This window comes from Onychostruthus taczanowskii, unplaced genomic scaffold, assembly GCF_017590055.1.
Source record: "Onychostruthus taczanowskii isolate IOZ18803 unplaced genomic scaffold, ASM1759005v1 scaffold40, whole genome shotgun sequence".
NCBI lineage: Eukaryota > Metazoa > Chordata > Aves > Passeriformes > Passeridae > Onychostruthus > Onychostruthus taczanowskii.
Window position 1 is genome coordinate 7,350,144 of NW_024501460.1, and position 115,713 is coordinate 7,465,856.

Here is a 115,713-nt window from a genome sequence, read left to right on the forward strand (position 1 = left end):
TTCAGTAATTTCTAATTTCCTCCTTAGTAACCTGGTCTTAAGGACTTCCAGCAAGACTGCAGTCAAGAGCACCTCAAGTCCCATTTGCATGCAGAGAGAGCCAAGGTTTTCTTACAAGGAGTACAAACTGTGAGCCTGAGTCAACCTTTGACGTGGATACATTTGTTTCAATGGAAATTGCTTTTCTCTTCATGTACCTAGAGACAGCAGTAGGGAAAAAGGCCACAATTCTTTCTGTCACTAATATAAATGACAGGCACATTAAATACAGCAAACAAAAACCCTGGAGTAAACAAAATCAGCATTTATTCCTCATTCATCTTTTTACAAGATTTCTTCATGATTTTCACAAAAGAACACATACCAGAGATACATGAGTTAATCTACAAAACCAGATATGCAAACCAAAGTGATAAAGGTACATGAAAATCCACATGCTTCATGATTTAGTTGCCACATGCCTGTTCTCTAAATTCAAGGGAAGTTGTCTTGGGGTACACAAACATTAGTTCTGCCACACCAAAATGAGATCACCAACTCTACAGATGCAGCTAAACAGCATATTTACAAAGCACCATCTCTACCAGTCTTCATCTAAGTTTGAAACAGGTAGTTAGCTGTTCAGCTACCAAGCCTTCATGGAAGGTGAAACAGTCTAGCATTCCTAAACAGATTCATGCAGTGTTTAGTTTTATACACAGGAGACACAAGAACAAGTATGTATAGGTGATAAAAGTAGCACGTGAAGATGCATCATCCTCCTGGAAGGAGTTTGGAGCATCGGTGTTCACTCATCCATTCATCACTACTCTGGGTGCAAAACTGCATCTGTTACCACATATCAAAAGTCCAAAAGATAAGAATTGCCCTGCTCACTGGATCCAGAGGAATGGAATCCAGTGATTCCAGGTTTCCATCAGTGGAGAAGAGCTGACAAACACCTCCGTTTCTCACAGCTCCTGGTGGGGGCCATTTTGCTGAAAGAGGCTGTCAGTGATTTATAGTGTCAGCATTAAACTGAAAATGCTAAAATAACTTGACTTTTACTGCAGCAATTTAACCACTGCAGAAAAACTGTTTCTTGATTGAAATTCCTTCACTGTTAAAAAGATTACAGTTCCTTTCATTTTTACTGATCAGGACTGTTGCAAAGTAGATATTTTTGGCAGGAAGGCGGGGTGGTTAAACTGGGCTCTTCTACTACTCACATCACAAAAAGTGGCTCTAGCATTTCCCTTATTTATTTCTGTGAGCTACCCTGTTATTCCTGGTTGGAATCAAGAATTTATGTTGGCTTTTACTTTATTCAGCTTCTGACATTAGAGGTAATAAAAAACCAAAATTAAAAAGCAACTACTCTTGTAATCTCCAGAGTGGATTGTCCAGGTTGCCAACTGCTTATGCTGTGAGGGTACCCAGAGGAGTGACTGGCTGCAGGTGTTCACAAACATGGACATGATAGCATGGAGATCTTTCTGCCGAAGAGGTTTTTACCCATTTCATAATCTTCAGGATGTACAACATATAAAAGCTGTTGAAAAACCACTTGTGTCCCATCTTGTGCCAAGTATATTTGCTTCTAGTCTTGAAGTAGTCTTGGACTACTCCAGTATATCTGGCATCCAGTATACCTGCTGCATCTATAGGAGTGGGAATGACAGTGTCCCGATTCTTTTGAGTGCCAGGTGATACTTGTCATAGTCTCAGGATTTTATTTTTTAATTTTTACATGTCAGGAAGAATGCGCAAGACAAGCACAGCATCTGGACACTTCATCCCTCCGCAACTGATATTTCTATACCACTCTTGAGGTACCTGCAGTCATCCCTGTCTGTCTGTGAGTACCCAGCTAGATGGAATAAAAGCAGCTGGAACAGTGCCTTTCACACCCAAACCTGCTCACAAGCACAGAAATTCACAGTTTCCAAATGCAATCACATAAGCCAATATGTAGCTAAAATTATAAGCAAACTCACAAAGAAGTAGGTGACTTAGTAGAACCTAGTAGCCATAGTATTATTATGACCTAGTAGAAAATAAATGATGATGTGTCAAAACAATGATTTAACACAGCAGGACTTAGGTATTAGTCATTACAGAACATACTTAAATCATAAAATCATAGAATCATAGAATAGTTTGAGTTGGACGGGACCTTTAAAGGTCATCTAGTCCAGCCTTCCTGCAATGAGAAATGAGTTCTCCCACTTGATCAGGTTGCTTACAGGCCTGTCCAACTCACCCTAGAATGTTTCCAGAGGTAGGGCAAAGTAAAACAGAATGCAAATCAAACTTGCATATGTGAGCACACACACAAAACAGCATGCTGCTCAACGTGCAATGAGACACAGTTAGGAAGCCACTAAAAAGAATCTGTCTCAAGCTATTATTTACTAAAATTACAACAGCCAGGAAAGATCCCAGAATCACAGAATTACATAATTTTTAGGGTTGAAAGGGACCTCTGGAGATCATCCAGTCCAACCTCCTTGTCAACACAGGGTCACCTAAAGCAGATGACAGAGGAACACATCAAGGGGGGTTTGGAACATCTCCAGAGAGGGAGACTCCATGATCTCCCTGGGTAGCCTGTTCCAGTGCTCTGCCACCCTCAATGTAAAGAAGCACTTTCTCATGTTGGGGTGGATGCAAGACACAAATGAACATCTCTGGAGACATTTTTCTCAGGCACATTGCTATACACAGCAGTGATGATTACACAGCAGTATAATTTTTTACCCTTGGTGACAGTAAGGCCCTAGGTAAGGTACCTCCCTTTTGACTCAGTGCTGCAGATCCAGCATCCCTGGAGCAAAAAGCAGAAGTGCACTTGGGATTCTTTCCTCCTTCACTGCACACCTGTAAGCCCACTTAGCGTTAACCCTGGGCACCAAATGACACCTTCAGACACTGCAGAAACTTGCTCAATCCAACCTCCTCTGACTGGCCCTCCCTCAAATTCAGCCCCTACTAGAGGAGCTGTTCCACGAATGAAACAGTGAGACAATTTACAGACAAGACTCTAGAGAGGAACGCCCATTATCCATGTTATGAAGAATGGAAGTTAAATGCCCTAATTGTATTAGCACACTGTCCAGTAGCACAAGCCAGAGGCTGCTGAGGGGTCCCCTCCTCAACTCATGCCTAAATTTTCAAGGTGGGGGAAATATGTCCAGCTCTTCTATCCTCCCATGCATTCCTATTTCTGACAGAGAACTGTACAGATGAACTTGGGGGATGTGCTCAACAGAGACCACATTTTTCTACAGCTCCTGGAGGATTTGTGGTTAATTCAATGCAGCACATTCTAACACTGGGCTGATCGTCATGGCACTAAGCTCTTAATTACTACTCAGATGTATATATCAACAAATAATAAATCCTCTTAATTCCACTGAGCAACAAAGCAGAAAAGACTGTAGTCACACTATTATTTTAGTATTGCTAGTAAGGTTCAAAATTACATGCAATTTATCAATGTAAAATCTACCAAAGGAAAAACAAAACCCTGATCCAATTCTACAACAATGGCACTAAAGTGCATAATGAGATCCTGTAATTCCAAAATGGTTTGCTGCATTTTAGTCTGATCATTGAGTTGTTTACTGTACAAGAACCTACAATATCTTGCAGACAGTCAGAACAGGAGTGGGAACTCCAGTCCTAACTGAAAGGCAACTTTTATATACATTTCGACCAGACAAATATAAATGGTGAGTAAAAACAAGCAGCCCAGCTTCTACCTAGAAGTCATATGCTCATTTTCTTGCTTTGATACAGCTCAGTCTTTTCCCCAAGAAACTTCCATTGCTGCTTGGCAACGTTTACTTTAGTAAAGGCTACAGATGAGGATTTGAAGATGGCAGCATTGTACACTGTATAAAAGCAACATAGTGTGTCAGTGTGTGATAGCATTATTGGCAATCTCTGGTGCAACACATCAGTATTACTATGTCACAGTTGTAAGAAGCCCAGTTCATTTACAGGAGCAGTCTTAAGGGATGTACTACAATGATTTTAAAACATTGGATCAAACTGGCTGTAGAGTGTGCGATGGCCATGATGTCCCATTAATGGGCCCCTTTTCATTTGAAAATTAATGCTATCCAGAAAGGACAAAGGTGTGAGAAGCAACTCATTGCATGGTGATGAATAATACTGTTTTGTCTTTATGTTGATCCCTTTTTTAAAAAGACAGAACTTAAATACATAAACATATGAAATGAATAGATAAATAGAGATAGCTATGTTAATATGTGGTTTGATCAGAACTGCATTAAGCAAAGACAATGTAAAGACACCACAACAGCATGATTAAATAAAATACTCAGTACAATTTGCATTTATGTGGTTCTGAAACCAAGCAGTAAGAAAGCCATATACAGCAGGAAGTCTCATTATTTTAACTTCAGATCTTTGGCAACTTAGATTCACTTAAAGATGAGCCATAATCAAAAAATTTCAGGTGAAGAATTCAACTGTTCTGACTCCTATTTTTTTTACCTAGTTAAGAATCAGAAAGGCTTGGGAGCAAGATAAGAAAACTTTAGAAATACATTGGGTTTTTACTTGAGCCTGTACTCAGAGGTTATAATGAGCAAAGCACTGACTCCCCTCTTTGCCAGTGGTCCTAATCAGTTAAATTAGCATTAAACAGATTAGCTGATATAAAATCACCCTCTGTTAAAATAACTCTGAATTATATTTCCATTTTGGAGAACAGGGTATGCACAGGTACAAGTGAATAGTGCCTTGTTCTCTTTCTTGTTTAATTAATCCAAGTGTATTTACAGCGAGCAGTAATTCATCAGGCTGAAAAATCCTGAAATGTACCATACCACAGTTGCAGCAAATTCACCTGTACACAAGGAAAGCCTCATTTCTCCCTTCCACGGGTGTTACATCAACATGGCTTTAACTCTGGTTGAGCTAATTCTTAACTCATTTTAGTGTGACAGGAAAAACAAACTTCAAATCATCCACTAAAGGCAGCTTTAAATTTGCTGCAATTTTGGGTTTTTTTTTTTTTTTTTTGTTTGTTTGGTTTTTTTGTTGTTGTTGTTGTTGTTGTTGTTGTGGGGTTTTTTTTCAATTATTTGATTCCAGTGTCAAATGAACCTTGGATACAGATATAACATAGTGACAGATTGCCTTCTGGGCTCAGATGAGAAACAGTTAATTTTACATGATAATTTAAACTTTAAGGAGCCTTTGATAAGTAAATGAGGACATAAGACTAAATAGAGAAAAGTTCATTATGAAACCAAGCTAATGTAGCACTTGCAGGCAAGGAGAACACACTGCTTCAGAAGAAACACGTTCCTGCAACCTGGAGAAATACTTTCCTTCTTTTAACAGCTGAATAGAGAAGAAGCAGCTCCACAATGCTGGGACTTGTCCTGCAACTAAAGTGCTGTTGGTCCATTTAGTAGAAGTCTCAGTCATGGCAGGGGGTTAAAGCACCGAGACTGCTGATATTTTCAAATCTCTTAGCAGCAGTAACCACACAGCAGCTTTTCTGCAAAATAAAAAAACAAGAATCCAGTTAATTCAGCAGTATATTTTTTTCATTTGGTTAAATGTTCTGGGATAACCACATGGTGGTTTCTTTGTGCAAAAAGAAAAGAAAGCAGCACTGAAGTTTCTTGCTTACAAAAGATTCTCACAGCCACCTTTTCTGTGAAATGTTTTATACAATATTAAAAGGACAAGGCTTCTTTATTAAGTGGAGAATTGATGCTGGAGGTATCTCTTTAAATGCAGCTACTCTGCTTTTTTTTACTTCTCTTGTCATACAGATCATGGCATGCAAAGGCATGCTGCAAACCTCTCCATTTATTTGTGTTACCACTGCAAGCATTTATAATGCCAGGTTTAAATCAACTGGCACTTGAGTGCATTATTTTGGGTTAAATGTGGTAACCATACTACTTGCCTGATAAAAATAGCTAAAGGGATTCTTTAAAAATAAAGCACAGCTATGACTTTAGATCCACTCATTAAGTAAACTCAAATAAACTCCAAAAAGAAAAACACACACAGAGGAAATAACACTGCAAAAGCCAAAACCAGATTTTCCTGCAAATTAGATCATGGGTAGGTTACTATGTTACAAAGCTATTAAAAGTTTATTTTAAAATAACTTTGACTGCTGTTGGACAGTCAATTTATCTTAAAGTTGACTTTGGTTGTAACATAAAATTGTGTAATACAGTGCTTCCTGCACTACAGAGGGAGAATTTTCACAATTTTGTTTTGTGTTTGCTGCCACAAGTTAGTGGCTTGAAATGGGAAACCCAGATACAAACACTAATCATGCAACAGGGCCCAAAAACCTGTTTAGATATCTACTGTGTAGAAGCACACAGGTGAGTGGACCAAAGCTTCATGGTATCTGTCTCAGCACCAGTGATGTGAGGGTGAATACTGAGGGTCACAAAGAGGTATAAATTCCCGCTGGATTTCTACTCTAGAAGCTGATGGTCAGATATTACCACATCAGGAAGTTGCATGGCTTCAGAGAGCAAGTGGGATGTAAAAACGGTACCTTAGTCCTTACTGGCTTCCATTGTATGCACTGAAAGGCATCTTCATGCCTCTGAAATAGCTCATGTAAAGATCATTACCTTCTGTGTTATCCCAGTACACTGCATAAAATCTGCTCTAATCTTACTTAGAACAAAAACTTCAACCTCTCACAATACTCTGTTTTCCACATGTTCCTGGAAAAAAACTTGTTGCAAAAAAAGCCAGTATATCACTTGTCCTACCAAGTAGATGATGGATGATGGCACCATTAAAAACTTGCCTTTTGGCAAGTGGTGAAAGGTGGACTACTTTTATTTTGGCATCCTGTTGTTACTCATGACGCACTACGAAAAGGAAGTGGTTTTACAGTGTACGTGTGTGTTCTCAGCCTAATTCACATCTTGACCCTCCACTGAGTTTTGCCCAGAGATGGCCTCCAGAACCTTTGAGCAGTTCCCCTGGTCCCTGAGCAGAGCCACCAATTTTTGTGGTAATTGGTGAAAGTGGCGGTGGGAATTGGAGTATTGGTTTATGGAGACACTGCACTGCCCGAGGCAGCGCGATTTCAAAGTGGCCCAGTGAGTGTGCATTGGTCAAAGACCAGGGACAGAAAAAGAGAGCAGACTTGAGTCTGCCTGATCCCCAGGGGAGGCAACCAAGCCAGTACGAGAACCACTAATGAACTGTTTGTTAATGAAAGGGCAAAGACAAGGAGCCAGGGAGAAAGGACAGAGAGATGCTCTGTCAGACTCCTTTGGGTTGCTAAAAGGGGAGGTAAGTGCCCTGTCAGAACTGCGTCCTCGGACGTGTGGAGCAGCTTCTTTTAGGGGTCACCTTGCTTTGATTTTGCTGCAGTTAGTCAAGCTACCCTGAGGGTCTGGCCCGTGCCTCTGCTAAAAAGTTATTATTTTTCATATTTCTACCCTTTTTAAACTGTACTTCTAACCACAGCATGAAAACCCAAAAGCTTTCAACACTGAAAAATTATTGGGTGAAATCCCTGCCCCATGAGAGCCAGGGGGAGCATTACCATTCCCTCTAAAATGGCCAGGGTTTGCAGCACATATGGCTCCATATCCATTAATTATTTTGCACGTTGCTGTTACTTGGTATAAGTAATAGAGCCAGTTTACATTTTGAATGCTTTCCAGACAGCAGCAGGGATGGTGGTGGTGAATACAGTTTGGACCATGCACTTTGGACTACCCAAGGTTTTCAGCTGTCCACTGATCCCTTGCACAGGGGCTACAGCTTTTACATCTGAAGGAACATTTGGGACCTGAAACAAACCTTCTGTTTGGCAGCTCTTTCAGAGAGGTTATTTAGCCAGGGGTGCTTGAGACACGCAGTCACCTTTAGCCTTTCTCTAAGGGGAAAAAAATAAAAAGACACCATTATTGGAGCCCTAATTGAAGATCAGTCACATCTTACTTCTACTTAAGGTAATGGCAGAAAAACACTGCAACATCAGCATGTTTAGTGAAGCTCTTTTGCAAAGCACAAGTATGAATAAAAAATACTGAGGGAGAAGATGCAAAGGACAACATGAGCTCTAAGGTTTGCATTAGGGTAGGGTTTCCTGAGAAAAAAAAATGGTGATAGGAAGGACAGCAGTTTGTGTTCTTGCAGCATTTGGAAAAGACTGTCTGTTCCCCAGATGGCAGAAATCAGAGCCTCACTGGAGCCCAACTAAAGGAGTCAAATTATATCCTAAAAAGACTCTGAAGATATATTAACCATGACAAACTCTCCTATTTTTACTGTGCACACTGACTTACAAATCTTCTAATAATCTCATGGGCATTGCTGTTCTGGGAGATTACAACAAAAACTAAATTCAAGTGAAAATTAGAGTAATTTATTTGATTTTTTTTATATCCTATTTTATAGTAATTCTGGTTATCCTTAGTCTATAACGGGAACATCTTACAAGGACAGAGCTGACAAGACGCTATTCAGTCCATCGCACTGCCTTATCAGTAGGGCTACCTCTGCTTGATTATCAGCATAATCTTTTCTTTTAACAACACTATTTTGTTAATTAATAATATCATCTATTAATTCTTAATGATGGCTGTATATGCACCTTGACATATACATCCTAGACAATGCAGCAGTCACTTACTTTAACTCAGAAATGCTTTGCCTGCAACGGAAGAAGTGAATATCGCACTTCAAATGCTGTGAAAATTTTGAAACCTGTTTAGAATTATCTCCTTGTGAACCACAGAACCACAGAGTGGACTCACTTAGAAACAGCCAACAGAGGTGGCTCCTCACCAACAGCATGAATCTCCAAAAATTACTGACACAGGAATAACCTACAATTTTAAAAAGTGATTTAAAATTGATTTAAAGTCTTGTTGCTCCTCCAACTCAGTCCAACTGAATTGTTTGCTTGAGCAAACAACTTGTTCTGTGTTGGCCACTAAGCTGGCTACCATTGAAGGGCAAAAAGGTGTTTAAGTACCAAGGTATGCACCAGGTGAAGTTCCAAGCTCTGTTGAGAAAGGTATCTCTTTGGAAGAGGTAGGATGAAATAGCACTTGGGGGATCTTCAGGAGAGCCTGAAAGGGTTTTCAAAGTAGGAACAAGAATCATCCCTAGCTGGAAAATCCTTTTAATACAGAAATTCAGTGCTCATTTTGTAAATACTTTCATTTTGATAAGAAGTTGATCCACTCAGCAGCACACAGCATTGCAGGATCTTTTCTTTCCTCCCAGACATGCAAGAATTGATGAGCAAATGTGAGCATGCAAATTCTAACAGCTAAAAAAAAGCAATGGGACACATGTGGCTCACAGTGGCAAGAAATGAATCAGCAACAAAGACTCAGATGAAGTTAAGAAAAATGTCAAAGCAAAGTGATGTGGCAGCACAAGAGGACAACAATAGATGCACAAGGATATTTAAATGTAGGGACCTGGAGTCTGCAGTGGAGCTTGTGGTCTGTTAACCATGGGTGTTTTAAGGCAGCACTTGCACTTAATCTCCAGCTAGAGGAAAACCAGAATGCTATTAAGAGTTTTTCCCAGAATCTTACAATTCAGCAATTATCTGCTACAGGTCATGTGTTCTGCTATCTTGCAATGCTGTCATTTCAGAACAGTATGGCAGACAGCAGATTAATTAAGTTTTGTTTCATAGCAAAAATGTATTTAGGTAATTTCAGAGCATTTGATGGATACAATGAACAACATCAATGAAGTATCATTATAATACTGTATGTGGGCATAAAAAACTTATAAGTCATATTAGTCCTGAGTGGAGCAGCACAAGTGACACAAATGTGTCATGATGGCATGAAATACACATTTCAAAGATACAGGATTATATACCATTTTTCCTTGATGAGAAGCTTTGATATGAAATCTTTGGCCTCATCAGAAACATCTCGAAATTCCTCATCTTCAAAATCCCAGTTACAGGCCAGGATATTGTTGAGGGTCTCATTGTCATCATCACCCAAAAAAGGAGACAACCCAGTGAGGCTGAAGTAAAAAGGAATATGTTCAGTAGGAATATGGAAGGAATATGTTCAGTCCTCCTCTCTTTCCCTCTTCCTGTACATGGTCTCCAAGGTGCCAGCTAAGATTGTTCTATCACTCTGACCCAACTTAAAAAATACTATTCTCTAAGAAGGTCTCCAGACCATTCCCATTTTCTCATCTATTTACAAGTTTAATCACCCTTCTTCTCTAACACACCAAGCATTACTGTCTTTCATGGTAGGTCATATTTTCTAGACCTCTGACCACTCTTGTACTAACCACTGGGAATTTACCAAACAGCTTACATTATTCTGGAAGTGTGATGCTCAAACACTCCTGAGAGATGTGCAAAAAAACAAAGATGAAAAGTTCATGGCAATTGGAAAAGATGAGAGATTTCTCAATATGGAACTTGGAAAGAAGTCTACGTTTCCTATTTTGGATACACAGTTTTTCACTCTTCCAGTATAACAGCAAACTTGGATGACTGACACAGCTCAACCCAGGAACAGCTTACAAAGCAGATACTGAATCCTACTTACAGCATATAAGCAATGACTCCTAAACTCCACATGTCTGTAGGAAAAGAGACAAACTCATAATTCACAACTTCAGGAGCAAGAAATTCTGGAGTCCCAAAGTTAACTCGAAGTTTTTCCCTGGGTTTATATCTAGGAAATGGGAACATTAACAAAGGGCATCAATGACGGTTCTTATTAAAGTTGCATCATCAACGGTCTAGCACTTAGAGGAATTCCAGAAGCATACAAAAAATTCAGTAGGAAAACAAGGACAGACAGAGGCACAAGCTAAAAAGAAATATACACACATATAGAATGAAAAGAATTTTCAAGCTTTGTATCGTACTAGGACAAAATGCAATTGCTATAAAAAGGAAGAAATTCGTAATTCAAGGACTTCTCAGAGCAGGTCTTACCATCCTTTTGGGACTTCTCCATATCATAGGCATGAAATTTTTAACCAGTAAATCCTTCACTGTGGTTATAGCACCTAGTTAAACTAGAAAGGGATATAGCATGGGATATATCCTAAGAGCCCTCAATGGTACCTTACACTCTCTTTTGAAGAATATCTTAATACTGGAGACAAGAGACTAGAAAAGATGTACCACTAGTTTTGTCCATTTTACCTGTTCCAAGATACTTATATGCATTCTTAGTGAAAATCAGCCCTCTTTCAACCATCTACCTGAAAAGAATGTTTCAGGACAAATCTTTTTCACTCAGCACCAAACATTCCATATTTTAACCATATCCCTGGTTAAAAGAAACAAATTTGTCCTAAGAACAGTAGAAGACCATTGTGTATCAAATACATCATTGCAGGATGCAATACTTTTTTCATTGTTTCCTAATTCATTTATGATCAGTGAGAACACACACATGTACCTTCTTGCCAATCCAAAATCAATAATTTTTATTTGATTTGCCTCTCGGTTCACACACAGGATATTCTCAGGCTGCCAAGAGAAACAAAAAAAGAAAAACACCTGAATGAGAAACAAGTATGAAAAACTTGGCTTTTAGTAAACTGTAGGGAGAAAAGTACTAATAACAGTGCAAATATCTCACAAGCACCTTTTGCTTTCCTCCTTGTTCAGATCTCTTTGCATGGATAACCCCCCTTGCTCTCACACAGCAATCAGAGCCATGCTTTTTGTGCCTTCCAACTGCTTTTTCTACTCCACAGCTTTTCAATTTGACATAAGGCAGCAGTTCAGATAAAGAACTCATTAGGGGGAGGGGGACAGGGAACACAGACTTCCAAGAAGGGGTTTCAGGATGCTTTCACTGTGACTTTACAGACCTTAATAAGCTCACACTGACTTTTAAAAAAAAAAAAAATTTTGGGCTTTGAAATTTATCTTACAGCTTTACATTTCTGAGTGCTCAAATGTTCTGTCAGACTGAACATTAATATATTAAGCCAGTCACATCAACTTCATGTTTTTTTCAGGTGTTTTAGCAAAAAATAGGATTCACAGGTTAAATCTCTCTGGATTTTCACAGGGCCAAATGTTACTCTTCACTTTCCTGGCAGGAATCCATTAGCTTCCAAGAATTACTTCAAATTCTTACAGAAGGAACTGAGAGAAGGATTTGGCCAATTGTCTTTGAAATGTAAATACCTAAAGCACAGAACCATAATCACTGCCAGGACTTTTATAGCTACTCTGTCTTGTTGCTCAGTGAGTCCTCTTTGAAACAAAACAGCCCTCAACACTTAAAACATTAGTTAACCTTTGTCACCATTACTAATTCATTTTACATGTAGAACTTTTAAACACCATATGTCCATAGTTTCTGAGGTCCTGGATGATTATGGTCAAGATGATTTTCTTTCAATTTCAAGCTTTCTTTCCCAAACTCATTTGTTACTGACAGCAATCTATGAACAAGCAAAACAGAAGGGAGAAGCCCTTCATAGCTGGCAAGCACATGAAAAGAGGTCTCTGGGATTAATTTCTTGGATTGTATATGTATATTTTTGTCAGCAGTTTGACCTCATATTAAAACTGTGCCATCTCAAGATCATAATTAATGTGTCCCAAAGAACTGTGTGAACTTCTGTTTGACAGGTTTCTAGGTAACTGGATGTTTATAGAGAAAGAGAAAAGTAAGTCTGGTCATCGATTGGCTACAGAAGCAGGTCCCAACAAGCATCTGCTCATTTCCCTAACCACTGCAATAATATGTATGCTAACAACATTAAAGATGTACTATATTAACTCAGTTATTACAAGCCAAAAACAGCAGCTGTTATAAAAATCTCACCAAAGAGAAAACCATCTTGTGCACTCCTTGTTTCTTTTTATTGTATTGTAAAGCCCAGGGATCACTAGGAAGCTTTTTAGCCAGTCATTAAGCTAAAGACATCATCCCATTTTATTCCTGCACTATATAGAGGTAAGAAACAAGTCCATTATTTAATAAAAAATTGGGCTGAGGGAAAAAGAGCCAGCTCAAGTGTACAGTTTAATGAAAAAGAATAACAAATGTTTTCAAAGGGGTGGCAGTTGACCATTTGCAGTTGACCAGAGTGATTGTGTTTTCAAGTTGAAAACTGAAACAAGTGTTTTCAGTTGACCATTTGCAGTTGACCAGAGTGAGAATCTGCAAGTACATGGTAGAGTACTTGTACATGTGCAAGTCCATGGTAGAGAATCTGCCACCTTGCTCTGGGCTTTCACCTACACTAGCCATATTCATTACATTAACCACTGACTGTTTTTATTCCTTTCATTTCAGGAAGTACTTTCTAATGTACTTTCCCTTAATCTGACTATCTATTGATGCCTTTTCATGACAACAGCAGTTGAGTGTAGTCCTCAGAAAATTGTGTGGGCTTACATTGATCCTGATTGACCCTTGAATTTAGTTCGACTCACTCATGCCTTTCTGCATAGTACAAAACAGAGACAATTGCCACCCCACAGCTGATGTGTAAAACATGCTTGTGCAGTTGAATTAAATAATATTTGCACAATATCTTGGGATCTAAGTATTGAAATTAAAAATAGCAATGTATTTGTAGTCAACTGCTGGCTTTCTATGAAATCACTCTGTGGAAAATTTAAGCACTACGAAGCTTGATGACATATGACCACAATTTTCATCTAATTTACTTAGTCCTGTAGTAATTTAACTGATCTCAATGTGGTTAAAGTAAATATGCATTGAAATAAGGAAAGCAGAACAAGGCTCTTTGTTGTTTCTGCCACAGGAATCTGCTAAGCTTTATGGCCTACAATTAAGAATGGAATTTCCACATCTGTCATTGCACAAAACATACATCTCAAAACTCTACCTTGAGATCCAAATGAAGAATGTACATTTGGTGCATGTACTGAATTCCCTTGCAGATCTGTTTTATGAACGAGATTGTATCCATCTCTGTCAAATTGTAGTTTTCATCAATAATTCGGTCAAATAACTCTCCTCCTTCCACACTGAGGAGAAAAGGACAATAAAGCAGTGACCAAGTTCAAATCCCATCCCATACAGTAAGATTTATGCAGAAAATATGCTATTGACTATCTTTATCATTCATAGTCAAGTTCAGTAAAATGGGCTTGTACTCTAATCTGAACTTTCTGAAATGTGAGTTCTGAGGCATACTGGCCTGAATCTCTTCAAGGCCCAAGAGTCCAGTCTCTCATCCACTGAAAACCATGAACATCTTGAAATTTAATATTATGCCGTCTTGAGTTCTCGTTTTGGACCAGTGAAATTAATGATGTTCCATGGAAAACCAAGACAACATGATGGAGAATCTACATTTAAATCTGCGGTCTCTTCCCTCTGAGTTTAAAAGGGACAGGATCCAAAATGTCAATCTCAAACTATCTAAAGTCTACCTAATTTCTCTTCACATTTCAGTATGCCTCCAGCTTATCTGTTCATAGGTACACAGATACTTTTCTTTTGTGATATGTTAATCATATAGGCCAAATTCAGAGGACTATCTGAGAATCGTCCAGAACAGTCAAATTCACCTAACTTTGAACCCTTCTGCCACACATTTCAATGGTTTAGGTTTGGTCTTTTTGGCTTCCTTAAGGCAGCATCTGCTTAACCTGAGCTTAAGGCAGGTATTTTCTGCCTGATAGTATTTGCCTGGTAAGCCAGCATAAAAAGCAGGTTTATCCTTTCAGGCACCCAGTATAAGGATTAGGCACAACACCCACAGATGGCTCCTCTTTGGTGTAAGATGTCTTCTTGTTTGCTTCACAGAATAGGAGATATTCTAAGAGGTTTATTTCTTGGCTGACACAAATTAAAGTATTAAATTAAAGATAAGATATGTAACACAGCTCTATCTTCAACTGGAGCAGTTGCTTTACCACACCAGGAATGTGGCAGACTACTGGAAAAAATTAAAAAATGGCTGCATGGGAAAACTTTTATCTTAAATTCCTGGTTTTTTCCTGTTGTTCATGAGAACATATATGCATTTTCCACCTGTAAAAAGCTCTAATTCTCATTTCACAAGAAAGCAAGAAGGAAATTGACAATTCTAGCAAAAGTAGTAAACACAGAAAGGAAAAGAAAAGAACACACTTACTATTCCATGACGAGTACAATATCATTTTTAGATTCAAAGGCATCATATAGCTGGATGAGGTTGACATGATTCAGCTGGTTCATGACATTAATTTCATTTTTTACTTCATCCTGTAAAGAGCCATGAGTATTGCTTCAGATACCTTTTTGTTCCTAAGAACACTACATTTGAAGCAAATCTGCATTATGTTCATGTTTTCTCTTGTGGCAACCAAACTCAGGGTTCCTGCAGTAGATGTCAAAGCTATAGGATCTAACAGACTGAATTCAGAGCTTGAGTGGGGTATTTCTTAAGGTATTTAGGTATCCTAAGGTATTTACTGGAAAAGGAAGAGGAGAGCCCACCTGTACAAGTAGCAGGCTCCCAGGGATGTAAATGAAAAAAAAAAGAAGCAGAAAAGGATTTTGTTCAAACAGCTGTAAGGGTACAAAATCAAGCTGACAAAAGTTCCAAGACAGTCCTCAAAACCTAACTTTGCAGTTAAAGGAGAGAGACTGGCACCTCCATTCAGCCCAACTATTTTAGACACGCTGAATGACAATGAAAGCCTCTCTCCATTCACCATAAAGGGGGTCTTGAAGATCAGCTTGGCCACAGCTACACCTTAGCAACCCCAGTTACCTAAGACAAATCGCACTCTTGTATGCCCTTAATGACACCCATGTCACAAAGGATGTCATGCTTTTCTTCCCAGTGAAAGCCAGTCCCAGATGGCAAAGAGGTTTGCAAAATAGCCCAGACTAATTGCTCTTATCTGTATTTGCGATGATGTCAGATGCCTAGATCATGCCTGTTATCAGCCCCCACTGATATCAAGTCACTGCAGCAAAGACTACAGTGTGCTTGGGAGGGAATACACTATGTCACAGGCCTGACAAATGTTTTTACCATTGAAGAAAACACTAATAGAATTAGCAACAGAAAGAAAAAAAAATTATATCATATTTAAAAGAGCAGAAAACACTCCCAAAATAGTACTTTGATGAGCTACTAGTAGTTTTGGAGGAGAAGGAAAACAGAACTGGAATTAATGATATTCCAGCAAGTCCTATGAGTGTGATGGCTTGTGAGACTCTTGGTCATGGCCTGTGGTGTAGCTAAGAGCAGTGTGTGATCCATTGGGGAACAAAAAACTAATACCATTCTCCACCAACCTTCTGTTTTGGACCTTGTGCTTTTATAATTTTGGCTGCCAGCTTGAGACCTGTTGCTTTCTCTTCACATTTGTGCACTTGCCCAAAACGCCCTCTAGAAAAAAGGAGAAACAAGCATCATCCAGTGGTACAGGTGTCAACTCTGAGTGTAAACTACACTATAAAGAACCATAAATTATCCTCTCCCTACTGGCTTTCATTTCAATTACTGTGTTGTTGCTATTTTGTTGTGTAGATTGTACTTGCTACTACTCATTTAGGCACATCAACTTCACACAGTGTTCTCTCTGGTCCTACCCCACTTGTATGATTCACTATACTCACCTCATAACCTGCAATGACTAATCCCAGGAAAGTCAAGGATGTACTGTAAGGATAATGGCTCACTTCTGTGCAGCATCTGCCCCTCTCCATCACATTGTTCTCCTCCATGGGAGGGTTGTGTTTTCTTGATGATACAAATCCTTATCCAAGAGTATGCTGCCATGAAAATTATAATATCCCACTCTCCTAAATAATGTCAACACGAGAGATAAGTAACTTCATGGCCTGTCAGATCAGCCTGCTAATCTATCTGAAAATAAGCATGTGTTTTCAGGGGTGAGACTCACTGAGAGGAAGAAGACTACAATATGTGTCTACATACTGCTGACTTACTAATTTGAGGTAAAGTATTTCAGCATCCTAGGAGCCCTGTCATAAAGCCTGAGGGCATCTGGCTGGCCTAGAACAATGCCAAACACAAGCCAAGTCTGCTGGTGCAAAATAGCAAGCCAGAATTCACTCTCACTATAAAACCACCCTCCTCTTTTTGTCCCTCTATAAAGCACTTTAAGAGCATAGACTTTCATTACTTCAGCTCTAGTGGGGCATGTTGCCACTATTCACCTTCCAGGGTGCTTGGCTGTAAATGTGTACCTTGCTTTCCAAGTTGATTTACTACATCTGACTTACCCTCCCAGAATTTCATCCTCGTTGACATTATAATAATTGCTGATCCCCACCCTTTTGGCTGAGACAATCCGGTGATCAAATGGTGCTGGTGGAGTAGGAATATCATCTAAAAAAGACAAAACAGACAGAGAGCATAAGTGGTCACATGCATTGCTTGTCTATCCCATATTTTAGTTCCTCTTTTCCCCAGATAAGTTCATTTAAGAACTGAATACACTTACTGTAAGCTTTATATACAGGTCTTTCTCTGTTATTGAACAAGGGTTTTATTCCAGAAGCTCTGGCTCAGAAGAAGAGGTTGTTGTTAGGGAGCTACATAACCAAGACAAGGACTCCTTTTTTAAGTTATCGTCTTTCATACAACAGTTGGGATAGGTAAAGTGAAGACCACTAGACTACACCAACGTAGCTTCATACTCACAAGGGGCCTCTGCAATTCAGCCTAATCTCTGATTTTTTAAAATATTTTTTCCTCCTCTGAGACTATTAATAGGGGAGTATGTACTTTAACTCTCCAGTGGGGTAGGAAGAGAAACAACTCTTCTGCAGATAAAGGCTATTTCCTAGCTTTTGATGTTGACAGTGAAGAATCCCCTTCTCAACTGACTGACAAAACTTGTCCTTCTCCACAGTGTGGTCGTCACCTTTAAATATGGCATTTAGAGCTTGTGCACATGAGGGAGTTTCACCCTGGTGGACAGCACTTGTGGTTTCCAGTATGGCTCAGGACACACAGTAACTCTCATATGCTGCTCTGAAGAATTTCTGCCCTTAAAAAAAGATGGCAGATAAAAGGTAAACAGGGGCACAGGGGAGGGATGGTTCCCAACATTGCACTGCAGCAGCTATGGAGTTTTGGCATGCCTCAGGTGTTACTTTCTGGATCTCCACATGCTGGACCTTTCTGCCATCCTGATGTCAAAATCCCTGCTGGAGACCAGCCCGCCATGCCTATTTTGGACTTTTTGCAGGCGGTTGTGACTTCAATTTCATACCCAAGTTGTTTTTCATTTGATTGATACTCCTGAGAGTGACCTTTGGCTGACCAAGGTGACAAATACTTCTTCAACCATTTGGGAGGGCTACAGCCCCAGTGTTTCAATATGAGCTCTCTGGTTTGGAATGCCAGCTCCTTTTTGTGTGAGGCTTGTTGAGCAATTTTAAAACCATTCATTACTCCAGTGAAAATGATCAAAAACACAAACAAGAAACCCCATGACAGCATGCAGCTGGCAGGAACACTTTGGTCATTAATGTGGCACTAGATTGTCCTTATTCACAGTGAATGTCCATTTTTCCAGGACACCAGCTGTGTACCTAGATTTTTTTCTTGACAGTGTTAATAACTTACATGGTCAGGAAGTTAGTTCATGGTCAAGGAATTGTGAAAAGCTGGGCCTTCTGGAAGTTTGCCACCTACTTGGGATTCTGCGGAGTTTGAATTGCACGACTGTAAGTGTGGGTCTTTGCACGTTACTGAGACCCAAAAAATGCCAAGAAAACCACTAACCTAAGGCAAAATTTGACTCTAACAACACAAACTCCACCAGCACCAGCATGTAAGTGACAGAAGAAAATGTAGTTCTGAAAGCTCAGCTAAAAACATTACCAAACTTTGGGCAAGGAAATATTCTTTTAAAGACGCCATACTGCCTTGAAAAACTCTGTTTACGTTTTTGCCTTCAAGATGTTCCTCATGATAGACCCTCTATTTTTCTTTTCCTGCAAACCAGAGGAGATGTTTCCCTGTTCAAGAACAATTTCCTATTGCAGACCAAAGATGTTCCAACAGAGACACTATAACCTTAACATCATCCATAAAAATCTCCCAGAGCTCACAACAGTTTATGGATTTTGAAGTTTTAGTCTGTTATCTCCTGTTTTCTGCTACAAAAACCTAGGGCAAATCTGTAATAAATGTTCCCCTCCCACACTCTCCCCCCTTTCCCAAAGCAGATAAATTCATCTTGAGTCTTGTGCATGCACATGCAGACTCATATATTTCCAAGTCTTTCAGGCCACCTCCTCACACACCATAATTTCATTTATAGAATAGCTACTGAAATTCTCAAGATGGAGGTCTAATATTAGAAATCTCTGCCACACCATGGTAAGAACTGCTTCAAAGTTTGGTGTCTGAGCACCATTTATCTGACTGTTCAACAGCATAATTCAGGCTCACACAAAAAAGTCTGTATTTCTTTACTTTGTAGCCAGCAGTTGTTCTCACTTCAGACTACAATTGTGTGAATATGAGCAAGCTGGTTTTTCAGGCTGTGTCCACGGCATTGCAGATTCCCTATTAAGACACATTCTCAACACTTCCTCAGGCTCACCAAGTTTGCCACACCTGATATAATTTCTTCCTCCACTCTATACTTAGGCATTTTAGCTCTTTTGTTAAAAGAAGAGGGAGAGAGGATAGTGTTAGTGGAGTAGCTGTGGCAGAAGCAAATTAATTTTGAATAATTTCTGACAGAGCAGAAGCCTCTAATATGAAAGCAAGCAGAATCATGTTACTTCTCATCAGCTTAAGATGCAGCCTGTGAAAAACTGTTTCCCGTCAGAGTTACCATGCACACCTTTTCCCCCTACTAATTAGAATCACAAAATCATTATCTTCTACGGATCTCTGTCTCTGTTCATCACTGTAATACCAGGGGAATCAAACGCTTTGCCTTTAGGATACTTCCTTTAAGAGCTTTTTATAGTTTTACATATGCAATCAGCACTTTCTGCAACTACTCTGCTCTTTTTGTTGTCATCTTTGACTAGACCTTCATCGTGCACTTGATGCTCACTTCTACTACTATTCTCAAATAGTAGTAGGTCTGCCCAGGGATTGAACTAGAATTTCCTGTACCTTTTTCGCAGCTTTTACACCTGCAAGGACAAAACATGGTATTAGTGCAGAGTACACTTAAAGCAGAGCAACTTTAGAAACATAGGTGAAAAATGGCTACACAGATATTGCATTCAAATAATATTAAGCTATTTTGTTTCATGGTGTAAATTTAACTGGTTTAATATTCATGTTGAGAAATAAAAATGGCCCTTACATTTATTATGACAGCAAAATGTTTCTCAGTTACTGAAAACCTCACCTGAGGTCTTCTAAATTTGACATTAGGCTATCAATCTCACCTTTAAAGAAAAGGGAGAGCATTGAATTTCCCCTTTGTTCATACAGGTTCCTGAGGTCTTAAACCTGTTTATCCCTGAAAGGCTATATATTAAATCCAGCAAAGATAGAATTGCAGTACGCAAATTTATTGGGTCAATTGCCTGGGCAAATTTTAAGGTTTTTTTAATTAATTAATTTTTATTATTTTATTTTATTTAAACATTTTTATGTTGTCTTTTAAATTATTACATTTGCAGTAAATTAATTTCCAGTTGGCAGATGGCCTAATCTAATTTGATGATGTTACATGACATTGCAGTATATAAACATAACCATGGGAGAACTTTCCTCAGAGATAAAGAATAACGGAACATAATTCCCATGTTTCTAACACATTTCCCAAACAAACAACCACAGCACACTGCTAATACCATGTGTGGTGGATTGTTTGCCTGTCTTTTATAAGAGTATAATTTCACTTAGATCAGAGACATATATAGCTTCAATGTGTAGCTTCAATTTCAGACCTTACCTTCCCTCTGATACCTCTTCATCAACCATATTTTTTCACTTTTGTATTGGGCTAAATTTTCACCAGTATTTGTATTAATCAGCCACTTTGACTTGAAACTTGAACTACACATTTTTCTGAAGCAAGGGTCTCTTCAGAATGTGTAGCTTCAATTTCAGACCTTACCTTCCCTCTGATACCTCTTCATCATCACATTGTTCTGCCTCAGCTTCCTTTTGGGAAGGAGCTGGTGGTTCCTCAGCACCCTTTTCACTTTTATCAGCATTTTCCTTCCCTTCACTCTCTTTCTCCTTTTGTTGTTCCTCAAATGCATCTTCAGCCACCTGATGTTCCTTCTTCTCCTCAGCTGCTGGGGACTCACTCTCTATCTTCTCCTGCACAGTTAGTTTTTGACAAGCATCATCAACAACATCTTCCTGCTGCTTTTCTGGAGTGAAGGATTCCTGAAAAGAGTTTCTCCTATATTCATAATGGCTTGCTAAAGACAAAGTTTCTTGTTTCTCCTCTGACCCTTCGCTATGAAACTTGGGAGGATCCACTTCAAGCACAAGGGAACATTCCCTCTTGGTATTTTCCTTGTTGAGCTTATCAACTTCTTCTTCCTGAGAGCAGGATTGACTCTGCTGGATGTCCCCATCTATAAGAGATTACAAAGCAATCTGTCATTGGTTTTCTGATAGTCAGTAACACTATTAAAATATGACTGCACACTTAGCATAAATTCTGTTTAATTTTGGGCTAGGTATTTGTTTTCCTCTCCCACTTTCAAGGTCAGTACAAGTGTCTCCTAAACAAGAGAAGACTACTTTTTTAAAACTGGGATTTCATGGATCCCAAGTGCTTTCTTTGAGACACAGCACTAGAAAATGTTTTTCGCACTTGAAGTTATTGTCAGCCAAGTCAAGGTTAATAAACTCCTCATGCAAAGCCCCTTTTTGAGCAATTGGATACCCTGTGCTTGCTCATGCTGATGAACACACATGTAACGCAAGCAACTTCACTGGAGTTGCTCAGGAAAGGAATGGCTATTTCTGTGTTATTTCTTAGAAACTAGAAGTTGATCAGAGAAAAAAATAGTCTAACCTGTTGAATCTGGTGGCTTCTTTTCTTTTGTTTCTGTTTCATTGAAATGTGACTTTTCTTTGATGACCTGTGGAGTAGGCAATTGATATATTAGTCATTCGCAGCCTGATTTTTTTTTTATCAAATGCAAATACTCTGTGTTCCAACTCATACATTTCCTATAAATGATAGTCCTTATTTTAATCACTGCAAGCTGATTGAATTGATACCAGTGCAAAGTAAGAGAAATTATCTTGGTTGTAATCAGCATCAATGTTGCCATAAAAACAGCCTAGAAAAGATTAGGACTGAACCTCAGAGACTAAACCAAAGAAGCATCCAGGAATCAGCTGCTGCCCTGCCCCAGCTTTTGCTGTCAAAAAACTAGGTTAAACCAAATCTCAGAAAATTTAATATTCTAGGAAAATGTTTGGTAACAATCTTACTGACACTTATCAAGAAGTTCCTCTCTGTTTAATCAACACTTGCTAATGACTTCTTTAACGATGCCATGATTTATTAAGGGCTGTCGGAGACAGTAACCAGGACTTGGAGCTTTGTATCCTTCTTTTACTTGGATTTTACAATGCTGCAGTGACATCTAGAGGTGTTTCATACCAACCCAAGTCCTCATAAAACCTCTGCATTACTGTCACCTTTGTGGATATTAACTGCTCTTTCTATGCTATGTGCTCAGTGTGTTTTTTCCTGGCTACTCCTGGTCTTGTCAGTAGGTGACCACAGTACAACATGGTATCTGCCATTTCTCCATGCTGCTTTTTCACCTCTTCCTCTCGCAATGCTATGAAACTGGCACTGTCATTACTATTATTAGATCCACATGGTGTGAAAAATGCTTTCACCTCAAAATATTTTCCAGAGGGGCTACCAGCTAAAGCAGTATTGTACATATCCCAACAAAATATACAAGTTCAGGCACTTAATTTTGAGTGTCTTATCCATGTGATCAGTCCCACAGCCCTGGGCACCAACCAGTTCTATTACCAAACACTTGTTCTGGTAGGCCCTCCACTTTTTTTTTTATACTTTATTTTTTTAATTTTAATTTCATCAGGCTATATAGAAAATAGGCATGAAATCAAAGCAATGTGTATCTGCTATAAACAGAGTTCGAGGGAAAGGAAATTCCGCAAGAAGCCTAAAGAGTTGAGACAAACTGGATGTAACTGCATGGAGGGATTTCAACAGGACTTGTTCAGAAAATCTTGATCCACAAGGGACAAGGAAACTGGAGTATGAGCATAAGACCTGACACTGACAATTATTTTGGATGCAGTTTATCCCAGGAAGTTGCAGGCCATAAAATGAAAAAGGCCACAATACAACAAGGTAAATACCTTTGAAATATAAATTGGAGCCTTGTTCCTACAGAACTTAAATATATATAATGTTGCCAGATGGAACACAGGGAATCAACCAATGCTCTAAAAAGCACTAAAATAAAATAAAATAGGGAAAAGCCGCAGACTTATTTATTCTGCACTGTGTTGGCAATTAGTAATGCATTCGCCTTCCTGTAAGTATGTCAGCCTCTCCGTACCACTGAGAACATCAGCTCTGATCAAACACAGTCAGCTGAGCAAATAACCAGAGAAATGGCCTCCAAGCTCTTTGATGCATGAGGCCAGATTTCACTTCTGCATTCAGAATTAATTGCAGACACACAGCACTTCCAACTAAATATTGCTGTAGTTTGCAGGTGTGAAATACAGAAGCCAGCTTTTAAAAATCTGTCTAGTGGAAGAAACACTGGACAGTGCTGAATAGCTGAGACTGCCAGGGCATTACATAAATTACTACTGTGTTTATTCAAGCACCATTTCTGATCTTCAACATTTCAAAAGCAGATGAAGACTTCATACTAATTTAAATGAAAAAAAAATACTAATGAAATATTTACTGATATCCGTAAGAATAAATTTGCAATAAATATAGGGGCAAGAGTGCTCTAGAGTAAGAAATACAGATATAAGGACTAGATATTACTAAATAACTGTAAATACATGAGCAGTCCATACATGAACAACCCAGTTTTCTCCACATTTTGCTGTTTGTAGAAACATGTGACTTCAACTTGTCGAATCTTGACCTGGCAATAAAAACAAGACTTTTTGCCCATTACTTCTTCCCTCTAAAGGGTGGGGACTCACCAAGTTCTCTGGAGCTGCCAGAAGTCAATGTATCCTTCCTATCCCAGCCACAGGCGGTACAAAGACCTCCTTGTAGTTTGTCAGGGGCATGTGTGACGTCCAGCCCCAGGCAGCTGAGCAGCTGCTCTGAGAGCCCACAATTCCCAAAAGCCATCACACTCTTTGAAAATCTCATCTGAAAGGTGTGGTGGCTTGTTAAAGACATCTATCCCACCTAATTTCTCTTCATACCACCCCTTTTCCCTCAGTCTGTTAGAACTTTGTTAAGGGTCTTTATAACTTAATCTCTAATAATATTTTATTTATTTATGTATTATTCTTCACAAATTTATGTAACATGACTTTTTCCAGTCTGTAATTTCTAGATTACAGTAATCAATATTCCTTAGTAGCAAACATTTTTTCCCTTTCTTTATTGACTTGAATACGTAAAATCAGGTAAATGGCACTACAGTAATTTTTCTGAGTCATACAAGCCTAAAGCTTCAAGAAATTTTACATTTCTATTTCGCAAAAGCTTAAATATGAAAGTTTGTGTTGTGACACTGTAAAGTATACCACAGCAAAAATGTGTCTGTATCTACATATTTTTTTAATTGTGTCTTCAAAAATATGTTTTCTGGACTTAAACATATTCTTTAATAGAGTATTGCCAGACCCTAAGGAAGAGAGACAGAATAAAAGCCCAGGTGATTATACAGAATAATGTGAGATAGTCCAGAGGCTGAAATTTCAGTACAGACCAACAGAAAAAAAAAACAAAAAAAAACAAAAAAAAAAAAAAAAAAAAACACAAAAAAAAAAAAAAAAAAAAAAAAACAAAAAAAAAAAAAAAAAAAACCCAAAAAAAAACCAAAAAAACACAAAAACCAACGCATTTGGAAATTATTTACATTGACTTTAGAAACCTGCAGAAATAAGAAAAAAAATATATATATAAATATAATATACTCTAATTGAAATTTCAAATGCAGCAAAAATTTAATGTCTTTTATAGACATTTTACTCCTTTTTAATGAGCTCTATATGGTTAAATTCCTTCTTTATACTGCAGCAGTCCTACCTTTGGAATGTTTTTTTAGCTAACTTTCAGATTTTTTTATTCACCTAATAAAACTCTTTGATTCTTTTTTTCCTACTGCAAAAATTTTTGTAGTGAATGGCCTCATGAAGCAACCCCAGCCATTCAGTTAGAGGTCCTTTATCACCCCACCACATTTCATTTTATACCAAAACTATTATCCTCAGCTTCCATCTCCCAATACCAAGACACAAACTTTTGCATGTGCCTAAACCACATTTTAACTGTGTTACTTTCTCATATTCTTGATAGTTTGCAGAGCTGTATTATGGTAAGATAACCTGGTTTTGTGTAAGATCTGATCACCATTCGTTTATCAAAATTATTAAGTTACTTGCAGTTTCCAATCAATGAGTTCCCCTAACAGCCAGAACTCAGCCATGGGCTTTGCCTCTGAGGGTGCTCCCAGTATCTCCTCACCAGTTTCCAGCAGAGTGCAGAACAAAACACAGAGACCTTGGGACAACCACATGTGTGGTGATGCCTCCTGTGCCATCTATCAAAGCTGGAATCCATCCCCACCTGCCCATTTGTGTTCCTCTTCAATACATAGACCTTCCTCCCCCCTCAGCAGTGTAAAATATTCACTGAGAGTATTTTTATTACAAACTTGTAAATGCTAAAAACCACACTCATGGGAATTCTGCTTTTATTGGCAGGTGGTGCATCTGCTTCCATGTCATTATTTTTTTGGTACACTATAACTGCTGCTGGCACCTCCAGGCAAAGATTTTGACTCTTGCATGAGTCTTGAACTAGATAAAGAAATCATTCTTCTGTAAAATCCAAACCCACTCTACTAGCATCTTTAATCACACACAGAAAAGAAGCTCTGAAACATGAGAATCATGATTCCCACAATATGAAATACAAGAGAAGTTTTATGTGACCTGCTGCTTTGAAAATAGATAGGTAATGAGGTAACAACCTCCGCAGGAAAAAATCCCTCAGAACATCATCCTGGAGAGGGAAGAAGCTGGAAATCCGTCAAGACAAAGCATTGTCCATTCCCCACTAAAGTTTGCTGACTTCCCACCCACTGTGCTGAAGAAGCTGTGGCTATCCTGCTTCAAATGGATGTTTACTCCTGCCATGCCATTCTTCCCAAAACAGGGGATCTTACACTGAGGAGTAGAAAAGGCTTTCATGGAATCAGGCTCCTGACAGAGCCCATGGCCTCAGTGAAGATGCGACAGGTTGCACTAACACTGACAGGCTGATACCAAACGTCTTTACTTTTGTCTTGAGATCCAATCACTGCCACTTAACAGAGCCATTACCAGGCCTAAGAAGGCCTTTGGAGGTAGATTGTTTAACTTCAATTGACTGGTTTACTTTTAATGTCTCTGGAATACACTGAGACATTATACACAGTATAATCACTGACAATCTGAGGCTACCAAGACGCTCACTAGAACCAGAGCACTCAGCTTTACCTGGCTTTGACACATGCATGTCCTTTCATTGTATTTGGGAAATCAAACCAACCAGTCACTGCTGGTTTTGAGTTTTTCATCTGAACAAATAAGGGGCAACATCAGGCAAGCACAAGCACTGGAGAATTCAGCTGCTTTTCTTACCAACATGTTAGACAGCCTCACATCTACCCCTTCTCTATACTGCCCAATTTCCTCACCTGTGTGATGACTGACAGGATGCACTTGTGCCTCATATGCACCTGTGCCATAACCCTAAAAGTCTTCCACATGCTACTCCTCACATTTTTATTGTTACTATTAAATAAGACAAGTTCCTAAGTGGGTTCCTCTATTGTCACAGTGTGACACAGGACAAAAAAATTCCATCTTGAAAGCCAAATCACTGGCAGATCTTTTTAATTGTGGGGATAATACACCCTCTTGTCAAACTACTCAGGCAAATTTTTTTAAATTACAGTATCAGTTAAGTAGCCTCACTGTAAAGAGAGTATTTCTCAACTTTAACCCAGCTGAGCTAAGCAGGCAATGGTATGGATGGCAAACACCTCCATACTTCATGAACTATCCTTCCTAAGCTTCTCTCCAAAATCACACAGTTGGGAGATTTCCATCCAAAGGGTTATAAACTTAAGAAATTATCTGCTACAACTTTGATGACTCACTTTGAATTTGGACTCCAGATATGCAGGTTTCCAAAAAATACATTTAACAAGAGAGTTTGGGTTGTGGGGGAGGACCTCCTTGGGGCTTTTTTAATTTTCCCTTTATAGACAGACCATGGTTCTGTGGCACTCACCTACTGGAATGTGGTGAGGCTCATTCCAGGTTCTGTTGGGGCTGCTGCCCAGCCACCCATCTCTGCTCCTTCTCACTGCTGCATGGCTGTGCAAAAAGCAGGGTGCTGCCAGGATGGCACCATATTAGTTGTGTTTCAGAGCAGTCACACTTGTAATTAAAACTCAGTGTGGTGCAGACCCCACATTTAGTTGCAATGGCACTCTCCTACCAGAGGAAATAGTCAGGCATGGTACCGCTACACCTTCGGACAGGGGCTGAGAGGAGTCATTAGCAGAAAACTACTCAAACGTCTAGGACATCTGATGACAAAAGGGGAATTTTAGATGGCTGCAGTGGACAAAGAATTCCTCCCTGAGCAACCCCTCTGTCTCACCGCTTTGAGGAACCTTCTGCTTTTTCAGGACTCCTCTCTGATGAGATGCCTTGCTTTTCTTCCCTGCACTTGCCAGTTATCTATTTACCTTCATCTTGTGGTCTCTCTAGTTTTGCAAAGGATTTGTAATGGATTCCTACAATGGTCACTCTAACACGTAGGCATGCATGTCATGCCCCAAAAGCTATCCAATGTGGTTTGTAGTTATTTAGAAATTAGCTGTGTCTACTTTGATTTCACACACGTTCAGAGTTGTAGAGACAGCAAAATCCCAACCGTGCTCAGAGAGGAATCCTATGCAGGGAGCACTGTACAGCAGATAGCAAGTTCTGAGGGTAAATGGAAATAAAGTTAAACAGCATCATGAATTAAAAAGGCATGAAACAAGTCCTGTGGCTGTCAGCAAAGTAGAGAACTGGGCAAAACAAGATGAAAAAATTGTCCTAAGAAAACATACCAGTTTTATGACTGGTACACAGCCAAAGAGAGAATTTTAACTCGGATGTACTACAGCTCACTCAAAAGCTGAAATTCTTCTACCAAGAACATATTTAAGTAAAGGCATCAGTCCTGGGGGAAAGAAGAGCATTCCCAAGTATAATGGCACCTGTGGGTGCTGACCAGCTGCATTGCCCAAGCAACAGACAAGCCATCTGTTGAGATTCTGCAGAAATCTCTACCCTTGAAACCAGCAGAAACTTTAGCACAAAAATGTCAAAAAAAAAAAAAAAAGAAGAAAAAGAAAAAGAAAAGGAAAAGAAACATATCCCACCTATTTGGCTGAAAGATGAAAAGTACACAGAACATGGCCATTTTGGAGAGAATTTAAATAATACGTAAGGGACCTCTTAGCATTTGTAGGCAAAATGAAGGGATCAGAACAGTTATAGACTGAGGCTGAATGGATCTTAAAACACATGTGGCAAACAGCAATTTCATTGTGGGCTCCTACTAAAGCAACCAGTGACCTGCAGTTGCAGTGTGATACCTCCACAGGAGGTACAGAGGGCTCAAGCAGAAAACAAAGCTCCCACCACTGGCGTATCTTTGGTGTGGGAAACAGGTCCAAATTGCCAGAAGTTGTTATTCCTACAGCAAAGCCCGTAGAAATGTCTTGAAACCAAAGCTACAGTCATCTGCATGCAGCTGCGGGAAGTTCAACACTACTTTACGATGGCAACAAAATGGACTTTCTGACTCTCCAGATGAGTATTTGCAGGTTAACAGTATAGAATCTCTAAAGTCTTTAATTTGAAGGAAATAAGTGAAGTATTATTTTACCCTCTTCCATTATAAGTGGGAGAAGTAGGACTGAAAATGGAGTTATAGACAGGAACCTTTTGCAACAGGATTATCACAGACTACTTAAAAAGGTGAATTTGAGGAAAACCTCAAGGCTTTTAAAGATGCTTACTGTAGAACTGCTGATTTCCCTGAGCGGCAATAGTGGCAAAATAGCTTAAATGACAAGTAATACACACTACTCCTCTCAGCCATGTGGTGAAAAGGTCACGCTGCCCTCGGTGGAAAACGGCTGGGAGACATTTGGCAGCATAGACAAAGCATGAAGTGTCTCCAAGCTACACCATATTACAACTTCAACCCAAACCAGAAATAAAATAAACTCCTGTATGAGGCAGTGGAGGTATTTCAGGATGACAATAAAAGGCAGGAAAGCAGAAATTTTCTTCAGAAGAGAGCAATCCCTGCATTTTGCAAGAGCACAAAATGTGCCTGTGGAGCCTGTGATTAGCAAACTGTTACAGCTGCTGCTGAGGCTGGGAGAGAGATTACACACCCCAGATGCTTATACCTCTTCTTTACCTCTCTCTCATTCCCCCTCTTCCCTCTCTGTTGTGCCTCTTTCACAGCTCTCTACATAATATGGCTCTGTAAAAAGAGGCAGTTAGGAAAAAATTAAAAAACAGTACTACATCAGGGAAAGACCAGCACCTCTCTAGAGAAGGAAGGATGGAAAGGCAGGTGAGTAGCATGTCAACACTATTCACTGCCTTATCCAGTTGTACCCAGGGCCCCTACTGCACCACCTCCTAGTAATTCATTCATAAGTTATGGTTGGATTATTTTGCAGAACGAGGCTGGGGACAGACAAACATTTTGCAGACAGCCCAGCTATTATATATTTTATATATAATAATATATATATAATAGCTCAGCTATTATATATATAATATAATGCCACCAAGAGATGACATTGACTCACAGCTGCAGTAGGGTGGATGGCAAATAGGAACATCATCCAAAATATCTGATCATCTCCAGCAGTGCATAGAAATGGGGATTGCTTTGTTCATGGCTGAACAGAAACAGAATAGGACTGTGCATGTCTAATGGGATTGAAGGGTTGCTCAGTGTTGCCACAAAAATTCCACCTATGATACAAGAGATGCTGTTCTTGCTGCCTGGCAGCTTGCACTTCTACAGAGTCAGCACTGTTTAAAACTATCATTGTGTGGGACTGGAGATGGGAACAAGGATTCTGTTAAGAGAAGCATGGATTGGTATCTGCACATTTGGGTAAATGTGTTCATTGCTATGTCACCAGATATTAGTGGTGCATTTCAGGTGTAAAACTCTGTAAGGGTGAAATCCCCTATTTTTCTATTACTTTGCTTTTCTTTTAACTTCAATCACAACTATATAAACATATAGATAAATATGTAGATCTAGTTCAGGTATGGAGGCTTGAGCAACCAACTTCGCTGTGTCTCATGGACCAGTATTTTGATGAACTTGCTTAGAGGTCCTGTTCCTTCCCTCTCACCCAGAGGAGAGTCTGTTTGCACCAAATGCTGGTACACACTGTCTCCTACTAAGCTGACAGCCAAGCTCAGCAGTCTCTGCTGAAGGGTATCATTCCATGTTCGGTTACTCCTAATGCAGGGCTGACTTCAAGTCTGTTTTTACTTAAACCTAAGATGACTAAGTGTTTACCAAAGCAAACTGTTGTTCACAGGATAGCTTGGTAATTTTATGATGGCCCTTTTCTAATAAATCAAAAACAGAGAGAGGAGGTAATGACAAGGTAACATATGTATGCTATCTCATAAAACAAACAAAATATAAACAACATAATAATATCATCAGCGTGATTCCAGACATGCTCATGCTGCCTTTCCTAAGCCCACATGCTAGGCAAGTTCCTACCAAGTCCACTGAACATTGCCAAGAGTCTGCCTAAAAGGAAATGAATCAGTGAGGGAATTACAAATGCTGTTGTAAAAAAGACAGACTCCACTTGCTCCTCTCTTTATTGGGTCCTTGTCAGTAGGCTGATTCTGTTTCCATCATATTCAAGGCCCCTTACCTCTTCTTCCAGGTATTTTATAGCCCTGAACTCTCCATGGGGGGCACCTGCATCTCTGCCATCCTGTCTCCCCTCTGACCTGTCAGGAGCACAAGCTCCTCCTGTTCTGCTACACCCGTTGGTTCCACAAACTCACTTGCAAAGCCTGCAAGGTCCTCGCCTTTCTTCAGCCCTGTGTTTCTATTGCAGAGAGCCTTGCATCCTCTCCAGTCTCCAGGAGGTGCCAGTTCATTAACATGCCAGGGCTGATTCAGTTTTCATTTATAAATACTTTAGATGAGTACGTACTTTCACTGAGATAAGTAGGTCTGTACTGCAAACTGCAGTGACAGCAGCATTACAGAGATGACCTGTGGGTCTCACTCCAATGGGGCTTTTACAACAGATGTCTTCATTGATGTTTTGAAAAGTAAAAGAAGCCCTAAACTCAGATGCTCAAAATAAATAATCTTTTCTTATCAAAGTAATTGTGTCAAACAAGAAAACTTCTCTCCTGTTGAAACTCCTTTTTTAAACCAGTCCAGCCTGATGTTCAAGAAGGGCCTGTAATGATGATTTTTGAGATCAGTCTTCTCTGGCAAGAAAGCTATTTTTCTCTTCAGTTAATGATACTCTGGAAACAAGGTTGCACATTTTATATCCTTACATAGCAACAGATCAGTCAGTTCAGCTGACTGAGCTTTACAAGATGCTCCTCTGCTACTACTCAGCACTGACTGATATTTTTATAGTTTCCTTTAAAGGCTCAAATTCTTCTGTCTATCTGTGAAGTGGGGTTGCCTTAGGGTAACCAAACTGAAAAGCACACGGTTTGCTGACCAGGCCATTCTGAGTAATAGTGGCTGCAGTGCTTCTTTTCTTCAAGGAATGCTGTTTCCAGTAGCACCTTCACATGATGTTTTTCCTGCTCAAAAACTTTAGAAAAACAAACTCAAGAACTAGTCTTTAAATGAATCAAAGAGTAAAGCCTGCATGTGACTTTTTGGGAGAATAAAAAATGAAGAAAAATGGAACAAAATATGAAAAGCAACCTTTTTGGTTCACCGTGGGTTAATTACCAACATACTTTGTCAGAAGAAATTCCTTAATTTTCTTCACCAAAAAAGAATACTGAAACTACTGTACAAAAACTTATTACAATGAAGAGAGTCTTTCAAGAGATTTTTGGTGTCTTTTAATCTGAACTTTAAAGAACATGATGAAACTCTCATTATGGTAACAGAGGGATTTTTTACCCAGGGAAGTTTACACAAGCCACAGCTCCAGTTACAGTAACCCTACCTCAGATCCCAGTTTAGAAGTCCCCTAGTGCTCACCAATGGAGAGAAATACCAGATAGGAAGAGCACATTTAAGATGTTCCTTGAAATAAAGAACAAACATATGTATATGCCCTGACCCAAGGAGGCTTTTTACCAGTTCCACTAATCTCTAGATCCTGGTGCTCATAACACAACTGCTGCAACTTGACTCCCCCAGATAATTATAAATCCAGAAAAGATCATTGTAAAATTCATGGCCAGGACCCAAGACTCCTGAAGTCTGTCAATCTTTTTTATGTTCTTTGTTGTTATGTTTTACAGCTGCAAAGGAACAGTTAGGAAAAAAATGAAGGTCTGTATAACAAGTAGATTTTTCAATATTTTTTCCACTGAAATTTGCTCCGTTTGTTCTTATACTTTTCATTTTTAGAGCACATTGGTTGTTCTTTCTTAAATGTGAACAAAACAAAAAAGCTGAGCATGTAGCAGAACATATCTGTAGCTTGCAATGATTCCTGCCAAGATGAAACACAAACCTGGGCTCACCTTTTCATTTTTCTTCCTGAGCAGATCACCAGCTGTTGTCTCCGAGAAAATGTGCATCCTAAAGGGATGTCCAGCTCCTGCCTTGCAAACTTTTCGTTTTTTAACATGATGTTTTACACTTGAATTATGAATTACTAATGTTTTCACCTTTTCTACCAGAGGTCCTACAAGTTTCTGTAGTCCAGAAACACTTTGTTCAAGTCCATCTAGCCTTTTAACCTGCTGCTCAGCTTTCCTGTTTATATCAGAAAGAGATTTTTTCATTTTAAGGCAAAGTCTCTTCACTTCATTATTTCTCATTTTTTTGTTTCTTTCCATCCTTGATCCAGGTTCAGATGTTTCCGCCTTTACCATCTCCATGTCTTTTTCAATGCAACAGATTTCTTGGGAAACACTGTTAAGCTTCTTAAGGACATTGTCTTGCAGAGTCAACAGTTTATCAATTTTCTCTTCAAGGGAGGCAAACTTCACATCCATGATGTTGAAACTTTCAGATGTGCTGACATCACTTCTCTCAACATGAAGAATTTGAGGAGGTTCCATTCCATTACCTGGCCCTTGGTTTTGCAAAGAGTTTGGATCGAATATTTTGGCCAAGTTGTTGACCATAGACGTAGAAGAGCTCTGCCTGCTGGATGTGGTCATTTTGCTGGTTTGGGTATGGGAAGGAAATGCTCTGATGATCAGCTGCTTGAGGACAATATCAGTTGCAAAGGCTTTCCATCCAGGCTGCTCAGATATACAGCCAAGTTTGGCAACTCCAGCTCAACTAATTTATAAACTACTCTCATGTATTTGACTAAAACAGAGAAAAGAGACACCCAAATTATTTAGCAGAAAAAAGCCTTTCATCCATTCTTTTCTTTCCATATATATTTATCTATCTATTTCCAAATGAAGTGAATATAGAGATGCATATCCTAAATGCACTCGGTTCAGTGACATCAGCCCTAGCAAGGACCAAACTATTTGCACTCCAATGGCATTTGACAGCAAAAAGGCAACTTGATACATGAGAAGTCATTAAGGGTAGTGAGACTTTGGCAGTGGTGTTGTTGCTTTTCAAAAGCCTAGTATGTAATGTGATCCCTGCTCTGAAGAGAATAAGGGTCCTTACAGGGAACTTAAATGTGGCTGCTTGAAATTGCTGTTTTAAGGTAAACTTTTCAGATGAAAATTTCTATTCCTTGAAAAGCCTGTTATGCCAGGCAGGAAGTCGATAGAGTGGTTAAAAAACAAATACATTAAAGAAAATAAAACAAGAAGGAGATGCTGGAGTGTAAATATTTTGAAAAAAAAAATTAGAGTCTTTTAATCTATCCTATGTCTCAACTGCCACATAGCCAGCTCTATAAGCACAAGTAATTAGCTCCATAGCTAATGTCTTCATTTAGTTCTGCATTTATCAAGGCCACATTTGATAGAGACTCAACTCTTTTCTTTATTTGCCTGACAGTAAATGTCTCATTATCAGTGATTAATATTCCTAGCTCAAACAGTACATTTAAGTTTTGCTTTTGCAAAAAACTTTTGTTTCATTCAGAAACACAACATTGGACAAAAAAGAAATTTCATTTCTGGGAACAGGCTTCCCCTAAGGGTAGGCCTGAATTGTTGAACACCTTTCATGTTGGTTAGTAAAATAAAAACAGAATTTTTTAAAAAAGCATAAAACCAGAATTTCTCAAATCAGCTATACTCCACAGGAGCAAGAAGTAAATCAGTATGGATCAGCTTGATGGAGACAGGCTGCCTCTGAAACACAAAGAAATAGCTACCTTGGACAAATAACCATCATAGATTGACCACACATAGGTCAGTCTGCACTGTTGCCACATCTTTTATAGAAACAAATGCATAAAGTTGGCCAGCTGGTTGAAAAACAGCCAGATTGTTGCTCTGCTCAAAGGATCAAGAGCTTCTCTTGTAATCCCTGTGAACTACTTTTTTTGCCAACCTCAGTTTCTCTATCCTTTAAACAGGGAGCATGAGAGATAATTAGGTAAGGGATATAGTGAGTTCTGAATACCTAACACACTAAATAGTCTTTCAAAATTGTATGGTCTTCTCTTCAGTTTTAGGTGGCAAACATGTCTTTTAGAGCCAATCACAGCTGAAGTTTCCAAAAGCTTCCAAAGGCATTCTCCCACAAACAATCATTTGTGACTCAACATGTAGTCAGTGTTGATAAGGATAAGCTAATTCAGGAGCTTGTTCTCCAGTTACTGCAGGTTCATAAGTACATTTGTCACCTTCTGGGATCAGCATGTTACTGCAAGTGAAAGTGAACTGTGTTCATGCATGACCCTAAAACATGGACTGAAATCTCTTCTTTAAATAACAGACATTACCAAGAGGTGGCCATCATGTGTTACTCTGCAGAGCATATTCACTGAGAAGGTTAAATATTTTTAAAATAGGAAACAGGATTTAAAAAAATAATCAAAAGAGTTTAAATATCTCTATTTCATGAATAGAATAATAATACAGGCCAGCAGTTAAAAAAAGAGGAAGTAATAACAAAACAAAAAACATCACATAAGTTCCAGCAAAGTAGTTATGTTTGAGGCCCTTTTTCTTTCTCTGTTCATCTCTGCTAGAAACATGAGCTAAACTCTCCTGACAGTTTCATATCTCCAGAAGTCCCTGATGGACACATACTTCCAGAAGAGGCATTTGCATGTTGGTTAACTGGTCAGGGTTGAAAAGCCATTTATCTTGGATGAAACATCCCTGCATGAGTTCACAGTCAGCTTCCCCCTGTCCCCTGCCCTCTCTGCACACACACAAAAAAAAAAGAGGTTAAAGGTTTATTAGACCTTGCCACCCATTCAGCTAGGACTCCTGGTCTGGGGAATTTCATAGGCAAAGACTGTCAGGCACAAGGATCCTATTCAAAAAGAACACTTTGTTAAAGCAAGAAATTATTAAAAGAAAAAACAAAAGGACATAGAGATAACAATGGTAAAATCATGTGTTACAGTACTTTGCACAGCCACATGTGTTAAACATTAAAATCTCTCCTAACAGTTGCCCAGGGAAATACTATGTGAAATACCTCAAACCAGTACTATAAACACTAATAAAAATTTTAAGCTCTGTGAGGTAAGATCCTATTATCAAGTATCATCTGTAAAGTCCTAGTGATTTAATATTTTACCATGACATACACTGAAAGGGTAGAAAGCAAACTATAAAAATGCTTCATTAAAAGCTCATCGGTATGTTAGCACTTCTGTCTGAAGCTGAAGAGGACTGGAAGAGAGAACTGCTGTGTAGGGGCTTGAAAATAGGAATAAATGAAAGAAAAAGAATATCATCTTGCTTTCTAAGCTCAGAAAGCTCCTGCCCAGGAAGCTTCTTCACAGCTGGGAATCTGTGATCCCTACCTCTTGGTCTGTAAACTGGAAATAACCTTACATATCCACATGCTTTTCAGGAGTTCAGTGAGAATTAATTACTTTAGGGAAATTGTTCTGTAAAAATAGTGTGATTTAAAGTATTTGAATATTTCCTTCTTAGTGCTGTGAATTATTATTGCTACATTATGAAATTCAATAATACTATATGCAAATAATTTGAGCCATTTATAATAAATAGCTGAATGTAGTTTTCCTAGTAACTAAGATATGCTCTTAGCACCTGCACCTATCATTAATGCACAAAATAAGCCCATACAACAGCATTCTTATTTTTATCTCACAAATTTTAGTGATGACTGGTCACTGGATTTGCACAGTACCAAAGAAGCTTTAAAGTCTGTTCGAAATTAAGGGTATGAGCTTCAAGAATATTTACTTTTCTGTAATTTTCTGTGAATTGAAAATAAAGAAACAGAACTGATTGAAATACATTAGAAAGAAAGCAATTCCACTAGTTTTAAAGATGACACTATTCCCCATGTTCCCAATATTGCATAATACTACAATTCAGAATATTAAAACTAGGCTGCTGCACCATGGCAGTGACAATGTCAGCTCAAAGGCTGACATTGAACCCTGGGAATTTTTGCACACAGGTGTAACAAACACCTGCTAATCAGCTGAGAAAATGTATGGTTTGATTTTAACAAATCTGCCATACAGCTTAATTTCTTCTATACAGTTGCTGCCCTGTTGATGATGAATTCTTATGAGTGGCTTTTACATAAAAGAAAATTAACCTGAACATGTCCTTTACTTCAAGGTGAGTTGGAAAAGGCCGTAAAGCAGTATATACAATTTTCCAAGTGTCATGGCACTGAAAATTTGGAAGAAATATCAATGAAGTACCAATGGATACATTGATGCTACTGTGACTGTCACATTTTTAATATGTCTGCAAACATGATACAGTGAGCCTGTAAGAGATGCCATAAAACTCTGTACCTTATACAGACACAGTTAAACAGGCTATAGGTGAAGATTGGACAGACTGGAGAAGTAAATTTTTCCTTCTGATTTCTCTCTTGAGCACAAATTTCAGCCAGGGTTTTTTTTCTCTGCACATACAAATGTGAAAAGCTGGCTAGCATTAGGAAATTATCCCAGCATAGCTATTTGGTCCCAAGTTCTATTAGCTGTCTGCTTCTGAACAGTGATCCTCTAGTTCAGAGGTGCCCAGACCAAGCTTTTGGCACATTCTGCCCCAAAGCCTGTAAAAGGCAGGAGGACCCCAGTTCCACAGTGTTTGGATCTCAGACTCATAGGCATTACAGCATAAAACATTTGAAAAAAAGTCATAACCAAAAAAAATGTAATATTTGTGGTTATTTTAATTTCACATGAAAACTTATCACTCTAAAGAAGGTCTGCTTTCTGCCTAAAAAAGTTGTTCAATAAGTTTTCATCAATTCTTGGTCCTCTGGTCATACAGCTGAGCTGTTAACTACCCTGCCTTACTTTATCTTGTTCTACTGGACCCATGTTACCAGGAGTTACTCTCTCCGTCCATGCTATTTAGACTGAGTCCTCTTAATTTAGTTCAGTTCAGTTCTTCATTTTTCCTAACAATTAAAGGTCCAGACAGTGCACCTCATACATTTATGTCTGCTGGCATCAAACATTATAAACAAGAAGACAAGTGGAAATGTTTTACTTGTATACTCTTATTCCAACTTTTTTGGGCTGTAAGCCATGTATCAGGATATTTTGTGGAAGACTGCTATGACTGAACTTTATCTGAAGAACATGGTACACATTCATCAATCTTGAGTTGTTCTAAACAAGGTACCTCCAAAACACCCATGTCCACTTTAATATTTTACTGCAATGGAGAACTGGGGTGTTTTCCCCTCAGAAGTAACATAGGGCCATCTGCTGTGCATGAGTTTGCACCATGCGTGTGATGCATGCTCCACGTTCCAGCCATTCCTCACTCATATTCTCCTGACATTTTTGTACCTGTGTCCTGGCAAGGACTTGATTTACACAGGGAATACATTAAGAGGACTGTGCTGCAGATATGTGAACAATCAGCTCTGACTGACTTTCTGAGTTTTCCAAAAATACTATCTAAATTTCCCTTGGTGCAACTGAAGTTGATTTCTTCCTATGCCATCCATGGATGACTAGAATAATCTGTTCTCTTCTCTTTTGCAAATACATTTAATATATTTAAAGTTTATTATTACATCTCCTTCCCAGTGTTCTCTCATATATACAGTTACATTCCACACAAAAACATATTACCATTTCCTAGAAGTGATCTGTATTGAGAAAAAATGGGGGGATTTTTTCTTGCGTATTTTTCTGGAGTAGTTGCCTTCCTGATGAAAAGAAATCAAAGATATTCTGTGTTTGTGGATTTTTAATAAATTCATTTTTGAAAATTATACAAGCCAACATGTTATGCTGTATCTCCCAGAAAACAATGCAAGATTTTTCTTTCCTTAGAATATATGAATCTTCTTTTCTATTAAAAAGAAATTGCTTCAGTCTTTAAAATAAAATCTCTGGACAGAGAAAAAAAAACTTCATAAACATACAGCAGGATGCTCTTCAGGAACCCACATAAAAAAAAAATCCATTGTTTTATATTTCACTGAGTTAAAATAAGACCTTTGTAAGATTATCTACAATTATCTTACTTTTATACTGATTTCTCCTTTACTTTTATTCTTTTAAATGTCTAGTTCATGCCTTATATATCCCTGCCCTACATATTTGGAATTTCCATATTCTTCTTCCTTCCTTAAAATTAATTATCTTCTGCCATCCTGGCCACTGTTTTGTCTTCAGCATTTATCCTATGGTTGATCTGAATTCACTTGATGAAAACCCATTCATAAATTAAGAAAGGTCAGGGAATATTCATTATCCTACTTTTATGAAGTTCTAGTTCAAATTAACTATTCTAATGATCTATCTTCCAGAAATTTTAAAAACAAATACCAAAGAATTAACCACTTCTTTTTCCAAAACTCTGATCAAGAAAAATGCAGACTTTGTTCTCAGATTTTCCCCAGCAATGCATATTTTGTGGCTGGACTGGCTACAGCACATAGTAGAGGAGTTCCAATAGTGTTTTTTATATCTGAATCACCAATTGTGTTTTAGAGATAAATTACATCTTTGTATTTTTCTCTATTGTGATAGTGGTCATAAACTGTAGGCATCCCTCGCAAAAACGTCTGTCTCCTTTAATCATTTGCAAACAAGGTGTTTTGAAGAAGACTCTTATATCATGCACAGAATATTTGTGCAGAAGTCTCAATAAGATCCATATCTCAATAAGTCTCAAAGAAGGAACAACTTGAGACTCTGGGGAACAGGAAAGCCACTGTCCAAAATACTCAAGGATTTCTATGTGCTAGTCACAAAGCTGAGAATGCCTGTACACAGTAATGCACGTGAGAGCCAAAGCACGTCTGCTCTTTCTCTAGCATACAAAAACATCTCCCTGAGAAACTGTATAAGCTTACAGCTGCCCAGCTCTGAAACAGATTAGAAAGCAAGCATGAAAGCTATGAACCAGATTCAGAAAGTCAGGCTGTTTACTGAAAGTTCACAGATGTCCCTGATGGTAGAACAGAAAAACCATTCTCTTCCCTCTGCCCCCATTCCTCCCACCCTTCCCAATCAAAAAAGATGCATCAAGATAGATGAGGAAATTTATCCAAAAGGATGTAGTTCTACAATCAGCAGTCATGTTGGACTCCTTCACCATGGGGGCTGAAACAACTGCATGCCTAAGATTAAGTGACGTACTGTATCATAAGTGATACACCTTTATGGCTCCTCTGGGGCCTGCCCAAAACACTTGTCTGCAGCTCTGCTCAGGGTCAGAAAAGGAAACAGCTTCATACAGTGCAGGAGCATACAGCAAGAAAAGTCTGGCACTGAACTTCATGAGGTAGGACTAGGGAATTTACCGCTCCACAGGGCTCTCTGCATACAACTACTCTACAACCTGTTAATTAATTATGAATTCTGACTTCCTTTACTGTAATGACTCTGGTAACTAAGTACCCTGGAATATCCTGGGGATAAATGAGAGATCCCAACACAGTTCAGTGATTAATCTGCAGATGTCTGGTACTGGTCTTTCAGATATACTAGCACCTTCAAATTTTCAGCATCGCTGTAAGCATCTATGTGATCATCTTTTGCAGAAAAATAAATGTTAATTGACCTGTATATCCTTCTGTAGAAAATATCTTTGAAGATGAAAATGATAACAGAAGGCACAATGCATGTTCTTGGGGTAAAATCTCTTGTACTCTGGAACTCTGAAGATCTCCTTCATGTGGAAAAGCATTTTCACAGGAAACGTAGTGTAACGGCAAGTTGCATGATGGAGCATGCAACATTTATCCAGGTGAAGAACAACTAAATCACACATGGCATCCTAATGTTAATGGGTTTCTTTGGATGAATACAAACTGCACAGCACATAAAAAACACCACCAAATCAGCATCTAGCTGCTTAACAGCAAAAGTTCAAAGTACTTCACCATCAAAGTACACCATGCTCTTTCACTGAGGGTTGGTCTCCACTATCATCTCCTGCTGTCAAGATATCACATCAAGAGTCTCACCTTTGCTTAGCTGTCCCCAATTAACTACACTAAAAACAAAACAAACCTCAAAACCCAGAGTTTCTTAAGGCTGAAAAATACTGTGTGATAAATTACCCATTAATAGCCTAAAACTCTATTTCCAGGAAGCCTGTTTAAAGGAAAATTCCTGACTTTCTGAGGCTAAAGCAGAGGTGTCATAACTCTGAAACAGAGCAATGAAAGAAGTACTGTCTCCAGGTGCAGCAGGAGCTATACCTCATTTCATCTGCTGGGTAGACTGGTTAAAATCTTTGGTTTCAGTCCAAAACTTTCTGGCAGCTAGCATCCTGTATTAAAATTTATAAACTACAAAAGGTCTTTTCTTACAAAAAAGCTAATTCAGGATGGATAGGCTGAAAAGACTTGAAAGGGACAGTCATCAGAAGTGGTTATATGGAAAATTGGATGTAAGTAACACCTACTGCTTCATCAGAACATACTAAAAATACCGTAAATGCAATTTCAGTGAGAAAGGGAAACTGTACTGATTAAAAGATCTTTAAAAGAGCTGCGGAGAAGAGCCCCAGAGCTGCCTGTCCTGTTGGGAGGTAGAAGTTTTAAAAAGTATGTAGTGTCCTCTCCAGAAGAAACACATTGATAGCTCACTTTTCTCCAAGCTGCTAAACCTACCTCCTGTCCAGCACAGAACAGCAGAGCCCTGGTCAGAAACAGTGGCCATCCTCTGGGATGACTGGCCACTCAACAGGCAGAGCTGACAAGACCCATGTGTGCCTCGGGCTGTCACTCTGTGGTCAGCTGGCTTTACAAACTAACCCTTACAATGCAGAGGCAATCATCTTCTGATTCCCTCAGAGTTATATTCTCTGCTATAAGAACACTCCAAAAGATAACACCACCAGCCTAGTGAAGATCCCAGTGTGGCAAAGAGGGGAATGTAGTGCTCTTCTGATGAATGACTACTGATACATTTTCACTAGTGGTGGTTTGTTCCCTGCTGCCTTCTACTGTGACACCAGCTATGGCTATGCAGAAGTGGGAAGGAAATTTTATGGATTTTTGCTTGTTTGTTTCTTTAGAATAACAGTAAACACTACCCACAACTACTATCAGCCCAATTCTGTATCATACACTTACTGCACCAAAACCAGGAATTCACTCGCTCTGTAAGCAAGCCAGGGCACTGGTTATTTATCCAGGCAGACTCTGCTGAAGCAAACATTTTTTTACCAGTATGACTACAACCAGATTTGGGATTAAACAGACTTTACTAGGTAAATCAGCATAAAAAGCTGAATGTAGAATATGCCTTGAATCATCTCTTGAAAATCTAGCATCAGAAAAAGTGAAATAAATGGCACATTCATATTAGGCATGGATGACAGAATCCAGGACTGTGCAAAAGAAAAAAGAAAAAGCACCACAAGATGTATATAGTAACAACCAGTGTTTTCAGGAAAGAGGCAATTTGAGCTTATTTTATCTCTAGCGTTGGCCAATTCTGGTGAATGTTGATATTTTAACAGATTTTAACCTGACCCTGGCAAATTTCCATAGCATTACTTTATGTTTTGAGGATGAAGAATTCAAAGGAAGGTTGTTACCTAAAATTTACCTTCTGATCTATATTAAAAAGCCCTAAAACCCAGGAAGTTAAGTAGTAAAGTCTTTCTCCCCTTTACTCTATTTGTTTTATATCAATACAAACTGTCCATTCTGCTCAATTTCATGACAGACTGAATGGACATGAGGTAAATAAAGGTCACAGAACTCTTTTTCCTTGTCTTTCTGTCCTGCCCAGGGTGCACATGCTAATACCATTTTTCACTAGTGGATATTTTCAGCAACAGAAATGCCTTTTAGCTATGTCTTCTTTTTTAGCTAATTTCACTCCTAAAGTGTTCATTTCAAAATGAAACACGGCAAGTTCCCAGCCTTACAGCTGAACTTTGAAAGCCATCAAAATCATCACCTATTTTTGTCTCCTTTAAACCCCACATATTTCAACTAAATGATCATTCCAGATGCCTGGCCGCCTGGTTGCAAAGATTAGCCACATTCAGTGCCCAGACAAAGACATTCAGAAAATTAAGAATATCAACAGCTGTTACAGAGATCCTGCATGTCACTTCTTCAATTTTGCATTATGTGTTGAGTTCTAAAAGGCTCTCTGGTAGCTGGTAGGATACTGATATACAAAACAAGCTGAGATTCACCAAGTATCTTCTAAAATAAAGCTTTTTTATTTTAATTAGTCAGGTTTTGTTCAGCTTGAAAACTTTCGAAGAAGAATATCAGTCTTGCCCGTATTGTTCAAAGAAAGTTCAAATTAAATTATTTCCAAGAAAAAAAAAATTAAAATATATTTTGTGTGTACTAAATATACACATATGATCATTTACACAAAATCTTGGGAGAGCACTCTTGCTGCCAAGTATTTGCCTTTGCTAATGGAAGAGGACTTTCCTGGCAGATGCAGGGAGCTTGAGCAGGATTTACCTTGCAGAAGATTCTTTCACCTTCAAGAACCCACAGTGGCCCTGTCACTGATATCATTGCATCCCTGAACACTGATATTTTTTCTTCCCGTGCTTTCACTTTTGTCTGTGACACCCTTCAGGCATTCTAGGGTAAGTAAAGAACCTGTTTAAATGGAGAAGAGTGAGTATCACGAGGAAGGATGCACTAAATAAGAAGAAACAAAAGTTCTGAAAGTCAAGCTGTTGTAAATAGGCTTCTGTTTACCATCCAGCAAAGTCCCAAAAAAGGTAGTATGCTTCCAGATGCTAAGACAGTCCATAAGAATTGGGGGAGAAACTCTGAGGCTGCACATTTGCCATTTTTCAATTTCAAGTGCTTTTCTTGGGAAGCAGTGTTCCTTAAGGCAGGCCAGAAATAAAATAACAGCTGTGTCATTCAGGAAAGAAGAGCTAAGGTTTTATTTTATGGTGATGCTGCAGGAAAACTGCTTTCAAAGGTCAGTTTGGACATCTGATGAGCACAGTGACCCAAAGCACACAGAGCTGGATCACAGTGCCCACAACTGAAACACTATTTCCCCACCTTCTTGTACAGGTTAAGTAAAACCATGTAAGATTTAAAGTACTTGGCCTTTGGGCCAACTAGCTAAGCAAAACCAGTGCTTCCTTTGGCCAGCTGTAGCTTTTCCCAGACAGAAGTTTCTTTTCACAGAATTTTTATCAACATGTAACACTGGATAAGTCTGCAGTTTGAGTAAATAATAAAGTACACCAGTGTTACAGAAGCTGACTAATTAGAGGATGACATTACTCATTTATTAATGTTCCTGAATATTAATATGTTTCAGCCTGTAAATACTGAGGAAATACTGTTGTTTTCTTTTTAGGAAAAAAAAAATTTTATTAGTTCTATGCTGCCTGTTGAGCAGCCTCATCTTCCTACCACATTGTATCACTACCACATTTGCAGTCCTACCTCTTAAATCCCTGATTTCATGCAACTATCAGAGTTTAGTCTTTCTTTTTTTCTTCCAGAAAGTTCAATGCAGTCTTTCATTAGACTTTAAAGAGCTCAGTAGTCAGATTATTAAGCTAGAGTCCAAAACGAAAGCCTTGTGTTAACAGAATGGCTTAAGTTAGATCACAAGTGCCGAAGGCCAGATATTTTCTCTCAGTGAGTTCAGAAGAACCAAACCATGAACTCACTCTGTCTACCGAAGCTCAGCAGTTGTATCACTTCTTTGCCAAAATGCACACATTGTGCTTTCCTGTTGACACCTGCTCCAAATTAAAACTCTGTTACAGCGCACACCTGCAGGCCACCCAAGTGGAGTCTTTAAGCCTTTGCTTGGTCCTTGCTTTGGGATTTAGAATTAGTTTTATGAGGACAATTTTAAGCTACAGACACCAGAACTTAAGTATGAACCATTCAGGAGGGCCCATCTATGCAGGTGGTCAGAACAGGTGCAAGGTAACCTTGGCTGACAGTAGCCGTGTTTCAGTGTTTCACCATCTGATGTCATCAGGTGCATCCAGAAGCATTTCTGACTGCTTTTTGAAAAGCCTTTGGGGAGAAGCTGTGCTTGCTGTTCATACTCACTTGTATGAACTTCTGAACACTAAAGCCTTCTAGAGTGTTCAGGTGAAAACAACTGTGCTGCTGTGTGAGAGGAGTGGGAACGCTTCAGAAGCTGAAGAAAAGATCATTCTGAAAAATTCATGCAGGACGCCAGCCACGTGCACTGGTAAACAGGCCTGGCTTCTTAGTGAAGCTTGGTCAGAGCAGTGCTCTCCTAGAAACTTGCACAGCAAAAAGAAAGACAAGTGAGGAGTTTGTACCCTTATTTTTCCCCAATTGCTCCATGTAGTAGGCCCAATCACTATCTGGATTTCTTATGCTATCTGAGAACACAAAAGGGGGTGATCATGTTTAGATGGCATGGTTTTCTTGCACCTGTAACTTCCCAACTTCTGCATAAGAGAGGCTATAGGCTCTCTAAATTTGAATGGTTAAAATACAAAGAAACAGCAATCATAAAAGGTGGGGCTCTTGCTGCATTGCACAACTGACCACAGTGAACATCATATGTTATGCAGGAGTATAATAGTAAATAAACCTCACAAATAGGAAACTCTGGAGGAGTAAAAAACATTATACCTATGAAATACAAGAAAACTAACATTTCCTAGGAACCAGACCTATTACATTTTCTGAAGTGTTTTCAGGCTAATTTGTTACGTATTTTTTGTATTCAAAAAAGGAAACATAATATTGCTTAGAATAGGTTTGTTGTATTTATGTTAATGAAAGATCAGATCTGGATTCCTGAGTGTTTAGTGACTGCTTCTGGGACAGGGAAACACGAGAAGAGCAGTCACATTATGAAACAAACTCTCCTCTTACCTCAAAGTGACTTTCCTCTCTTCTCCTGACCTATCCTCATCTGCTCCCTGCTTCTATTTACAGAACTCCATTAATGTTACACACTCTAATTTGATCACAAGTTTTTGGGTTCCATACAGAAACCCCCTGGCCAATTTCCACGGCCTCTACACCATGGAAGGGCAGTCTGAGAGATAAAAATGGTCCTTTCTCATTTCACGCAACTGATGAAAGCCTATATTATAGGCCTTTTTACCTGTTTAACTCTGTAATATTTTTGGGATCACAGATACAAGTAACATCCTCTTTCTCTCTCCTATTTGAAGAAAAATCAGAGATAGATAAAGCCCTATTGATACCCTGTGTGGCTTTCCTCTTCTCCTTAGCAGGATAGCCAGCTATTACACCAGTTAAAGCTGAGTATAAACACAAGGAAAATGAAGTTATAGAACTTCTAAACCCCATAGTATAACTCCAGTCATCTAAAAAATGTTTAGCCTAAGGCTAAAGCCTAAATTCTGTACAGCCAAGCCAGAGAAAAAGAGAACCATGACTAAGGACAGTTCAACCACAGATTATGATGGAGGATTTCAATGGAAAGAAGTGTGCTAGGTAGTATTGCTCTCCTTCCTGACTAAAGGAGGAGACCTGCTACTGTTTCGAGGACTAGGGGCGGAGAAGACTAATGTCACATTTTGCCCTCACTACAACAAAGCTGAGGAAAAAGTCTGTCATCATAGAAACTTGAATCATGGCTTTCAGCATTGTTTAAGTTATGTCTGTCCCTATCCTAGGCAAGAGCCAGCCTTGTAACCTTCCTTCTACTGCATTGTTGTGTTAGGCTCTAATGAGAGAGTACAAAGAAACAGAACAATTTCATTTCATTCTGAGTTCTCATCTCAGAACATCAAATAGTGGGGGTTTGATTTTGTGAGAAGATGGAGCAGATGGTATTCTCATTGTGACTTCTATCATGTAACTCATGAATGCTGCTTGGAAAAATGGCATCAGCAGGAATCATGGATTAAATCTTGTCCTAAGGGTAGGAAATATATGAGAACTGATCAGAAACCAAACATTATTTCATCACTCTGCCTACACAATGCAGAGCACTACTGCGAAAGGAATTGCTCTTCTCAAAAGACCTAATTTTCACTCTTTGGAAAGGCAATTTTCATAGGCTGGAAAAGATCCGCAGTCTTTGGAAAGGTGAGGCAATTTCACAGAGCAATCTCACTTCACAATTTGGCTATGTTGTTCAGTTTTTTAACAGTCTGCTTAGCTGGTTTAATGGTTTCATAAAATAGTTAATTCCTCTCCCAGTTGCTCTTTCTTCCCCCGCTTTTTTTTAATAAATACATGGTTTCTAACTAATCCTTATGCCTTAATCTCAGTACTCACTGCAGAGTCATACATCCACCTGTAAGAAGTACCACAGCTCTAGAAAATCATTATTGTTGTGACAAGATGAATAGGGAAAGACTGACTGCCGTTTCTCCCAGTGCAAGAGGATACAGACACTCAAAACAAGTACTGCACATCAGTTTCAAATCAGAAATGACAGATTCTCACCCTAATTACTTGTGGAGGAGCTTACTGACACAGGATATTGATGGGGTGCTGAAATAAGGGCAGACAAAAAGGAATTGGACAAAATTATGAAGGACAGTTGCATTAGGGACAATAGCAAAGATTAACTTCTAGCCATGGTCTGATGTCTGACTGAAGGTCTCCCCAGGTAAGAGTTTCATCTTATGTTCCCCAATTTTAGACATTGCTACTAGTCACCTGCAGCTGGGATGCTAGCCAACCTCTAACTCAAAAATACTCACATGAAAACCCCTGCTTTATTGTTTGTAAGACTTTCTTTCTGCCACTAGAACATAGTGCTTGCACCTGGAAACATTTGGAAGCCTTGCCATGACCTCACTCACCTTTCTGCCTCTGGGATTCAATTTTGTGACTGCTGCATTTGTTTTTACCTAAATTCTTCATCTGACACTATGGAAAATGAACTGTGATTACCCAGAGCACAAGCCTCTATTCCCTGACCAATTCATATGATCCAACATGAGAATTAAAAATAGTTGTCACTGGAGCTAACCAAAGAATTTTGAAACAAAACACTGGAATGTGTTGGAAAACGATGGCTCATGAAAACTGAAGACTGATCAACACATGATGTGCTAAGTAAAATTAACTCGGGAAGAAGGCAGAGCAACACTTGTAACTCTGCTGGAATGAAGCATGCCTATTTTTCATTTCAGTGCAGTTTTTCTTTTGCAGCCCTCTCTTCAAGGCTCTGAAATTATTACAATGAAATTCAAAACCTTATGAAATGAGCCAAATTATAAATTTCTTTGCAAACTAATTTCAACCAGCTTGCTTAGTCAAAGGCTTTTTCTGTCTTCTAGAGACCCACTGACTGAACTGAAATGTACTCACTGTGAAATAGAATCAACCAAACTTGACATGAAAAGACAATTTTATATGAACCTGAAGGAAGCTAATTTTGGTTTTAGATGCTGCTAGTCTGTGTTTAACACAGCATACAAAGACAGAGCACGAAGATCTGACAACAGGTAGAAGTGATGGGATCATCACTGATTTTTTTAATATTTCCTCTTCATTTTCTCCTTTTAACCTGCCTCACTATTTTCTGCTATTTTCCTTAAAAGATGGCATTTCTTAACATCAAGTTTCATCCACAGTATCTGCAGAGCACAGCCAAATTCTTCAATTCTTTGGTTCTGCTGTACTTGCTGTTTCGAGTTTACTTTCAGTGGTAAACATGCCACAATGGGGAACATCACCATATATCAAGTAGCTGTAATCAGGCAGATCAGGTTCCAGTAATTTTCCTAATAGAGAGCCAGTGTCAGAGATCAAGCACGAAGGCTCAGATATCTGCATTGCCACCATCCAGAATCAAGTGTCAGGGATCAGGTCTGTAACTGCCAGGAATAAAGAGTCACTTGTGGCAGAGCAGGGAGCAGATCCCACCCTAGACCTCAGTGGGGAGGCTGTGTCTCCAGAGCTTCACCACTGGGAATGGAGGACTAATGCAGCAAAGGAAAGGGAGATTAGGTGTTTGTCCTCCGAGGGGAACCCGATGCTTCTTTGCCAAATATTGATTTGTTCATGCAGGTGTGTCTCTGGGAAGGCAGCACCTGCAATTCTGTGTGTGCAGTTAATCTTTGCAGACACTGCTAGTCATGCCTTTGGCTTGCTGCTCAATACTTGCATGTTTTCTTAAAGAATACACCCTGAATGCATGTAATGACAGGGGAACATCCCAAAGTAGCACAGCAGTGCTCCTGAAGGGAGCTGAAGAGGCACAATTTCTTGACAAGGTCCAATTTCAATCTCAAGGACCTGTCAGTGCCCTCTACTCCTCTTGAACATACTATCAGTATGCCCAGTGCTGTAAGACTTAGCCAAAACCGTAGTAGAATATGAAGTAAAAAAGAAAAATAGGAAGAAAAAAAAAACAACAAGATTTTTAAAAAATTAAAACATTTCATCTCTTTTGTATATTGTTTCAGGTTCAGATTTTTGAGATCAAGGGAAAATAACAGGGAACTAAAGTCAGTCAGTGCTTACTTGCTTGCATCTCCCTAAGAAAGTTGTGTAATACCTTTCTGATTCAGTTTCTCTGTTTTTTCAAACAGGGATAATAATACAGAAATGTCATTCAGAGGATTCATAACACATTGAGAGCTTTGAGATTGGAAGGAGGCATCCAGCCATGAAAATGCACAGAATGTTACTCTGAAAGCTCTCCACAGGAGCAACTTTAACTGTCATGGACATAATTAGAGCTGGAGTGGATAAGCATCACACCAGCAGAAAGGCAGAAAGCAGAAACAATAATTATGCCTCTTTTGAGTAATGATAGTTAAAGTAAGCAACCTCTTTTAACCTTTCCACTTCCTGAAGAAGTGCTCATATGATTGCCTACTACTGTGAACACAAAACAATAAGTAACAGAAGAAGAGATGTAATTCTTTGAAATTTCAAGACACGATTCTAACTTGAATATCAAGGACCAGTCAGCTATCTGCTCCTCTCAAACACATCATCACTGTGTTCATGTTGCTGTTTAGAAGCACTTTGTGCAAACCTGTTGAATCTTGTAACCTGGGTGTTTGGAGATGACAGAACTACCACTGGCAGCATGCTCCCTGCCTCTCACTACCTCCATTCACAGCAACCCTTAGGCTCTCAAAGTATGCAGAAACATTATAAGAATCATGGACTTAATCTATGTGTTAATACTAAATATGTGAAGGTTAAGTAGGGAGATCCTAGTAAGCTCTAAATCCACATAATTTCAGTGCACTAACACATGTTCTCCTGCTTGAACACACTAATCCAAATCAAGGAAAAAATTCACTGGGCAGGGGCACTGTGGGAGCATGCAAGAAACAATTTACATGAACCTTGAATACCCTACTCCACTGCAAGGTATGGTAGTTCACATGTCCCAGACAGAGACTTAGAGTTGTGCTTTAATATGAATAAACTATGCAGTTTGTTCCTTGGGGTTTCAGAACTCATTAGAAATTGCAGAGACAGAGTTAAATCTGGTAGCAAAGTAAAAGTTTCAGATATTTCGTTAGTTCTGCAGTCCCTCTCAGGGCATTGTAAGTTAGTCTGCCTAGGTTCAGGACAGACTATTTGAGTACAATTCTTTTAAAATTTAGTTTGGTTTTTTAATATACTTAGCAAAAGAATCTGAGGCAACAATGTACAAAGAAGAAAGACAGGTAGAATGAAAAATAAAATTAAAAAGAAAAATCAATCTATTCCCTCTTTCCTCTCTCCCCACCTCATCTCCCCAAACTAAGGGTAAATATAATTGTAATTTGAAACAGGAAACCCTGCAAATGTCTTTACATTGCAAAGAGCTTCAGTGGCTTGCATCCCAGCTTTCCTTCATCCAAGGTGGGATAGATACAAGTTTCTAAGGAAGGCATCAGAAATTCTGTTTAGAGTGATATGGTTCATTCCTTATCTGGAAGCACAAACCTTATTTCTGCCCTGCTTCATCTTGAGCTGGGAAGTAATGTTGGTGCATGCGAGCAGCTTTACCTTTTTTTCTTAAGCTAATACACAAAGCCACAGATCTGTAGATTTTAAGACAGGATGGGCAGCTTATAATGGTGTATTCTAATTAGTTTGCATTAATTCCTAAAGATTATCTTGTGATTCTCAAGAATCACTCAGAAAACAATTAATTGTCAAGATGCCTACTGCTGTTGAACCAAAAAAGGAAACACCATTGTCCTCAGGAAGCACTTCTGGAAAGTACTGGCACAAGTAGGTTCATGGAGAATATCCAAAACTATGGTTTGAAGATATGACACATTTTCATAGTGCTTGGTATTAAGTCCTTGGCATATGAGCCATCTGTAAATCCCATCTATTATTAGCAGGGATAAAGAAATATGACTGGAGCCATTTAAGGAACAGAAACAATTGAGGAGAGGTGGACTCGTTATAGTTAACATTCACAGCACTGAACACCACAATTAGAAAGTCTCATAAGCCCACAGGACTCATCACCATCTGCAGGTACTTCAGTTCCCACTTTGATGTAAATGACTCATAAGCCAGAAGAGCAGAGCCAGCTACAGCCATTGCACCACCACATTTCATGTCATAGGTCTGAACCTTTGTCACTACAACACCTGCTGTTCTGCTGACAACTAAGTCTTCTTACTTTTCAAGCTGCTGTGACACCATCAGCATCTCTTCAGCAGTCCATGGTCTCTCAGAAAGGCATGAAACCTGATGTCTGTGTTCCACTGCCCAGAGATTACCATTGAAACCTTACAGGGAGAGCAGCACATGCTGGCCACAGTAGAACTGACCATAATGATGTCTATCACCAATTCTTCACCTCAACTCCAGTCTGAGCCTTGCTTTTTTGCTGGCCTGGACAATGAGATGAATGGACTATTTTTATACATGTTTACTCCACAGCTATGAGAAATGTGCACTCCAATTCTAGGCATTTACAGGGTTCAGGAGGAGCAGCCTACAGGGAGATTCCCAGGAAGCTAGGAAGCACCTTGCCAGCATGACACCCAACCTCCCTCCCTACAGGATTTGAATATTCCCATGTACAAGCATAGCTGCCCTCTTGCAGCCCAGAGTAAGGAGTGCAGAAATGTGGTCAACACACCCTTTTCTTTTACAATGACAACAGGATCTTTCACTGTCAGTCAGTGGGGTTGTGGAAAAGGTACAGCAAACCTCTGCAGAGGAAATACAACAGCACCCGACTGATCTGTTTGGGAAGGATTTAGAAAAGATCCAGCTCAAGCACAGTTTGTTGTAGAATATTTTGTGTTCTTTCAGTGAGCTGCTCTGCTGTGTTGTTTAATTGTTCAGTTTGTTTTCCAAATTCTAGCCTATCCAAAGGAAGACAAGGAACTCCAACATCTCAAATACCATCTCAGAGGTCCTAAGAAAGTCCATGAGAATGAAAGACCCATAATAATCAGCAAAACTTAGTTCAGAAAATCAGTAAACAAGACTGTGCAAATTCTGAAATCTGACCTTCATGCCTGTTTGGGTTTTATTCTGTTTATCTAGTCATTCCCAGGAAAAAGCAACACCCAGTATAACCATATTGGCATCTCAGAATATGTCCACTCAAGTAATGCACATGTGGATTTACATTCACTGCAGCTGTCTTAGGCTTGCTGATTTCTGATCTCTTGCACGTCTAGCACAGAGCACATTTACTTGGTATATGAAGTGCAAAAGAACGGAAATCATCTGGGAAAGGCAAGTGATTCCATATTAACCCCCAAAAATTTCCTCCCCACCCCTGTAAAACTACAAATTACCTGACATCTTGATTGCTCTTTGTAGAATTCAGCTCCATTTTCATTCCTGAAGATAGCTGTCTATTTTCTACAGGGAAGGGTCAGTAATGCTGAGAAGTGGAAGTAAAGAATTCAGGTTATTCTGTGCTGCCCATAATACAGAAGCTAGTGTAGGCAAAGACAAATATTCCTCTATTAAAATTGCTATGAGGGACTCTAAAGTCCCTTGAAGAATATGGAAATATTTTCCCTTCACTCTCAATGGCACATTCCAGCATCATTAATTCCAAAAATCTACTCTTTCATATTATTTGTGGGGTCTAGGCTACCCAGATTGCTAAACCTTTGCAGAATCTATTCAGCACAGACCACTGAAAAACCACCTTACGCAAAATGGGAAAAGTCCTCAATGAAAAACATACATAAATATATGGAAAATACAGAAAGAAAGATGTAGAAGAAGTTTTAAAGAAATCATGTGCATTGAGAAGACTATGAAAGAATCATGAATTCTGAGGGAAAGAAGAACAGAACTGATCTCATGCCTTTATACCAGGAAACACCTAATCAAACAAAGCTTCATAGCTCATATACAGTATGGCTCCAGTAGGACTGTTGTCAATTACTGTCAACCCAAAAAGTAAAAATGATTCTGAAACAAGAAAGAGCAGAAAGAAGAAAAATCCAAGGTTAATTTTTTTTAATAGAAACACAGCACAAAACATGATAAATCAGAATATATTATGCTGTATAGAAGCTGCACCTCCTAAACCCTCTGAAGAACAATTTTCAGACAAAATTAGGCATTAGCTCTGTTTTTCCAGAAGAGGGTTTTCACCACTGGAGGTCACTGTGAACTGTAGTTGCTCTTTATCAGCCTCTCAAAAGAAAAGAAAAAAATATTGCAGGCAAGTTATCTAGAATGCAGGACCTGAGGTGAAAGAGAAATGAAATATCACTTGTAGAGTATTTGAAAAACACCCATAGCTAATTGGTGAAGACTTGTCTTTGCTGGAGACAAACTTAATCTTGTTTCAACTCATTCCAAGCAGAGCAACTGGCAGATTGCTGAGAGTTTAAACCTGTGCCTGCCTATACACAAGAACCTCATTTTGAATGTCAGCTTTCCTCTCCTACTGCTCTTGCAGACACCCCGTGAACACCGACAAGCTAACAACAGCTATGGGCACACAATAGGAAACCTATCACTGCAACTCATGAAAATCCCAGAGTTTTTTTTAGAAAACAAGGATCGATTACCTGCATTAGGATTAGGACCTGTTAAAAAAGACAAAGGTTTGGCAAGAGTTCCTAATAAAAGAAAAAAAAAAAAAGCCTCTCAGTTTGAAGGTTTACATCCTATGGAATCCATAAATCACAGCTCATCTGAATGTAATTTTCTTTTCTCATTTTATTGCATTCATTACTGGGAACAATCTTCCAAACATTTTCTAGCCCACCACATTCAATCAGATAGCAAAGCATACATACTATATTCATTGCTGATTTAAAAATGATGCTCAGACAGTGGAGGGATGTTTGTCTGAATTCCTGTCTCCCATACTGTAGGAGTCCTACTGATATGAATATCAGAATGAACAGCCAATGCTCACAAAACAGTGGTGGTGGGTCACTTTTGGGGGAAATAAGTATGAAAGCACTGGAAAAGAATAAAGATAAATGAGCTCAGCTAATTCCCAGTGTATTACAAAAAATTAGCAGCATCATAAAACAAAGAATTTACACTTCAAGTACACATCTGAAACTCCCACTTGACCACAATTTTGACAATGAATCAGTGACAGCTGGGCAAGTTTTATCTGAAATACACCATTTTATACACTGAAGTCAGGTTTTTTGATATGGAAGGGAAACCATGCCAGTGGAGATTTCTGTATTTTCTGGTCAGTGAAACACAGCAGACCAATTATTGGCCTGTGTCAACCAGAGTAATACCAAAGGAGTTTGGCCTTGTTTGACTCAAAATGAGAACTTCTGTAAAAGACAAGCAATATAAGTGTCTGAGAAATTGAAAATAAATTAAAAAAGGGACCAGCTTTTCTTCACTCCTGTGATTTATCTTTTACTTTTCTCTTTATTCTTATACACTTTAACCTATTTCAAGGAATCAGCAACTAAAGGCTTATCAACACAATCCATGGTACAGCAAAATCCTAACAAAGACCAAACCCTGCAGAATGAAGATTGAAAAAATCCTCTGATATGATCAGAGCACAGGCTAGCTACAAAAACAAGTTCACTAAACAATAATGGTACTGCTTTGTTGTGCTATTGTTCTTTCATTTACCTTTACATAGAATATGAGCTCCTTGAAAATGCAACTTTTCACTGGATGTATGCTCAGACAACTTCAATGTACAGGAATACATGATGCCCAACAACCCTGATTTAACAAAGCATTTCAGCACATGCTTAACTTCAAGTATGTGAAGAGACTCAATGCAAATAATGTGTAATCTGAGACCACCCACTTGGTGAAGCATCTCTGGCTATGTCCTTTAGCATGTCATTTTGGCTTACTGGAAGGTAGAAAATCCCATCTTTCCTCTGGAACAAACAGTGTTTGCTTATCTGCAATTATAATTGACAAACAGAGAGCAGGACGTTAAATGTCCGACATAGTTCAGAAAGCTATGCTTTAATTTCAGTTAGTTCTTTCTAATACTGGAGGAATCTTTTAAGCTACATGGAGTACCACAGAGACCAAACAAAGCATGCTTTTAAAAGTTGAGGGAAAAAAACCAAGGACAGATACTGAACAATGGATAAACAGATGCTCCAAAGCAATGATTTTTGCTGGGTTTTTTTTTTTTTTCAGAAAACATTTTTTTGGCATAAACTTCAGTGCTTCCTTTGACAAATTAATTCTCATTCCAAATTCATGCTGATAAAAGTTGTTTGTAACACTATAGAATCACATTTCTTTTTTCTTGACTTCCCTGGCATTGACGGGTCTGTATAAATTATTATGATTTCCAAGATAGAAGATAAAATGCCGTTTCTAAAGTCAAATGTTATTAAAAGGTAATGCCATGGGGTGGCTATTTTTACGAGTCTATTTTTTTCTTTGGTGTCTGCTGAACATCTCGGAAAATTCATAGCTCCAGACACTGCATACATTAAGAGCATGATTCCAGATGCAGGATGGTCCTGGGAACTATAGGAGGATTGGCAGACATGGAATATAGAGCTTAAATCATTATTACCAGCCCATATTCCTTCAATTATGCATTCCACTGATTTTGGAACTCAGAGACAGCTAAGAAACCAATACTCTACTGCAGTCATATGATGCTGAAATGGAGATGACTGAATAATTCCTGGGGGAAAAAAAGTATCTCCCACATACTTGGCAAATACTAGCTGATAACGTGAAAGCTTTCATACAATGTGTGTCAGAGAATACAGCTCCAGATATAAGAAACAAGTGTGATAAACAAGATATTTCTTTTATTGCCAGGAGGTCCCATTGCAGTAGCAGCATGACTTGGGCCCCAGTCTGGAAGTCAGAAAGTCTGACTTTCAGCCCTGCTTCTGTAACAGATCTCTTGGGTGACCTTGGATGCTTATTTCCATCCTTCTAAGCCCCTGCTTCTCCACTCAATTTCATAACAGCTTGTCTACTTAGACTGTCATGTCTCTGATGTGGCAACTGTCACTCAGAGTGTCCATAAATAATCTCTGATACATTTAAACTTTGTGTTGTCTGGAGATGTATGGAGAAATTCTCACCCTGAGCTGGCTTCTGAAATTTCTAACTATCCATGAAGTTACTGCTAACAAAGCAGGGGGACCTTGTAAAGCACAGTGTGAGCCAGGAACAGTGCATTGCACAAGCTTTCTTTACAAGTCCCATGCTGGCCCTCACACACTTTGAATCAATCTGTTGGCAGACAGTGGCAGCTAGAATTCCAAGCTGAAGATTTTCATGCCTATTCTCTGTAGTAACTGCCTGATGAAAAAAACATAGTGCAATTTTTATGCAGCATTAAGTGCACAAGATGTTCTCCTTAATTAAGAAAAGTGGTGCAAATACTGTGTTTAACAAGCTCAATAACGAACGATGGCAGGAAAGGCAGTAGTTGCATGTGGAATCAGTAAAAGGAAGAGAAAACACTTTCAAAAACCTGCCCAATTTAAGTTTTTGGATAAATTCATGCCTTTCCACGTTTCTCTATTTTAACAGACAGTGAATTATTCTACAACTAAAAATGAAGTGCACACACAAGGGACATTAAAGACACAGATCTTGGATGTAGTGCTGGAAAGATGCGTTTTAGGGGCTAGAATATTTTCTTTAAAAAAAGGACAGCTTAAAGGATTAGAAGTGACTAAACCAGAAAAAAAAAATTAATCATTTTAGTACATTTGTCCTATTCATTTGTCCTAATCTTCTGAATTTTGTTCATTCTTCCATTTTAGTAATGCCATATGAAGTTATGTTTAGACCCTCAAGCCCTTTAAAAGTTCTCACCATGGAGTTACATTTCTGTATTGTACATTTCTATTCTTATACAAGAGGTTTCTTATGAAACCATTATAAAACCCAGCTAAGATATGAGTAGGAAGAAATAGATAGTAGGTATAAATAGGAGAATGTAGAATTCCTCTATTATGATGTAAAACATGCAGGACCAAGAGGCTTTAGGCAATTGCTCCAGATTCAGAATTACCAAACATGGGTCTACTACAAGTTTCAGAAAGACAGCAGAACATGCTTGATTTGATAAAAGCAGTAATTCCTTTAGTGACCATGTCCTTTAAAATGTAATGATGATAATAAGGGCTAAGGCAGCATCAAAGGTCAAGAGAAAATCACCCCACACCTTGTTGTCTCCCTGCAAAATAGTCAAGTTTAAAGGCTGAGATTTTCTCTATCATCTTCAACTACAGTCCCTATTTAAGATATGAGGTAAACTAGACAGAGTCATATCTAGGTGGGATCATAACTGAAATTAAACCTATCTGCTCTATCACTGTTTAGTCCAGGCATAGTGTTAGGGAGATCTCACATACTAGTATGTCTGCTTAGTTAGCCTTGAAGACAGGAAACAATGGAAAAATACTCTTTTTTTATCGTCAATAACAAAATAATTTACGTGTATTATAACCACATCCTGTTCATTTTCTTCAGCATGAAGTCATATTATAAAGCCTCACTTTAATTTCTCTCAAGAATTCAATTTGTAAATGGCAAATAAGCACTTAAAAGTACCTGCACTACATTAGTACTTAAAAAAAAATCCTCCCTTACTTACTGTACAATGCATGTTTTCAATATAAGCAGTTCAGCAATTGCTTTAACTCAGGAGAGTTAGAAATAAAACATTTTCAGCAAACACAGAAGGACCAAACACCAGGAATTACATCAGGTTGTCCATATAAGTGGGAAAATAAATATACTAAACTCCTTAAAATGTTCCTTAAGTGTGAGGTTTCTGTTCGAGGTAACAGAAATGTGCCTCTCCCACGCAAGGGCCCTTGTTTGGAATTCTCATGCCACACTCAGTGCTGGAAAGTCACTTTTACTGCACCGTGACTTCTGCTAAATGTGCCCACAAGACATTGCACAAGGATGCCAGAAGAGAAAGGTCACAGAGACAGTCTGAATGTCTCTCCCCGGACCTCTGTGTATATTACAAATTGCTTGGGTAGGTAATCTGTAACAAGATACCTCTGAATGATTGTGGCCAAAAGAATTCTTTGCTAAGCTGTGCACCCAGGGTCAAAAAGAAGTTTTTAGGGGAAGATAGACAAGATGAAACATACACAGAAATAAATATATGTGCCTTCGCTGTACTGAAACTGATCTGATTTTCAGAAGTTTTAACAGTCATGTATTCCAAAGGTTACAATAAGACTTTAATCATGGTATTCATAGGATTTAAATAAAAATCAAGCAGAATTAACAGGGAGAGGGTGAAGTGAATTGTACGTAAATGAACACCAGAAAAATAAAGATATCTATAAGATGCCAGAGATTTTTGACATTTTAGATCCTGGACCAAATGGTGTGTAGGAGCTTTGCAAAGTAATCAGCACTCACGAAATGGCTGGGATCCAGCAGGCTGTGGGTTCAGAGGCATGCCTCCCCTCAGATCTCAGCATATAGCCACGTAAAGAGGACACTGGACACTAGACAGAGAGTCAGCAATTTCATTTCCACATTGCAGATGTCTCTGCACAGATGTCACTGACTGAGAGCATGACCTTAGCACAGTCTTCATCCATGTCTGTACCTGTTTCTCATTTCACTTCTCCCTTACCCAGCTGTTCAGACAATGAATTCTGTGGAGTGGATCTGACCTGTACTAAGCCTCACAGTCCCAGTTAGGGACTCTGCTTGCTCATAATAACACACTTTGGCAATTATTACCGAAGGCCCTTCACAACCTGCTGAACAAACACAGGGTCACCAACAGTCCCACTACCTCCCACTGGCAGTACTGTTCTGCTCTAGTATCACACACAGAAAAAAAAATTAATTTGCTGCTAGTTACTTGTTATAACTCCAAACCCTTTTTCTCAATTAGCACTTCTTTGGGGAAGGAGTGTCATGATCAAAGGGTAGAACTGCTCCCTTAAAGTCTCTTAGGAAGCCAAATTCATATTTTCACCAGAACCACAGAAACATGAGCAAGACCCATAAAGTTCTCTCAATCCAATTCCCATTTCTCCTCATTTTGGGAGTTCAAGGAAGAACCATTCTCAAATATGAATGCTGGTAACCAGCCTTTTTCATCACAGCAGCCCAAACCCCCACAGGTCTGAGGGCCATGGGACACATATCAGTGTGCACAGGGACAAGGGAGCTCGAGGAACTGCTTTCTTGCAGTTGACAACAATGCTTCTCTAGAAAGGAAGAGCGAAGGATAAGTCTGGAATGGACATGCCATGGGGTCCTGAGATGACAACACAACAATCTTGGTTTCAGGCAGCTGTTGCCTCATTTCCTCCCAAAGCTAAGGATTCCAATTACCCAGGAATCCCTGCACGAGCACAGCCCTACCGCCAGTTCCTGGAAAGGACACTTGCCCTGCCCTTGAAATACTTGTGAGTCCATGCACCTTTCTGTGTATGAGGATTTAGGAGACAGCCTGGGAAATTTGCACTTCGTGAAGGACCTTTTATCTCAAAAGAACAAATGTAACATATGCAGAGCAATTTTAAAAAAAAAGGGGGGGAAAGTCTGACAGATATTACCACTCTGAATTTCAAAAGTGGGTTAATAATGTGCAAGAAAACTGGCAAAGAGCTCTGACTTATGCCAAATTCATGAAAAAATACTTTAGTGCTAATAAGGACTAGAAAACACTCTCTGGTAGTCTTAATACAGGGTATTTTAAAACCTGTTTTCTTCACAGTATAATGCATACAATTCTCTTGCTACCAAATACCATGTATTATGTTGGCCTTAAGTCTTAAAAACTTAAAAATAGATTGACCATAGTAAAACAGTAGAAGTATAATACAAATGGAAAGAAATTAACAAGAATGACATTGGAATGAAATTAATTTCTTTTTAATTTCAAATTACAATTCACTCAAGAGAAAATGCAAAATTTTAATGAGCTAGGCATAAAGAAAAGAGTGGATCCTTTTCAAGCTCAGGTGCGAGTGCAGGAACAGTTTCAGACAAAATGCAAACTATGACCAACAGATTTGATTTTTTTATTTGCCAGGTGATTTCTTTGTGAATCTTATTAATCTTGTGTGCTGATATGTGTAGCAATATTTCAATTATTCTCCTTATCACTATCATGTGAGGTCCTTACACTATGTGTGAAAAATTCTGCTATAAATTCACACAATATGTCATGAGTCTTTTGGCTGATAACACTAGAAGAATATACAAGTGTAAGGTTGCAGACTTTTCAGACCTCAAACCTCTGTCATGAAAACACTTTTGAGATTCTGCAAGTGGCTCTCTTTAAAGAAAGAAAAATGTTATTTTTAGCAAACTAATTAAAATCCTGAGCATTTTGGCAATCTACATCCTTGGAAATACTTTAGAAAAAAGCATCTCTCTTTTTGCCTTTCTAAAGTCATCTATTCCTTTTGTTTAAGTAATGTTTCCTGTCAGGAATTCTAAAAACTCTCGAGCTACCACATGATGGGTAATCCCTGCATTACTTTCTGGGAACCACAGCAAACATGCATATTATCTTTGCAACGTGATGTAATAATAAGTGATGCTAATTCTTTGGGCAGATAATGCTACATTCACTTGGCAACAACAGGAAAATAAGGGGCTTACTAGGGATCTCTGAGTCCCGCAGCAAGAAGGGCTGGCAACCTTACTCCCACCATGGCCACGGCCAGTAACCTTGAGGCACTCCCTTGTACTGCACCCAGTAGAGGTCACTAGAGGATGTTTTAATGGCAAGACAAAGCCCTCCGAATGCAAAGGAAGAGATGCACCTTCCTGAAAAGCACATCATCTGCCTAGGATTTACTGCCGGCCAGATCTACATTCTGCCAGTATGAAAGAGAGAAATAAATGCCGCTCCAGGAAAAAACAGAGAGGTTTAACTGGTTACATCCAAACACAAGCAGCATTCATCCAGTTAAACAATACTGAGAGTGAGCAGTGAAATGTATCTAATTTATTAAAAGTATATCTACTACCTGTGCATTTCCAGGTGCAGGGATCCCTTTCTTTCTTCCACAGCTTAACACAGTCCACAAGGTGTGCCAGAGATATGAAGCCAAAAGGCAGAAATTACCTACAATCCAGGCAGCATTTCTTTGCAGGATTAGATCCATCCCTTTAATTTTAATCATCTGTTTAACTTGGTTCTCCTGCTCTAGCAGATGCAATTTGGTAGGCACCCTCAAAACCCTCCCCAGTTCTGTAAGTACCACCTAGCCAGACAAGGTTCGGACACGCCGCAGGATCCCATCTCACACTTCAACACATTCCCTGAACCTATAAGGAAAAGAAGTGATAGATCACTGACAAGCATGAAACAGGTGCAGGGATCTACACGGGATGTGTATTGCGCGCACTTGAAGGCAATTACTCTGACATTCCAGAACTTCTCCAATGAAAACAAACTCTTAGCACAATCCATTTGCAGTTAACATTTCAGGCAATTGAGAACCAGTTTTTTTCCATTTTAATAGGCCAGAAATGGAAAAAAAAATTCAAGGCAATATCCTCACATATCAGGGTACATGTGCATAGAAAGGTCAGTTTGAAATGCCACAGTTTTACTGTCTTCAGTGCCTTCTGTTCCTGCGCTTGCAGTGTATCTCCATTGCTCCCTATCCAAACCAATACAGTGCAGAAAGGGAGTCCTAGCTGTCTGCCCTTTCATATCCAGCATTTGCCCACCTGCAGACCATCAATTCCTTGATCCGAAGTATGAAAAGTGCCAAATTATTTCAACGACGTGGATGTGAAACACTCAATATTATCACAAAAAATATCTTCTTTCCCCTAAAATTCCCAGAAGCAGATATACTACTTTAGTTGAATTTTCCCAAGCAATTCAAAGTGATGAAAATTCTGCATGGAAAATATTTGCTTGAGCAGACTAAACCCAGGAAATTTCTAAACAACCAAAAACAAGGTATTAAAACTGGAAATGGTAAGTAGCTTTAAAAAAAAAAAAAAAAGTACTACCAGCCCCATTGTAAGCCCAGAGAGATTTATTTCTAGAGATTAAAAAATTAAAATCTGCCAAACAAAGCATGTTGTGGTTTATTGTCTAATAAATAAGGATATAAGGATACAAGTAAGGATTGTGGAGAACCATTGCATAAGGTCTCAGGTCTGTACTTATGGAAGGAATCCTTATGCATAAGGATTATACTTATTCCATGCAACTGCTATCCATAATTACAGTGCACTAAGAGACATTGAAGAAGTAAGAAGAAACGGTGTCATTTCTTCTCTGCTCGGGTATTTACCTATCAGAGGTGAATAACAAAAAATATGAACACCATAAATCTCAAGTGCTAAAAATTCACAAATCAACTCACAAATATAATTACATCATTTGGAAAAAAAGGTCATGAGATTAAAAAAAGTAAATGACTGTTGCCCTTTCCTTGGTCAGCTTCTGACTTCCGTGACTCCAGAGCGCTCTCAAGCCACTTTTGATTTTGGACATAGCTGTTATGTTGGGAAGGGTTAGTGTAGTGATAGGGGTTTTTTCAGTCAAGAAACATTGATATTCCCTTCTTTCTTTCTAAGAAAGGCATGAAAATACTCTCAAGAGCATGGGAGCCGGGAGCATTAGGTGAAACAAAGCTACCTGAAGTCACAGAATCACACACACATTGCCACATGACAAGAGAGCGCCATGAACTTGGGATGTGAAGAGGGCACCACAAAAAGGATATTCTGTAAAGCTGCGCCAGGCTGAGGTTGGCAGCGCCGTATCTCATGACAGCATTCCAAGCAAGCTGAAAAGGCACTTGGTAAAACAAAATGGACCCAAACTTGGCTGAAGTCCACTTTCAATTTCCTGACCATACCAAGGCAAGCTTTAGACATGGTGCTTCAATTTCAAGGCTAAAGAAAGCCTTGAGGGTTTAAGAAGTTTTACTCCAAACGTACTGAGTCGCTTACAGGGTTTTGTTAAAAAGCCATTCTTGACTAAAACTGTCAAACCAGAAATAGGTTTCTGTCAAAGTATATAGCTCAGTATCTTGAACAGTGTTAGGGACCAGAGGAGAGTTATTTGGAGTTCATTGTGTGACAGTGATCATTACATTCTCTGTACAAAATATTGCTGTGACTCCGGCCTCCCCTGGAAAAAGGAACTTGCAAAAGTATCGTTACCACCACAGTCATTTCCAGCCCAGAACCTGCAAGGAAAGTAACTGCTAGGTAAATCGTGATGGTGGCAGAGAAGGAGGTGACAGAAAGCTCAAAGGATACAAGGAATTAGAGGACAATTAGCTATCCCCAGGCCTAGTTTAACTGAACATCAAATACCAAGGGTATCTAACAGCTCTATCTGAACTAAATTTTTATGAATTAGTCCTTAAACGGTTTTCAGAATATCAGCAAAAGGATAGCTTTGCATAGAAAATGCTGCAAAATTATCTTCTTTGGGGTCAGTGATTTGTGTTTAAACCCCAGCTCCACAATTCACAAGTACAACTTGGTTGTTTCATATTGGTGCTGTTCAGAACTATAGGAGCTCCCAGGCTCCTCTTTACCCAGTTAACCCACCCACACTGGATAATAATTTCACGACCACTTTTTGCAGATAGCAGTTCAAGATCAAACAATTTGAATTGCATTCTGACACCAAATATTACCCAAGTAAGAGCCAGAGGGAAAAGACAGCAGGTTTGTGACCAACAGCACACAGCTTTGGCAAGGCCATCAAAAGCAGTCCAGGTGTAAAACATGGAGCTCATTGGGATCTAATGCAGCTGAGTCAATTCTGTGGCAGTTTCACAGTCAATTTATATTTGCATAAACTGGTGCTATTGTCAAAAGGAATTATTTCACCTTCTCAAACCTGCTTGCTCCTACCCTGGGCAACCCCCTGCCTTGGACCAGCACCTCCAGATATCTCAGTGTGTCTGTTCAGTGCAATGGGTCAAGGACAGGTCTGGATTTTCAATCTTCTTTTAATTTGATCCTCACACATGAAAACAAAATGTATCTTACTTGCTAACATCTAACCTGAAGCAAAATTTCACGTTCACTGAAGACAGAACCTAGCCATGATACAAAGACATCTGCTGCCAACAGCACAAATGGGGGACAAGAAGGCATTCTGAACAAAGCACACGTAAAACACACAAGGAGCAGTTTTGTCAAGTGCTGTTTTGCCATCCTGTCCAAGAGGGAAGTGGTCGATGGAGAGCTGGAGTGGCAAAGGGTGCCATCTAGGGGGCACCGAGAGCAGAACTGATCAACAGCACCAAGCACTCATCATTGATGGTCAACGACTGAGGGGTCTGCTTTCCATTGAAGTCTTCTAAGAGCTATGAACTAATAATAATAATAATAATAATAATAATAATAATAATAGTTATTATTATTGTTGTTGTTGTTGTTGTTGTTACTACTACTACTACTACTACTACATTGTGTTTGGGATTGAGCTTTTTTTACAAAAATATATTGTACCAAAAGACAAAAATTGTGTTTGCTCCTTTTATTAAAAAAAAATGAAAACTAGAGAAATAGTTGTTTTGAGGAAGTGGATCATTTTCTTCTTTAATTATAATTAGGTAGTTTCAGACAGAATTCTTTTCTCCAGCAAGTACAGGCTTGACCACTGTCCTCTATTCAGTCTCTTGAGCTCCAACACGCTCCCATTTAAGTGAATGGATGTTTTGTCATTGCTTTCACCTTCACCCACAGAAATTACACACACAAGGGCATACATCTGGGCAAAGTTTACCATATTTCCTGCCAACACACTCCTCTTTCCATCCTTTCCTGATCAATATAATAAAACTGCTCATTGGACCAGCAGACTACACTAAGACCTTTTAAGAGAAGGTCTTGATTTCCCTTTTATCAATATTAACAGACAGTTAGGGCCCAATCTTTTATCCCATGGAGAAATTCCTTTTAAAAAAAAACCAAAACAAAACACACACACACAAAAAAAATACCCCAAAACCCAAACCAAACAAACAAACAAGCTGTATGACAGTGAAGTTTTAAAAGCCTAGGAGAAATATAACAAATGTTTATGTATCTGGAAGGCTCACTCTGGTGAGGTATATTACCAGAGTTCAGTTAGATTGACTTTCACCTTTGAAGTCTTGCTCCCAGGAGACTGATGAGCTAAAATGGGAATACAGAGCTATTTCTCCAGCTTGCAACTAGCTACCAGCTCTTCATCTTCTAAATGCATTCCTTATTCCTCTACTACACCGCCAAAACCTCCCTACTCTTTCTCTATAGCAAGCTTAAGAAAGGGCCAGTTTCAACCATCAGACTAAAGAAGGAAACATCAAGTCAATGAATTAAGAGACTATGCAGCACAAACTGGCAAAAAATCCCACCACCTTCAGTTACTATCTGCAATTTAGCATCCAGCTAAGATACACTAACAGAGGCAAAGCAGCTCTCAGTCCTTTTGCTGATCTTTTGGATCACTGGAAGACCTATGTTGCAGAAACAGCCATTTTTGCTGTCTCCCTTGTGCAACTTGTTATTTTCATACTGGAAGTATACTCTCTGAAAAGAGCGAATAACATCTTCCAAACTTCAAACAGCCAATTCTGGGGGTTTTTTTTTTAGTTCGCATTTTCACTGTAACACTAAATGAAACTCTCTACAATAAACACATCCTACTTATAGGAGATATTATTTGTTTGTTTCAATATAAAGTTCTCTTTCTATGTCTACAAAGTAAAAATTGTAGCACCTTCATGAAGACCGGAATAATTTTGACCAAAAGTGATTCAACAGATTAAGGAGTTTCAAAAATCCAGCTTCTTTATTTGATAATACAAATGGAAACATAATTAAATTTACTTTACACCAATGCTACAAGGTATCATCTGAACACAAAAATATTCAGAATACTGAAAAACTGCTCTGACATATGAGCATACAAACAGCTACAGCACAAATTTTTTAAGTCTTTTCACAAACTGGTATGTAAAATTAATCTCTCATTCTCCTACTGCAAGTGGATTTTTTCAGTTCTTACCTAAATGATGTGTCAGTAAAAAATACTGCTTCCTTTAGATTCTTGCATGGAAAAATACCATAATACAAGGAAATGTGCTGTTATTTCTAAACATATTTTGGCTGATCACAGAGCTATTTTCCTACCAGACACCCCATACCATGATGCCTAACACCATTCTTACTGGAGACAGGGGGAGAACAGAGGCACACTGATAAGACTCAGCCCTGCAAGTGTGGCACGCAGCATACATGGCATGTAACCATGCTCTGCTTGCCCGGTAGTGGGGAGCAAAGCAAAAAGCTGCCCCAGTTCCTCTGGGGAATCTGCTGTTTCCATGGGATTCATTCAGTCTCCACTAACTCCAGAGCTGTTAAGACAGGACAGATGCTTTCAAAACATGAATCCAACAAAATCCATGTTCCCCTTCTGATTTTGAAGGGTGGTAGAACCACACAATCCTTTTACAATTTCTGAATATTAAGTCCAGTAGTAATTAAACCCCAAAATAACAACAGATGCTTCTATGAAGACAAAAGACTAAAAGATGCTAACTAGTCTGTGAGAACCTAAAGATCACAGTCACCTGTCCCAAATACTGTTAGGGCCACAGGAGGACTTTGCCACAAGTTAAGCACAGAACGGAGCAACAGTGTGGTGCTAACTCCAGACCTGGTGGAGGTGAGATCTGGTTAGCACACACTTGGTAATTCATCCAGACAAAAATTCCCATTGTGGCAGACTGTGTAAAGAAGCAACTACTTGTATGTAGATTACCAGTCAAAGATCACCCCAAGTTATGGGACAGATGTTATGTGACAGATGGCATCTGCCACCACCAAAGCCCTCTCCCAAATAGTTAAGCTACTGTGACAAAAACTTAAAATAAGATAACAGTGTTACTATTGTCCGGGTGTTATCTCAGACTGGGAATGAGGTTAACAAAGCCAGGGGAGAAGAATGTATCACTGAAAATGGACACACAGAATACAGAATTTATGGGCCACGAGGAAAGCTTACTCAACAACTGTGCTGAAATCAGATGTGACTGAGTAAAAATTAATTCCAGCAAGGGGAGATTGAAACCACCCACAACTCAAGAAACCCACCGACCCAAAAGAAAAGACTCAGCATGTGCACTACTTAGTATTAGGAGTGAAGCAATCATTTTACCAACAGAATAAGAGAACTATGTAGCCAATGAACTTTCTTTCTCTGCTTAGGTATATAAATAGTGAAAAGTTTTGAATGACCTCAGGACCTCCACACTGAGAAGCCATGTGTGAAAAGGACCAGTGGGATGTCATTTGATCCACAGGTGGTGACTAGCTTCTACTCAACCTCTCTCTCTCCCCCTCCTCTTTTCCATTTCTATCTCTCTACCTCAAATTCATTATTACCTAAAATCCATATTATTGACTTTGGCATGTGGTCTCATTTGCACCTTAATTTGTGCAGAGGCATCTCTCAATAAACAGATCTTAACACAGTCTCTCACAGTTGCAAAACATTTTCACAGATGATAAAGAAAAATTCAAGTCTACTGGGAAATACACAAAGTAAACTCCTTAACTAGCTCAAAATAGTAAGAGGCAGTGCTTTTGGGAAAACAAAATTAATTATGCAGTTCGTTAATTACCTTTTTCTCTTCCGTTTCAGGATCTGATTCACTGAATTTTTCTTCCTGAAAGCTTCTAGACATCTTCATTTTTTCCACACTCTGAAAAAAGGCTGTTTTTTCTAGTCTGCTTGTGCTGAATCTTGTACTTATTTCTTCCAGCCTGTTAATCTTAAGTAGCTTCATACTGTGTCCAGTTAATTTAGTGTCTGTTCTCTTCTCCACCTTAGATTCATAAACCAGTGAACACTCATAACTTCTGATTTCTCCTCTTTCTTGGCTGTACAAAAGAAAGACAAATAAGAGGTCTTAGTGTTATTTTAGCTTAGAAAATTACCATGTTGCAACATTTTATATTTCAACTCTCTCTCCTTATACTTGCTGAACCAAAACTCAGAGTATACAGCACTGCCTGTTCACAGAGACCATTCTACACTGAACACCAGACAATTCAAGAAGGTGACAAGACCAATATAATTGAATTTGTTCATAGTAACTATTTAGTTCAATGAAATCAACACCTGCTGCTGTTGCTGCACACCTTGCTTATGGAACACTCCTCACTTTTTAGCCATCTCAGTGGTTCTCTGCTGCTCAATATGTTCTCTTTTCTGTTGTAGTTCCAGCAAATTGATATGCAAGGACCTTGCTATAAAGTCCAGAACATTTTAGATACTCAACAAAGTAGTACAGGTATGAACACGGGCCTTTTCTCTCTCTTCCCACCATCCTGTACCACAAAAACAGGTAGTTGCCAAAATGGTGGCAACTTCTGGCCCTCTGTTGAAGGCTGCAGAAGAGCACAGTCCTCAGCTGGGTTCTTCTCCCCTACAGGCCCTTGTGATGTGCCTGGAAAGTACAGGATGTAGGATCACCAAGGCTTGTCTAACAGTAGGAGTGGCTGGAAGGCCACTGCAAATCAAACCTTCTCTGTAGAAGGCTTTTATTACACAGCAAGGTTGTGGGTTCTCACCTCAAGCAGTCACTTGGCTACACTTGGAATATATTTCCTTCTTTTAAAAAAACTAATTTTTTTTAAAGAGTACTCTAAAATTTCAATTAGCATCTCTTTATACACCCAGGAAATAGAAGACCAAAACATTTCTATTGCTGTTTTTGCAACCCTTCCTTCACTGTACTGGAAACTCAGGTACAAAAGAACAGTGCTAATGCCTTAGCTCTAGAAAGCTGAATCTGTTAAATCTCATTACACAGCTCATAGTTTCAATTTAACTTGCATAAACACCATAAATTATATGGTGTAATTAAGAACTTAATATACAACCTCACAGTCACTGGCAGCACAGAGAAACAGCTTTCAGAGTACAATCAAAGACCCAATTAAATCAGTTATTTTTACTAAACACCTTCCAAAAGAAAGTGTTCCTCAGTGTTTTGGCCCCACATCTGTGCATGTGCAACAGATCAAATGTGTACCACAGTTAGCCCTCCAAGCTTCCCAGATGCAAAAGATGCCACCTGCTATCCCATGTGACACAAGAGATGGTTGGATAGTGGTGACATTTAAAGATGATGGACAGCAAAGAACCATGTAAGCCTGTAGTTTTCAAATGAGCCTTCCAGAGAGATTCCTGCTACCATGTTGTTGTAGACTGTGCTGTTAATATAGGAGATGCAGGCACATCATCATGGACCTGTAAGGCATTTGTCATCTGAAGAATTAATTCATCCTGTATGTAAAAATGGCCAGTCTGGTGCATCTAGCATCTCTCACCAACTTTCACAGCTCTAACATCCCTCTCTTTCCATTGCCATTTGCTGAAAGAACACTTTCTGAGATTTTTTTTCCCCCATTTCTCAAAAGCAGGTTTGTGGATTTTCTTAAAGGCTCTGACAATTGCAGGTGAAATACCCAACAGCTAGGTATGACCTTTGAGCCATTATTCTATGGATTGTCTGATCTATTCCACGCCAAGGGATGATAAGATGTAATCGAAAGCTGTCAGAAAAAAAAGGGGGATATGTTTCCAGATGCCCTCCTGCTACCTCCATGTCTGCAGCTACTCAAATCCTACAGTGATTTAGAGTGACCTGGCTGTGAAGACCTTGTGGTCTGACAGGACTTCAACCAAGGAAAGCTGATTCAGGCTGTCTATAGCTCTTCAAAGAGCACATCATCCTCTATGCTTTGATCACCAAATGTGCCCATCTATCTAATGAGAATGACACCTCCTAATTAAAGGACATGCTTCTTCAATCTGACCAGTGAGTTATTATTTGGGAAAATATTAATGGGATGGCAAGTTCAAATGTCTTACTGGGTTCTGTTACCAAGAAAAGACTAGGATTGAGCGCAAACGTGATTGTGCTGTCCACCCTTATTATCTTAGTACATCCCTGAAACAAAAAGCTGAACAATAGAATGTGAAATTTGTTTGCAAGTGCCTCCTCCAAAGTCCCACAGAGGAAATCTAACCCTGGTCATGTGCCTCTGAGCAATGGGAACTATGACCTTCACATGGTGTGAAGTTCCATTTTCCCCCAAAGGAGGGTGAAAACCTTCCCCCAGTCATTTACATTTCCCAGCTCTGGTCTGGTAAATACTTTCTGGGTCATCTTCAGCAAGCCAATCACTCACTCCAAGCAAAATATCTTGCTTCATGACATCTTCACTTACACACTCAGAGACCGCACATGTCATAAATGCATTGCTTAGCTGTAAGCACAGGCAGTGCATACCTATGGTCCAGCTGCTTATATACCCTACAGCAGAAAATCAATACATTTGCATTATAAAAATATAAACAGTATAGCAATTGTTTCTAAATCTGATCAGGAATAGAAACGGGCAGGTATTAGCCAAAAAGTGGAACCCACAAACACCTCATTTCACTTTCAACATCTGGGTTTAGATTGTAATCCCTTCAGTATGAACTAGGTTTACACGATGGGCTGTAAAGAACTTCGCTTCAAACTCAGTCCTTTGGTCTCCATCATCAGTTCAAATAAAAATTTTATTTCTGACCTGTTGGCCACTTTCGAACCAGCCATTTTCAAAATTTAACCCTGGGGGTACTGTTAGCCAGTAGCCAGACTTGTTTACCTCCTAATACAGCTGACATTAGACTGACCTGAATTTTACAAGCTGGGAACTATTATGTCACGGTGTATAATTAAACCTAAACATATACTTTAAGAAAGAAAACAAGATGTAATGTGGAAAGAATTACCAATGGGTCAAGTTCGGGTCGTAAATTAGGATGCAAATGGTACCGCTTGCTGTCCCCATCTTTGAAATACAACCTGCCCTGCATTCTGCAGAATACAATAGTTCGGGTTTGAACCTAATTTTTTTAAAAATAGTAATTTATTGATGATTTTTTCACAGAAAATGACGTTTTCACATATTTCAATGAAAGACCAGGCGGATCCCGAGTCCTGGGCGATGTCGCTCAGCACAGAGGGGCTGTAAAGCCCGGCTGCTGGGGCGGGGAGCGGGCCCGGGCGGACTACAGCTCCCGACGGGCTGCGGGCGGCTCCGCTTCCTGCCTCAGCCGCGGGAGCCCATGGAGCCTACGGAGTGCGCCGAGGAGGAGCGGCTGGTGCAGTGCCCCGTGTGCCTGAGGGAGCTGCCGGGCGCCGACATCAACCCGCACCTGGACCGCTGCTTGCAGGCCGGCGGGGCCCAGCCCGAGCCCCCCAGCAAGCGGCCGCGCCTCGCCGCCGCCCCGCCTGGCAGCCAGGCCGAGGGGTCGCCGGAGGAGGCCCGCCCGGCCGCCGGGTCCCCCGTCTTCTCCCTCTTCCACAAGGGCCGCGGCGGCGGGCAGAGCCCGGCAGTCGCCGGCGGGCAGAGCGGCGCGGGGCGGGACGAGGCCGCCGTGCCGCCGGGCCATGGGTGCGCGGCCGCGCTGTGCGGGGAGAGCCTGGCGCAGAAGCTGGAGGGGAAGCCCCTGGCCGAGCGGCTGCGGCCGGACACGCTGGGGGACTACGTGGGGCAGGAGCGGGTGCTGGGGGAGCAGACCCTGCTTCGGTCCCTGCTGGAGTCTCAGGAAATCCCCTCCCTCATCCTCTGGGGGCCGCCGGGCTGCGGGAAGGTGAGTGCGGGCGGCCCCGCTCGCGGCCTGCGGGGTCGGGCCGGCGCTGCTTCACGCGGCTCTTGAGGCCGCTGTACGTAAAACTTGTTAAATTTCGCACTCGCTCTTTTCTTCGCCCTTCCGTCTTCTTGGTTTCTTTTGTAGGTTCATTATGTTGGCTGATGTCCGCTAGTTTTTCACTTAAGATTACAAAAAACACAACCTGCCTCGTGAATAAAATAGAATGCGTCCACCCCCATCAGCCCCGCTCCTTGCAATTTGCTGTTTGGATACACAAGGTCTTTCTTGCTTTCAGATAATTCAGATTTCGTAACTCCAAAGTCCGTACCTAAAACATAAGCCATGCTTTAGTTAATGGCTGAGAAGCTGAAAAAAAACAGCAGCACAGAATCTCTAAAAATGTCTAGGAAACCAGCAGGTTAATATAGCACAGTTTGCGAGTACTAGGTTTGTTTTTAGCCTACGAATTCTTGCCCCTTAGAGAAGACAGCACTGGTGTGGAAGGCAGGTAGCCTTCTGGCTAGGCACTCATCCACCTTCGACCACTTTTAGGCTGGTGGGTCTTGTGGGATCTGACCACTATATCTTTGTGTTCTGCCTCCTTAGCATACTAGAGGCCGTCATGAATCCCAAAAAAACACCTAGCACAGCAGTGAAGGGGTTCACAGTTGTTGTGAAGGAAGGACCAAAGGAATGCTCAGGTGTGGTTGAGCAGTGTTTTAAGATCTCACCATAATTTTGTCCTGTCGTTCCATGTATTTCAGATTTGTGGTATGGCAGGGCAAACAAAATACAGTTTTCTCTGTCAGTCTAGTGTGTTCACAACATTTAGTTTCATGTATTATATATTTATATAATTTGGTGTGTTGGCTGCGTGAGAGTATGAGAAATCTGGGATAGGGGAAGTCATTAATGCTTGACAGAGAAGTTAAGGACAGAACAGCAGCTTGCTCTTGTCAGCATACTTAATTGAAAATAAAAAAGACTTGCTATGTGATGTTTGAATAATAATGCTAGTCAATCTCAGTAAATAAGGAGCAATGATACAGCAGGTTTCTTAGGCTAGATAACATACACCTCAAAAGAACGAACTAATGAACTTCAATAATGTCCACTTCCTTTAAAGTAACAAAGTAATAGCAGAAAGTAAGAGCTCAGAATAGACGGGGTAAAGAAGAGCTGTTCCTGAAAATTGGTTAGAGGGGAGGTGGATTGACTGAAGTAAGATGGCCAAGAAAGAAGTGGAATTCATTTCTTTGATAAATAGGAATTCTCCTTTCTGAATGAGCAACACATTCAGGGGCTTGCTTCTATATTTTTGTGGTCTCCTGCCTTTTGTTTCTTGTTATCTCTGTCAACAGCATGTGCTTGCTCTTTCTTGAAGCCCTCTTTGCTCAGGGAAAAAAGCTATAAAAGAGCAGTGGTAGCAAAGCAAAGGCTGCAGATCAGTCTCTGCAAACTGGCACTGGCTTCAGTGGCCTTTGGGTTGTGATCCGATGAGTGCACCTGGCTTTGACCATGGAAGTGCTTTTTCATGAGCTTGTGACAGCTTAACCGTTGTGTTCAAGGTCTTCTTTAGGAGCCTTCTGTGGTACTGAAAGTGTCTTTGAGTAACAGACAATCTGTTTTATGCCTACAATGTCACAGCTTTCATTCTCCTTTCATATGACTCATCCTCCTCACCCATACGCTTTACGCATAATTGTATTTAGTAAGCTTGCTTTTCACAGAGTTTAAATTCTGTTGCTCCTCAGTTGTCTGACTTGCATAACTTCCGTGCCTTTTGACTCCTCAAAGAACAGTTCTACAACTCATTGGTTATATTTTTATTCACTGAGTACTTACACTGTTGGGAAACTTGTCTGCTTTTTAGGTTATTCCTTTTCAGAAGAGTTTTAAGTCTATGTGCTTTCAGCTGGCTCCTGATGAAACAGCCTTTATGGGCTGAACCAGAAATTCCTCTGCAAAAAGTTGAACTTTGCCCCTTCACCCACATGTATCAATATTTCTGTGATGGTGCTAGAGTACAGTTTTATCTCAGGCCTTCTTCCCCATAAATAATATTGTCTGAGTTAAATATCTGAAAGTTCTATTCTTTTCTTGCCTTGGATACGATCAAATTCCTCGCCTTACAGATTTAACATGGAAGCAAAGTAGTCCACCTGAAGATGTAAAGGAGATCTGTTCTTGCCTGCCTATCCTGCTCACTTACTATTTGAGTTGTATGTATAGAATGTGTCTAAGAAGACATTTCATGACAGAGCAACTTAGGGCTTGAAAACCTGAAAGACCCTGTGGGGGAGAAGTATTCTCACTGCCTCAGGACCTGGTTGAACTGATCAGCAAAAACTTCTTCCATTAAATACAGTGCTTTTCAGCAGGAAAAATACTAAGAAATCACTGTGTGTTATGTAGTCTTGTATGTAACAAGGCCATATGCTTAGCTCTGCCCATCAAAGAGCTAAAATAGCAGCATAATTAGATATGTTGGTCTAAATTCAGAAGTGCTGTGTAAGGTGGTCATACATTTCTTAAACCTCTTCAGGCTCTTGCTACCCATGGAATCTGGTTATTGCAGCCCATCTATGCCTTCTTCCATTTCTACAGCCAAATGCCATGGTAACTGATACTTTTGAAAAGGGTAGAGCAGGACTAAGTAAAAAAAATAACATGGACTAAACCATCAGGGCCAAATTTCAAAACAATTTATGTATTATTTTTCAGTCTGGATGTTTATGAAAAATTGTAGTTCAACAGACTTTTTCTAAGCAAGAAGAAAATAATCTTGCCTGTTATTTCATATTGTAGGTCAAGAGTATTTTTGGTGAATTTTTGGAGGATTTTTATCATGAGAACAATAAAGCTAGATGCTGGAGTAAAAACATGTGTGATATGTAACTGCTCTGCCCAACTCGATTTTGGCCTCAACTGCACTAGAATATTCAAGGAAATATCCTCAAAATTGAAAAGACAAAATTGGTATTTCCTTTGTAATCTTTTCTTTTGAGTTTCCATCTGTACTGAGTCCTCTTACTTTAAGGGAACGTGATCTTTGTACCTTGAATCTGTCATCCTAATTACGTAGGAAGCCAAGGTGCTCTGGATGAAAAGTCTTTGAGTTTTTGTTTGCACTTTTGTCACTCTGAAGTCTTGAACACAAGAACCAGTTTTCTTCTTTTAAGAAGCTGACCAGACTCAGGCCAGAAGAAACACTGCTTCAAAGAGATGCCGTGGTTATTAACTTAGGAACAGTTAGCTTGTTCATACTGACTATGCAAATTTTTAAAGGCCTGTATAAATCCCAGTGTAATGTGAGTAAGCTATGTTGTGATTTATGGCACCTTAATACGGGGATTTAGATTTTTGCATGTCTGCCATTGGGGCACCAATTTTAGTAAAGAGTTAGCTGGGGGACACAGCGTAACTTGAGCACCGAATAATTTTGCTGCCACAGATGAAGTTTAAGCCTTATAAACCTGAACATTCTGTATTTAAACACAGTAAACATTCCCTCTTAGGGCTGCTGTGTAACAAGAGAAAAATAGGTAGCAAGTGTCATGAACCTGCTCCTTATAGAAGATAACTCAAAGAGTGTTCATGCATGATTTTCTGAGGTTCACTCTAGTAATAAGATAAAATACGCAATGCTGGTATGAGTGCAAAACATTAAAAACCCCAGTAAGTGGTCTTGGAAGTTTCAAATCAAATCTTCAAAATCTTCTATCAAATCTTCTCTGACATTGTTTTACTTCTAGAACTCCCTGTGTTTCTTTCCTTTGTTTGCATTCAATAAATAACATATTGAAACACAGACAAAAAGTCCAACACCTGTTTTGGTGCCCGTGTATTTATCATTGCTTCCCAGTGCTTCCTGTTTTGCTGATTCAAGTGGTTACCTAACGGGCTGTTTGATTGCTTAAGTGTATTTCGTCTTCTCTTATTCATACAACTTGGGGCTTGATTTGAACCATTTGGACTAATGAGTTCTTTCGATTGATTAGCATGAAATTTTAAACTGAAAAGGCATCATGTCTTTTACAGTAGTGTAAACTGAAAGTCCAGGACAGCTCTGAAAAATGGGTTTGTCTTTGCAGTTGCCTGGGAGCAATGTTGTAATGCAGCGTGCTTGGTTTTGCTTATGCCAATCTGAATCAGGAATAACTTGGGGTGGCTCTCTAGGAAGAGAACTCTGGAAGAGAAAATACCATTGTATCCATAAAACAGTTGGAATTTAAGTACACAAATCAGAATTCAGCAAATGGAGATACAGCTCCATTTCAACAAACATTATGCAATGAACTTGCATCTGTTTATGCTTGGTTGGGCTTGGATTCTGGAAGTGCTGTAAAGCACATGCTGTGTCTCTTGTTCAGTGACACTTACTCCTCCAGTAGTATCTCAGTGGGCTATTTGGGGTTTGAGGAACCAAACAAGATGGGTAAGAATAGCATCTGCCCTTATATAAATGCCAACTGCTGCTACTTTTGATTGTGTTTATCTGTATAGACAGTGTCCCCAGGCCATGTTCACCTGCTGTGCTGCCAATTTCCTTTAGACATGGCCTGGCTTATCTGCTGTGACGCAGTGTGGTACAGAGAACATCCACAGAGCTACATCCCAGAGAGCTGCTGCCCTATGCGGCATCCAAGGATGCTGTTGGTGTCTCCCTCAAGACAGTGAAATAGAGCACGGCCTTTCCTGATTGCTTGGCAGCCACACTATGGCCTTGCTGCCAGCAAAGGGAGGGTTGAGGGGAAGGGGAGGCCATTGATGGCAACACCGTGTAAACAAAGATTTGGAAATCCAGCCAGAATAAAGGAAGAGCAAAAAATAGCTGCAAAGTCATGGTCAAACATCGGTGAAGGAAATCAGGGTGCTAGTTCAGCACTCTGATAACATAGTTTAGACCCAACAAGTCTGTAGGCGTAACTAGCCTGTTTTGTTTTGCACTAGGTTTACCAGTCTCTTGTCATCCCTACCACACACATAATTCACCCTGTGGTTTGCTGTGGAACAAACCAGCAAAGTCACCTGTTGGGGAAATCTAGATGCCAACTAGATTATCCCTGCTCAGGAATAATCCATGCTGCGCTGCACTTGTGCCAGTCTGTGCCAGATCTGCTTTGGTCACCTCAACGTGGCCTGGCAGAGCCTACAGCCTTCCAGACTTCCTGGAAGAGCCTGTAGCACCTTAGGTTTCACAGTATTCTTGATACAATTTAACCCTGTGTTCTAATCACTTCCCAGTTTTTTCCAACTCCACTTCCTGAAGTAAGCTAGGCAGCACCACTCTTCATTCTTGTAAGGAGCTTTGGTGAGCTAATGTGATGAGCACAGTTTAATGGCCTGGTACAGGGCTGCAAAAATCAAAATGACCACCTTCCTTCTGAGCAGGTAGTCCTTGAACATCAGCATCAGTAAGACTGGCTTAACTTCTGTGAGCTTTTTGCTGTTTTCTTCCGGCAGTGGATGTGAGGGAGCGCTGACTAATGGCAGTGCAGAGAGGAGAGAAGTGGTTCATACTTAAAAGAGTGTTGCCCAGTCAGGGAAATTTCTGACTATACAGAAAATTCTTGTCTCCTAGTACAAAGACCCAGCTTACCAAACAGCAAATCTGATTGACTTTTCTGCTCTGACAGTGGGAAGTGTGTGAAGCCAAGCATGCTTGGTGGGTTGCTTTTGTTTCATCCATTACTTGTATCAAAGCCTAGAAAAACAGATAGCATAGTTGCTGTGAGCGAGCCTGTTTGTTTGAGGTTTTTGTTTGTTTGATTGCTGGTTGTTTGTAAATCTGAGAGGGTTTCAAAGCCTCTGGGAAAGGATATTCTCATTTGGGCTGACACAAAGCAATAGATACGGATTGTGAAGGAGAATTTCGGTAGTTAAGTGTATGTTCTGTGTGTAATGGGTCTGGAAATAAATGACCACGGGCTGAAGTTAAGTGTCATTGGTTCAGAAGTTTCTTGGTGAATATGTTTCTGTTTCAGAACAGCTTTTTATGATGTCACTGCTTTAGCTTGTCTAAGCAGGTAGGTCAGTAAGGTCTCACAATATTCAGCATAAACGTTTGGTAATAATAATAGGTAAAAGTTTGAATAGTTTGGGGTCATAGTAGAAGAGAAGAATGGTTTCTGGAAGGGGCAAAGCATTGTGAGGTTTGTAAGGTGTTATTTTTAGTGAAGTTAGCAAAAGGTTAGTTGCAGGATCACTGGATCACTCCTATTTTTAATTTGTGTGAAACAGTATTCCTGCTCCTGCCCATAAAGGAAAAAACATGAACTAAATAAGAAACACCTGTGTAATAAAAGGAGCACATTATCAACTTGTTTGGATTTCCTTTTTGTGGTTGTTATGCAGGTTCTGATTCAGGGGTACTCACAGTAAATTGCAACATCAGTGTCACTATTTTAAAAGATTTGTTTTCCAGTGTAATAATCAAACTTCAAAATTTATTTTAGATTATGAAGGATACTCAGTGTGTTTTCTTCTGCCTTATTCCATATCAGATTTCTGATTTTCTTCTTGTCCCTTAAATACATTGCCCATGGGGGAAACTAGGAGTTTAGCATGAGTTACAGTTGTTCTGTGCTAGTGCTTTCATACTTAAGCTACTTTGCTCATGTGAATTCTCCACTAGGTTATGTGTTCCTTTAGGTTGTAATCTGAAGTAACAAAGAGAGAGAAAACTGTAGCTTGTTACTGACTTTTGCTGGAAATGATAGGACAAAAAGCAGTATAAAAAACCTGAACTCATGGGAAGTAAGTCTTTCAGAGGACCAGGGAAAGTTTTGCATCTGTGTGATAGGCAGTTTGACTTGCTGAATGATTGATTGTGCGGAACAGAAGGAAGAGGCTGTGAACATGCCTGTCCTTGTCAAGCATTGCATTTGAAAGGCAATGTATGTTATTCTTATTGCAACCTTTGGTGACCCACAAGTTGGCAGAGGGGGAGAGGTATCTGCTGGCTGAGATCCGTGCAGCAATTTCAAGTAGATTCTTGGTCTAATGGTAAGTTTCAAACAAATCTCTTTGATTTTTTTCCCTCCTAAATTAGAGTTAGAAATATGGACTACTGTGCATGTGTTTAAAACAGTCTTACTGCATTTTTGTAAATTACAAAACTCTGATTGACAGCCAGGGTATGATGTGAGCTACCAGTCCAAGTGGAGCTACAAGAAGAATAGCTGCTTTATTTTTTTTTGTCATCTCACCTCTGCCACTTTTAGAGAAGGAAGAGGTACATTTTCCTTTTTCATCCTCAGATATGATGTATTGGGTGTTTCTGTGCTTTCAGAGATTTTTAAGGCATGGATATATCCTCTGAAGTTGCATTCTGATTCAAGGCCTTTTTGTAAGGAAACATGAATTTTGGTTTTAATTTGGTAGCTCAGTTTCAAAGATATATTTCTTTTGGTTTTGGTGGGATGGGGGTGGAACTTGCTTATTTGTTTATTTACTCAGATCTGACTAGTATCTGTAGGCTTTGCTGCAAACACTTTGCAAGTGTATTTCCAGTCTTCCTCTGCAATGATACAGCTTGGAGATGGGCTGGTGGATTGAGCTCCAGGAAGCAAGGGAGGATCTGACATGGGATGCGAGTCTTGTATTAGGACCTGAAATGACACTGCTTCTGAAGGCAATCAGGAAACCCTTACTAAAACTAAAGCAAGAATAAACAACAATATATCCTTCTCCTTAGCCTCCCGTTTTCTAACTTGGGCTGGTTGCAGTTTCAGGGACAAGGAAATCCATTAAATGGACAGAGCAGGGTACTGCAGCACCATTGGTAGCCAAGTGGTAGGTGCTTGTTTCTGCAGCCTCCCTGCAAGAGGATCAGGTTGACACCACCTGCTGCTTTAACCTCAGCACTTAGAATATCTTCTGAGGTGGGTTTGTTGGCACCTGTCGCTGTCCTCATCTGCTGAGGCTCTCCTGTCTTCAGTCTCCTTTGGGTCTTTCTCTAATAGAATAAGGAGCTTGATGGAAGAATCACCTGCTTTCTCTAGCAGTACTTTCAAATAGAGATAGACTGTCTTCGGGGCAAACACCTGTGGTTACTAAGGGTTGTGAAGGAAAGTCTCAAAATCATGTCTATGATATGTTCAGGTATAGTAAATCTACCCAGGAGGTTGATGGAGGTTGCTTCTGTGCCTTGGTAGGCTAAGTGAAATTATAAATAAATTTGGATTTGAAGAGGTTGTTCATCAGGACAGAAAAATAACATAGCTGCTTACTACAAGTTTGTTCAGCTGCCTTTTGCTTCCCTAGGCCAGCACTTGATTATTGTTGACTATTTAGATTTAAGAGTTATATTTTCTTAAGTACACATGTAATTTTTTAATACTAACGGTTCTCATGGTTTTGTAGAAACTGCAGTCTGATTTATTTCATTTTTATGTATTTGAAATATAAAAGGGTTTAGTTAATAACACTGTAGCTTTTTATTTCTCACATACAGTTGCACTGTAAACTCTTAGGCAGGTGTCTTGGGATAGCCCAGCTCTTTATCCATTGACATGCTCCACAAAATAACTGCACAGGGAATTGCAGTCAGCCCGTCTTCTGTGACAGAAATGTATTTGGCAGAGAGTTCTTCTTCCGTGACAAAGGAGACAGCTGTCAGTGCTGTCCTTTTCTGTGCTGAGGCTCACTGGGTCTGTACGTAAAAGTGCAGGCATTGGAAATGCAGCAGAGGAATTGGCAGCTACCTCTAGCAGGAAGTTTTTAAGTCTTCTGTGCCCTAGAATAACATGAGCTAAAATGCCTTAACTCTGTAAACTGTCAACACTGTCCCTATGTCCAAAATATATAGCTTTGTTCTTTACTTATTTCCTTTAAATTGGTACTTTCTGTGTCTGAAATTATTTTTACAAAGCTTTCTGCTATTGCTGTTTCAGACGACACTGGCACACATCATAGCCAACAGCAGCAAAAAGAATGGCATGAGGTTTGTGACACTGTCAGCCACAAGTGCCAAGACAAATGATGTTCGAGATGTCATCAGCCAAGCCCAGAATGAAAAAAGACTCTTCAAGAGAAAAACTATCCTCTTTATTGATGAGATCCATCGTTTCAATAAATCTCAGCAGGTACTGTACTGTGCTGCTTTTTTAAAAGAGCCTTTGTCAGCACTTATGTAAAATCTCCCACTTTGCCTTAAGGTGATACCTTCCTCTGGGCTTTTGATTTCAATGTTAATACTTGTAGTAGATGAATTTGGGAGAAACATAAAAATTGACCTCCTTAGCTAACTTCCAACCAGCATTTAATTATTGTGATTCAAGGATTTAAATAAAAGGCTGCGTTACTTATGTGCCAGTCTGTATATGATATTTTTATGAAACTTTATTTTTGCAAAGTCATGTTAGTAGTGTTTGCTGCACACATCTTCATTTCAGCCTCCATGTAGGGGGTAGTATTCTATATTACCTTTACAAAGGTCTGGAATGTGTATGTGCCAAAGGTGTGTATTTAAATGTTGTCCTCTCTTCTGTGTAAGAAAAAATAAGTCATAGCTTGGTACTTCAGGATAACACTGCAGCCATGACTTGGGCTTTTTTTGTCTTTTTCCTTTCCTTAGTGTAAGGTTTTTTCAGTTGTGCCATAGAAAGCTTGAATTCTGTACTACAGGTTGCAGTTTTTAAATTGAACTATTCTGTAATCTTCCTGTAGTTTTCTCAGTACAGAATTAGGCAGGGAATTGTAGCCCTAAATGTTGATTCAAAGCATATTTAGGAGTAGCCTCACTATTTGTTATACTTGATAAGGCAATTTCATGATTTCTTATGTTGTCATGCAATAAACCAAAGTCACAACAACCCAAAATTTGCAGATTTCTTTACCCTATTTCTTTTCAGCTGGTAGGGTCATTCTCAGTGCAGTCATTTACTACTGAGGTATTGGGTGCATGAAATTAAATAATTTCCATATCTGTGCAGATGAACTGCCTGGTCAGTGCAGTTGTCATATCAACAGGGAACCCAAATTCTCACAAGTCACAAAAAAAAAAGTAGCCTACTCACATGGGATGTTTCAGGTTGTCATTGATTGAGATCAGTTTTTTCTGCTTCCCTCCCATGCTCAGGACACTTTCCTTCCTCACGTCGAGTGTGGGACGGTGACCCTGATAGGAGCGACCACAGAAAACCCTTCCTTCCAAGTGAACGCCGCTCTCCTGAGCCGGTGCCGGGTGATCGTCCTGGAGAAGCTTTCGGCTGAAGCGATGGAGGCAGTTCTGATGAGGGCCGTCAGGTTCTTAGGGCTCCAGGTTGTGGGCCAGGGCGACCAGCACGGCACCCCTGCGACTGGCAGCAGCAGCAAGAGCTCGGAGTGAGTACTTTATGGGCTGCAGGGTGTTAACGTGCACAGCCCGAGGAGCTGACTGCCTGCCAGGGAGAGAATGAAGCAGTTGGGGGGTGGGAAGAGAAACCCTAGCCACTTCTGATAGTAAAGAAAAGAAGTGGCAGCATATGGCAGGGGCGGGGGTGACAGGAGAGAGAGAATTCAAAGCATTGGCACTCTCCATCCAAAACATAATCTCACCATCTGGATTAGGAGAGAATTTTATACTTGGATCCATAACTCCTGACTCACCCTCTCAGGATATTTAAATCTGTTCTGCTGCTGAGGATTTACTGTGGAAGCCTGTATCTGGGTCTTTGTCATGTCCCTAATGTGTGTTACTTCTTGCTGCTGTTGTAAAAGCATCATGTTACCATTAAGTGCTGGATGGGCTATCCCCTCTTAATTTGGAAGTGCCTGCCAGAAGTTTGTTGTTTTCTGAGAATTTTTTTTTAATAAATCAGGGGGGATGATGTTCCCCCCTGAATCAGGGAGATGCTTCTGTTCTTTAGTTACAGGATAAATCCTGTGCTGTGTTTTAGGATATCCAGTGACGAGAGGAGACTGCTGCTGTGAGACGTTAATAGATTGCTTTAAGAGAGACTTTGTTTTTCTCTGCTCCTTGATGTCCAGACAAATAAATTCATATTAAACACTTGAGAAAGTTTTGGAAAAAAACCATCCACATTTGTCTACAGGAGATGTTATCTGCCTTCTGAAACAGGAGGCTGGCAAATAAGAGTAATGCGAGGTACTGTGGTACTCACATGCAAGCTATTACACTTCCTTCGTGTTGCTTCTTGGCTGCTCTCCTGGTAATTTACAGTGCATTGGCATGGTGGTGATTGACAGACTGCATGAAATAAATGAGAGGGAATCCACTTGAACTTTGTCACAGAATGTAAGCACAAAGAATTGCCAACCTGAATGCTGAGGTCAGGACAGGTAAGGAAAGGTATTCCTTTCTTATTTTTAGGTTACCCTGCCTCATGGTTTAGTAATTTGTAGCTTTTATGTGTTGTAGTAATGTGAATTCTAGAAGAGAAGGCAGTACTGCATGTCGGCATTAATGTAGCGGCACAGCTGTGGTTGTGGCTACACCCTGACTGGGGTTCAGAGACTTTCCTTTCTGTACAGGATTAAAGTACAAGGCATAGTTTCAGCTGCAGTTGTTTGGGTTTGGGTTTCGCTGGACGCTCCATGTCTGTAACCTTCCAATAGCTATGGATGATTTAAACAGCGCGGTGCTTCATCAAACTGAAAGAAGTCTGGCAGGCAGAGAGTCAGACTTACACAGTTTCAGAACTCTCTCCATGGGGAGAGAGGACCACACTCCAAAGGCAGTCATGGGAGCCAAGCCTTTAAAAATAAAAATGAAGTTTTGTTGCAGTTGTGTGTCAGGTCTTTCTTATCTTTCATTATGCGATCCGGTGCTGGGCCACAGTTCCTACACTCTGTTGCTGATAAGTTCAGATGCTGATAAGCCATCCACCCTCCTGTGGTTCTGGTTTGGATTCCTCACTGATTCTTGCTTCTTGCTTCAGTGTCCATACCATTTCTGCTTCTTCATTTCCTCTCCATTGCTCTGCAGGAGCAGCTGTCTCAGCTTTTTACTCCCTTGCCCCTATGGAACAAGACTGTCATTAGGTGCAGGCAGGTAACTGTTCATGCTGTCCTGAAGAATAAATGGAAATCACCAATTACAATTGGTTTGGTTGTTAACGGCGCTCACCTTTATACCAGAGTGAGAAAAGGAGCTGTAAGGCAGCATGTCCACAAACAGTGGGGTGTACCCACTTTGAAAATGCTGCAGAGATCTAGCAGGAAGGCACAAGAGATGTGCACATTGAATTTTGGGTTTCATTTCCCATGTGAGTCTCCCTTTCCAAGCCACAGAAGTGTAGTACGAAGTACTGCATGTGCTACTTTGCCTCAGTTAATCAGATGGTTTTAGTATCACATCATTTGACAGGATGGCTTACCTAAAAGAGATTTTGAAGGAGAGTATGATTCTTTGTGGTCTCCTGTTACCTTGAGGAACAAGGTGAGGGTGAATCTACCTCAGTCTTCACAGGCATCTTTTGTGCTTGGCAAGAATGTAACCATCCCCAAGTGATTCTATAGATTTCATCATCTGCACTCCACAAGGAAAGTGTGCTCTACCCAAAACTGTTTTCTTAGATTTTCTTTGTGGATTTTTTTTATCTTGCTTCCACCATTGGCACAAGTTTCTGATAAAGTTAGATCACCTGGATTCTCTTTCATTCCACCATGGCCTTTTCTTGCTCTAAAGGTGGAGCAACTAGCAGTGGGTTTTACTTCTTGGATATCTTTCTGTTTGTTGTGTCATCATGGCTCACAAAGGTTCTTTGACAGTTTTTATGTTAATTACTGAATTTCTTTAGGATAATATGTGCTTCTTGCTATATTTTCATCAGCATGACTGCCATCAAAGTGTGCCTCTAAAGTCTTGAGTACATCTGAAAACTTTACTGAAGTATAGTCTTCAGGTATACTGAAGATGGAGAAAGGAGAAAGGAAGAAACATACTCATGATGAAGAAAAGTAAGAAGTCAATGTTAAAGATGTTTTTTATTACTGCAAGTGCTTGTTCTTTCTGCAGTTTATGCTGTGTCAGTAATAGCACCAGCTGTTCCAGGTGTGCACTGATACATTACAACTTACTGTGTCAGCAGTGGAAGAAACCAAATTCTTCTCTTGGCTTTTTTATTTTTGTCATTCAAGTGCTGCCCTCGGAATGGTATCTAATTGAAGTCAGACAGTAAACTGGATGGTTGATTAATGTGTTCGAAGCTAGATAGCACAGAAGGCACACAGCTGAGGGAAATGGAAGGAACCCCAGGTTCCTGTTGGCAAGCCCAGACATCATGCATTTCAGCTTGTTGCTGGCTGTATTACAAGTTCTGGCATGTTTTGAATTCACTGGTTCGTAAATCACAACACTGAATGTGGAATTCCTTTGGATCTTCAGTGTTCAATACTTTCTTGAAAATTATTCCTTAACTGGAATATCCATTCAATTTCCTTGCAGGAAATGAGTTGCTGGGGTGAGAGGCAATACTGGGGGACAATGCTGTAAGGCAGTGAATAGTGCGTATCACACTGCAGTAGTTCAGTTGAAGAACTGTGTTTGCTTGTAAAAGTGTTGCAATCTGCCAAGGAGTGAACATAGTGAGAATAATTGCACTGAGAAAGTAAGAAAGTACTGATTTATATGGGAAAGAAGCAGTGGGTGCTTTATCTCATGTATTGGTCAGTAATTTTTTTAATCTTTGATCACTCAGGTTGTCATTGCTTTTGGGCTTCCTACTACTTATTCCCTGATACTACTTGTGCTCTCCTGTCATTGGCTCAAATGCTGTGGGTTTAATGGGTTGTGGGTTTAATGGGTTTAATGGTTTAATGGGTTGTTCATCATACATTTCATGTTGGTTCTTGGCACAAACTGTCTCGAGGGTATGGTGATAAAGAGGAACTGGAAGAAGGATTTATTATTCTGTAGTGGTAGTTTTCCATTCCTTGAGCTAGTATATCACCTTCAGCCCAGTGAGTGATGGATCCCAGCACGTCCCTTTTGGCTTGTTTATGTTTTGGTCTCCAAGTATCACTGGTTGCAAAGTACCAACATTGACCATTGGCATCCAGTGGGTGTTCGGTGTTAATTTTGGAAGTTGAATAAAATATGGGATTGCCCATCTGCAAGCGTATCAGGAGCTTGGAAGGAAGTCAGAAAGCATGGGAGTTACTGTGCCTTGTGGTTCTGATGGGTGCAGAAGTTGGGTAAACTGGAGGGAGTAGGGCACTTGAACTTCTGAAGACAGGATGGGCTTAAAAATGTAAAACACAAGTGGTTTTTGGCAGCCAAGGTACTGAAATAATTGCCATCCTGATTTTGAAATTAGACTCCTGCCTAGTGAAGTTAAATCATCCAAAAATGGAATTTAAGGTCTTAATTGCTCAGGGAAAAAAATCTCAATTCAGTTATTCTGAGTATAATATTTTATTATTTTGAAACACCAAGTGTGTATGGAACTGAGAGTATGCAACGGGGAAGCATTGTGTTATTTCCAATCAGTGATTCTCATCAATGTGCTGTGCAAACAGCTTGTATGTGGAAGATTTCTCCATTTATTCTTATTCTTTATCACATCCTGCATGTCTTGCTATTGTAGGCATGGACTAGATTAGCCAATACATAATGCATTATTTGGATTGGAATTGCCGTTACCCTTGGCTTACAACTGAAATTTCACCATGGAAATGGACAAGGCCATTGCTTGTAACCTGATTTTTCATACTTTCTTCTGAATATTTGTTTCACTTTCTGTAATATAAATTGCTTACATTGAGTCAACAGGGCAGTTTAGAGTCCTATAGTGAAACAAGAGACAGGAATACAACTCAGCTTTAAATTAGCAGATAAATTGCAAAAGTGCTCTGAGGCCTCAATTTTTTGGGGGGGGGGTAAAGACTGTACTTAGCTTCTTCCAAGGTAGTACCTGCCTTCTAGTGCTCTCAATGCTTCCCCTTTACTTGCAGTCACTGTCTGCAGTTGTGGTATCAGTGTGAGGAGTCCTCAAGCACAGCGTGTGCTTCTCTGCAAGCAGCAGGCAAAGAGCTTAGTCCTTGAAGGTGAAACCTTCTCTCAAGTATGCCCTGCTGGTGTGTGAAAAGTGTTTGCTCAACATGTTGTATATTTGGGGTCATTTCTGTTGAAGGAGGCCTTAGCAGCAGGATGTCTGTGTGTAGTGCCTGCTGTTTTTTTTTAAAAAAAGCTTTTGCTTTCCTTTCCTTTTCCTTTTCCTTTTCCTTTTCCGGCTTTTTTAATTTAATGCTTATGAAAGATCTGGTAGTCATCTGTAGTGCTGAGGGATGAATGTTGCTTCCTGATTGTCTAGGAATTTGATGCTTGAGATAATTGACTAAGTCTCTCTGCAGTTGCATTTTTCTGCTTCCTTGTTCAAAGACAGTGTTTGAAACACCCTGGCGAAAGTGCCACTGTATATGTGTTAATATTTTTTACTAGATTCATCAAATACATGAGAAATAATGAGATGGAAAAAAGTCATGATGAGATGTATTTGATGCATCTATTTTTGCCAGGGTCTGATTCCTACTGTCTACTCTCTGCAGAATGGGATTTTTCCCTAGAAGACATTAGTCAGCTTTCACTTGCAGTGGTTGATTAAGACTGCAGCTCTACTAGTTCTTCCTTTTTATGTGTGGCCATGAGAGTACTCAAATATTAACTACTAAAATTTTTTTCAGAACCTACAGTCTTTTTCTTTTGTGTGACAAGTGCAAAGTGGGTTTACAGGGAAGAAGAGAAGGCAAGTAATGAAAATCAGTGCATACCACTGTCTGGTAACCCTGATGCTCCCTTTTTCTACACCACTGGTAGTAGTAGTAACACATCTTTTGGTAAATGAAGCGCAGGGGTGTTGTGAATCCTTAATTATTTGACACACAAGAGCTTCATAAGAAATGGCCTCTCACACCAAGCTCTATGTGCTAATCCTTACTGATACCTGTCACTCTTGATTTACAGTGCAGCTACTCGAAGTGGCTCAGTTATTAATCTCATGTTTGAATTCCATTAGCTGCTGTCTCCTGATCAGATCAGTTTCACCCTCTGCCTGGCAACACCTTAGATGTTACCTTGTCTACATAAATGAGGTTTGAGGGTGCCTGTGGAACATGCAGAAGTGAACTGGTTTGGATGTGTCCCAGCAGTGAGGACTGCGGTCTAGCAGGTGAAAACCTAGAGACAAAATTTGAGGACTTTGTTGTTCTCACAGATTTTTCATGGACTCACTAGAAGATCTCAGCAGATCCTGCTGCAGCATTTTTCAGGTCTTCCCATCTTCATAGAATCACTGAATATTCTGAGCTGGAAGGGACCCACAAGGATCATCAAGTCCCACTCCTAAGTGAATGGCCCATACATGGATCAAACCCTTGATGTTATCAACACCATGCTCAGTCAACTGAGCCAATCTCATTGACTTGTTCATTTAGATTGTGATTTCGCTGGAATTTGGCCTTTTTCACGTTTGTATCGTTCTGGCACACTTAGAGCAGTAAGTAGATGGCAGGAAGAGTGATGGACATGTATTGGGATGTAGCTTCTTTCTAGTAAGATTTTTTTTTTTGTACCCCAGTGAGTAAGCTGTAATACCAAAAAAGTAGGATGCATGTGTTTTACATTGTAAACAATCTTTCCAGTTGTTGTTTTCTAAAGAACAACTGATAGCACCTCTTGCTGTTAGTAGTTCCAAACATTATGCTAATGACTTTATAACTCACTATATTCTCTCACCTGCATTTGGATAGCTTGCTGCCTTTTCACTGTCCTTCCACCAAGGAATTTGAAGTGCTAGCAGTAAAATGCTGATGGAGTAAAACCTTGTAAAGTTCAACTGGCTGTGTCAGAATTGGGCTGTGGTGAAAACCTAACCCTAGTTTTTGTTGAATTTAGTGAGGTGAGGAAAAATAAGGGGGTTAAATAGATGAGAGCTCCTGCCCTACATTTTTCATGTGCAATTGTATTTAGCAGGCATTGGAGTAGGAGGAAGAGAATGGACCCCTGGCTCTGCAGGATGAGTTAAGACAAATCTTAAACCCAGCTGTGTATCAAGAAACTTTATAAAGAAACATCATCTCCAGCACAGCAAGCAGGGAGAGGAGTGTGATGGGGGCTAAGGGTGTGTGGTTGTTCTGTTGCAGACTCCCGGTGTACATAGAGGAGAAAGCTCTGAACACACTTGCCTATCTTTGCGATGGGGATGCCAGGACTGGGCTGAACGGACTGCAGCTGGCAGTTCAGGCCAGAGTAGCAGCGGGAAGGAACACTCCTTTGAGTACCACTGCCAAAGGTGGTGATGCACACCGCATTCTGGTAACAGAAGAGCATGTAAAGGAGGGCCTCCAGCGATCTCACATCCTGTATGACCGAGCAGGTGAGTAACAGATGCAGCTTCTGAGATGCAGTGTTCTCAAAACCTGATAGCTTCTCTAATTCCTCTTTCTTCTCCCTTTTTTGTACCAGCTGCTCTATGAAACAGTGGTTTTACTGAAGTTTGTCCTAAAAGTTACTTTTCCTCTGCAATGTAGTTCAGTGAAAATTCCTTCTCAACCAGGAAGTGTAGATTAGCTGACAAACCTATTTGCTGTCCTGAGAACTGTTAGTTACAGGGTGAAATTATTTGTTATTTAAGGTCTGTGCGGGTTTCAGTGAAAGGGGAAGAGGAATTTGGTGAGGACATTTTTCTTGAAGGGTTGGATATCTTCCATTGCACTTCTACTCCTTTGAAAGTCTTGAAAGTGCTCACATCCACAGCAATATGTTATGTAAAAACCTGAGCAGTTTGATTTATTTTTAGAGTTGCTTTTTAAGGTAATGAATTCTGTAGCTTGCTTAGGGCAGGCCACATAAATCGCATTGCACTTAATGGTTCCTAGTGTGATAACCACTCTTGCTAAATTTGTGACTTGGCAATCTTAGGCATCACAGTAGTTAGCCACTAAACCATTTTATGTTAGAGGGTTAAAAATCAGTGAGTATCAGATTAGGTGAATCCTCTTGGATGCATATGCTGGTTCTTCAGCAACACTTGAATGACTGTGCAGAATAGTATGAAATGACTATGCCAAGCAGTATTTGGAGAACTGATTTGTTTTCTTTTTTTTTTTTTTTTTTTTGGGGTCACTGTTTCTGCATTAACTGCCACTGTTCAAAACCTGTGATAAGAGGTTTCTTGAGCTTGGCCCCGCTTGCAGCCTTCTTGCTACAAAGAAATAATGATGACTCACTGTCCTGAGACAGGCAGCTGGGCAGATACTGATCTAATGGCAGCTGAGAAGTCAAGGGCAGGCTGGGGGAGGGAGAAGAAACATTTTATGAGGTGTGTGGCAGGAAGAGGTCATGATTAGAAGGAAGTGGAAAATCTGACTGGTTCGCTGGTACAAGTCTCTTGCACCGTCTACATCCCTTGTGTGTTTGCTGTCGCCTTGTGGCCACTGTCACACAGAACTCTTGGCTGTGTCCGTGGCTCCCAGCACTCTGGCACCTTCTTGCTCTGGTAGGGATGGCACAGAGTGCCTCTTCCTGAGGCTTGCATCAAGTCTGGGTAGCATGTGTCAGGCCCTTCTCTGTTGCAGTAATCTTTGTTGTGGTTTATTGTGGAGTTTTTTGTTTAGAGATTTTCAGAATGGTGAAAGCAGTGAAAACTCTTGTTTTTCTGGATTGTATAAATGCCAGAAAGCCTGTCACAGATATTGTCACAGTAGCAGGTTGCCCGAGTACATGTCTTTTCATAATTTCTCTGTTCTGTGGAATGGTCTGTGTTGACCACTGGCTGTTGACTGCAGGTTGACCGCTTTTGTCCATAGTAGAGATAGCTGTTTGTCCTTTTACATACAAAGAACTTTCAGATGGCAGCTACTGCATAAATTATTTTTTTTTTTGCTAGAATGTTTTAGCTAACACGTTTTGAATCACAGCTGTGGTGGCGGGATCTACAGTCCTCTAAAATAAAATGCTTCAGTCTTTTAAAGTGGAGGGTCTAATCATGATAGCAGCAACATACATTTGTTGCATGTTCAAGTAGAAAGCACCAAGTAATTGATTAGTGTTCAGAGTAAATATGGACTTCTTGCTTTACATTATTTTTTGTTACCTTCTGCAAAATTTGCTAAATACGTGTAGTTCGGCATTCTCTTCTGTATTTTCATCAAGTAATCTAGGAAAGAAATCATTGATAATGCACTTGTTAGGCTGTTGTTTTAATCTATGTGCAGACATGTAGAGAAAAGGTCTTTGTGCAGATAGTTTATGCATTTTAGCTGAAAGGACAAAGAAACAACTTTAATCAAATTTCAATGCCAGCAGCTGCCTGAAGCCCTTGCAGTTGCAGGGGAAACAAAAACTGTTAGTCATATTTTAGCTTTTAATTGCACTTGTTAACATTTTGATCCTTTTAGAAAAATGATGTAGCAACCAAATTCATTGAAGTTTAACAGCAGATGGGCAGCGACTAGACCTTTTAAATAGAGTTGTATTGTTGCCCCTTCCTTTAACAGATTGTATCACTCTGCTAACACTGATTTAATAAGATAAATGTCAGTAATTTCTGTCTGTGTGGTGACATAACTTCATGTATGGTAAAGACCATATATGTGTTATACTGAAGTTAATTTATTCTGCAGTCTGGAACACAGTTTTTTGCTTTACCTTCTCTGGAAGAGAAAAGAGAAGCTATCTCACTGTCCTGGGTTTGCTGTCAGGACAGAGCTTAGAGCCATGTGGGCAGGAATAAGTTGCTATTCCTTACCATGCCCATCATTGATGGGGTAGGGGAGTGGCTTATTTGCAGTTGGATTCCCAACTGGTGTTAAATCACCATACTCACACTATAATGGCTTTTTCCAGCTCAGTTTTTTTCTGCTGGATCAGAATGAGAAGTCTTCTTATCCATGCTGTTGGTCTAGTCTTACTTCCAAGGCTTTCTTCTTTCCTTTGTCAGTGAGCAGTTTGATGTTTACCTTTGGCTAAGACAGAAAATAATTTGAGATGGGGACTGATTTTAGTTTTTCCCACTGCTTTGTGAATAGAAATTGTTTAAGAAGCTCAAATATTAATTATAGTGAGTGAATGAGACCTTTTCCTATCTTCTACCAATATGACTTGAGATAAATCGGCATCCTAAACTAGCCTGAAAACTCCTCATGAGCACATAAAGCAATCTCTGGGCACATGTCAGTAAGATTTATGCATCTGTATATGTCAGACACTAGAAAGCACCCTCTTCCATAAAGCCTCTTGTGCAGTGTCTTGTTTCAGAAAGGTATTTGCCTTTGTGGGAACTGCATAGAGAAAATTTATAGTTTTGATTTCAAGAGGCATCTGGGATACAGCAGAGATGGATGAACTGGTACGTGTCTGTCTCCCAGCTGAATTGATAAGGCCCAAACCTGTGTGTTAGCTAATCAGCATGAGAAGGCTAATAAATAAAGGTCTACTAAAAGTTCTAATTTTTTTGTAACTGCTTTTGGTATCTCTGGCTATCTATAAACTGTATTTTAGACAGAAATGTAAGATCTCTCTCCAGTGTACATCACTGTATTTTGTCTTTAACTGATAATGCAGTGTGATTATACTGATGTAGAAATATTGTCATTGTAGCTCTGTCACCAACACTAACTTTGTAAGGAAGGAAATAAAAGGCAAAAAACTCATTCCCTTCTCAACATGAAATCTGAAGTTCCCTGCAGGTGTATATATATATTTGGATCAAACCTATCTGCTGGATTCCTTCTGATTCTCCAGCTGGTATCCCCACATATGACACTTTACAGTAGCCCAAACAGCATATAAAAGCCTCCAGCAGAAAAATCTGGGTGAGTGCAACCTCTGGAGATATTTAAAGGCCATCTTTCTTACTTTTAAGAGACCAAGAGACGCCTCTTGCAAGAGGATGATGCGAGTTCAGCTGCTTGGGGTTATTGCTCCTGACTCAAGTGTTGTGGTGGAGCACGGACGTGCTGTTTGTGTTGGCTCGAGTGAGGGCTGCATACCAGGGCTCTTTGTGTGGAGTCCTAGCAAAAATAGCTGCCTGACTGCCTGTGCTCGTCGGCAGCGTGTTGAATTCCCCACAGAATCACACTCCAGCAGGAGCAGAAATGGGGGGAATGCACCTGGGAGGTGGAGGTATTGCTGGCTACAAAAGGAGCAACTGCAGCAGCATGGTGATTTTGGTTCTCAAACTCACTCAGGCAGCCCTTTTATTTTTCAGGGCCTAGAAGTCACTGGTGTGTTCTGGTGTGGCCCTCAGGCTGTAAATCCTTTTAGCCGTAGGAAGAAGAGGAGTATTAACAGATGGCTGTGCATGCAGCCAGTTGCCTTTAAAATACATACTGAGCTGTGAGCCAAGGAATGCCAGGCACTTGAAAAAATAAAAAAGGCAAATAATATGGAAAGTTTAACAATATTGCAGCAAAATACTCCTACGAGTTTGATTAAAATTCATAAGATTATGAATTATGATTATTCTTATGATTAACATTCATAAGAATCAAAACCAGTTGCACAGAGGAAAATTGTAAGCAGGAAGGGTCGCATTCAGTGTTTGTAATACTGACTCCCTGTTTTTAAGTGTAGTCCTAGAGGATCTGTAGAATAGCTTTCTCCTTGGAATCCAAATCTAATAATATATTAAGCTTTAATATTAAAAAAAAAAAACAAAAAAAAACCTTGATTTCTTTCAGTCTTCCCACTTTTCACTTAGAAGCCTGGCATTTCAAGTGTTGTTGCAGTAGTGCAGATGTCTGCAGTTGAATTCAGCATTTCTTAGGGGTTTGCCAGAGTTGTGCACTGCAATTCTGTTTTTTCCAAATTGTATGATGTTCCATCATTGTATATCCATGGCATTTCCTTTTTTCTCACCCCTATAGAGCACATCAAACTTGTGTTTTACTGCACACTTTATTTTCAAGTTTTAGATTATATGAAATGTCTTTTTTCTAATATACCACTACTGTATAGCACTGGATTTCTCTGATTCTTGTGTTGTCTTCTCAGAGTTCTGTGTGTGTCCAAAAGCAATGATTGGTTGTTTGTATGTGCTTGTAATTTTTGGCAATTATAAGCTATTTATGTAGAGTTTTCTTCCTAACTACTTAAAATATCTGGGGTTATCTTTTTTTTTTTTTTTCCTTTTGAAGGAAAGGCAGTTAGGTTACAAAACCCAAATTGTTTGCCTAGCAATGCTTAAAAAAAAAACCAACTTCATTTTCATCATCAGTTGCTCTGTTTTGCTTATCTAGTTAGGGAATGATTCACATGGGAAACCATGAAGGCACTGAAAACATTAATGAATGTTGTAACCACATACCTGTAAAAAGAGCTTGAAAAAGTAGCTTGTGTTTACTGATGTGATCTAGTAAAATATATTATGTTCCCTTAAATGCATTTCACTTAATTTCCTCCTAACAGCTTTGTGTATTGCTTCTTCCCCATCCTAAACAGGAGAGGAACATTACAACTGCATCTCTGCCCTGCACAAGTCTATGAGAGGCTCTGATGAAAATGCCTCCCTGTACTGGCTTGCTCGAATGCTTGAGGGCGGTGAGGATCCACTCTATGTGGCAAGGAGGCTGGTGAGGTTTGCAAGTGAAGATATAGGTCAGTATTTGCAGTATTTCACATTGGAAAATCACATTGAATAAAGATCTGCCAGGCTTCTCTGGTTTTTAAAAGTCGTCTTTTGAAAAACAAACCAGTCCAAAACAGTCATCTTCAGAATAGGTACAAAGTACTGAAAGGACATGGTATAAAAACTTCCTATATGCAGGCAGAGACCTACATGAGGTGTCATTGTGATGATTACCTATTTCAGGAAAGACAAATGTTTTTGAGGTCAGGGTTGGTCCATATTAATATGGATTCTTTTAAATCCTGCTGGTTGTAGGTCACCAGTAAACATGTGCCACAGAGAGTGTGTATTTCAGGGATGTCTGATTTTCTGATAAGTCTGGCACATGAATACCTACCCTGACGTGTGGGTTTGACAGCTGTAAGACATCTTTATATACTTATCCAAGGTAGCAGATCCAGCAACACTTTTAGCACATATGTGATGGGTGAAGAGTTAGGAGACCTGTGGAAGCTATGTCTATATAGCAATATTTCCCTATTTCTTTATTAATTAATTTCAAAAAGTAGGAGAATCATATGTGGTCAGCTACTGCTCCAGCTGCCACTGTGTGGCAGCAGATTCAGTCTAAATCATACCCACAGCTTGGACTTTTTTTTTTCCTCTTTTTTTTTTTGGTGGTGGAGGAAAGCTTGTGGATGGAGGGAGTGTATCTTATGCATGGTGTGGTATTGTACAGAAATTCCAATATCTGAGAAAGCATCTCTGAAATGTGCATGGATACCTTACAAGAAGGGAAAAAATAAACAAAAATTAAGTAAAGTAAATTGACTTTAGCTTTTATCTGATCCCTTTCTGTAGGACTGGCAGATCCTCTGGCTTTAACGCAAGCAGTTGCTGCTTATCAAGGCTGTCACTTCATTGGAATGCCTGAGTGTGAGGTAAATGCTTCATTAATTCACTGATTTGAAAGTTCTGCAATCTGTAAAACCTATCTGTAACTATAAAAAGAAGCAGATTGCAAGGACAGGGCAGACTTAGTTACTTGTTCGTTCTGCATGTCCCTTCTTTGACAAGAGAACATTGCAGCTCTTAAAATAGATGCTGTAGTTTAAAATAAAAGTCACTGCATATTTATTGTTAAAATATGATACATGACCATATATAATTTTTCTCTGTCTGTTTTTTTCTATGATAGATAAAGTAGCTATTATTTTCTAGTAGTAAAAACCATGGAGCTATGGTGTTTTTAAATAATAGTATTCATATTATAGTGGCAGGCAGAGGTCAGTTTAAAAACACAATCCCTACCATGCTGTACATACAGCCTGAATAGCAGCCCTTTTACCAAAGAGATTAAAAGAAGTCTTTTAACATTCCCCTCTGCTTGTTTGCAGGTGATTCTAGCACAGTGTGTGGTGTACTTTGCCAGAGCCCCAAAGTCTATAGAGGTGTACCGAGCATATGGCAACGTCAAGGAATGCCTGAGGATGCACACGGGACCACTGCCCCCTGTTCCTCTGCACCTGAGAAACGCCCCAACAAGGCTCATGAAGAACTTGGGCTATGGAAAAGGCTACAAATACAACCCCATGTACAAGGGACCTGTGGAGCAGGACTATCTACCAGAAGAGTTGAAAGGAATAGACTTCTTCAAGGAAAGAAAAACGTGACTGCTGTGCTCAGAATGGGTTTTGATTTTATGACTCACACATTTCTACTGGGATCAGAATTCCCCTTACGGTGCCAGCTGCTTGTTACCATGGTGGAAAGGATTAAGCCACCAAGCCTTCCAGATACTTTTTTATCCTTCTGCTTTTATTGCTGTTATTCAGAAGGTAATTCATTTTGTAAAGAATTGCAGTTGGGCAATGTAGAAATGCAAAAATAAGCATTATCCAGATAGTGCTGTCACTGGTTTAAATGAAATGAAGAAAAAATAAGAGGACTGTGTTTCTAGCTCTTGCTGTGAGACAAGAAATATTACTGTGCTGCTTTTTAAAATCGGTGTCTATTTCAGATTTTGAGAACACCGTTTTCCAGAAAAATAGTAAATTGTACCCCCTCTGCTGAAATACTGTACCAAATATAATTACAGACTAATTTTTGCTCTTCTGATGTTTCAGAGCCCAATTTTGTATGACAGTTATTGAAGCAATAAAGCTGTTACAAATTGTGTCTGTGCATTTGTTTAAATACTCCTGTGACAGCAGTGTGGTTTTGAAGGTTTGATATCCCTTTAATTTTATTATTCTACTTTCCAGAGCAAGTTTAATTCATTTTGTAAGCAGAATAGTCATGAAAATGGCCACTGGAGTGATGCCAAGCTCTTTGCACCTCTTTCCAGCTGTGATAGGACCCAGCCACCTGCGGGGCAGCTGTCTGGAGCACACCAGTTGCAGGTGGGTAAGCCCATGCAGCAGAGGTATTGGTGCTGCATGGGCTTAGATGAGAGGGGTTGCCACAGCTGCACATCTGGAGTTCATTCAGCACAACGTTCACAAGCCAGGAGCTCTGCGAGCTGAGAATGCAGTGCCAAGTCCACAAGTCAACTTCATTCTGGTTATTCCTCTTCATTCTCAAGACAGATTGCTGATCCTTGGCCTTGATCAAAAGTTTTGGATATACAGCATCCAAAACTTTGTGATTTGTATTGGAGATTAATTTTGTTGTGAGACTCCCATTATATGAAGTTCTGCGTGATGTAGGGGTAAAGCCAAAGATCCTGGTATAACTGAAATGTTTCAGAAATTGAACCTTTTTGCATAATTGTGTACTGTTAGAGGGTTTCACTCATATTCTTTAAACATTTCTATGTTCTTCTACCTTAAATAAGTAGTTTTTGAATGGGCAAAATGCTGTTCTAAAGACAAGCAAGTATTTCAACAAGCTTTATTTATATACATTTGCATGCTTTTCTTTTTAACACAATTCACTTTGTTGTAGTTTGGTTGGAGCTTGCTTGATTCTAAAGACAAGCAAGCATTTCAACAAGCTTTATATACATTTGCATGCTTTTCTTTTTAACACAATTCACTTTGTTGTAGTTTGGTTGGAGCTTGCTTGTTGCATAAATTAAGGGGGTATTAATTAGATTAGTATTTTAATCCTGATGGTCCTCTGAAATGCCTTTGGAGGAAATAAAGCAAGGTGTGGTCTTTTCCAATGCTGAACCAGCATGTGCTCACCTTCAGAGGGCAGCACAGGTTGGCAAAGGGTTCAGAGGTGGTGCTTCATTCCTCAGCCTCCGATGGAGGCAGAAATTATGCCCCTCAGGTCAGATCCATCAGACAGTGGTAAAATATTGGTAACTACAAGCTAATGTTTCAAAGCCATTGTGCCTCATGGCTGCTCTCCAAGCCAACTATTGTTTACTTTTTCCCTTCCTCCCTGTGGTAATTAGCCACACTGGAGAGTGGCTGCTTCCTGCTCTCTCCCTGCTGCTGATGTGCATCTCTTTTATATCCCTTTACGGGCGGTCATCTCCTCTCTTTGAAGACCTCCACACTCCATTAGAAAGTCCATCAGGACCAGATGCACTCAGAGGTGAACATCTCCCACCCCTCCAAAACAGACTCAAGGCAAAAACATTCATTTCCTCTCTTGGCAATTTATGCAGTCCCCACACGGGATTGGCAATGCTGCTTTCAACAAGCAGAAGCCAATCTCCTAGTGAAATTGCTTCAAAAGCACAAGAAGAAAGAATGAAATTTAAAAATCACAGAGCACATTTTTTGTTTTCTGGCTTTTGACGACCTGAAGTTTACCCTGAGAAGCTCACTGAAGGGCAAAAATGATTATGAATTGCATGCTGGTATAGCAGTGTATTTATTTACTCTTCAGAGTGTAGAGGTTTAAGGAAATACCAAACATTGCAGTGTCACTAGAAAATTTGGATTCCGTCAGCTAACAATTGCTTCTGCTGTAAGGAACACCACCAAAATCCACCATGCCACGATCTCTTTTTTTCTTACGTAAGTTGTGCCACTAAGAGATAATGTAGATCATGAGAAAGGCCATGCCCTCTCCATTCCGTGTTGATGAATTCAGTACTTTGAGAAACAAATTGTACTGATGTAAGTTGTTTCTTCCAGTAGTAACATGCCCTTGTGAGAGATATGGATAGCCACAACAGAAATGTCAATTAAATAATTCCCCAAATTAGTTCTATTGCAGGATTTTTTTAGAAAATTACCTAATGAATACTGTTTCCATCATTTAGCTTGTTTGACTCTCTCAGATAAAAATTTGGATGATACAGCTGGCAAGGATTTGTGTAAATATTTATGTGAAATCATTTCTTGAATTTTATTTTTCTTGTCCTGTTTCCTGTGTACAAAAAGTTGAAACCCTCAGTTTAACCTCTTTACTGCATTTTTTTCCCTCTTCTGTGAGCATTTTCTCTCATGTTGAGAGAGAAAAGCGCTTGACCAAAATGACTGCATACCATTTTCCATGAAATGACTTTAAAATGTAAGTGTTTATACAAGCTGGTTGTTTGAATTCCCATCTATCCTGAAGATACATTTTCTGGCTGCTGTGATGAGTTCATTATCTGAATTGCCAGCAGCTACCCTGCATGTTCAGCATGTTTCCAGACAGGCTGCGCTCTCCAGGATTTTGGCTGTGGTTTTTGTCTTTTATTGTTACTAAGTAGTCTGGGATTGCGTAGGCCTCTTAATGAATATGGCTAAGAGCATGCATTTAGATGGTAACACTAGATAGTATGACAGAACTAGCGGTTCACTACAGTAAAAAAAAAAAAAAAAACCAAAAAAAAAAACCAAAAAACATTAACAACAAAAACTTAACCAAAAAAATAGGAAACCCAAACCAAAAGCACGGTTCTGATTTCAATTGTACCTTTTTATCTCAATAGGTGCAAGAGAACTGGACTGGTCTTATTTCTGTAATAAACCACAGTAAATTAACTCAACCATCCATCCAAGACTTGATCAGTTCGGATTTTGGTCACGTACAAACATTTAACAGCAAAAGTATAGCTGAAAAAGCTCTGCATTAATTTATCTGTGTAAATTTATCTAATAAATTTATCTCTGGTATAAAGTGACGTAAAATGCAGAGATAACTGTCTTCCTTATCTACATTATGGAATGTACTTTCTAGGATGTGCAATTTCAACTGTATGAATCAGACAAAAAGCAGACAATTGGTGGTGGGCGGTGGTGGTTTTTCTGTTTAAATGACAAAGCCAAAGGGCTTTCCTAGGAAGTCTGTTAGCAGAAGTACAAAGTCTGGATTACTCATCACAGCACAGTGAACAAATATTTCTCAGTTTTGTCTTGTTATATAAAGGCTGGTCTGCTAAGAAGAGGCCAAAATAGAGGGGAAATCCAGCTACTGTAATCCTCTATTTCACTGGAAGAAACTCACATGTTGTGCACTCAAATCAGCAACCTGTTGCAAATTGGTTTTGAACAGGGCACTCAAGTACTCAACGTTCTCAAGAATTTACCAATTCCCTCCTAGGAAGTTTAACTGCAGGCAGGCTGACTTTTTAATGTTGCATTCCTAAGGGTTAATATAAACTAAAGATTTTGTAAGCAGAATTTTTTTATGTGGTGCATGTGGATTTATGAATGCTGCTTTGCTAAGACTAAGGCTAAGTTCCTGATTTTACATTGAGACTTCTGATGTTTCGGTCTCTCATCTTGTATCTCTTTAACTCATTAAAATTACATTTTCTACTATTTTCCTCAGTTAAAATATCTTGTACTCAAAATTACCCTGCTTTGAACTTAGTGAGGCCTGTGTTTATTCAGTAGTTCTACAAACAAAATCCTTCTCAAGAGGATAGTTGAAGCAGCATATTATTATTTAGAAATGTGAATGCAGATAGCATGCCAGTTTTCTCTGTTTGAGTCAGCCCTTGTCAGTCATTTGTTCTAACAAGAGCACAGGAAAAAAGCATGGAGTATTAAGGAAAAACACAACCATCTTATTGTGGGACATAAATTATGGGAGGGGAATATTGGCCAGTAGGGTTGCTGGGTTTTTTGAAATGGTTGAATGTGAAGCTGATTTTATTGAGATTCTTATTGCTGAGATTTTGTTTTGTGCACCCTGTCTGTAGAAAACCAAACTTGTCTCAATATAATTGAGTTACAGTTCAGTTACTGAATGCTGATACCAACACAATAAATACAGACATCAGTCTCTTCATAAAGCTGATTTGTACTATTATGCAAGGTTTTATCTTTCTTCTGATTTCCTGGTAATTGCTGCCCTAAAATCCTTCAGTCATGTATCTTGCACACATTGACTGTGTTTGTGCAAATAAAGATAAGGATGAAATTAAAATGCAGTTTTTGAGCCTTGCTTTGCCATCTACAGCAGCAGCAGCTTTTTTTGCTAAAATGCTGAAGCAAGGCCCAGAAACTCAGAGCAAACACAACATCAAAGTGTTCCAAATTTTTGCATGGGTTTTGTGCTACTATTTTTTGTTTGCAAGGCATTGGGTTCTCGAAGCACTCGGTGCAGAGGTAATTGCATTCACATCTGCAGGCTGCAAGACACACTCTCCTCTGCAAACCGACCAGAGCCTTTGCAACCGGGTATTGCAGACCAAGTGCTTGTGCCATTTCATACAACCATGAATCTCCCTGTTCCCTGTGGGGGTGAGCAGCTCAGCTTACACTTCCAGGGGAAGCTGCTGGCTCATGCAATCATCCCTTCTATTGAGTAATTTGGTTTTCAATATTTTCACCTACTCTGAATGACTTCAGACAGTTGAAGTCGCACCTGCTGCCCCAGTGGTTTTCTGTGGCTCTACTTTTCAGACAGTTATTTTGGTACTCTGAAATACTGAATTGCATGCAAAAAATTGCCATTTTGAACAAAAGTTTAGGTTAAAGATTTTATTTGTTGCTTAAAGACAATATTAAAATACAGTTTGCAATTACATAAATTCTTGTGCCCCATTCAGAGCTGAGGTTGTACAGGTAAATGTTACAGTACCCAAGATACAAGCAAATAACCTCCAAAAATAATCACAGAACATGACAGCATGTAATTGGCTACCAGGAATAAGGCTGTGGTACAGTACCAGAGGTTTCTGCATAAAGAGGTAGTGGAAGTCAGCTCAGTAAATATAGAATCCTTGTACATAAAGAGGAACATCAGATATTTCTTGGAGATCCTCTTCTGGGAAGCTGAAGTATCTTTTGGGAATTACAGAGCTACTGGCCAAAATCAAATGTAGCTTCTGAACTTTCAAAAAGGCACCTAAAACCCCTAATCCCTGAAACATTGTCTTTTAACACTCAATGTAAATTTTAAAAATTCTCTTTAAACACATCACCTAAAGTCTTACTCATTTTTTCTTTCTCATACAAAAGCTGTGTTGCAATTTTTCCTGGCTACTACCTTCAAGGGGTTACTTTTGTTTAAATAGCTTAATCCTTTCACTATTAATAGACAGACGTCTCTAAACAAATGTTATCTGACCTTCTATTTCATGACAGAACTGTGTATACCCAGCTGTTTGAGACATGCCTTTTGGTGCCTAGAATGATTTTATTACAGTATTTTTCTAAAGCAAGATTTTAGGGAAGGGATAGCTTTGCAAGAACAATCTAGTATTTATGCATAAGGAGTGATTGGATTATTAGGGAGTGACTGTTTATCACAATGGGGAGCTGTCAACACAGAAAAACCCATGTGAGGATGCATAAAGACTGATACTGTGCTTCAAAGACATGCATTTCTTGCAAGAAAATTTATTTCTACTCCAAGATTTTCCTTGTTCAATTAAAGATTATGTCAATCTCAAAAAAGAAAAATAAATTACTCCTCGTTTTCTCTGAAGCTATTTTAATGGAAAGGCAGAATCTCAGTCAAATTTCTAGCAACTCACAACAGGAGGATTAACTCGTTCAGGAACAAAGCTTTCATTAACAACAGCAGGAACTGCTGCAAATGCTAAGTTTTCTTTTATGGGGAAGCATATCTGCCCAAGAAAAGTATGCTTTGTGTTGGGTTGTGGCGAATAAAGAAAAGGAAAGGATGGTCAGCGTTGAAATCCTCTTCTATGGCCATGCAGAGCATAGCAATGCCAGCAGTGGCAGCTGCAGCTTCCGTGCCTTCCTCATTCACTTCCACAAAAGCCTTGTGGACAACTGCAGAGAGGAAGAGGTCACGTGCCCCTGACATTCCCGACAGGTCAGCCTTGCCACTGTCAAATACATCCAGCAAGCCCATAGCAGCTAAATCTGATTTAAGGTCATAGCTTTCCTCCAGCTTAAACTTTGGCAAACGCACGTGCACGTCAGCGGAATACAGATGCTCTGGACGTGTCCATTCCTGGATCTTCTCTAAGGTAAGCTGCTTTTCCATCTAGAATTAAAAGGACAGAGAGCATTACTTATCACCAGTGTAGTACTGCATTTTCAGTAACATTTATGAGGCTTTATTTATAGAACATTATAGGAAGGTAAAGCAGCTATGCAAAAATGAACATACCTATATTTTTGATAGCTAAATAGAGATTAAAAAAATACTATTTAAATTAGGTGGAGTCAGTGCAGTTTTTACTTTACAAAGTAATGTACACATTTGCTTCTTGCTGCAGTGTACAGAAGGGAAAATCATGCACTGATAGCAAGCCAGTCTTCTTACTGTTTCATCTAACTAAATAGAATTACCTAATTAAAAACAAGTAACGAAAATCATAATCAGAGAGCTCAAAGAAGCTGGTCATTTAATGCAAAACAGTCTCACTACTTTATGGTTAAGAAAAGAAAGACTTTCAAAGATACTGAAAGAATAATTCTGTCATTAAAAACAAACAGACGAGGCAAGGTAATTCTCAGTTAACTCTGTTTTCAGTCTCCATCATGGTTCATTCAGTTCAGCAGAGGACACATGAACACAAGCTACAAAATTAGAACACAACTTCTCTTCCTGATGCAGTACATCCATTTATTCTTTTCCTGCTACTAGTAGAGAATTGTCTAAAAATACACCAGATAGATCTGGTGCCCTGAGAACATGGGTTCACTAAGGCTTTAATTTTGAATGGCCAAACTTAAAAACATTAAACAACTGCATTGGCTTAGATGGGTCACCTTCTGCAGTCCAGTGGAATCCTCTTCAGTGTCATCAGGTAACAGGATGATCATACTAAGTTCTCTTCCATTGTAAGGCAGCTCTAAAACACGGATCTTCTCTTCAGGGATGTAGCCAAAATTAAATTTATTTTTCTGATACATCATTTTTACTGTCCTTCTTTCATTCTGGATGGATAAAAGGCACCAAAAGTAAGAGTTAAGGATATACTCATTTAAAAAACCAACAGAAGACAAGTAAGTTAAAACTGCATTTATGTAAACACTTATCCTCCATTATAAAACTTTCAAACTTCTGACTGCCTGTTTAATAATGATTTCTTCTGAAGAAATAATGAGTTTGTATTATATTTGGTTCTCCTTTGGCTTCTATGGCACAGTCCTCGCAGAAACTGAAACAGTTTCTTCAAACTGTTGTATGAAAACGTCAAGCTGACAAAGATCAACTCTGTTTAGCATAAAGCAGATGACTGCATACAGTAACTTGTAAAGCTGTTAACATAAGCAGAACATAGAACAAGAAGATGGGGCTTAATCAAAATCCTGTCAGTTCAAGACTGCTTACCTAGCATCACAAACAGACACAGTTCATAGCTGCTGATCTGCTACACACAGAAACCCTGCTAGGTCCTAAACCATAGGTGAGAATTGTCTCTAACACTATTCTGGTAAGACAACAAATAGTTTGCTGAATATGGAAAAATACTAAAATCCATACAAAATATTTAAAATATTAATCAATTACTTTGTATTTCTTACATATTTTATCTGTAAGCAACGCTTCACATTACCACCTATATTATTACACCTTTTCATTAGATCTGTCCCACCAGGACATATCTGTATTACCTTATTTAACCGAAATGGTGCATCAGTGGTGTCAGCTTCTTGGAATTTCTCTGCCCAGTTTGCTTTGAAATAAATAGCATTCACCAGTACCAGCTTGGTCATGCTATCAACTGAGCCTTCAGCCAGCAGATCGGGGATTTTGCCTTCAGAAGCAGCAGAAAAAAGGGTCACAACAAAATCATGTAGTCAGTTGATGGCATATAAAATATACATTGAGAAACTGATGCCATAAAATACTACAAATATAAAACCAATCTATTCCTGTAATAATGTGTATTTCAGTACCTGTCTCGCTACTTCACCATACTTTTTCTTAATATACACTTCTATAACTTTTGATATACAATGATTTCATGAAAATGTAACATTGTCAGTCTAAACTGTCACATGCAACTCATCCACTCCTCATACAAGAACTACAGCACGCCCACATTAAGGAATACTGAATTTAGAAATATATATACAATATATATATGGATCAAGACAGACTAAGCCAAATTGTCCATCTCATGAGTTTAGCCATTTCTCATGTTTAGCCATTTCTCCTGCACTCATGGCCTGAGCACAAAACAGAATGGAAAACTCTCAGGACTTATAGAAATGTTTAAATGTCTTGCTTAGGTCATTGCTGGTTCTGTCCATGCATCAAATGAGTATCCCAGGGCAGAATTAAACTGTTCAAAAGACAGCAGAGAATAAGGCCCATTCCTTCTCCCAAGATATGAAACCCTGCCAGTTATTAACACAAAAGTAATTTACCTTCAGTTTTCTCCTCAACCCACTGGTTAATTTCTTTCCTGGCTTTGTCACAAGCCTGAAGAAAATCAACTGTAGCCAAGTCAGCTCCATATAATTTCCGTGTAGTAGTCAGGAAATCCTAGATTTTGGAACGATAAGAACAGCTTTCACTGCATGCAAGTAAGAAAACATCTAATTATCAGGTAGATAAGGTGTACTCAGATTGTCACCAACTCTGAGGTGAGGTTCTAACAGTGTATTGCTTGGGGGAATTCTGAAGTTAGTGGTTTTTTCCCCACTCTTAGAGCAAGCCTCATAGTACATCAGCCATGTTTAGAGCTGATGGGGTGCTTACTGCAGGTGTTGCAATATTTACCTATCACTCTCCTGAAACAGGCGCAAGCACAGCTGGGATAAAACAAAACTTTCCAAAATAGCTGAAGAGGGACAAAAATACCACACAAAGTTGTAATTCACTGGCGAAGAGGCATGTCGTTAATGCATATTGGATATCCCCTCCCAAATAAACAGTGTTTTCAAAAAGACTGAGATAATGTGATACTACTCCGATGAAAATCCTAAAAAGCTGATTGCAACAGGAACAGAACTGGCTGCAACCTAAAAAGCTGGTTGCAACAGAATGGGATGTCATGATAGTTACTGTAAACTAAGAACATTGATCAGTGATTCTTCTCTTGAGGACAAGAACAGCAGAAGTGAACATGAGCAAAAAAAGGACTTGCTGTGTTACACCCTTCAGGTGAGAGGCACAGATGCTCACAGCTATGGAAATTCACACGGCAAGTATGAAGCACTTTTGTCAGCTTCCCAGAAAAGTTTAGAAATAGGCTTGGAAATAGTTCTACTTCACAAACACTCAAGTAGCTGCACTTTCCCCCCAGATCCCACCACATGCCATGCTGACGTGCACCACCGTACCTGCAGAAAGCTGTAGGACTTCTCTCCAAAGAGCCGGCTGGCCAGCCGTAAGAGATAGGGAGCATTGCTTCTGTTTATATCCGCTGTCAGAGCCTGGAATCTCGAATGAACATCTTCAACTTTGTCAAGATGAAGCGTCTGAAATAAAAAGAAGTGAACTAGCTGCTGTTAATACTGTCCTAAAAGAACATACTGTTCATCTGTAGGGTAGGCCTGATGCAGCAGGGTAGGATCCAGTAGGTAGGCTGAAGAAAGAGAAAAGAAAAGGCTGGAAGCTGCTTAGAGACTTCTGTAGATCTCAAAGAATGAGTCAAACTGTCCCTCGGTGCTACACTGCCCATGTCAGGCACTTGTATCGTGATCCTGGTTTATGCACAGTTACAGCTGAAGCTCACAGCCCCAAGTCCTGTCTGCATTTCTGTGGGCCTCTCCTCTGTGGGCCCAAGAACTCGTTCCCAGGTGAGGAATCAAAGAGAGATGATGCCATGGAGACCCTTTTGCTTTCTTGGTTCCCACTTTGGCCCAAGCGGATGTGGGGTTGTATATTTTCACAATATACAATCATCACTATCACAAGTGAGGTATTAAGAAAACTTTGAGCGATTATCCTTTATAATTTTATGAAAATGTAACTCCTTAAATATATATGCACTTCATATATACTTTTTATATAGAAATATGTATACTATATATATATATAGTAAGTATTAGGTTTAAGATCAAGTGCATTACTGCAATACCTCTGTACCAGTACCTCCTCTTCCCGAGGCAAGCTGGCTGGCCAGGGCTTGAAGATATGAGAGCAGAAGCTGCCAGACCTCAGGGACAGGGATGGCTACACCAAAGCAGGGACATTCATATTCAAATTTAAACCACGTGTTTCCCAGTAGTGAAGACTGCTGTGAAGGAGTGATTGGATTCAAAGGCAAGCCTTCTCTTTCTCTCACTGGGTTTTTGGTCAGGCTTTGCCGACCAACTCAGTACAAGCTGTGCTGTACAGGTGCGTGGTTGAGCAAGAACATCACAGAGGCAACCTTACAATAGAATTATGATCCCGGAAACAAATTTTTGTGTCCCTGCAAACAGCTCTTGACATTGTTAATCGGTCCCTCTTTAATTAGCACTGTGTTCATAAGTGAAGTATTATGGTATAGAAACATGCCCTGTTGAGGATGACTGTGTTGAAAGACATTTATTTTACCCCCAAGTTCCTTTTGCATGATTTGTGCTGTCAGTAGGTTTATCCTAGGTGGGGCTGTCAGTCTGATTACATGAAATATGTTCAAAGTCTGTTTGAACAAGTAGTGGGGAAGTAATTTTATTGAGTAAGCCCAGCAATACTCAACAGTATAAAACAGTTCCTCCTAAAGTCCAGAATACAAAGGTGAAATTATTCATAGGCAAATGCATGAGGATGACTGCAATGAGGAGACTCCCACACTTTTTTACAGGCGTTTGCCTAATGAGGATGCAAAAATAACAGTGACTGAGTCCCTTCTGTGACAGAGGTTGCAGGGGAAACTGGCACACTCCTATGTGCACCATTTTTGCAATTTATAAGGAGGTTTTTTTGAAACTATCATACCTACCCTAAAGCTATGGTAAGGATAACCATGCAGACTTAGAGTCTTCGAGATATCCGAGTGCCTGTTAGTGAGAGACTGGTACTTAGGTAGCATCACCCTGTATCATCATAGCCTTAGATATAAAACTATAGAGTGCTACTGTGTTTTTTTACAAAAGCACACACAATTATTGAAAATGAACGTACTGTTGGTGATCTTGTGTTATAAAGTAATAGCTTGTCGAATGTCTCATGAAAACTTATAGAGCCTTGCTGCTTGAAGTTATGATCAATTTAAAAGGAGACTGACTAATGTAATTAGTTTCCTCTGTCAAGAATTAACTACTGAAATTAAACTAACAACAAGGGTTATAGAAAATACAGACAGAGGGCTCTGGAGCAGGGTAGGCAGAGGGTAACTAGCTGCAGAATCTGAGGAAAACTGAGTGTGCATGACAGAAATCTTGTCCTGAACAAAAAAAAACCCCTCATTTCATGTCCCCTCCTCTAAAACACAACCCTTTTTAATGTAAATAAAATACAAAACTAATGACCATTTTATTTCACTAACCTTCAACACCTGGGCTTCTGTATTACCTTTGGCCCCCAAAAGGACCATGGCCAGAGCAGCAGAGATACTGACAGGAGAAAAGAAGACATTTCCTGTTGGGTTGGCCTCACTCAACCTTCTGAACAGATCAAGTGCAAATCTGCTGTTGGCATTAGACAGCTTCTCCATGGTTATAGCTGAAAAAAAAACCAGTTGATAAGAACCCTGGGAAACATTCTTCAAACACCTTGTCTAACCTTGTGTGACTCACAGAGTAAAGAATGGATTGAACTGGATGCAGCTGCTTACAGAAACAGCAAGAATATCATTGTCAGTGCACCTTATTCTTAAAAAAAAAAATCAGTCAAATTGAAAAAACGGGATTTTTTTCTGTGCTAATGGTTTGTTCCAGCCTTCCGTATTATACTAACTTTATAGATGTTATTTTTAAAAAATTCCTTTCATGCAGATCTGGAACTGGAAGTATGTGTTCTGGTAGAGTTGCAAAAGTCCCTCAGCCTCACAGACCCAGCACAAGCCAGGGCTCCAGCATTCCCTCTGCTCCTCTGCAATGCACAGAGGACATTCATAGCATCTGCTCAGGGCCATTCAGACACCGCCTGCCTTCATGCCACAAATCCATGTCCCTGAGCGGTGACAGGACTGCCAAAGGCTTCCGTGCACGCTGTCTTTCAGCAGCGGAGAGCAGCGCTGCTCCCCACCCGCGCTGCCAGGAGCACGGAGCTGCCTGCCCGCCGCATCCAGCACCAGCGGGGCTGCGCGGCCCCAAAGGCTCGGGCAGGAACCCCGGCGTTCTGAGGGCTGCAGGTGACCGGCGGGGACACAAGGCAAGCGATGCCTTTTGGGGAGATGCTCAGGAGCAGGGTGAAAGGCGCAAGGGTTGGCTCAGGCTCAAAACCCCACCGAAGGGCCAGCGGCGGCACCGCTGGATGCTGCGCCAGCTCAGAGTCCGGCTGCTCTGCGCTGGCTTGCAGCCGGAGTCCCGGGTTGTTTCTTTAGCTCCTCCGGACGCAACTGCGTGGAGGAGTTCACGCCAAAATTTGGCTGTTTCCCGCACAGCCTCTCTACAGCAATTGCAATCATTATCGGCTTCCTCCGTGCCAGACAGACAACACGCGGCAGATCTGCGATGTACTTACCGAGCTGCAGGCTAAGGAAAGACCAACCCTAGATCTGCGATGTACTACTTACCGAGCTGCAGGCTAAGGAAAGACCACCAACCCCGACCCCGTTAAAAGCACCCAAGCCCCCAGGCGTACTTTCACTTTCGTTTAGCTCCCCTCACTGCGCAAGCCTTTCACCCAAACCAGCGCCGGACAGCGCCCACCCCCGGGGCCCGAGAAGCGCCCCCCGCCCCGCGCAGACCCCGCCCGCTGAGGCGGAGAGGAAAAATTTCCCCTTCTCGTCCCGTTCCTGTCCCTTTCCCGTGGGATGCGCCGGGGGCAGGGTCGGAGGCAGCCCCGCGGAGCCAAGGGCCGCTTGGTCACCTACCTGCCGGGCAGCGCGGAGCGGGCTGGGATGCGGTGGGATGGGATGGATGGAGCGGAAGGAGCCGAGCGGCGCAGTGACAGCGCGGTGTCACCTGCGGAGACCCCGCCGGGGCGGGGAGAGGCGACGGGGGCGGGGCGGCAGGTGTCACCCCGCGGCCGCTCCCGTCCGGGTGTCCCCGATTGTCCGGCGGAGAGAAGAGATTAACCAAATTAACCAAAAACCCTCACCCTGCCCCAGCCGTAAGAGATCCAGGTGTTTTAGACCCATGGGACAAGCACATCCCTGCTGCCCAGGAAGGCTCCTCTCTGCCTTTCCACCGTGTGTCTCTATTTGGACTCATCTTTTATGAAGTTATTTCGCTTTTTTTTTCTCTCTCTTTTTCATTTCAAAAAAACTAACTTCAGGTGGAGTTTTCTGTGGTTTATCACAATCTTCGCTATCTACCAGTCCTTGGGACATCCCCAACTATACTGCCCATATTGATTTTAGGTGCACAGCCCTTTAACTGCAGTGTATGGCATGTGCACCTGTGATAAAAATGTTGGGTCTCATCCCTCTCCCCTGCATATAATGCTTTTGTGTGTTTCACCTGAGACAGGTCTTACTGTGTACTGAATAAAGGATAGGCCCATCTAGCACCTTTCAGATAATGTCCACCAAGCCTTGACATCAACCTATGCAAAAAATCAAGAGGAAGTGTTGCTGTGCTGGCCAGAAAAAAAAAATTGCTATCTAGGGAACCCCTTGGTGTCCTCTGAAATACCTTGAAATCCTTTCAAGGCCAACCACTAATTCATGGCGAGCCAAGTAAGCACCTCGGGTTTCACTATCCAGAAAAATCTTTTTTTTGCAAAAAACCCCAAACAAGCTACATAGAAGTGAGTATTACAAGAAACAATTTTCAGAAAACTGGTTAAAAAATGCACTACTAATAGTTGCAAAAAAACCCAGACTACTACAGCACTTAAGAGTTCTTTCAGTATTTCAAAAACAGAAAGCGCAAGAAACATCCCCATGTCAGGACAGCAGTTTCAGCTTTGTCTCTCGTATTCCACAGTTAGATGATATTCTTGTTAAAGGACTAGAACCAGGCGAACGGTAAAAAACTCAAGATCGCCTGTGGTGATGGTTCTCACCATAAACACCCTCTAAGGACATGTGCTGAAAGATTGTTCTTTACTAAGAGCTGGTCCAGGTGTTGGCCAAAACCCCACATCTACGCAAGAAGCTCAGCTAGAACCTGGAGCAGGCTGCCAAAAACACCTTTCAGCTCCAGGCAATGTATCAAGGCACTCAATGGATGTGACTGGAAGGTAAAAGGGGAGGGCAGCTACAAATGTGCTCCAGCCTTGTCACAAGCAAAAGTAACTTCTCTCCTGCCGCTTCTCTTTCCCCGGCTAGCTGATGTTAAGGGAGGGAGGCAGCAGTTTTTCCTCCTGGAGCTCCATTGAATCCCAGTTGTCAGTTGTTTCGGCGCAGTATAAAACACAGGCAGCGCACACGGGTCCCAGGGAAACTTTATTTGATGGCAAATTTCCCCTTTCTTCCTCCTGGGCCCCGATCAAGGGGCGAACAAAGACTTGTATCTCAGGGGAATGTTCGGGGAAGACCGAACTTTAAACAAATCAGGAGAGTTGGGAGTAAAAACCTAGGCGGGGAATAACAGTAGTGAACCAATAAACTTCCAAGAAAGAAAAAACAGTTTCAGTAAATGGATAAAGTTTGGAGAAATAGAAACTAGAAACTAGCTGACAACATGACTGCGAAAAGGCGGAGACAAAAGGAAAACAGCACCAAGGAAAACCACAAAATCACAAATCAAACCATAGACCTACTAATAAAACAAAAAGCACAATACAACACTCTCCCACGGGATCTCACTGCCTGACTGCCTGCTGGACACCAAAAGAGAAGTCAAGCACAGAAGAAGTGTTTGAGAGAGCAAGTGGCATGGTTCTTGTGTCAGCCAGAACCTGGAGACCTCTGCACACAGGCACAGGAGGGGTTGGACATGGCAGGAGCTCTGTTTGTCTAAGCAGCTCTCTTATTCCTGCCAAGCCCAAGATCAAAATCAGAGAAGAGGGTGCAGGCACAGCTGAGACAATTAGTGCAAAAGGAATCATCTGCTTCTAGGGAAATACAAATTTATTGTGTGATGGTACCTATGCAGCCAAGACATCTCCTCCTTAGGGACAGCAAAATCTGCCACAGAACAAAAGGCTGGAAGTTTTGTTGTGCCGGATGAAGAAGAGGAAAGGATGATCAGCAGTGAATTCCGGAACAATCATAGCACAGCACAACACCATCACTGCAGCTGTGGCAGCAGCTGCTTCAGTGCCTTCTTCATTGACTTCCACAAATGATTTGTGAACCACTTCAGAGAGCACCAGCTGGTTGCCAGGTGAGATTCCTGAGAAGTCTGCCTTGCCCAACTCAAATGCATCAGGCATTCCCATGCTGCTCAGAAGTGGTTTCAGATCATAATTTTCTTCCAGTTTAAATCTGGGTAAAGACACCCTCACTTCTGTAGACCTCATCATTTTAGGACTGATCCAATCCATCAGTTTCTCATATGTAAGTTCCCTTTCAAGCTAAATAAAAACCAAAAATTTACTAAATTACAATAAGAATATAGCCCGTTACAGAGTCAAAAAGCACATAACATGAATCATTATTTCCCCAGAGTTTATAATGAAGATTAATGCTTTTTTCCTTTTTATTTTCAATAGGGGAGGAAATGCAACAAAACTTTTGGAATAAATTCCTTGTTCACAATGCCAAAGACACCAAGCTTGTATCCTTTCCTCACCACAAAAGAGATCCTGCCCTTTCCTCTGAGCCTCTTTCCAGCCAGTGCGGCCTCTCTCTGGTGCTCTGTTTGTTGAACTGCTCTTCCCAATTGCCTTTGAAATAGATGGCATTCACCAACACAAGCCTGGTCAGAGAATTCAGAATTCCCTCTGCCAACAGGTTCTGAATTTTACCTTTAGGATTCAAACAAAAATCCCACATTATTTTATAGGTTGACATGGATCTAATTATTACCCAAGATAATACCTACTCTGCAATTAATAAACAAGAGAGAAGAGAAGAGAAGAGAATTAAGTACCAGACACACAGCAATCGCTTGTCATCTGAGTTGTTTGAATTCACAATACTACATCCTGAACTAGTTGTTTTTCAAAACAATGGGCAAGGGTTAATTCCCATTAAACAGAACTGGGCACTTGGAAAAGCACTCACCTTCAGTCCTTTTCTCTACCCAGCCATTTATTTGTTTCCTAGCATCCTCCCAAGCATGCACGAAGTCCTTCTGTTCCAGGCCAGCATGGTAGGATTTCTGACTGGACTCTATAAATGACTAACAGGGACATTCACAACAGATTTGCAGCAAGAGATTTACTCTCATTCAGACACAGGTGATCCTTACATTCTCCAAGGATATATGCCAGCTTTCCTTCCCCATCTTCAGACTGAGTCATTAACATTCTTTCTGCCAAGTTCCCACTAGGACTTATAGCACTTCATTGAACTAGCAATCAATATTAGTGATATGGCTTATGCACTGTAGTACAAACTTCTACACTTCTTTCACAAAAATGAGGGGTGTTTTTCCCTTGTATTTATTTTGTGCTTCTGAGACCTGACATATGACTTTATAAGCTTCTTTATAAGACCTTTGCTAAGAGATGCATCAACCATTTGTTCCATAGCCAAACAGATTAATGGATCACAGAACCCTCAAGTGTAGAGACTGCTGGATTTTACCCTGCTTAGCATCACTTCTCCACTCAGAACACAAATTATTTAAAAGGGGATTTTCCACCAAGTTCAGACACCAAGCTCTGGAAGAATCTATTGCCCTCCTGTGTCTTAGCACAGAAAATCTGGAAGACAAACCCAAAAGCCTGCCTTTACTGCCAGAGGAAAGAGGTAGCAAATCCATTAGCCTAACAATCATAACAAACTTAATGACTACTTACAGGAAGAAACTCAAAGGTCTTTTCTCCATAGAGCCGGTTTGCAGTTCTCAGGATGTATTTGCTCTTTGGATCATTAATTTCAGAGAGAAGGGATTGATACCCATTGTGAGCATCCTGGGCGCTCTTCAGAGAAAGCACCTGCACACAGACAACAGCCACAACAGTGTCCTTAACTTCTCTAAACACACTTGCTACAGCATGACTGGTTTTATATTAAAATTACATTTAAGTTAAATATTGTGATTGGAAGCCAAAAGAGTTTTTCACCACACCTCCCGTCTGGAGCATATCATGCAAGTCATATCTGATGTACCCAGCAAGATGTTGCACAAGTCATAATTTAGGGAGCAGCAGAGTCAGCAGTGCTGATTTCCCTACCCTCAAGGCAAGCCCTACAGGATCACAGAATGGCTCAGTTTGGAAGGGACCTGTGGGGACAATCTGCTACAAAGCCCTGCCCAAGCAGGGACACCTAGAGCTGGTAGCTCACGACTGTGTCCAGAAGGATTCTGGGTATCTGCATCTATAGCAACAACACAGGTTTCTGAGAAATTTTTATAAAGTACATGGAAACAAGATCTGAGTTCATACTCCTCTTCCACTTTGCAATGGCAGCAAACAACCAAAGCAAAAGGACTGCTCCTGCACTCAATATTGTCATTTCCTACATAAAACACATACCAAGAGTTATTTGCTACCTGAGCAAAGTTTTAAAAATGCATAAATCACGCAACAGTTACCTCATTAGAATATAGACTATTGCATTTTTATTATATTTTTTAATGGGCCTGACTTCATTTCTGAACTTGTAGGATACGATTTTATGTCCACGCAAGGAAGGAAGAGAAAATAATTTATGTAGCCACCAAGTGATCAATAAAATCTCTACAGGTACATCCTATTTACATATTAAAGATCTATCTCAAAAACCAGAAAAAAAAACCCACACAAGAAAAGGCAAGAAACTCTTCATTTTATAATAAAGGAACATCCCCTTTCAAAAACAATGAAAATTGATTGTCCTTATACACACAGCAGAGGAAGAGCTCTGCTCACTCACACCACAGTCACAATCACAGTTTAGCACACGTGCATGTCACACACTGGAAGACAACTCTGTTCCTCATATGATCCCATCAAATGCAATCCACCAAGTTTATTCTGACCTACCTTGCTTATCTGGGCTTCAGTGCTACCTCTTGAACCCAGCAAAACCATAGACAAAGCAGAAGAAATACTAAATGGTGAAAAGAACACATTCTGCCCACTTTTCTTCTCACACAGCATTCTTAACAGCTCCACAGCAAAAGTGCTGTTGGCTGCACAGAGGCTTTCCATGCTTCCGAGCCTGGCACATAAAACACAGAACAAGGATGATCAAATTTATTTGAACACCAGTTGTTTCTCCCTTCTACACTTCCCAGCACAAACTGGGCAGCGAAGGTTGGAAAATTATCAGCTCACTGGAGACTGATTTGGTGCCACAAGCACATGAGATCCCATCCTACACATTTGAATTATTTTACCGGTTTAGAGTCTGCTTCTAAATTTCAGTCCCACCCACATACAGTGTGACATCTTTTGAGGTGGTCAGGCACAACAGCATTTTGGTCAGGACTTCCTGAAAGAAGTTTCCCTTGACTTCACACAGAAAAAAAATTCCCTTTATTAGACCACCAGAGTCAGAGTTCAGAACAGCAGCATTACCTTCTGTAAGTCTACAGACCCTCAGTGATAGCTGCAGCTTGCTTCTGCGTGTGCACGCTGGGTATTAAACCTGCCAGCCAGGCTGGGAGAAGCCAGCAGAAGGACTTGGCCTGAAAATAAGAGAACGAGCATGAATTTCATTGTCACTGAAACATTCCCTTACCAAAAAATATAAAAAAAACCCACCACATTCAGACCAAAAAGATCCAGAATAAGAACCCCAAACAAACTAAAAACCTCCACCACAGCAAGCAAGTATAAGGCACATTATAATACGATATTTCTTCCCCACATTTCCAGCAACTTTACTTATCACTCCACGTTAATGG

The 115,713-nt window shown here is 40.0% G+C and overlaps 4 protein-coding genes across 7 annotated transcripts; 1 reads left to right on the forward strand and 3 right to left on the reverse strand.

The window, feature by feature from the left end:
* Positions 1-284: 284 nt before the first annotated feature.
* On the reverse strand, positions 285-61,519 carry MYLK4 (myosin light chain kinase family member 4). Of its 2 annotated transcripts, none has more exons than XM_041413299.1 (14): positions 61,276-61,519; positions 21,953-22,019; positions 21,035-21,506; positions 20,077-20,096; positions 17,214-17,319; positions 16,260-16,353; positions 15,106-15,215; positions 13,849-13,990; positions 11,430-11,500; positions 10,563-10,691; positions 9,868-10,020; positions 9,453-9,525; positions 7,819-7,894; positions 285-5,518 (listed from the first exon to the last, which is right to left on the reverse strand). In XM_041413299.1, the coding sequence occupies exons 1-13, from the start codon at positions 61,429-61,431 to the stop codon at positions 7,847-7,849; spliced, it is 1,641 nt and encodes a 546-aa protein (XP_041269233.1). In that variant the 5' UTR covers positions 61,432-61,519; the 3' UTR covers positions 285-5,518; positions 7,819-7,846. The 2 variants fall into 2 exon arrangements, with proteins under 2 accessions (XP_041269233.1, XP_041269232.1); XM_041413298.1 differs by lacking the exon at positions 61,276-61,519 and adding an exon at positions 32,929-33,903.
* A 9,823-nt stretch (positions 61,520-71,342) lies between these two features.
* Positions 71,343-96,630, forward strand: WRNIP1 (WRN helicase interacting protein 1). Its single transcript, XM_041413300.1, has 7 exons — positions 71,343-71,942; positions 80,840-81,031; positions 82,027-82,271; positions 89,031-89,263; positions 94,330-94,485; positions 95,318-95,397; positions 95,854-96,630. Exons 1-7 carry the CDS (start codon positions 71,415-71,417, stop codon positions 96,127-96,129), a joined length of 1,710 nt encoding a protein of 569 aa, XP_041269234.1. The 5' UTR covers positions 71,343-71,414; the 3' UTR covers positions 96,130-96,630.
* Positions 96,631-101,319: 4,689 nt separating this feature from the next.
* SERPINB1 (serpin family B member 1) lies at positions 101,320-109,780 on the reverse strand. Of its 3 annotated transcripts, none has more exons than XM_041413266.1 (7): positions 109,695-109,780; positions 108,204-108,379; positions 106,069-106,206; positions 105,151-105,268; positions 104,392-104,534; positions 103,543-103,710; positions 101,320-102,811 (listed from the first exon to the last, which is right to left on the reverse strand). In XM_041413266.1, the coding sequence occupies exons 2-7, from the start codon at positions 108,369-108,371 to the stop codon at positions 102,410-102,412; spliced, it is 1,137 nt and encodes a 378-aa protein (XP_041269200.1). In that variant the 5' UTR covers positions 108,372-108,379; positions 109,695-109,780; the 3' UTR covers positions 101,320-102,409. The 3 variants fall into 3 exon arrangements, with proteins under 3 accessions (XP_041269200.1, XP_041269198.1, XP_041269201.1); XM_041413264.1 differs by lacking the exon at positions 109,695-109,780 and adding an exon at positions 109,395-109,448; XM_041413267.1 differs by lacking the exon at positions 109,695-109,780 and adding an exon at positions 109,343-109,365.
* Positions 109,781-111,204: 1,424 nt separating this feature from the next.
* On the reverse strand, positions 111,205-115,501 carry LOC121340419 (serpin B6-like). The gene is made up of 6 exons (XM_041413151.1): positions 115,385-115,501; positions 114,848-115,025; positions 113,678-113,815; positions 112,938-113,055; positions 112,521-112,678; positions 111,205-112,285 (listed from the first exon to the last, which is right to left on the reverse strand). Exons 2-6 carry the CDS (start codon positions 115,013-115,015, stop codon positions 111,881-111,883), a joined length of 987 nt encoding a protein of 328 aa, XP_041269085.1. The 5' UTR covers positions 115,016-115,025; positions 115,385-115,501; the 3' UTR covers positions 111,205-111,880.
* Positions 115,502-115,713: the final 212 nt, after the last annotated feature.

What these genes read in the sequence shown, in the direction of transcription:
- WRNIP1 (XM_041413300.1), top strand. Translation starts at nt 71,415, where the DNA reads ATGGAGCCTACGGAGTGCGCCGAGGAGGAGCGGCTGGTGCAGTGCCCC. An exon ending in GGCCGCCGGGCTGCGGGAAG is followed by an intron (nt 71,943 to 80,839) that starts GTGAGTGCGGGC and finishes TTGCTGTTTCAG; the next exon opens with ACGACACTGGCACACATCAT. An exon ending in AGCAGCAGCAAGAGCTCGGA is followed by an intron (nt 82,272 to 89,030) that starts GTGAGTACTTTA and finishes GTTCTGTTGCAG; the next exon opens with ACTCCCGGTGTACATAGAGG.
- LOC121340419 (XM_041413151.1), bottom strand. Translation starts at nt 115,015, where the DNA reads ATGGAAAGCCTCTGTGCAGCCAACAGCACTTTTGCTGTGGAGCTGTTA. An exon ending in GGTAGAGAAAAGGACTGAAG is followed by an intron (nt 112,679 to 112,937) that starts GTGAGTGCTTTT and finishes TGAATCCTAAAG; the next exon opens with GTAAAATTCAGAACCTGTTG. An exon ending in AAAGAGGCTCAGAGGAAAGG is followed by an intron (nt 112,286 to 112,520) that starts GCAGGATCTCTT and finishes GTTTTTATTTAG; the next exon opens with CTTGAAAGGGAACTTACATA.
- SERPINB1 (XM_041413266.1), bottom strand. Translation starts at nt 108,371, where the DNA reads ATGGAGAAGCTGTCTAATGCCAACAGCAGATTTGCACTTGATCTGTTC. An exon ending in CAGAAGCCCAGGTGTTGAAG is followed by an intron (nt 106,207 to 108,203) that starts GTTAGTGAAATA and finishes TTTTTATTTCAG; the next exon opens with ACGCTTCATCTTGACAAAGT. An exon ending in ATTCCACTGGACTGCAGAAG is followed by an intron (nt 102,812 to 103,542) that starts GTGACCCATCTA and finishes TTTTAATTCTAG; the next exon opens with ATGGAAAAGCAGCTTACCTT.
- MYLK4 (XM_041413298.1), bottom strand. Translation starts at nt 33,573, where the DNA reads ATGACCACATCCAGCAGGCAGAGCTCTTCTACGTCTATGGTCAACAAC. An exon ending in GTGTAAAAGCTGCGAAAAAG is followed by an intron (nt 17,320 to 20,076) that starts GTACAGGAAATT and finishes TGTCTTTTTTAG; the next exon opens with ATGATATTCCTACTCCACCA. An exon ending in CTTCTCATCAAGGAAAAATG is followed by an intron (nt 9,526 to 9,867) that starts GTATATAATCCT and finishes GTTTTCCTCTAG; the next exon opens with CTGGAGATTAAGTGCAAGTG.